We start from the raw sequence: 122,922 nt of genomic DNA on the forward strand, positions 1-122,922 counted from the left end.
TAGTGAGTGAGGAGTTGTTAGTGAGCGAGGAGTTGTTAGTGAGTAAGGAGTTGTTAGTGAGTAAGGAGTTGTTAGTGAGTAAGGAGTTGTTAGTGAGTAAGGAGTTGTTAGTGAGTGAGGAGTTGTTAGTGAGTAAGGAGTTGTTAGTGAGTGAGGAGTTGTTAGTGAGTGAGGAGTTGTTAGTAAGGAGTTGTTAGTGAGTGAGGAGTTGTTAGTGAGTAAGGAGTTGTTAGTGAGTGAGGAGTTGTTAGTGAGTGAGGAGTTGTTAGTGAGTGAGGAGTTGTTAGTAAGGAGTTGTTAGTGAGTGAGGAGTTGTTAGTGAGTGAGGAGTTGTTAGTGAGTGAGGAGTTGTTAGTAAGGAGTTGATAGTGAGTGAGGAGTTGTTAGTAAGGAGTTGTTAGTGAGTGAGGAGTTGTTAGTGAGTAAGGAGTTGTTAGTGAGTAAGGAGTTGTTAGTAAGGAGTTGTTAGTGAGTGAGGAGTTGTTAGTGAGTGAGGAGTTGTTAGTAAGTGAAGAGTTGTTAGTGAGTAAGGAGTTGTTAGTGAGTAAGGAGTTGTTAGTGAGTAAGGAGTTGTTAGTAAGGAGTTGTTAGTAAGTAGGGAGTTGTTAGTGAGTGAGGAGTTGTTAGTAAGTGAAGAGTTGTTAGTGAGTAAGGAGTTGTTAGTGAGTAAGGAGTTGTTAGTGAGTGAGGAGTTGTTAGTGAGTGAGGAGTTGTTAGTGAGTGAGGAGTTGTTAGTGAGCAAGGAGTTGTTAGTGAGTGAGGAGTTGTTAGTGAGTGAGGAGTTGTTAGTGAGTAAGGAGTTGTTAGTGAGTGAGGAGTTGTTAGTGAGTAAGGAGTTGTTAGTGAGTAAGGAGTTGTTAGTGAGTAGGGAGTTGTTAGTGAGTAGGGAGTTGTTAGTGAGCAAGGAGTTGTTAGTGAGTGAGGAGTTGTTAGTGAGTAAGGAGTTGTTAGTGAGTAGGGAGTTGTTAGTGAGTAAGGAGTTGTTAGTGAGTAAGGAGTTGTTAGTGAGTAAGGAGTTGTTAGTGAGTAAGGAGTTGTTAGTGAGTGAGGAGTTGTTGGTGAGCAAGGAGTTGTTAGTAAGTAAGGAGTTGTTAGTGAGTGAGGAGTTGTTAGTGAGTAAGGAGTTGTTAGTGAGTAAGGAGTTGTTAGTGAGTGAGGAGTTGTTAGTGAGTAAGGAGTTGTTAGTGAGTGAGGAGTTGTTAGTGAGTGAGGAGTTGTTAGTGAGTGAGGAGTTGTTAGTGAGTGAGGAGTTGTTGGTGAGCAAGGAGTTGTTAGTAAGTAAGGAGTTGTTAGTGAGTGAGGAGTTGTTAGTGAGTAAGGAGTTGTTAGTGAGTAAGGAGTTGTTAGTGAGTGAGGAGTTGTTAGTGAGCAAGGAGTTGTTAGTGAGCAAGGAGTTGTTAGTGAGTGAGGAGTTGTTAGTGAGTAAGGAGTTGTTAGTGAGTAAGGAGTTGTTGGTGAGTGAGGAGTTGTTAGTGAGTGAGGAGTTGTTAGTGAGTGAGGAGTTGTTAGTGAGTGAGGAGTTGTTAGTGAGCAAGGAGTTGTTAGTGAGTGAGGAGTTGTTAGTGAGTAAGGAGTTGTTAGTGAGTAAGGAGTTGTTAGTGAGTAAGGAGTTGTTAGGGAGTGAGGAGTTGTTAGTGAGTGAGGAGTTGTTAGTGAGCAAGGAGTTGTTAGTGAGTGAGGAGTTGTTAGTGAGTGAGGAGTTGTTAGTGAGTAAGGAGTTGTTAGTGAGTAAGGAGTTGTTAGTGAGTGAGGAGTTGTTAGTGAGTGAGGAGTTGTTAGTGAGTGAGGAGTTGTTAGTGAGTAAGGAGTTGTTAGTGAGTGAGGAGTTGTTAGTGAGTGAGGAGTTGTTAGTAAGGAGTTGTTAGTGAGTGAGGAGTTGTTAGTGAGTGAGGAGTTGTTAGTGAGTTAGGAGTTGTTAGTGAGTGAGGAGTTGTTAGTGAGTAAGGAGTTGTTAGTGAGTAAGGAGTTGTTAGTGAGTTAGGAGTTGTTAGTGAGTGAGGAGTTGTTAGTGAGTAAGGAGTTGTTAGTGAGTGAGGAGTTGTTAGTGAGTGAGGAGTTGTTAGTGAGTTAGGAGTTGTTAGTGAGTGAGGAGTTGTTAGTGAGTAAGGAGTTGTTAGTGAGTAAGGAGTTGTTAGTGAGTTAGGAGTTGTTAGTGAGTGAGGAGTTGTTAGTGAGTAAGGAGTTGTTAGTGAGTGAGGAGTTGTTAGTGAGTGAGGAGTTGTTAGTGAGTAAGGAGTTGTTAGTGAGCGAGGAGTTGTTAGTGAGTAAGGAGTTGTTAGTGAGTAAGGAGTTGTTAGTGAGTTAGGAGTTGTTAGTGAGTGAGGAGTTGTTAGTGAGTAAGGAGTTGTTAGTGAGTGAGGAGTTGTTAGTGAGTTAGGAGTTGTTAGTGAGTAAGGAGTTGTTAGTGAGCGAGGAGTTGTTAGTGAGTGAGGAGTTGTTAGTGAGTGAGGAGTTGTTAGTGAGTGAGGAGTTGTTAGTGAGTGAGGAGTTGTTAGTGAGTTAGGAGTTGTTAGTGAGTAAGGAGTTGTTAGTGAGCGAGGAGTTGTTAGTGAGTGAGGAGTTGTTAGTGAGTGAGGAGTTGTTAGTGAGTGAGGAGTTGTTAGTGAGTGAGGAGTTGTTAGTGAGTAAGGAGTTGTTGGTGAGTGAGGAGTTGTTAGTGAGCAAGGAGTTGTTAGTGAGTAAGGAGTTGTTAGTGAGTAAGGAGTTGTTAGTGAGTAAGGAGTTGTTGGTGAGTGAGGAGTTGTTAGTGAGTAAGGAGTTGTTAGTGAGTTAGGAGTTGTTAGTGAGTAAGGAGTTGTTAGTGAGTTAGGAGTTGTTAGTGAGTGAGGAGTTGTTAGTGAGTAAGGAGTTGTTAGTGAGTAAGGAGTTGTTAGTGAGTTAGGAGTTGTTGGTGAGTGAGGAGTTGTTAGTGAGTAAGGAGTTGTTAGTGAGTTAGGAGTTGTTAGTGAGTGAGGAGTTGTTAGTGAGTAAGGAGTTGTTAGTGAGTAAGGAGTTGTTAGTGAGTAAGGAGTTGTTGGTGAGTGAGGAGTTGTTAGTGAGTAAGGAGTTGTTAGTGAGTTAGGAGTTGTTAGTGAGTGAGGAGTTGTTAGTGAGTGAGGAGTTGTTAGTGAGTGAGGAGTTGTTAGTGAGTGAGGAGTTGTTAGTGAGTGAGGAGTTGTTAGTGAGTGAGGAGTTGTTAGTGAGTAAGGAGTTGTTAGTGAGTGAGGAGTTGTTAGTGAGCAAGGAGTTGTTAGTGAGTGAGGAGTTGTTAGTGAGTGAGGAGTTGTTAGTAAGGAGTTGTTAGTGAGTGAGGAGTTGTTAGTGAGTAAGGAGTTGTTAGTGAGTGAGGAGTTGTTAGTGAGTGAGGAGTTGTTAGTGAGTGAGGAGTTGTTAGTGAGTTAGGAGTTGTTAGTGAGTGAGGAGTTGTTAGTGAGTGAGGAGTTGTTAGTGAGTAAGGAGTTGTTAGTGAGTGAGGAGTTGTTAGTGAGTAAGGAGTTGTTAGTGAGTGAAGAGTTGTTAGTGAGTGAGGAGTTGTTAGTGAGTAAGGAGTTGTTAGTGAGTGAGGAGTTGTTAGTGAGTAAGGAGTTGTTAGTGAGTGAAGAGTTGTTAGTGAGTGAGGAGTTGTTAGTGAGTGAGGAGTTGTTAGTGAGTGAGGAGTTGTTAGTGAGTAAGGAGTTGTTAGTGAGTGAGGAGTTGTTAGTGAGTTAGGAGTTGTTAGTGAGTAAGGAGTTGTTAGTGAGTGAAGAGTTGTTAGTGAGTGAAGAGTTGTTAGTGAGTGAGGAGTTGTTAGTGAGTAAGGAGTTGTTAGTGAGTGAGGAGTTGTTAGTGAGTAAGGAGTTGTTAGTGAGTGAGGAGTTGTTAGTGAGTGAGGAGTTGTTAGTGAGTGAGGAGTTGTTAGTGAGTGAGGAGTTGTTAGTGAGTGAGGAGTTGTTAGTGAGTAAGGAGTTGTTAGTGAGTAAGGAGTTGTTAGTGAGTAAGGAGTTGTTAGTGAGTGAGGAGTTGTTAGTGAGTGAGGAGTTGTTAGTGAGTAAAGAGTTGTTAGTGAGTGAGGAGTTGTTAGTGAGTAAGGAGTTGTTAGTGAGTAAGGAGTTGTTAGTGAGTGAGGAGTTGTTAGTGAGTTAGGAGTTGTTAGTGAGTGAGGAGTTGTTAGTGAGTAAGGAGTTGTTAGTGAGTGAGGAGTTGTTAGTGAGTGAAGAGTTGTTAGTGAGTGAGGAGTTGTTAGTGAGTGAGGAGTTGTTAGTGAGTGAGGAGTTGTTAGTGAGTAAGGAGTTGTTAGTGAGTGAGGAGTTGTTAGTGAGTGAGGAGTTGTTAGTGAGTAAGGAGTTGTTAGTGAGTAAGGAGTTGTTAGTGAGTAAGGAGTTGTTAGTGAGTAAGGAGTTGTTAGTGAGTGAAGAGTTGTTAGTGAGTGAAGAGTTGTTAGTGAGTAAGGAGTTGTTAGTGAGTAAGGAGTTGTTAGTGAGTAAGGAGTTGTTAGTGAGTGAAGAGTTGTTAGTGAGTGAGGAGTTGTTAGTGAGTGAGGAGTTGTTAGTGAGTAAGGAGTTGTTAGTGAGTAAGGAGTTGTTAGTGAGTGAAGAGTTGTTAGTGAGTGAGGAGTTGTTAGTGAGTGAGGAGTTGTTAGTGAGTAAGGAGTTGTTAGTGAGTAAGGAGTTGTTAGTGAGTAAGGAGTTGTTAGTGAGTAAGGAGTTGTTAGTGAGTAAGGAGTTGTTAGTGAGTAAGGAGTTGTTAGTGAGTAAGGAGTTGTTAGTGAGTGAGGAGTTGTTAGTGAGTAAAGAGTTGTTAGTGAGCAAGGAGTTGTTAGTGAGTAAGGAGTTGTTAGTGAGTAAGGAGTTGTTAGTGAGTGAAGAGTTGTTAGTGAGTAAGGAGTTGTTAGTGAGTAAGGAGTTGTTAGTAAGTAAGGAGTTGTTAGTGAGTAAGGAGTTGTTAGTGAGTAAGGAGTTGTTAGTGAGTAAGGAGTTGTTAGTGAGTGAGGAGTTGTTAGTGAGTAAGGAGTTGTTAGTGAGTAAGGAGTTGTTAGTGAGTAAGGAGTTGTTAGTAAGTAAGGAGTTGTTAGTGAGTAAGGAGTTGTTAGTGAGTAAGGAGTTGTTAGTGAGTAAGGAGTTGTTAGTGAGCAAGGAGTTGTTAGTAAGTAAGGAGTTGTTAGTGAGTAAGGAGTTGTTAGTGAGTAAGGAGTTGTTAGTGAGTAAGGAGTTGTTAGTGAGTGAGGAGTTGTTAGTGAGTGAGGAGTTGTTAGTGAGTGAGGAGTTGTTAGTGAGCAAGGAGTTGTGAGTGAGTAAGGAGTTGTTAGTAAGGAGTTGTTAGTGAGTAAGGAGTTGTTAGTGAGTGAGGAGTTGTTAGTGAGTGAGGAGTTGTTAGTGAGTGAGGAGTTGTTAGTGAGTAAGGAGTTGTGAGTAAGTAAGGAGTTGTTAGTGAGTGAGGAGTTGTTAGTAAGGAGTTGTTAGTGAGTGAGGAGTTGTTAGTGAGTGAGGAGTTGTTAGTGAGTAAGGAGTTGTTAGTGAGCAAGGAGTTGTGAGTGAGTAAGGAGTTGTTAGTGAGTAAGGAGTTGTCCCTTGCTTTTTATTCGAGGCGTGTGCGGCGATGACGCAGCCATCGATCGAGGGTCGAATTCGAACCGCGTCGTGTGATTATCGGCATCGCGCTCGCTGAAGCTGTTGATGACTTCAGGGAAGTCGCGTGCTGTAGACGCAACTGCGCACAATTCTGAGTCACTTATAACCGCTTTGCCGTTACTTATTGCCAATTATGGACTCAGACTATTGTCCTATCATCTCGTAGAGTCCCTGGCACCTAATAATATGCTACACAGTGGCAGTGGAGGTCGCAAAATGCCGATTACTAATAAACTCCAATGATTCGATCGAAATTAAGGATTTCTATCGGATCATTGGGGGGGGGGGGGGGGCACGTGCCACCCCCCCACTGACTCCGCCAGTGCGTGTGCGTGCTACACACACGGTTTACCCCGTGTTCTTGTGCAGGGAAATTGTGTGTTCAGGTCCATACGGCGTACAGCCGTTTCATGATGGGCTTTGCAGGAAGGAACGCATCTACTACACCACAACCCCCCACCACCACCACCCCCCATCATCCCACCTTGGGTCCAGTGACTGCGTGCGTGCTGCAGCAAGCCAGCAGCAGCCAGGCTATGAAGCAGGGACGATGTGTCGCTGACTGATGTGGGCTTCCAGCAGGGGGCGATGTTGTTAACGTGGTTCGCGTCAGCTTGCACAACAAAGGGGAAGAATTCCCCTAAAACTTCCTAAAGCCAGAGCGCGCGGGTATTGTGATTAACACATTCCTGTGGTAGGAACGTTGGGTTGCTCGGTCAATGGCCAGGGTCAATGGCGGCGTGGTGTATTCCGCAAATATGCCCGACTGTGAGGGCGGGCACAAGCCGGCGTGAGTAGGTAAACGTTGAGTTTTATAAGGGCACCACGGGGTGACCAGCCCCTCCCCACCCAGCCCACCCCTCGCACCCCTTACCCAGCCCCTCCCCACGCTCCCCACCCCACCCAGCCCCTCCCCACCCTCCCCTCTCCACCCAGCCCCACCCCTCCCATTTTTGGATTCACGACGGACGGACGGACACAATAATCCCCTGTGGGCTGGTGGAACCCGATAGTTCCTACCAGTAAGAGTATACATCGGATTGCATTGCCTGTGTGACATAAGTGGAGTCGTGTTTTGTTGCGTGCACAGTGAGAAAAGGGTTCGCTTTACTAATAATTGCGCAATGGATTTTTTTGGGGTCCACTTTGAAAATGGGTCCTCTGGATGGCACGCGCCATGGCTATTTGGGTGCATTTTGAAATTTTTGTCCGGAGTTGCATCAGAGACGTTTGGGTGCACGTTGAGAAGCGTCTCTCAGGCTCCGATAACTCTGGGGCTTTTGGGGTGCCCTATGAGAATACGACGATTGAATAGTGAGAAAAGTTCGTCCTATCGATATCCACTCGAGCTTTGTGGGTGTACGTTGAGATGGGTGCCTGTGATCAAAATTGGACGAAGATTTTTGTTGGTTCACTTTGAGAAGTGGTCATTTGTCGAGGATTTGCACAAAGCGGTTTTTGGGTGCACTTTTAGAAGTGTACATTTGTCCAAGATGTGTACCACGGCTTTTTGGGTGCACTTTGAGAAAGTTCCACGTGGCCATAGTTTCACCACAGCTTTTTCGGTGGACTTTGAAATAGGTGCCCCTGTAGTGTAAAGTTGCACCAATGTTTTTTTTTTGTTAGTTCACGTTGAAAATGTGCCCTCCGCTCCGGATTCAGCATTACTTTTTTCGGCGCACTTTTGAGAAAGGTCTCCGTCAACAGAGTTTCTCCAAGGGATTTGAGAAAGTTAATGTTCTCTTTTGTGAGAATGTTTCAGGAAATCTTTGGGTGCCCTTTAAGAAAGTGAGTCTCTCTTTTGCGAGAATACACCAGGAAATATTTGGGTGCCCTTTAAGAAAGCGAGTCTCTCTTTTGGGAGAATGCACCAGGAAATCTGTGGGTGCCCTTTAAGAAAACGAGTCTCTCTTTTGCGAGGATGTTGCAGGAAATCTTTGGGTGCCCTTTAAGAAAGCGAGTCTCTCTTTTGGGAGAATGCACCAGGAAATCTGTGGGTGTCCTTTAAGAAAACGAGTCTTCCTTTTGCGAGAATGTTGCAGGAAATCTTTGGGTGCCCTTTAAGAAAGCGACTCTCTTTTGCGAGAATACACCAGGAATTTTTTGGGTGCCCTTTAAGAAAGTGAGTCTTCCTTTTGCGAGAATGCACCAGGAAATCTTTGGGTGCCCTTTGAGAAATTAGCCGGGACTCTTTGGGTGCCTTTTGAGAAAGCCCCCCCCCCCTCCCCCGGGGCGAAATACAGCGCGTGGCTTCTTGTTGTTGTTGTTGTTGGTATGGGTGCAACTTTGAGAGAGGACATCTGTGGGGTGCACGCTGAGAAAAGTGTTTTGGGTCTCTCACGGGAGGGGAATGCGGGCGGACCGGAGGGGCGGCCCGCGTCTCCATGGCGACGGGGGCCTTGCCCTGACATGGCCGCTCCCCCAGCCCCGCCTCCACGCCCTGAATCTCCCCCCGCCCCCTCGCCCGCCACTCGGGGTGCTCAGAGGGGTCGGGGCTCAAAGGAGCCCTCGAGGGCGGTGGGAACCGGGTGGTCGGTGAAGAACGTCCATCAGCATCATCACCATCACAAACATCATCATCAGCATCATCACCAACATCATCACCACCATCAGCATCACCATCAGTATCACCACCATCACCAACATCATCACTCGCGGAAACATCATCATCACCAACAACATCATCAACATCATCAACATCATCAGCAGCAGCAGCTTCACCAACAGCAGCTTCACTGTCAGATTCATCATCTGCACCACTTTCACCAACTTCATCAGCACCCTCCTACGCCATCGCCATCATCATCATCAGCACTTCCGTCATCAACATCCATCGCGAGTAACATCAACATCTTAACCGCTACAGACGACATCATCATCATCACTTACATCATCGTCGTCGGCTACATCTGCGGTACTTTCAAAAAGTTAGTCAACACTTTTTACACGTGGGTCATCACCGCTGATATCATCAGCACCACCATCAACATCACCACCACCATCATTATCACCACCATCAACATCACCACCATCAACATTACCACCACCATCACCTGTTTCATCATCATCACCACCACCACCAGGAGTTGAGACTGCCTCATCCAGGTGAGACTCGGATGGTAATGTCAATGGTGTTGACACATTTTTGTTACTGGTGCTGACGATGATAGTCATGAAGATGATGATAGTGATGATGATGATAGTGATGATGGTGATGATGATAGTGATGATGATGATAGTGATGATGGTGATGATGATAGTGATGATGATGATAGTGATGATGGTGATGATAGTGATGATGATAGTGATGATGATAGTGATGATGATGATAGTGATGATGATGATAGTGATGATGATGATAGTGATGATGATAGTGATGATAGTGATGATGATAGTGATGATGATAGTGATGATGATAGTGATGATGATGATGATGATAGTGATGATGATAGTGATGATGATAGTGGTGATAGTGATGATAGTGGTGATGATGATAGTGATGATGATAGTGATGATGATAGTGGTGATGATGATAGTGGTGATGATGATAGTGGTGATGATAGTGATGATGATGGTGATGATGATAGTGATGATGATAGTGGTGATGATGATAGTGATGATGATAGTGGTGATGATAGTGGTGATGATAATGGTGATGATGATAGTGATGATGAAACTTGTGATGATGATAGTGATGATGATAGTGATGATGATAGTGATGATAGTGGTGATGATGATAGTGGTGATGATGATAGTGGTGATGATAGTGGTGATGATGATAGTGATGATAGTGGTGATGATGATAGTGATGATAGTGATGATGATAGTGGTGATGATAGTGGTGATGATGAAAGTGGTGATGATAGTGATGATGATAGTGGTGATGATAGTGATGATGATAGTGGTGATGATGATAGTGATGATAGTGGTGATGATGATAGTGATGATGATAGTGGTGATGATGATAGTGATGATGATAGTGGTGATGATAGTGGTGATGATAGTGGTGATGATAATGGTGATGATGATAGTGATGATGAAACTTGTGATGATGATAGTGATGATAGTGGTGATGATGATAGTGATGATGATAGTGGTGATGATGATAGTGTTGATGATAGTGGTGATGATGGTGGTGATGATGATAGTGGTGATGATAGTGATGATGATGGTGATGATAGTAATGATGATAGTGGTGATGATGATAGTGATGATGATAGTGGTGATGATAGTGGTGATGATAATGGTGATGATGATAGTGATGATGAAACTTGTGATGATGATAGTGATGATAGTGGTGATGATGATAGTGATGACGATAGTGGTGATGATAGTGGTGGTGATGATGATAGTGATGACGATAGTGGTGATGATAGTGGTGGTGATGATGATAGTGATGATGATAGTGATGATAGTGGTGATGATGATAGTGATGATAGTGGTGATGATGATAGTGGTGATGATAGTGGTGATGATGATAGTGATGATAGTGGTGATGATGATAGTGATGATAGTGGTGATGATAGTGGTGATGATGATAGTGATGATGAAAGTGGTGATGATAGTGATGATGATAGTGGTGATGATAGTGATGATGATAGTGGTGATGATGATAGTGATGATAGTGGTGATGATGATAGTGATGATGATAGTGGTGATGATAATGGTGATGATGATAGTGATGATGAAACTTGTGATGATGATAGTGATGATAAAACTTGTGATGATGATAGTGATGATAGTGGTGATGATGCTAGTGATGATGATAGTGGTGATGATGATAGTGTTGATGATAGTGGTGATGATAGTGGTGATGATGATAGTGGTGATGATAGTGATGATGATGGTGATGATGATAGTGATGATGATAGTGGTGATGATGATAGTGATGATGATAGTGGTGATGATAGTGGTGATGATAATGGTGATGATGATAGTGATGATGAAACTTGTGATGATGATAGTGATGATAGTGGTGATGATGATAGTGATGACGATAGTGGTGATGATAGTGGTGGTGATGATGATAGTGATGACGATAGTGGTGATGATAGTGGTGGTGATGATGATAGTGATGATGATAGTGATGATAGTGGTGATGATGATAGTGGTGATGATAGTGGTGATGATGATAGTGGTGATGATAGTGGTGATGATGATAGTGATGATGATAGTGGTGATGATAGTGATGATGATAGTGATGATGAAACTTGTGATGATGATAGTGATGATAGTGGTGATGATGATAGTGATGATGATAGTGGTGATGATAGTGGTGATGATGATAGTGATGATGGTGATGATGATAGTGATGATGAAAGTGGTGATGATAGTGGTGATGATGATAGTGGTGATGATAGTGGTGATGATGATAGTGGTGATGATGATAGTGGTGATGATGATAGTGATGATAGTGGTGATGATGATAGTGATGATGATAGTGGTGATGATGATAGTGATGATGATAGTGGTGATGATAGTGGTGGTGATGATGATAGTGATGATGATAGTCATTAAGATGATAGTTGGGATGATTATAGTGATGATGATAGTGGTGATGATAATGATGATGGTGATGATAGTGATGATGATAGTGATGATGATAGTGGTGATGATAATGATGATGGTGATGATAGTGATGATGATAGTGATGATGATAGTGATGATGATAGTGATGATAGTGATGATGATAGTGATGATTCGGATGATAGTGATGAAGATGATAGTCCATAATCCAGTTTTTTTATGGGATAGATCTGTATTATGGGTGATATTGGTCGCGAAAGCCTTTACGCGTTAAACTGAAGATGATAGTGATGATTAAAGTGATGATGATGCTACCGATGATACGAGTAGCGATGCTACTGTTTCTTCCTCTGCTGTTGCTGATACTGCTGATGGTTATGATGATCGGTGATTCCGGTGTTGATGATGTTGCTGGCTGATGGTGCTGAAGCGGATGTCATGATGCGAGTGATGGTGCTGATGATAATGATGCCGATGGTATAATTCTGCTGCTCATGCTGATCCCGCTGCTGATGATGATCATACAAACGCCTCCTCCGCCGCTGCTGCTGCTATTGTGTGTGTGTATGCATGTTGAACTTCTTTCGCACCGTACGTAGCCAATGGGGAGGTACGGATGATGATGATGTTGCTGATGCCAATGATGAAGCATTCAATGCCCACACCGTCCCGCCTGTACCCCCCCTGTTGTACCCCCCCCCGTACCCCACTCACACCGCTCTACAAACACCCAGATCCCACCAAAAGCTCCCCTTTCATTGACGGGGAGGATGGTGGTGGTGGTAGTGGTGGTGATAGTGGTGGTAGTGGTGGTGGTAGTGGTGGTGGTAGTGGTAGTGGTGGTAGTGGTGGTGGTAGTGGTGGGGGTGGTAGTGGTGGTGGTGTAGCGGTGAGCGCTACGCTACGAACCTGGCGACCCGAGTTCGATTCCCGCTCACACAGGTCCTGGGTCCTCCCCTAGGTCGACTCGGCCTCAAGTGAGCATTTTGGTCACGATGTGTAAACGATATCGCCACTGGAGAGACAAAGGCGGCCGGGCGTGGTGCTGGCTACTCCCACCCCCTCGTGTGCCGTTCTGGCCTCCATAGGTGCTGCTCGCTGACAGCACTTGCCCCATTAGTCTGTCGCAGGCTATACGGGGGATCTTTGTCTTTGGTGGCTCAGGCAACTTCTCTATAATAATTCACCATCACGACAACGAGGTTCTCTCTCTGTGTGTGTGTGGCGTGTGCGTTGTGTTTTACCGGTGTTGATTTTTTTTAAACAAAAACTTTGCTCACATAGGGCAAACCTCGTTTTTAACGTTTATTTACAAATCCTTCGCGGCAAACAGAACCCCGGGGGTTGGCGCTGGGGTATTTTACAACACGTGGCGACCTCTCGGGTGACAGGCAATCCCCCCCCCGACCTGTACGTTCATTGTAAGCCACCCGCAGTCGGCACCACCACGAAGGTTGCCATCGGCGGCAACGACGGCAGCGGTGCCGGAATCATCATCAGCAGCAGCATCATCAGCAGCAGCTGTAGAAGCAGCAGCATAAATCAGCAGTCGCAACTGGAGTTTCAGCAGCATCAGTAACAGAATCATAAGTAGCAATTAGAGAATATGTAGATGCATCAGCAGTTGATGCATCAGCAGCAGCTGCTGTAGAAGCAGCAGCAGCATAAATCAGCGGTAGCAACTGGAGTTTCAGCAGCAGTACCAAAATCATAAGTAGCAATTAGAGAATCAGTAGATGCATCAGCAGTAGATGCATCAGCAGCAGCTGCTGTAGAAGCAGCAGCAGCATAAATCAGCAGTCGCAACTGGAGTTTCAGCAGCAGTACCAGAATAATCATCAGCAGAAGCAGCAGTTATATAATTAGCAGAAGCGTACATCAGCAGCAGTGGCAGCAGCAGAAAGCATCTTCAGCAGCAGTAGCAACTAATTTCAGCAGCAGCAGCAGCAGCAGAATCATCAGCAGTAATTATTGAATTGGCAGCAGCAGCAGTAGCTTTAGGAGCATCAGCAGCAGTAGCAACTGGAATTTCAGTTTCAGCAATCGAATCATCAGAAGCAGCAGTGATAGAATTAGCAGAAGTATCACCAGCTGCTGCTGCAGTAGTTTTATTAGTAGCAACAGCAGAAGCAGCATGTTTCAGTATTAGCGTTAAAAACAAGCAATAATCAACAGCAGCAGAAGTGTAATCGGCAGTATCATTATCAACAGCAGCAGATGCGGTCAGCAGAAGTAGCGATGGCAGAATCATCATCTGCAGAAGTGTTATCAGCAGCAGCAGAAGGAAATCCACTGACATCCTCTGCATCATCATCATTGTGAAGTCATTTTGATTTGTTAGATTAATGATCCCATTTAGAGGTAGGAACCTCCTGGTTACACCAGCCCCTCGTGCAGGGAGGGGCTGGGTGGGGAGGGTGGGGCTGGGTGGGGAGGGGAAGGTGGGGCGGGGTGGGGAGGGGCTGGGTGGGGAGGGTGGGGAGGGGCTGGGTGGAGAGGGGCTGGGTGGGGAGGGTGGGGCTGGGTGGGGGGTGGGGCTGGGTGGGGAGGGGCTGGTCACCCCGTGGTGCCCTTATAAAACTCAACGTTTAACCTACTCACGCCGGCTTGTGCCCGCCCTCACAGTCGGGCATATTTGCGGAATACACCACGCCACCGTTGACCCTGGCCATTGACCGAGCAACCCAACGTTCCTACCAGCTCCCTCCGCAGGAATGTGTTAGTAAGTTGCCCGGATATGATACAAGACAGCCAATGAGAGACCACGATGCTATATAGGGGCCCATTCATCAATTAGGAATCGTCTGAGCCTCCGATCGCCGACTTAGATTGCACGTATCCTCAGCAGTGGGAATTTTTTTAATGTCGGGAACCTGGTATGACCTCCTCTAGGTAGGGGGCCATCCATAAATGACGTCACGCACCTGGGGGGGGGGGGGGGGTCAGACATTTGTGACGATGTGTGACGTCACATAAAAATGCCCAACTTTAAGTAATTAAATAGACTTTTTAATAAATGTTTTCTCCTACAATATCAGAGTGCAGCGCCACATTAAATACGCACTACAATGACAATAGTTTAAAGCGATTTGAAGCATGTTTTATATATTTTGGTGGGGGGGGGGGGGCAGAGCTTTGTGACGTCATATTTGAGGGGGGGGGGGTTCTGACTTTTTGTGATGCCGTGTGACGAGGTGGGGGGGTCAAAATTGTCCAAAATCACGTGACGTCATTTATGGACGGCCCCTAGCTTCCGACTAAAACGAGGCCGGTTTTTCCTTCTCCCGGCTTAGGTCAGCTTGGGTGAACCCCCCCCCACCCCCAACGATACCCGGCTGTGACGCGCGGTTACGAAAAACGCGGGGTCACGAAAGGCAACAGCAAAAAAGGGAACCAAAAACAAATATCGCAAGGAGGAGCGGTGGGGGGAGGCGTGGTACAGGATATACTTGCACCGAGAGACGGGGGGAGGAGGAGAGGAACCCGTGAATTGATTTTGTGAAACAGATTGACGGCATCATCCGCACACTCCCTCTCTCTCTCTGTCTGAAGAGAGGTGTCTGGGGTTGGGCGGCGGGGACATGTCGCCTGAAGCGATGTCGCGTGAAAGGATTATGACCTCGGGAAGGAGATGGAACGATGAAATCCGCTTAGCGCGCAGGCTGATGGGTTGGGTTTGTGAGCGGGTGGAGCGGTGGTAATGCTCGCGCCTCGCAGCTTCGAAGGGCCTGGGTTTGAATCCCCCTGACGGGCACCTTCTTGTGCGGCGTTGTGTATGTTCTCCCCCTGTTCTGCGTGGGTTTCCCCCGGGTTTTCTGGTTTCCTCTATAGCTCGGGCACCACGGTGGCTAGGAGATGTTAACTACCTTGCCTGGTATACAGGAGGTCGTTGTGCGTTCGATCCTGAGCCTGGCGCCTGCTGCTTGCCGCTGAATATTTGTAGTTTGCGTGTCTGTGTGTCTCAATCTCTCTCTCCACGTGGTCGCGTTAATTTTTTCTCCGGTTCCTCCGGGTTTTTTTCTCTGCATTTCTAAATACGTGTTTCGAGTATTTGGATGCTATACATCTCCACGTGATAAGCCACTTCGTTGAGCTGTCATTTGTGGACAGGTCGCTCCTGACAAAAGAGCTAACACAGCTAACATTGGGCCTTACCTGGTAAAAAAATAAAAAAATAGCTTGAAAGTTTAAAAACACTTACGTGACGAGCATTGGCCCATTGTCTCACTGCTGACAATGAACCTGCAAATGACGCATTTGGGATCACACGCAGCAGCAGCGGCATCTTCCCCAGTGTTGTGAATACCTGGCAGGACCCTCCTGCCAAGAGAGTCTTGAGTGCTCGGTGATGAGGCTTCCCTTGGTGAACAAGGATCATCGCAACAATAACTCCAATACAATCTATCTTTTGTGTAAACAATACTAATGATTACATTGACAGATGGCAGCATCTTGGAGATTCCTCCAAACTGCTACCGTGGCTGATAATTATTCAATGACATTTTCACCGACAACTGACAAAATAAAATAAGCAGGCAATGTCTGCTTCAACATATCCGTCTCTCCGTGTAAAATAAGTAATATTTTTTAAAATACTTTTAAAAAAATCACGCTTTAATGAAATGTACCGTATGAGTAATGGCAGAACTCCACGACTCCAGGAAGTGGCCCCGAAGCTTGCCATAACGTAAGGGGCCATGGTGATTTACAGCCAACGTGAGTTGAGCGTGGACAATTAGACCCAAGCCGGAACATAACATAAAAAATAATGTTAATTTTTTTGATATAATATAGTATTGTCATTAGTAATACATAAGTATACCAAGTTTGCAGTCGATACCACATTGGGAAGTGGGTTAAAATTGAGTTACACGATTTGACGATACGACAATAACAGACAGAATGAGTTAATAGAAAGCGTGTTCAAAAGAATGTTTAAAAATTTACATTTATTTTTTTAATGACTGGTTTCAAATCAATGGTGGCGAAGCAAGTCTGACTGCTGATGAAACACCGCGTTTTGCAGGTGCCATGCCGCGCTGCGAACCCGGCCACCTGGGTTCAATTCCTGCTCACGGCCAACACCGGTGACGATTATTTGAACCGGTCCTGGGCCTCCCCTAGGTCGACTCGGCCTCAAATGAGTACCTGGTGCGATGTGGAAACACCGCCACTGGGGAGACAGAAGCGGCCAGGCGTGATGTTGGCCACCCACCCCCTCGTGTGCTGTGCCGGCCTTTATAGGTGCTACTCGCTAACAGCACTTGCCCCGACAGTCTGTTAAGGCTACACGGGGGATCTTTGCCTTTGTCGGACTGGTATTGCGCACTGTTGTGCACGTGAATGGGCGAGTCGCCGGTGATTGAAGTCCCCCCCCCATCACCCCCATCACCCCGTGGCTCAAACTGTGGCGACCTCGTCCCGTCAACACTCTGGGCTCTCCGTGACTGCTGTGTAACCGGTGCATGATGCAGGGACCGTCCATAGAGGGGGGGGGGGGGGGGTACGGGACTCTGGGGGAAATCACGCCGTGTGTGGCCGACGCCTTCGAACTAAAATCGGAAGTATTAATATCTTGACACCGCCACGTCGAACCGTGGGGTGGGGGGGAGACCCCAAAATTATGGGCCCAACCCCCCCCCCAAATCGTAGGCCACCCCCCAAAGCGAGGGGCCCAGGCCCCCCCCCCCCCCAAATCGTAGCCCCCCCCCCCCCCACATCGCAGGCCACCCCCCAAAGCGAGGGGCCCGGGCCGGTCGCCCCCGAATCGTCGTACTACCCTAGGGGTGGATGGCTCTGGCTGTGCATGAAGACTCCCCAAAGCCGTCGCCATCTCTCGCTCCCCCCCCCGCCCCACGGTTATTGCGAAGCAACAGATCCGTTGTAGCAACCTGGCGCACGAGCTGATCTTAATCGCTCCTTCTCCGCGTCGAACGCCCTCCCGCAAAGCATTCCGTCCGCTGCCGCCGCCCCACGCTTAGTCTCGCCCTACCGACCACCCTTTCAGTAATATTCTGCCGAAGCCAAGTCAATTTACTTAAACGTCTCGAGTGATGTCGTGATCCACGTTCCCCTTTCTCGCTCTCAGTTTCGATTCCGGCGTGCGCGCCTGTGTACTTCTTTGCACACTTTCTTTTTTAACTTTTGTTCCATTCGGCAGTTGTCACGAGGACTCATGTAACTACTTCGTGGACTCTCTCTGGCATGTCTGTAGCTGGGCAGGGCTCGCTGATGAGCTCCTTCTTCAAGGTCTCTCATGCTGTGGATTAGAGAGCATTCCTTTCTTCAAAGCCTTTCTCACTGGAATATCGAGCCAAGGTTACCACATCTGTTGCTAGTAGCTTAGCCAGCGTCTAGAGAATTAACTCTTTCGGAGGCTAATCCGTGATGCACGCGTGGGTGTCTTTGTTGTCTGCATATTTAATGTCTGTATCTCCTCTATGCGAGTGCGTGGGGAGCGGTGGCGCAGCAGTTAGCGCGCTGCGAACCCGGCGACCCGAGTTCGATTTCTGCTCACGGCCAACACCGGTGACGATTATCTGAACCGATCCTCGGGCCTCCCCTAGGTCGACTCGGCTGCAAATGAGTACCTGGTGCGATGTGTAAAGGTCGCCACTGGGGAGACAAAGGCGGTCGGGCATGGTGCTGGCCTGCCCACCCACCCACTCGTGTGCCGCGCCAGCCTTCATAGGTACTCGCCAACAGCACTTGTCCCAACAGTCTGTTAAGGCTATGCGGGGGATCTTTGCATGCTCGTGTACTTGCATGCTAGTGTGTGTGTAAGTATCATCATCCTCGTCATCATCCATGCTCAATCCACTGCTGAATGAAGGTCCTCCCCTTGCCAGACCGCCCATCCCACGAACAGCTTGCGATACAATAGTGTGTGTGTGCGCGCAATATAAAACATGATTGTTTACTGTTAATAGAGCGTCTAGCATGTGAACGTATCTCAAGATGCTGTCCAATTGGGGGGTGGGGGGGTGGGGCTGCGGGGGGTGGGCATGTTAATTGAGAATGTTTGTTTTAGAAATCGAATGCACGGGGGGGAGAGACTCGTGAGAAGAGGGGGAGGCCACCAGGTGGGCAGCGGTCGCACCACCAACACCACCACCAACACCACCAACACCACCAACACCACCAACACCACCACCAACAACAACAACACCAACACCACCACCAACCACCAACACCACCACTAACCACCAACACCACCAACACCACTAACACTACCAACCACCAACCACCAACACCAACCACCAATACCAGCCACCAACCACCGACACCACCAACACCACCACCACCACCAACACCACCACCAACCACCAACACCACCACTAACCACCAACACCACCAACACTACTAACACTACCAACCACCAACCACCAACACCAACCACCAATACCAGCCACCAACCACCGACACCACCAACACCACCACCACCACCACCAACACCACCAACAACAACACCACCAATACCAGCCACCAACCACCGACACCACCACCAACACCACCACCAACCACCACCAACCACCAACACCACCAACACCACTAACACCACCAACCACCAACACCAACCACCAATACCAGCCACCAACCACCGACACCACCAACACCACCACCAACACCACCACCAACACCACCACCACCACAGCCACCACCAACCAACACCAGCCACCAACCACCAACACCAGCCACCAGCCACCACCAACCAACACCACCACCAAACACCACCACCACTAACACCAGCCACCAAACACCAACCACCACCACGGTGTAGAAATGCGGTGGAAGAACGCAGTTCACGACCGAGTGAGAATTACAATAATTCACAGCCCTTTTGTCATCAATCCACAGCCTTTCCCCAGGCTGCGTTGGTCAAAGGTGGGGTAGAGGTGGGGGTTGGGGGTTGTTTGACCATACTTCACCACGCTAGTCAGGACGGGTTGGTGAAGATAGAAGTGACTCGGGGGGCCGTGCAAACATCACCCGCCCCCCCTCTCTCTATTTAAGGCCTCGACACAGAGACGTTGTCTTTCTGTGTGCCTATGTGTGTCTCTCTCTGTTTGTCTCTGTGTGAGTCTCTCTCTGCTTGTGTGTCTGTCTGTGTGTCTCCGTGTCTATATTTTGTCTCTCTCTCAAATTTAGCAATCTTTGGAAGAACGTCATCAACCAGGTGGGGTGTTGACTGTTGTTGTTGGCCGACTCTCTGTGTTGTATTGCATTATATTTACAAGTTTACTCAGTTTGTTTTCTCATTCATTTGTACCTGATGATGGTTGCTTGTGTTGCAATCGAAATGTCGTATTCTATTGTTATTTAATTTTCTTTCTTTCTACGTGACTTTACCGAAAGAACCAACGAGTAATTCCTGCAGTCACGAAAGCTTCGAATCTAGTTTTATCACCCGACAGTTCGCCACGGCCAGGGATCGAACCCTCGGGCTGGCCGGATTCGTGGCGCAGCGTGCCGACCACTGTGCCGCCGGAGACAGTGGAAGATGAGAGACGCGATCCTCTCGAGGTGCCCCGATTGGCTGAACGGGGGAGGGAGGTTTCGGCCAATAAGGGGCAGCAGTAGAGAAGAGAAGCAACCTCACATTAAAGCAAAGGGTTTTTTTTCTTGACTGTTTTGAGACAAGGGTTCGCTTGATGAAGTGGAAGGCAAATGGAGCAGCAGAATAATAATAATGATGTGGACACATGATGTAGGATGCACAGTAATAGGACAATTAAAAGAGTTATAGTTGTTCGGGAAAAATGGAATGAACCGGAAATAAAGGAAGACACAACAGAGAATGACTTGATGACGATGGCATTAAGAGATCGGTGCCACTACTTGAGCCATACTGGCCACAAGACAGAGAGGAAAGTGTAAACAAATGATGAAATGTGCAGTTGACACCTCTGAGCTGTCATCTGCCCGTGGATCGTGACGATGATGATGATGATGATATTTGCCCAGGCAAGCCGCGCTGTCCAGAGCCTCTTTGAGGAGGGTCCTGCCACTTTGGGCAGTTTGGCCAACACCACAATGACGTTGTATTGTTCTGTTTTAGCGATTGGAGAACACCATAGCATCTGGGGGCAACACGCGCGCAGGACAGCAGGAGAGAGTTTATCAACTCCATGCAGAAAAGGTGCCCCAGTCCAGAATCGAGGCCAGGTCCTTCTTGCTGTGACGAGCGTACGTGTCAACGCGTAGGCTTTCACGACCGATATCATCCATAATATAGGTGTTTTGGGTTAGATCGCGTGAATGTAAATGTGTCGTTAAACCTGCCACCACCTGACACAGCCAAGTAGTGTAAGGTTTGTCACGTAAACATTCCAATTCGTTACTGGTACAGCAGCACCGGTGTGTTGGAGAGCACATTCGCAATTACTGGTGAAACGTCCTACTCAGATTGTAAATGTTGTGGATTTATTCTCCAACACACCAGTGTGCTGTACTAGTAACGAATTGGCAGTGTCGGGTGGTGGCGGGTTTAACGACACATTTATATTTACGCGATCTAACCCAAAAAGAACCTGTATTATTAATGTATGTTTGTTTGTTGAAATTCTTTCGCGCCGTACGTAGCCAACCATGACGATCGGAGGTGTGGGGTAAGAACAACAAACGAAGCACAAAAATAAATTCTACAGAAATGAGTCTGTCAATCTAGATGATTTAAAAGTGCATAGCTCCAGTGGCTTCCTAATATGGGAAGCAGCAAGAGCGTTCCAGACGGCTGCACAAGCACATCCCAAAGAGTGCGATGCGGTGGACTGTGTTTGTCCGATGGCCAGCCAAAAGCTGCTGCTGCTTGCGAGGATGAACGAGTGCTACCACTGCCAACTTGAGTAGATGAGAGGGGAGAGAGGTAGGCAAGTGCATGTGTTGGGAGTAAAGTGAGATCAGAGGGGAGAGATAGGAAAGTGGGAGGGGGGGGGAGTTGAGTGATATTCGAAAGGAGAGGTATGTAGAGGTGGATTCATGGAGGGTCTTGAAGATGATGATTTCGGTCTTGTAATTAATCAGGGATTGGACTCTGCGTGCGCGGAGGGATTAGAGTTTAGGGGCGAGGGATTAGGGGCTTGCGTTTACGGGCGTGGCTGAGGAGCTTGGCGGTGGAATTTTTGGGAGTTTGGAGGTGAAGGATTTGGGGAGAAGGGTGGAGAGAGGAGAGAGTTCGAGTTGAGATGTGATGATGGTTTGGATGAAGGTCTTGGCAGCAGATGAGGCAAGGGGGTGCTGGATGTGGCCTTGGTGGGGGTACGAGACCCTTGGGAGTGGAGGAGATGTGTGGGAAGGGGCACAAAAGCTGACGGTCGGCGACCACTTCGTGGCGACCGGTGGAGGACGCTTTTCCGAGCGTGGTCTTTTCTGCCGATGAGGACGACTTCAGTTTTGGAACTTGTAGCTGGAGGTAAAGTTGGGAGCGGTGGCGTGGCGGTTAGTGCACTGCGCTACGATCCTGGCGACCCCAGGTTGATTCTCGCTCGCGACCAGTAACAAGTGCCGGATGTTTGAACTGGTCTTGGGCCCTCCCCTAGGTCGACTCAGCCTTATATGAGTACCTGGTGCAGTGTGTAAGCATCAAAAGTGGGGAGACGAAGGTGGCCGGGCGTGGTGCTGGCCACCTACCCACTCGTGCACCATGCCGGCCTTGATAGGTGCTTGCTAACAGCACTTGCCCCAACACGCTATTGAAGGCTATAGGGGGGTCTTTGTTTTAGTTAGGCAACTTTTTGGGCGATTATCCTCCTTCATAGCACGCGAATGAAGAAGGTCGTTATTGTGTTCTGGGACATGGAGACCCAACGGACGATGATCACTTTCTCGTTGTGTGAAATTGTATTTCTTCCCACCATTCACGCATTCATATGTTTTTGTGTGGTGGGTGGGGGGGGTTGTCTTGTGTACCGTCTGTGTAAGGGGACTTGGTAATTGATGTGGCAGTGTTGTGGGATGAAATTGCATGAATGACACTATATAACATGAAATAATTATTATTTTTAAGGGCCGTTGCCCCTTAATGTCACCTAATATAGGGTTTTTCCCCCGTTTGAGGCCACAACGTGATTGACGGATGTGTGGAGTTTTTCGCTGCTTGTGCACGACTGGCAACGCAGCGGTGGCGAGGTGTTAACTACCTCGCCTGGTACACAAGAGGTCGTGGGCTCAATCCCGACCCTGACGACTGCTGTACATTTGGAATGTGCGCGTCTCTCTCCCCGTGGTTGCATGGATTTTTCTCCGGGTTCTCCGTTATTTTCCCCTCCACATTTAAAGTCAACATCGCGCATTTAGGAGTACAGCATTTGGCTGCTATACCTTCCCACGTGATAATCCACGTCGTCATTCTGTCACTTGTGATAGCCAGCCCGCTTCTGAAAAAGAACTGCATAGCTCAGTGGGCCTTACCTGGTAACATAGTTGTGGTTTTTAGTCGTGGCAGCAGCGGCATCAGCAACACAACTTATTGAGTGGGCGTACGTGAGCATTGCTTGCAATGCACAGCTCGGCTGGCTTGCAGCACGCCACACCGCTGCCTTGCATGTGTGGAGCACGGCTGCCTTGCAGCATGCCACACCGCTGTCTTGTGTGTGCGCAGCACGGCTGACTTGCAGCACGCCGCACCGCTGCCTTGCGTAGCGCAGCACGGCTGACTTGCAGCACGCTGCACCGTTGCCTTGCGTGTGCGCAGCACGGCTGACTTGCAGCATGCCGCACCGCTGCCTTGCGTGTGTGGAGCACGGCTGGCTTGCAGCATGCCGCACCGCTGCCTTGCATGTGCGCAGCACGGCTGACTTGCAGTGCAAAACACGGCTGGCTTGCATAGCGCAGCGCGGCTGACTTGCTGTGTGCAGCGTGCACCCATTCGTTACGGGAAGATAGCAGCCAGCGGGGCGGGGGGGGGCGTGCAGAAACGATGGTTGTGGCGCCATGTGTATATATATGTTACATGCAAATACTCGCTCTGTGCGTGAGCCGGCTGACACAGCCGTTATAGTAACAGTGTTGGGGGTCATTCCGTGTCAAACCGGACCCAATACTGCACAGGCCCCGCATGGTCCCCGGGGAGGCCCTCATCCAGCAGTGGATTGTGAAGCAGGTGGCGCCAGTTACTTGTACGCACCTCTGGTCGATATTTCCGCGGGGCCTTTCTGGTCATGTGTACTAATTTACAAGTATCTGTCGACGGTTATTATTCGATGGTTATTATTGTAATCTTGAGATAGATCTGGGCCTCTGCACCGGTTGAGATGGAATGACCCGTGTCATTTATTTTATCCGGGAAAGCGTCACCACCGAGTCTCAAGTTAATGTTTTAAGAGGGTCCTGTGTCGGGATATGTGGCCAATTTCTACGTACTACTATAACTTTTTTATATTTTACCAGGTAAGGCCCACTGAGCTACAAAGCTGTTTTTCAGAAGCAGCCTTGTCACAAATGATAGCTCAACGAAGTGGCTTATCGTCATGTGGAAATGTATAGAAGCCAAATACTCTAAACGCGTGGATGTGGAGAGAAAAACCGGAGAACCCAGAGAAACATTAACGCGACCAAGGTGAGAGAGAACGTGCAAATTATAAATATACAGGCGTTAGAGTCTGGGTTGAACTCACGACCTCCTGTATACCCAGCACACTGGTGGCAATGACACTGCCCATCGGTAGCACGTTCGGCAATTGCTGCAGAGTTTCGCGGTTCGAAACCAGCATCCGCCCTGGTTAATACTGCGGCGTGTAACGGCCACAATAACACTCCGTGGCCATCTGCTTCACTCACAGTGTTGACATTAAAGACTCGGTGATGTCGTTCGCAAGAGTTAGGCCATCCTGCGCTGGCATCGCTGTGTAAAATGTTGCCATACGTTGTCCTTCCCCCCCACCGCACCTCCGATAAGTTTAGTTTAAATAGCGTCACAAAGCGCCACGCAACGGCTATGGAGCCGCAGGCGATCTCTACGGGTGGGGGCTGGGGAAGCGTGATGACGGCTGGGCACAACCGCCCGCAACAGCTCGATCTGCAGCGCGTTCCGTGGCCCCAAGGGATTTGCTGGATGTAACGAATAAAATTAATAATGTTTGACGGTCGCTGCATCGCGCACTTTTAGACGCGCTTCTGCGGCCGTCTGGAACGCTGTTCCCTTCGGATATTAGGAAGCCACTGGAGTCGATGCACTTTTAAATCTTGATTGAAAACTGATTTCTTTCGAAATGCTTTTCGTGTTTAGTTTGTTGTCATTCCCCCGCGCACCTCCAATAAGCACGGTTGGCTATGTATGGTGCGAAGGAAGTTCAACGTACACACACATAAATATGCGAAAATTACACTGCAGATGATTCATTTTGGATTACGCAGCAGCAGCAGGAGCAGCAGGAGCAGCGATCATCTCCCCCGACTGGCAGACCGATTCCCCAGGTCACTCTCGCAAATGAGACATATCCTGGTCTCCGGAGTGCTCACCTGGTTCTCAACAAAAACGAACTGAAACCTGTGGCCTAACAACGCATCGATTCTCCGATGTTAACATCGATTCTTGTTACGCTCATGGTACGTGCACAATCGGCGTTCGGGGGTCACGTGGCCCCTGCAGCCACCGGAGGAGGGGCCACTGCATTCGCCGCCTGCTTAAGAAAGAGCAGAAGAATCGACGCGTGAATCGAGTTGCGACCAATTCACCGAATCGTTGGGGGGGGGCAAGCGGGTTAACTACGCGCGCGCACAATTACACACTCGCTCCGCTCCATGGTCCATGCATCAATGTCTGCTCCGGGTTCAGAGGTCGACGTTCAAACACCACCACTTCCTCTCAGCGCGCGCGCTCTCTCCTAAAGTTCCCCGGGACCACTCCTACGTCATCGTTACCTTCCCCCCACCCACCACCACCCACATCCGTCTTTGTCTTCCTCTCCCCCTTTCTGTCTTTGTTTTTTTGCCAAGCAGGAGGTTCCGCAGTCAGAGCTCCCTGTGCCATCATTACCTCTCTCTGACGAAATCCGGCATCGTTTTGCTGGCAATATACCGTTGTTATTTTTTTGTTGACACTTTCTTGTCCGTGCTTTTTTTCCTGTCCATGCTTTCCCCCGTCGTCCTCCTAAGCCACCGAATCTCGAATGCATCATCCGTCCATCCATCCCCCCCCCCCGGATTGGTGCCTCCTTTCCCAGTGTCCCGAGTCTCAACACCCGTGCAGTCCCACCGACCACACGCAGCACCGGAGCGGTCAGAGATTCGTGTTCGCACTTGACGCTCGGCTGGCCACCAGCATGCACTGATAGTGCAGCCTGCACCGGGCGTGCAGTTTGTACCGGGTGTGCGGTTCGTACTGGGTGTGCAGTTCGTACTGGGTGTGCAGTTTGTACTGTGTGTGCAGTTTGTACTGGGCGTGCAGGTGGTATTGGGTGTGCAGTTCGTACTGGGTGTGCAGTTCGTACTGTGTGCAGTTCGTACTGGGTGTGCAGTTTGTACTGTGTGTGCAGTTCGTACTGTGTGTGCTGTTTGTACTGTGTGTGCAGTTCGTACTGGGTGTGCAGTTTGTAATGTGTGTGCAGTTTCTACTGGGTGTGCAGGTGGTACTGGGTGTGCAGGTGGTACTGGGTGTGCAGTTCGTACTGTGTGTGCAGTTTGTACTGGGCGTGCAGGTGGTACTGTGTGTGCAGTTTCTACTGGGTGTGCAGGTGGTACTGGGTGTGCAGTTAGTACTGGGTGTGCAGTTTGTACTGTGTGTGCAGTTTGTACTGTGTGTGCAGTTCGTACTGTGTGTGCAGTTTGTACTGGGTGTGCAGTTTGTACTGGGTGTGCAGTTCGTACTGTGTGTGCAGTTTGTACTGAGTGTGCAGTTTGTACTGGGTGTGCAGTTTGTACTGGGCGTGCAGTTTGTACTGGGTGTGCAGTTCGTACTGTGTGTGCAGTTTGTACTGAGTGCAGTTTGTACTGTGTGTGCAGTTTGTACTGAGTGCAGTTTGTACTGAGTGCAGTTTGTACTGAGTGTGCAGTTTGTACTGGGTGTGCAGTTCGTACTGGGTGTGCAGTTCGTACTGGGTGTGCAGTTTGTACTGGGTGTGCAGTTCGTACCGGGCGTGCAGTTTGTACCGGGTGTGCGGTTCGTACTGGGTGTGCGGTTCGTACTGGGTGTGCAGTTCGTACTGTGTGTGCAGTTTGTACTGAGTGTGCAGTTTGTACTGGGGGTGCAGTTTGTACTGGGCGTGCAGTTTGTACTGTGTGTGCAGTTTGTACTGAGTGTGCAGTTGGTACTGGGTGTGTAGTTTGTACTGGGCGTGCAGTTTGTACTGGGTGTGCAGTTTGTACTGGGTGTGCAGTTCGTACTGGGCGTGCAGTTCGTACTGGGTGTGTAGTTTGTACTGTGTGTGCAGTTCGTACTGTGTGTGCTGTTTGTACTGGGTGTGCAGTTCGTACTGGGTGTGCAGTTCGTACTGTGTGTGCAGTTTGTACTGGGTGTGCAGTTTGTACTGGGTGTGCAGTTTGTACTGTGTGTGCAGTTCGTACTGGGTGTGCAGTTTGTACTGTGAGTGCAGTTTGTACTGGGTGTGCAGTTTGTACTGGGTGTGCAGTTTGTACTGTGAGTGCAGTTTGTACTGGGTGTGCAGTTTGTACTGGGTGTGCAGTTCGTACTGGGCGTGCAGTTTGTACTGTGTGTGCAGTTTGTACTGGGTGTGCAGTTCGTACTGGGTGTGCAGTTTGTACTGGGTGTGCAGTTTGTACTGGGTGTGCAGTTTGTACTGGGTGTGCAGTTCCTACTGGGTGTGCAGTTTGTACTGGGTGTGCAGTTTGTACTGAGTGTGCAGTTTGTACTGGGCGTGCAGTTTGTACTGGGCGTGCAGTTTGTACTGTGTGTGCAGTTTGTACTGAGTGTGCAGTTCCTACTGGACGTGCAGTTTGTACTGGGTGTGCAGTTTGTACTGAGTGCAGTTTGTACTGTGTGTGCAGTTTGTACGGGGGGTGCAGTTTGTACTGTGTGTGCAGTTTGTACTGAGTGCAGTTTGTACTGGGTGTGCAGTTTGTACTGTGTGTGCAGTTTGTACTGAGTGTGCAGTTCCTACTGGGCGTGCAGTTTGTACTGGGTGTGCAGTTTGTACTGGGTGTGCAGTTTGTACTGGGTGTGCAGTTTGTACTGAGTGTGCAGTTCCTACTGGGCGTGCAGTTTGTACTGGGTGTGCAGTTTGTACTGGGTGTGCAATTTGTACTGAGTGCAGTTTGTACTGTGTGTGCAGTTTGTACTGGGTGTGCAGTTTGTACTGGGCGTGCAGTTTGTACTGTGTGTGCAGTTCGTACTGGGTGTGCAGTTTGTACTGTGAGTGCAGTTTGTACTGGGTGTGCAGTTTGTATTGGGTGTGCAGTTTGTACTGTGAGTGCAGTTTGTACTGGGTGTGCAGTTTGTACTGGGTGTGCAGTTCGTACTGGGCGTGCAGTTTGTACTGTGTGTGCAGTTTGTACTGGGTGTGCAGTTCGTACTGGGTGTGCAGTTTGTACTGGGTGTGCAGTTTTTACTTGGTGTGCAGTTTGTACTGGGTGTGCAGTTTGTACTGAGTGTGCAGTTTGTACTGGGCGTGCAGTTTGTACTGTGCGTGCAGTTTGTACTGTGTGTGCAGTTTGTACTGAGTGTGCAGTTCCTACTGGGTGTGCAGTTTGTACTGGGTGTGCAGTTTGTACTGAGTGCAGTTTGTACTGTGTGTGCAGTTTGTACTGGGTGTGCAGTTTGTACTGTGTGTGCAGTTTGTACTGAGTGCAGTTTGTACTGGGTGTGCAGTTTGTACTGTGTGTGCAGTTTGTACTGAGTGTGCAGTTCCTACTGGTTGTGCAGTTTGTACTGGGTGTGCAGTTTGTACTGGGTGTGCAGTTTGTACTGGGTGTGCAGTTTGTACTGAGTGTGCAGTTCCTACTGGGCGTGCAGTTTGTACTGGGTGTGCAGTTTGTACTGGGTGTGCAATTTGTACTGAGTGCAGTTTGTACTGTGTGTGCAGTTTGTACTGGGTGTGCAGTTTGTACTGTGTGTGCAGTTTGTACTGAGTGCAGTTTGTACTGGGTGTGCAGTTTGTACTGGGTGTGCAGTTTGTACTGAGTGTGCTGTTTGTAATGTGTGTGCAGTTTGTACTGTATGTGCAGGATGTACCGGGTGTGCAGTTTGTACTGGGCGTGCAGTTTGTACTGTGTGTGCAGTTCGTACTGGGTGTGCAGTTTGTACTGTGTGTGCAGTTTGTACTGGGTGTGCAGTTTGTACTGGGTGTGCAGTTTGTACTGTGTGTGCAGTTTGTACTGGGCGTGCAGTTTGTACTGTGTGTGCAGTTTGTACTGGGTGTGCAGTTTGTACTGGGTGTGCAGTTTGAACTGGGTGTGCAGTTCGTACTGGGTGTGCAGTTTGTAATGTGTGTGCAGTTTGTACTGGGTGTGCAGTTTTTACTGTGTGTGCAGTTTGTACTGTGTGTGCAGTTTGTACTGGGCGTGCAGTTTGTACTGTGTGTGCAGTTCGTACTGGGTGTGCAGTTTGTACTGTGTGTGCAGTTTGTACTGGGTGTGCAGTTTGTACTGTGAGTGCAGTTTGTACTGGGTGTGCAGTTTGTACTGGGTGTGCAGTTCGTACTGGGCGTGCAGTTTGTACTGTGTGTGCAGTTTGTACTGAGTGCAGTTTGTACTGTGTGTGCAGTTTGTACTGGGTGTGCAGTTTGTACTGTGTGTGCAGTTTGTACTGAGTGTGCAGTTCCTACTGGGCGTGCAGTTTGTACTGGGTGTGCAGTTTGTACTGGGTGTGCAGTTTGTACTGGGTGTGCAGTTTGTACTGAGTGTGCAGTTCCTACTGGGCGTGCAGTTTGTACTGGGTGTGCAGTTTGTACTGGGTGTGCAATTTGTACTGAGTGCAGTTTGTACTGTGTGTGCAGTTTGTACTGGGTGTGCAGTTTGTACTGTGTGTGCAGTTTGTACTGAGTGCAGTTTGTACTGGGTGTGCAGTTTGTACTGGGTGTGCAGTTTGTACTGAGTGTGCTGTTTGTAATGTGTGTGCAGTTTGTACTGTATGTGCAGGATGTACCGGGTGTACAGTTTGTACTGGGCGTGCAGTTTGTACTGTGTGTGCAGTTCGTACTGGGTGTGCAGTTTGTACTGTGTGTGCAGTTTGTACTGGGTGTGCAGTTTGTACTGTGTGTGCAGTTTGTACTGTGTGTGCAGTTTGTACTGGGCGTGCAGTTTGTACTGTGTGTGCAGTTTGTACTGGGTGTGCAGTTCGTACTGGGTGTGCAGTTTGTACTGTGTGTGCAGTTTGTACTGGGTGTGCAGTTCGTACTGGGTGTGCAGTTTGTAATGTGTGTGCAGTTTGTACTGGGTGTGCAGTTTTTACTGTGTGTGCAGTTTGTACTGTGTGTGCAGTTTGTACTGGGCGTGCAGTTTGTACTGTGTGTGCAGTTCGTACTGGGTGTGCAGTTTGTACTGTGTGTGCAGTTTGTACTGAGTGTGCAGTTTGTACTGTGTGTGCAGTTTGTACTGGGTGTGCAGTTTGTACTGGGTGTGCAGTTCGTACTGGGCGTGCAGTTTGTACTGTGTGTGCAGTTTGTACTGAGTGCAGTTTGTACTGTGTGTGCAGTTTGTACTGGGTGTGCAGTTTGTACTGGGTGTGCAGTTCGTACTGTCTGTGCAGTTTGTACTGTGTGTGCAGTTTGTACTGAGTGTGCAGTTTGTACTGGGTGTGCAGTTTGTACTGAGTGTGCAGCCTGTTGTGTGGCTCAGCGGAAGAGCGAGTGGCTCACGACTCGAACGTTGCGAGTTCAAATCTCGTTTGGGGTCGCCTCGGCCCATCATCCTGCCGGGGTGGTTTAAACAAGTACCATTTTTAAATCCTTTATATTAAGTTCACTTGCTTGCTTGCTTGCGTGCTTACGACCGTGCAAATCTTTCAGTCGTTTTTTAACCCACTTCCCATGATCCAATCGAGCTGACATTTTGCACACAGACTCGTTGTGCGTGACAATTTATTTTCGCTGACAATGATTTTTTTTTTTAAATGTTCCACTTTTTAGGAAAAATTTTTTTCATGTTTAATTTAAAATACCAATGTGATAAAAATGAAACTCTTACTCAAGAAATACAGAAATGAATAATAAAATAAAACCGATGCCACGCATATAAAGGATTTATAGTGAAAAACTTTGTTTTTACGGGTAAATTTTTTACATGTGGGCAAGTCTACAGCGGTAGTGCTATGAACCTCTGCCATGGCGGGGGGGGTGGGGAGTCTATCCACAGAATAGGGCTTCTACTGCATCACCACTCATTTGGGCAGGAAATCCATTCAATGTATTGCTCTCCAGTTTGTGTGTACCGACTCATTCCACCACAGTCCTGCACCCTTCTTGGTTTAACTCCCGCTCCCGTCCCCCCCCCCCCTCTCTGCTTCTTATCGGCTATTGCCCCAGGTATGGATGGGAAGGAGTTTCCTTGGCCTCAGCCTTGCACCCCCCCCCCCCCCACAGACCGATGTTGAACTCGCTCGCATCCAGCGACTCTTCGTTGCCCGGCGTTCACCGTCTGTGGGCGCGTTGACCGCCGTCAGCAGCCCGAACTTCCAGCTGACAATGATTTTTTTTTTTCAAAAATGTTCCACTTTTTAGGAAAAAATTTTTTCATGTTTAATTTAAAATACCAATGTGATAAAAATGAAACTCTTACTCAAGAAATACAGAAATGAATAATAAAATAAAACCGATGCCACGCATATAAAGGATTTATAGTGAAAAACTTTGTTTTTACGGGTAAATTTTTTACATGTGGGCAAGTCTACAGCGGTAGTGCTATGAACCTCTGCCATGGCGGGGGGGGTGGGGAGTCTATCTGTAATGTAGTAACTCCACGGGAGACGACTTCACGGGTAACACACTCTTTATTTTATCAAACTTGGTTACAGGTGACTAACACCTACTTTGTATCTCGGGTGACAAACACCCACTTCGCTACTTGGCGACTAACGCCCACTGAGTTACTCGGATGACCAACATCCACTTAGTACTCGGGTGACAACCACCCACTTAGCTACTTGGCGACTAACGCCCACTGAGCTACTCGGATGACCAACATCCTCTTAGCTACTTGGCGACTAACGCCACTGAGCTACTCGGATGACCAACATCCACTTAGTACTCGGGTGACAAACACCCACTTAGCTACTTGGCGACTAACGCCCACTGAGCTACTCGGATGACCAACATCCACTTAGCTACTCGGCGACTAACGCCACTGAGCTACTCGGATGACCAACATCCACTTAGCTACTCGGCGACTAACGCCACTGAGCTACTCGGCTTCACTAGGTCTTCAGCTCCGTCTTCGGGTCTTCAACTGGGTAACTCTCCCCGAGTGCTCTCGCGCGTCCCCCTTTATACCCCACCTGCCGACGTCGCTGCGAGCACCCACTTATTCGACCAATCACCGGGTGCCGGCTACGATCCTCTTTTCCCACATCTCATCGTGCCTCACCACTCACCCCGCGCCGCCTCGTCATCTGTCACTCCCGGCGCGCGCGTCCACACCACGCCCACAACGCGTGCCCAACCCCGCACCCCGCGCCGCCCCGTGATCCATCACTGTCACAGTCGGCGCACGTCAATACCACCACTACATCACCCCCTACCACATAGCTCGCAGCCGCCCCGGCTGCTACAAAAATTACAAACCCTCCCTGTGTGCCCCGTAACACAACACAACAACAAGAACAACAACTAAGCTAACAACACAACACGACGCGAACACCACCATCCGCAACCCTCAACCAATGCCACCGCGACAACAGAACAATATATACAAACCGGCGAGTGACAATAGCAATGTGTATACAAAAAAAATAAATGGAAAATTTTTTTTTTTCTTTCGACTCGTGCAGTGTCCCCTTTTCTTCCGAGCGTCCCTACAACGGGACATTATCCCGGCAGAGGGGAACACCGGGCGAGCTCGGTGTAGAGCACAAACAAAACCCGTCCTCATGAAAATTGTTGAGACCTAGCCCGAGTCCGCCTTGCCGGTCCGTCGTACGGCACCAGACGCGGTTGAACGTCCGGTGGTGCCGGCGGTTCAGGAAGACATCGGCCAGGCATCGAGGACTCGTGCGTGTCCCGGGGTTCAGGCTCTCGATGGTCAGCAGGCGTCAAGCCCGAGGCACCTGGGGGTGGGTCAGGTGGAGACACGTGAGGATCAGCCTGCGACACCTCCCTCCCCGAGTCGCCGGTCACATCACACGCCCGGTCGTCACGGCACAGAACGGGGTCACACGGTGCCGCATAGGGCTTCAGTCGGGAGGGGTGCACATACCAACGGCGTTTCCCCCATTTAATCTGTATACTCTGGGGCCGTGCAACCCGCACAATTTCCACCGGTCCCCTCCAAGGTCTCAACAACTTGGGGGACGTAGCCAACGGTGCGTGTGGACAATGCAGCCAGGCCTTATCGCCTGGTTTCCAATCATGCGTATGCACCCTCCGCTCATGCAATTTCTCGTTTGCAATTTGCCGCGACCGCGAATTCAACCTTGCCCCCTCCCGCGCTTCAGTCAATTTGGCGATATTAAATTTGATGTGGTCTGCCAATTTAGATTTTGCACGTGGCTGGGAAATCCCCAGTTGGACGTCCATGGCCGGATCGGCCTCCCGCCCATACATAAGAAAAAATGGGGAAAACCCTGTCGCCGCATGAGGGGCCATTCGATAGGCCGCGAGTACCCCCGGCACCTGTAAGTCCCAATCAACCTGATCGTCGCAGACCTGTTGGCACAACATAGACGTAATCGTTCTGTTCAGACGCTCAACCATCCCGTCAGTCTGCGGGTGGTAGGGGGAAGTACGCACTTTCTTTGTACCCAACAGGTCACACACCTCGCGCAACAAAACGCTCGAAAAATTCTTCCCTTGATCCGTCAGCAAGCGTTCGGGGGCGCCCTTGTCCAACACATAACCCTGGACAAAGGCGTCCGCCACCGCCGCAGCCGACTGGTTGGCGAGCGGCCATGCCATAGGCCATCGGGTGAAGTATTCCACGCCAACCAGCAGGAACCTATTTCCCCTTGGTGTAACCGGAAAGGGCCCCAAGATGTCCAACGCTACCAATTCGTTTATACGCGAAACCTGAATGGATTGCAGCGGTGGATTAGCCGCCAATGGTGGCGGTTTCCTTTTGGCGCACTCTACGCATCCCTTAAGAATATTCGCCACGTCGTTACCCATCCCCGGCCAATAATAGTCTCGCTGGATTAGGGCGAGCGTTTTGTGAAAACCCAGATGCATGAGCCGTTCATGAGCTGCCAGAACAATCCTACCCCGCATAGCAACAGGCACCACGAGCACGTGACGCCGGGACATGTTGTCCCACCTCATCAACAGGCCCTGTCTGCACACCCAGGAACCGACCCGCGCCTCCCCTTGTTCGGGAGCGCCAACTTTCCGACGCAGCGTAAGTAGGGAGCTGTCGGACATCTGGAGGCGGCCCCACTCAATGAGGGGCAACGACAACAGCGAATCCCTCCCCGTGGGGGCGTCCTCTCCCGGGGTGTCAGTGGCGGCGAGCGCAACTCCCGGGGCGCCGGCGACCGGGGGTTTGCACCGCGCTGATCCCAACAAACATGTGCAGTCCGTGCACGGCGGCAACCGCGACAAGGCGTCCGCGTTTGAGTGCCGCAACCCTTTTCGGTAAATCGTCGTGAATTGGTAGTCTTGAAGGACCTCCAACCATCGGGACAATTGGCCCGATGGCTGCGCCACGCGCATAGCGTATTGTAGAGCCGCATGGTCCGTCCGGACCGTAAAATGACGGCCGTAAAGATACGGCCTGAATTGCTGTGTAAAAAACACAATGGCTAACAATTCACGACGAGTTACGCAATAGCGTTGTTCTGCGGGGGAAAGAACCCTACTACCGTAGGCGACCACCCGTTCAACCCCCCCGACCAACTGTGAGAGCACCCCCCCGATACCCGTATTGCTGGCGTCCGTGTCAAGCAAAAACGGTTGTGTGAAATCGGGGTAACACAAGGGGGGAGCCTGCACCAAAGCGTCACGGAGGGAGCAGAACGCATCCTCCTCCTCTGCCCCCCAGTGAAACCTCACACCCTTAGCCGTCAAAGCGTGCAGGGGCTTGGCTATGGTGGCAAATTGCTTGACAAAACGACGGTAATAGGAGGCAAAACCAATGAAACTACGAACCTCCGTGACCGAGGTTGGCGTTGGCCATGAGCTGACGCAATGCGTCTTAGCAGGGTCCGTCGAGATCCCTGAACGACTCACGATATGGCCCAAATACCTGACAGATTCCCGAAGCAGAAAACATTTAGCCGGTTTAAATTTTAGCTTAGCGGAACGCATCCTGAGGAACACCGCTCTCAGTCGCTGGAGGTGCTCCTCGAAAGTCCGACTAAAGACGATAATATCGTCAAGATAAATCAAACAGGTATCCCATTGGAGGCCTGACAAAACCAATTCCATGAGTCTCTGGAACGTGGCGGGGGCGGAATGTAAGCCCATGGGCAAACGGTTGAATTCAAAAAGGCCCCCAGGTGTGCGGAAAGCAGTTTTAGGTTTAGACTCGTTATCGAGTGGCAATTGCCAAAATCCAGAAAGCAGATCGAGTGTGGAAAAAAACTGCGCTCCCGCCAAGGCATCCAGCGACTCATCCATCCTGGGGAGCGGATACGCATCCGCCATCGAGATTTTGTTTAAGCGGCGGAAATCGACACAAAATCGCAAGGACCCGTCCTGTTTCTTTACTAGGACAATAGGAGCACCCCACGGACTAGAAGAGGGCGAAATGATATCGGCCGCCAACATATCATTAACCGCCGATTGCACATGTTCCTTCTCGGCCGGGCTGAGCCGGAAAGGATTCTGACGAATAGGGGCCGCGTCCCCTGTAGCTATGTGGTGGCGCAACAGGTCAGTGCAGCCGATATCGTACTTATGTTTGCTGAACACGTCAGCAAACTCGATGAGCAAACCCCTCAATGCTCCCAATTGCACCCCGGACAAGTTAGCAGAACCCGCACACAGCGAGTCCAACCACTCAGTCCCCTCATCACTTTGAGGATGCGACTCGACAGTAAAATCTGCTTGAGCCACGAGCCGTTCCTCAACGGGCAGCGGCGCGGCGTGAGCCAGCACCGTTCCCTGCGCAATTACGGCCGGCCGCGACCCCGTATTCAGGACCATTACGAACGGCTCACTGTCCCCTCTCACCATGGTTTGAGCAACCGCTAAGTCGAGGCCCTTACTGGCTCTGTTTGACGGCCCCAACAGCACCCCCTGTGCCTCCGCACCCACCTCGAGTGGCTTCCTGAACCGAAGGGGTACCAACATTTGCGATCCCGGGGGTACCCGTACAGTGTGAGTCGCCAGCGCCTGCACCGTCGCACAAACCGTGCGCACTTTGATAGGGCTTGACAAGAAGGCAACCCGCCGACCTGACGGAAGCTCTATGCAGGCCTGATCAATAAGAATTTTGATGGGCATTTTTGACAAAAAGTCCGTACCTAGCAAACAGGGAACGGCCAGCGATGATGATACAAAAATAGGGCCCGCTAATTTAATGTCCCCAATGCAAATAGTCGCCCGAATCTGGCCGATGATCCCCAGGGATCCCCCATTCGCCGCATAAAATGGCACATCTACCGGCAGAAGGGGTCTACTTTGGACGGGAAGGATGTTATAAATAAGGTCCGAGATGATGGTGGCCGACGCACCCGTGTCAACAAGCACCCGGACCTCAACCCCGTCAATGAACCCCGTTACCACGGACGACCCGGCTGACGCAGCCACGATCCTGTGGGCCAATTCGGACCACTCGACTGCTTGCGGGCCGCGTACGGACCCCCCCCGCCGAATTGAACCCCCGGCACCCAGCCGCGAACCCCCCACCGCGAAGCGGCGACCCGAATGTGCCGTGTTTGTGGACCGAACGTGTGAGGTGCCGCGACTTGCCGGGTTTTGTTGGGACGACTTGTGGCCCTGGTCGTCGTCCCGACGTGGTCCTGCGATGCGCGGACGCGGGGCCCGGCACCCGGCTGCGACGTGACCCCGAAGGCCGCAGTTGTAGCAGACGACGGACGTCGTAGGTTTCGGTTGCTCCAGCTTGCGGGGCGAACGTGTGGGCGAACGACCTCCCGTTCTCCACTCCCCCGGACACGGTGCAGCGAAGGCCCGCTCCTGCACCGCAGCTGGCTGAGGTTCGGCGATCGTGGCGGCCAGTGCCGCATTCCCCGGCCATTTGCAGACGACCCCCGGCTTGCGTTTGAGGACCTCGTACGCGTGAATGCTCGTGGCGATCGCCAGGGAGCAGATCTCCATCTCGTCTGCCACGTTGATGGGGACCCCCAACTCGTGGGCCAACACCAGCAGCTGCTCCGTCACCATGGCGTCCTTCCCCTCCTTATCCATGCGGGGAAAAGCCGCGTCCGCCAAGGCGAGCAGTGCCGTGCGGTAGGCTAGCGTCGTTTCCCCAGCCACCTTCCGCCGATCGTAGAACTGGTGGCGGCACGTGGAGGGCGGCCCGAACACCTTCGCCATCAGGTGTAGTGCGGCCTGGAGCGTAGAGCGGGACGACCTTGCAGCAGATGTGAAGGCTGCAAGCGCGTCGTCGTCAAGCATCGCTGGCAACGCACGCAGGGCAGTGGTGTCGGACCACCCCGACATCTCCTGATGAGCGAGGAACCTTCGTTGGAAGGCTCCCCAGTCGCCCCCATCCGCCTTGAACGCCGACAGCGCGGGCAATCTTTGCTGGAGGACCCGATCGTCGTCGACGTCGGAGAGATTTTCCCGCGCTCCGCTGGAGTTGTGTAAAATGTCGGCTCGGTTGTCAGGCGCAAAATGGAGGGCTCCGGCGCGCGCCGATGACGTGGGCTGCGCTGCGCGGAGGTGTCCGGCCACGTGGCGTCCGTCTTTCCCGCCAATCGGTGGCGGCCCCCCAAAAACGGCGGCAACTTCCAGGCTTTTGGCGCGAAGCGCCCTTTGGCGGGAATCCTCCACCGTCGCTTCCTCCACGACCCCCGCAGCCGTTTTTTCCGCTCGCCGGAACGGAGATGTCGGCCAAGACAGCGGCGGCGGCGAGTAGCAACTCCGCCAAGCGGGCGTGCGCGTCCTGGAGGCCGGTGTCGGAGGCAAGCGGAGCGTCGGCCATCACCGCGAAGTGCTGCATCGGCGGCAACTCCTCGTCCTCTACTCCCGAGGTCGGTGTCCCCGGTACGCAGTCGTCATCCCGACCTCGCTCGTGGGTACGGGTAGTCTTCCTTGTGTCCATACTTCTTGAAGACAGGTTTACTTCTGACGCCAGTTGTAATGTAGTAACTCCACGGGAGACGACTTCACGGGTAACACACTCTTTATTTTATCAAACTTGGTTACAGGTGACTAACACCTACTTTGTATCTCGGGTGACAAACACCCACTTCGCTACTTGGCGACTAACGCCCACTGAGTTACTCGGATGACCAACATCCACTTAGTACTCGGGTGACAACCACCCACTTAGCTACTTGGCGACTAACGCCCACTGAGCTACTCGGATGACCAACATCCTCTTAGCTACTTGGCGACTAACGCCACTGAGCTACTCGGATGACCAACATCCACTTAGTACTCGGGTGACAAACACCCACTTAGCTACTTGGCGACTAACGCCCACTGAGCTACTCGGATGACCAACATCCACTTAGCTACTCGGCGACTAACGCCACTGAGCTACTCGGATGACCAACATCCACTTAGCTACTCGGCGACTAACGCCACTGAGCTACTCGGCTTCACTAGGTCTTCAGCTCCGTCTTCGGGTCTTCAACTGGGTAACTCTCCCCGAGTGCTCTCGCGCGTCCCCCTTTATACCCCACCTGCCGACGTCGCTGCGAGCACCCACTTATTCGACCAATCACCGGGTGCCGGCTACGATCCTCTTTTCCCACATCTCATCGTGCCTCACCACTCACCCCGCGCCGCCTCGTCATCTGTCACTCCCGGCGCGCGCGTCCACACCACGCCCACAACGCGTGCCCAACCCCGCACCCCGCGCCGCCCCGTGATCCATCACTGTCACAGTCGGCGCACGTCAATACCACCACTACATCTCCACAGAATAGGGCTTCTACTGCATCACCACTCATTTGGGCAGGAAATCCATTCAATGTATTGCTCTCCAGTTTGTGTGTACCGACTCATTCCACCACAGTCCTGCACCCTTCTTGGTTTAACTCCCGCTCCCGTCCCCCCCCCCCTCTCTGCTTCTTATCGGCTATTGCCCCAGGTATGGATGGGAAGGAGTTTCCTTGGCCTCAGCCTTGCACCCCCCCCCCCCCCCCACAGACCGATGTTGAACTCGCTCGCATCCAGCGACTCTTCGTTGCCCGGCGTTCACCGTCTGTGGGCGCGTTGACCGCCGTCAGCAGCCCGAACTTCCAGCTGACAATGATTTTTACCGGCTCCCACGTCAATCCCATCCGTCCCCTTTTGTTGCGTCTCTCTTCTGCTGGCGATTACGGTGCTGGGGGGGGGGGGTCGGGGTTAGATCGACGTCGTTTTCACGCTCGGATATGACATCGCTCGGAGTGCCCGGGGAACACACACGGATTTGGGAACAGAAACAGGTCGGTGTGCGTGCATAGTGTGCACGCATAATGTGCTTGCACCGCGCATGTGCGTTGTGCACGAACATTATTATCTTGGTTTAAGTGTGAATAAATATAAAATAATGAACTACTAAACAATTTATATCTTGACCAGGTAAGGCCCACTGAGTTACGTAGCTCTTTTTCAGAAGCGACCTGGCTATCACAAATGACAGCTCGACGAAGTGGCTCATCACGTGGACATTTGTAGCCACCACATACTCTAAACGCGCGATGTTGATTCCATATGTGGATGGAAAAACCGGAGGATCCGAAGGAAAATCCACGCGACCACAGGGAGAGAGAGAGAGATGCGCAAACTCCAAATATACAGCAGCAGGCGTCAGGGTGGGGATCGATCCCACGGACTTCTTGCATACCAGGCGAGGTAGTTAACATCTCGCCACTGCGGCAGCCTTAATGAGTGGTGCTTGGGGTGGACACGTCGTGGCTATAAGTGACGGTGGCCGATGGTTTGAGGCTCACGGACTGGAGTGGCAGCCAAGCCAAGGCAGAGGAGGCGGCTCGCGTGCGAGGAAGCCACCGATGGATCGTTCCCGTCGCTAGAACCGTGAGAGATGGCGGACGCTTTGGAGGGGGCGGAGGCCTTCATTCAGTAGTGGATCGATCTCGGCTGCCGATGCTGCTGCTGCTGCTGATGATGATGACGACGATGGTGACGTTGGCGTTGGCTCTAGAAACACAAGGCGTACGTTTGACAGGCGTGTGTCCATGGTGTCAGAAACCAGGGCATATTTTCGCACCTCCGATTTAGGGCACGGTTGGCCACGTACGGGGCGAAAGAAGTTCAGCACGCGTACATCCGGAGTAAATGAAACGTCGTGATGTATTATTCTTTGATTTGTTTTTCTACCCACGTGACTTTACCGAAAGAACCAAATATCATGGATTCCTGCAGTCACGCAAGTTTCAAATCAAGATTCAAAGTATATCGTGTAAATGCCGCTCGACGTCATTCCTTTCCCCCGTTGATTTGAAAGCCGCTGCGAGTCCGTGTCACAGTGCCTCGATAGACTTACATTGGTTGCTCAAAGGAGTTTGAAAAATGCATCGCGACTGGGCACTCGCGGCGAGTCGCAGCGTTAGGCCAAGGGTGGGCAGCCATGGACTCCCATGGTGAACTGGATTCCCATGGTGAACTGGACTTCTATGGTAAACTGGACTTCCCTGGTGAACTGGATTCTCATGGTGAACGGGACTTCACTTTCCACATGTAAATTGAGTGACCCCCTCCCCACTGTGTGTTTCTACTCAGTACCATGCGCACTGTGTGTGTGTGTCTACTCAGTGTCATGTGCACTGTGTGTGTGTGTGTGTCTACTCAGTACTCTGTGCACTGTGTGTGCGTGTGTTTTAAACGGTTGTTTGTGGTGAGCATTGGCGGTGGAAAGTAGTGACCACAGTGGTTAGAGAATTGCCCTGTAGAACTCGGAAACCTGAGTTCGACTCCTGGCCCCAGCTGACCCTCCATCATTCATCAACTCGCAATGGACATCCACGGTGAGGAATGTTCAAGCAAAGCCCGCCCCGTGGCCGCCAACCGTCCACGGTGTAGCGAGAGACGCCTTCATCCAGCAGTGGACTGACAAGGGGCTGTATATTGTTATTGTATGTGTAGTGGTGGTATTGACGTGCGCCGACTGTGACAGTGATGGATCACGGGGCGGCGCGGGGTGCGGGGTTGGGCACGCGTTGTGGGCGTGGTGTGGACGCGCGCGCCGGGAGTGACAGATGACGAGGCGGCGCGGGGTGAGTGGTGAGGCACGATGAGATGTGGGAAAAGAGGATCGTAGCCGGCACCCGGTGATTGGTCGAATAAGTGGGTGCTCGCAGCGACGTCGGCAGGTGGGGTATAAAGGGGGACGCGCGAGAGCACTCGGGGAGAGTTACCCAGTTGAAGACCCGAAGACGGAGCTGAAGACCTAGTGAAGCCGAGTAGCTCAGTGGCGTTAGTCGCCGAGTAGCTAAGTGGATGTTGGTCATCCGAGTAGCTCAGTGGCGTTAGTCGCCGAGTAGCTAAGTGGATGTTGGTCATCCGAGTAGCTCAGTGGGCGTTAGTCGCCAAGTAGCTAAGTGGGTGTTTGTCACCCGAGTACTAAGTGGATGTTGGTCATCCGAGTAGCTCAGTGGCGTTAGTCGCCAAGTAGCTAAGAGGATGTTGGTCATCCGAGTAGCTCAGTGGGCGTTAGTCGCCAAGTAGCTAAGTGGGTGTTTGTCACCCGAGTACTAAGTGGATGTTGGTCATCCGAGTAACTCAGTGGGCGTTAGTCGCCAAGTAGCGAAGTGGGTGTTGTCACCCGAGATACAAAGTAGGTGTTAGTCACCTGTAACCAAGTTTGATAAAATAAAGAGTGTGTTACCCGTGAAGTCGTCTCCCGTGGAGTTACTACATTACAACTGGCGTCAGAAGTAAACCTGTCTTCAAGAAGTATGGACACAAGGAAGACTACCCGTACCCACGAGCGAGGTCGGGATGACGACTGCGTACCGGGGACACCGACCTCGGGAGTAGAGGACGAGGAGTTGCCGCCGATGCAGCACTTCGCGGTGATGGCCGACGCTCCGCTTGCCTCCGACACCGGCCTCCAGGACGCGCACGCCCGCTTGGCGGAGTTGCTACTCGCCGCCGCCGCTGTCTTGGCCGACATCTCCGTTCCGGCGAGCGGAAAAACGGCTGCGGGGGTCGTGGAGGAAGCGACGGTGGAGGATTCCCGCCAAAGGGCGCTTCGCGCCAAAAGCCTGGAAGTTGCCGCCGTTTTTGGGGGGCCGCCACCGATTGGCGGGAAAGACGGACGCCACGTGGCCGGACACCTCCGCGCAGCGCAGCCCACGTCATCGGCGCGCGCCGGAGCCCTCCATTTTGCGCCTGACAACCGAGCCGACATTTTACACAACTCCAGCGGAGCGCGGGAAAATCTCTCCGACGTCGACGACGATCGGGTCCTCCAGCAAAGATTGCCCGCGCTGTCGGCGTTCAAGGCGGATGGGGGCGACTGGGGAGCCTTCCAACGAAGGTTCCTCGCTCATCAGGAGATGTCGGGGTGGTCCGACACCACTGCCCTGCGTGCGTTGCCAGCGATGCTTGACGACGACGCGCTTGCAGCCTTCACATCTGCTGCAAGGTCGTCCCGCTCTACGCTCCAGGCCGCACTACACCTGATGGCGAAGGTGTTCGGGCCGCCCTCCACGTGCCGCCACCAGTTCTACGATCGGCGGAAGGTGGCTGGGGAAACGACGCTAGCCTACCGCACGGCACTGCTCGCCTTGGCGGACGCGGCTTTTCCCCGCATGGATAAGGAGGGGAAGGACGCCATGGTGACGGAGCAGCTGCTGGTGTTGGCCCACGAGTTGGGGGTCCCCATCAACGTGGCAGACGAGATGGAGATCTGCTCCCTGGCGATCGCCACGAGCATTCACGCGTACGAGGTCCTCAAACGCAAGCCGGGGGTCGTCTGCAAATGGCCGGGGAATGCGGCACTGGCCGCCACGATCGCCGAACCTCAGCCAGCTGCGGTGCAGGAGCGGGCCTTCGCTGCACCGTGTCCGGGGGAGTGGAGAACGGGAGGTCGTTCGCCCACACGTTCGCCCCGCAAGCTGGAGCAACCGAAACCTACGACGTCCGTCGTCTGCTACAACTGCGGCCTTCGGGGTCACGTCGCAGCCGGGTGCCGGGCCCCGCGTCCGCGCATCGCAGGACCACGTCGGGACGACGACCAGGGCCACAAGTCGTCCCAACAAAACCCGGCAAGTCGCGGCACCTCACACGTTCGGTCCACAAACACGGCACATTCGGGTCGCCGCTTCGCGGTGGGGGGTTCGCGGCTGGGTGCCGGGGGTTCAATTCGGCGGGGGGGGGTCCGTACGCGGCCCGCAAGCAGTCGAGTGGTCCGAATTGGCCCACAGGATCGTGGCTGCGTCAGCCGGGTCGTCCGTGGTAACGGGGTTCATTGACGGGGTTGAGGTCCGGGTGCTTGTTGACACGGGTGCGTCGGCCACCATCATCTCGGACCTTATTTATAACATCCTTCCCGTCCAAAGTAGACCCCTTCTGCCGGTAGATGTGCCATTTTATGCGGCGAATGGGGGATCCCTGGGGATCATCGGCCAGATTCGGGCGACTATTTGCATTGGGGACATTAAATTAGCGGGCCCTATTTTTGTATCATCATCGCTGGCCGTTCCCTGTTTGCTAGGTACGGACTTTTTGTCAAAAATGCCCATCAAAATTCTTATTGATCAGGCCTGCATAGAGCTTCCGTCAGGTCGGCGGGTTGCCTTCTTGTCAAGCCCTATCAAAGTGCGCACGGTTTGTGCGACGGTGCAGGCGCTGGCGACTCACACTGTACGGGTACCCCCGGGATCGCAAATGTTGGTACCCCTTCGGTTCAGGAAGCCACTCGAGGTGGGTGCGGAGGCACAGGGGGTGCTGTTGGGGCCGTCAAACAGAGCCAGTAAGGGCCTCGACTTAGCGGTTGCTCAAACCATGGTGAGAGGGGACAGTGAGCCGTTCGTAATGGTCCTGAATACGGGGTCGCGGCCGGCCGTAATTGCGCAGGGAACGGTGCTGGCTCACGCCGCGCCGCTGCCCGTTGAGGAACGGCTCGTGGCTCAAGCAGATTTTACTGTCGAGTCGCATCCTCAAAGTGATGAGGGGACTGAGTGGTTGGACTCGCTGTGTGCGGGTTCTGCTAACTTGTCCGGGGTGCAATTGGGAGCATTGAGGGGTTTGCTCATCGAGTTTGCTGACGTGTTCAGCAAACATAAGTACGATATCGGCTGCACTGACCTGTTGCGCCACCACATAGCTACAGGGGACGCGGCCCCTATTCGTCAGAATCCTTTCCGGCTCAGCCCGGCCGAGAAGGAACATGTGCAATCGGCGGTTAATGATATGTTGGCGGCCGATATCATTTCGCCCTCTTCTAGTCCGTGGGGTGCTCCTATTGTCCTAGTAAAGAAACAGGACGGGTCCTTGCGATTTTGTGTCGATTTCCGCCGCTTAAACAAAATCTCGATGGCGGATGCGTATCCGCTCCCCAGGATGGATGAGTCGCTGGATGCCTTGGCGGGAGCGCAGTTTTTTTCCACACTCGATCTGCTTTCTGGATTTTGGCAATTGCCACTCGATAACGAGTCTAAACCTAAAACTGCTTTCCGCACACCTGGGGGCCTTTTTGAATTCAACCGTTTGCCCATGGGCTTACATTCCGCCCCCGCCACGTTCCAGAGACTCATGGAATTGGTTTTGTCAGGCCTCCAATGGGATACCTGTTTGATTTATCTTGACGATATTATCGTCTTTAGTCGGACTTTCGAGGAGCACCTCCAGCGACTGAGAGCGGTGTTCCTCAGGATGCGTTCCGCTAAGCTAAAATTTAAACCGGCTAAATGTTTTCTGCTTCGGGAATCTGTCAGGTATTTGGGCCATATCGTGAGTCGTTCAGGGATCTCGACGGACCCTGCTAAGACGCATTGCGTCAGCTCATGGCCAACGCCAACCTCGGTCACGGAGGTTCGTAGTTTCATTGGTTTTGCCTCCTATTACCGTCGTTTTGTCAAGCAATTTGCCACCATAGCCAAGCCCCTGCACGCTTTGATGGCTAAGGGTGTGAGGTTTCACTGGGGGGCAGAGGAGGAGGATGCGTTCTGCTCCCTCCGTGACGCTTTGGTGCAGGCTCCCCCCTTGTGTTACCCCGATTTCACACAACCGTTTTTGCTTGACACGGACGCCAGCAATACGGGTATCGGGGGGGTGCTCTCACAGTTGGTCGGGGGGGTTGAACGGGTGGTCGCCTACGGTAGTAGGGTTCTTTCCCCCGCAGAACAACGCTATTGCGTAACTCGTCGTGAATTGTTAGCCATTGTGTTTTTTACACAGCAATTCAGGCCGTATCTTTACGGCCGTCATTTTACGGTCCGGACGGACCATGCGGCTCTACAATACGCTATGCGCGTGGCGCAGCCATCGGGCCAATTGTCCCGATGGTTGGAGGTCCTTCAAGACTACCAATTCACGACGATTTACCGAAAAGGGTTGCGGCACTCAAACGCGGACGCCTTGTCGCGGTTGCCGCCGTGCACGGACTGCACATGTTTGTTGGGATCAGCGCGGTGCAAACCCCCGGTCGCCGGCGCCCCGGGAGTTGCGCTCGCCGCCACTGACACCCCGGGAGAGGACGCCCCCACGGGGAGGGATTCGCTGTTGTCGTTGCCCCTCATTGAGTGGGGCCGCCTCCAGATGTCCGACAGCTCCCTACTTACGCTGCGTCGGAAAGTTGGCGCTCCCGAACACGGGGAGGCGCGGGTCGGTTCCTGGGTGTGCAGACAGGGCCTGTTGATGAGGTGGGACAACATGTCCCGGCGTCACGTGCTCGTGGTGCCTGTTGCTATGCGGGGTAGGATTGTTCTGGCAGCTCATGAACGGCTCATGCATCTGGGTTTTCACAAAACGCTCGCCCTAATCCAGCGAGACTATTATTGGCCGGGGATGGGTAACGACGTGGCGAATATTCTTAAGGGATGCGTAGAGTGCGCCAAAAGGAAACCGCCACCATTGGCGGCTAATCCACCGCTGCAATCCATTCAGGTTTCGCGTATAAACGAATTGGTAGCGTTGGACATCTTGGGGCCCTTTCCGGTTACACCAAGGGGAAATAGGTTCCTGCTGGTTGGCGTGGAATACTTCACCCGATGGCCTATGGCATGGCCGCTCGCCAACCAGTCGGCTGCGGCGGTGGCGGACGCCTTTGTCCAGGGTTATGTGTTGGACAAGGGCGCCCCCGAACGCTTGCTGACGGATCAAGGGAAGAATTTTTCGAGCGTTTTGTTGCGCGAGGTGTGTGACCTGTTGGGTACAAAGAAAGTGCGTACTTCCCCCTACCACCCGCAGACTGACGGGATGGTTGAGCGTCTGAACAGAACGATTACGTCTATGTTGTGCCAACAGGTCTGCGACGATCAGGTTGATTGGGACTTACAGGTGCCGGGGGTACTCGCGGCCTATCGAATGGCCCCTCATGCGGCGACAGGGTTTTCCCCATTTTTTCTTATGTATGGGCGGGAGGCCGATCCGGCCATGGACGTCCAACTGGGGATTTCCCAGCCACGTGCAAAATCTAAATTGGCAGACCACATCAAATTTAATATCGCCAAATTGACTGAAGCGCGGGAGGGGGCAAGGTTGAATTCGCGGTCGCGGCAAATTGCAAACGAGAAATTGCATGAGCGGAGGGTGCATACGCATGATTGGAAACCAGGCGATAAGGCCTGGCTGCATTGTCCACACGCACCGTTGGCTACGTCCCCCAAGTTGTTGAGACCTTGGAGGGGACCGGTGGAAATTGTGCGGGTTGCACGGCCCCAGAGTATACAGATTAAATGGGGGAAACGCCGTTGGTATGTGCACCCCTCCCGACTGAAGCCCTATGCGGCACCGTGTGACCCCGTTCTGTGCCGTGACGACCGGGCGTGTGATGTGACCGGCGACTCGGGGAGGGAGGTGTCGCAGGCTGATCCTCACGTGTCTCCACCTGACCCACCCCCAGGTGCCTCGGGCTTGACGGCTGCTGACCATCGAGAGCCTGAACCCCGGGACACGCACGAGTCCTCGATGCCTGGCCGATGTCTTCCTGAACCGCCGGCACCACCGGACGTTCAACCGCGTCTGGTGCCGTACGACGGACCGGCAAGGCGGACTCGGGCTAGGTCTCAACAATTTTCATGAGGACGGGTTTTGTTTGTGCTCTACACCGAGCTCGCCCGGTGTTCCCCTCTGCCGGGATAATGTCCCGTTGTAGGGACGCTCGGAAGAAAAGGGGACACTGCACGAGTCGAAAGAAAAAAAAAATTTTTCCATTTATTTTTTTTTGTATATACATTGCTATTGTCACTCGCCGGTTTGTATATATTGTTCTGTTGTCGCGGTGGCATTGGTTGAGGGTTGCGGATGGTGGTGTTCGCGTCGTGTTGTGTTGTTAGCTTAGTTGTTGTTCTTGTTGTTGTGTTGTGTTACGGGGCACACAGGGAGGGTTTGTAATTTTTGTAGCAGCCGGGGCGGCTGCGAGCTATGTGGTAGGGGGTGATGTAGTGGTGGTATTGACGTGCGCCGACTGTGACAGTGATGGATCACGGGGCGGCGCGGGGTGCGGGGTTGGGCACGCGTTGTGGGCGTGGTGTGGACGCGCGCGCCGGGAGTGACAGATGACGAGGCGGCGCGGGGTGAGTGGTGAGGCACGATGAGATGTGGGAAAAGAGGATCGTAGCCGGCACCCGGTGATTGGTCGAATAAGTGGGTGCTCGCAGCGACGTCGGCAGGTGGGGTATAAAGGGGGACGCGCGAGAGCACTCGGGGAGAGTTACCCAGTTGAAGACCCGAAGACGGAGCTGAAGACCTACTGAAGCCGAGTAGCTCAGTGGCGTTAGTCGCCGAGTAGCTAAGTGGATGTTGGTCATCCGAGTAGCTCAGTGGCGTTAGTCGCCGAGTAGCTAAGTGGATGTTGGTCATCCGAGTAGCTCAGTGGGCGTTAGTCGCCAAGTAGCTAAGTGGGTGTTTGTCACCCGAGTACTAAGTGGATGTTGGTCATCCGAGTAGCTCAGTGGCGTTAGTCGCCAAGTAGCTAAGAGGATGTTGGTCATCCGAGTAGCTCAGTGGGCGTTAGTCGCCAAGTAGCTAAGTGGGTGTTTGTCACCCGAGTACTAAGTGGATGTTGGTCATCCGAGTAACTCAGTGGGCGTTAGTCGCCAAGTAGCGAAGTGGGTGTTGTCACCCGAGATACAAAGTAGGTGTTAGTCACCTGTAACCAAGTTTGATAAAATAAAGAGTGTGTTACCCGTGAAGTCGTCTCCCGTGGAGTTACTACATTACATATGCATGCAGTGTGTGTGTGTGTATATGCAGTGTGTGTGAGTATATATGCAGTGTATATATGTTGGCCACCCACCCCCTCGTGTGCCGTGCCGGCCTTTATAGGTGCTCGCAAACAGCACTTGCCCCTACAGTCTGTTAAGGCTACACGGGGGATCTTTGTCTTTATATGTGAGTGGGGAGCGGTGGTGTAGCGGTTAGCACTACGCTACGAACCCGGCGACCCGAGTTCGATTCTCGCTCAAGGCTAACACCGGTGACGATTATCTGAACCGGTCATGGGCCTCCCCTAGGTCGACTCGGCCTCAAACGAGTACCTGGTGAGGTGTGTAAACATCGCCACTGGGGAGACAAAGGCGGCCGGGCGTGGTGCTGGCCACCCAACCCCTTGTGTGCCGTTCCGGCCTTCATAGGTGCTACTCGATAACAGCACTTGCCCCTACAGTCCGTTAAGGCTACACGGGGGGATCTTTGTCTTTGCAGTGTTGCAGATTTCACTGTAAGCACCACCCATCATCTCCTGTGTGCGTGTGTGCGCGTTTGATGTATATATTTAAATAACGAGCTCTTTATTCAAACCAGGTGCACGGACATTGAGACAATGTGTCTCCTGCCACGACTATGAAACCCACACTCTATCACATCAACGTATCCTTTATGTAACAAAACACAAGCTTTGCGTGTGTGCGTGCGTGTCTGTGGAATCATCATTTGTAATGTCGACAACAGAGTTCACGGCTAAATGCCGTTGTCGATGTCTGCAAGTCACGCTGCTGCTGCTGCTGGTCGAAGCTACCGATGTTTAGCCGTGGCCAGGGATCGAACCCAGTTCACCGGGCGGGCTGCTAGCGCCGGGCGCTAAACCGCTTGGCCACAACGCGGGAAGCGTGTCGTGTCGGTGCGAGTGACGACGCGAATGGCGCGATGAGGGGCGGCACGGTGGCTCAGAGATGTTAACTACCTCGCCTGGTATGCAGGAGGAACCTGGGTTCGATCCCCACCTGGGTGGGGGGGACGCCTGCTGTATGTTTGGAGTTTGCGTGTCTCTCTCTCTCTCCCCGTGGTCGCGTGGACTTTTCTCCGTTTTTTCCACTCCACATTTAGAGTCACTCGTGCTGCGCTTGGAGTATATTTGTCTGCTGTAAATGTCCACGTGATGAGACGCTGCTTCGTTGGGCTATCGTTTGTGGTAACCAGGTCGCTTCGGCAAAAGAGCTCTATAACGCGGTGGGCCTTACCTGGAAAAATAAAATAAAATAGTTTAGAATCACTCGCTTTCTCACCTGATGACGGACGCTTGTGTTGCGCCCGAAACGTCGTGATTTATATTATTTTATACCTACGTGACTTTACCGAAAGAACCAAAAGGTATAGTTTAAATACTTTAATTTAAATGGACGATTCGTTGGCAGTGGTGCACAACCACAAAATAGGACAACAACTCGACACGATGTGTGTGGCCTGAAAAAGAAAAGTTGTTTCATAGAGACGTCGGGCAATGGCTCCTTTTCAGCGCATAGACCACGGAGAGATGGTCAGACAGGTCGTCGACTCTGCCCCTGCCCTCTCTCCATGCCGTGAAGAAGGGCCCCAAACGTTGCCTCTGATCTATTTTTGTTTTATATTTAAGGCCACACAGTGTCCTTGACTAACACGTTGATATTTTCTTGGCGATATGCAGAGAGCGGTCACTTCACCATTGCTGGTGTGCTTGTGTGCGCCAGCTTTTGTTCGGCCGGATAGACAGGGCTACACGGGTGCGGCACGGGCTAGAGAAGAGATGGATTGATGGACTTGCCGATGACTGGTAGCAGCGGTGTCAAGATCAGCCTCTGTGGAGGTGGCTCGTGAAGGACGCTACTGGGCAGTTGGAGGCAGTAGCCCTCCAACAACAACGGAGGGCGGAGGAGCGACGCTCACAACGAGCGGAGCGCCTAGTGGCTGAAACACAGCAAGTTGGCACAGTAGGGGGCACAGGTGGTGCATCAGCCACTCATCTCGGTCGGGCGGCCCATGGCACCTGGGTCTGTCCTGTGACCTGCTAGCAGGAGTTCGACACTTCACGTGGCCTTTACGTGCACATAGCCTGGCACAAGCGCCGTGGTGACGTCACTGCCACTTAGTGGCGAATGGCGGTTGTTGTTATTGTTGTGTGCGACGGTTAATAACATTAATTTACATTTATGAGGTGCATTTCATCCAAGGACCGCAATGCGCCACCGTGTATGAAAGCAGGGAAATAAGACCGTGCCAGCAGCGTTCACGACCTAAACTATGGGGGGGAAAGGCGGTTTTAAAGAGGTTAGTTTTCAGGGCAGAATTAAATAGCTCTAAAGCAGTGGTTCTTCACCTTTAATAAATACACATGGTTTGATGAAACAAAGCCCGTGCTTAATTTGTGTTTTTAGCTTTAAAATAAATCTGGCCACGTCTCGCACCCCCAGGGAGTGCGTGCACCTCAGGTTAAGAACCACCGCTCTAAAGATTCTGATTGTCTTATTATTTCCAGAGGCAATGCGTTCCATAGTCTTGGAGACAAACTTGCAGCTAAGCTATGCCTAGCACAATAACATCATCAATTTTATTAGCCATGATCAATCCAGTGGTGGGTGAAGGCTTCCGCAAGCCGCCACCATCTCTCTCGTCACGATCCAGTTTCAGTTTAATTTCAGTTTATTTTATTAGGTGTAGCCCTGTGAGCCGTTCGGCTCTTGAATCGGGTGCAACCGCAACAAACAAAAAACAAAAACATGAACAAGAAAACATCTTCAAGTGACTATGCGCAAACTGAAAATCCAGGAAAAAAAACTGCAAAAATCTTCCAAAAAAAGCACCGTACACCAACGCTGTGTGCAAAAATCCCAGTGGGATGCAAGTCAAACAACAACAACAACAACCACAAGACAACTTAGATTAAAGCCATCAGCCTAACTCCATACTACAACAAACAAACATGGCCAAACCAAAAAAACTTTTCGAAATCACCAAAATAAAGCCATAAAAGCAATGTAGCAGTGATCATAGGAACCGCCCAGTGCCTGCGCACGATCCGACTCTCATTGCTCCATCTTCTCGCTTGGCGCGCCCCTCCCGATGCTCCCCCCCATGCTCTCCGTCGGAAGCTTGCACCGTCGCTTGTGCTGCGCCGGGAGGATGGAGTAGAACCGGAGTCCAGGGTGCTGCTCCCCGTGACAGCGTCGATGGGCTCTGGGTACTCAGCGCATGGTGTTACGTAGTGGGGTTCTACTCTTTGCGTGGTGGCCTATGAGTACTCGCTGCATGGTGTACGTTGTAATGTTTCCTCGACCTATAGGTAGCAGTCGGCGCGCTGTGCTACGAACTTGGCAACCCGTGTTCGATTCCCGCTCACGGCCGATTCCGGTGGCGAATATTTGAACCGGTCCTGGGCCTCCCCTCGGTCGACACGAACGAGTGCCTGGGGCAGTGGTGTAAACATCGCCAGTGAGGGAGACAAAGGTGGCCGGGCGTGGTGCTGGCCACCCAGCCCCTCGTGTGCCGTAGTGCCGGCCTTCTTCATGGGTGCTGCTTGCTAACAGCACTTACCCCAACAGTCTGTTGAGGCTACACGGGGGGATATTTGACTGCACATGTTGGGTGTGCTCTGAGTACGTAAACTCCGTGCATTGCGTGCTATGAGTAGTTGTGGTACTCTGTGCATGGCTGTGGTAGTGGTAGGCTATGAGTAGTTGTGGTGTGTGTAAGTAGCGATGTTGGTGGGGAGACCAGGTGACAGCCGGCATGGATGTGGGGGACATACGTATGTATGTACGTTGAACATCATTCGCGCACCATACGTAGCCAACCGCGATAATCGGAGGTGCAGGGGGGGGGGACAAACAAACGCACAACAACAAGCAGTTCTAGAGAAGTGAGTTTGTCAATCTGGACGATGATTCAAATGTGCCATAGCACTCAGTGGCTTCCTAAATCTCGGAAGGGCAGAGCGTTCCAGACGGCCGCAGAAGAGGCATCTGAACGCGGCTTCATTTGAGAGACAGAACCGCTGGGGGGTTTGCAGCTGGGATGCTGGCGGTGGAGCTATCACCACCGGGCGTTCTGTGGTGATCTGTGGTGATCTGTGGTGATCGGGGAGACGAGAGAGAGAGAGGGTAGGGTGAGTTCCGCCATGCGCGGCTGACCCACGCTGTACCGGCCTTCAAGGAGCACTGGGCGATGGAGGAGGCCGTGTGCTCGGTAGTAAGATGACGGGGAGCTCTGCATGCTGTCTTGAGCTACCCGTCGGAGGCCGTTGAACTGGGAGAAGGGCTGCGTGCAGAACGAGAGAGAGCGAGAGAGAGAGAGCGAGAGAATGAGCGAGAGGTGGGGGTTTACATAAAGCAAAGTTTAAATAAAATAAATAAAAATAAATTATAAAATGATGAACGAAGCAAAGTGCCGACTACACCGAGCATCTTCTTGTTTCCACTGATCGTAAAAAAAGGAGGAAAAAAAGGAGGGAGAGACGATGGGGCGGGGGGGTATGGAGGAGCAGGGAGAGAGACTTTTGACTTTTATTGCCGCCAGCAGCAAAAGCACTGGAGGCGATTTGGATATGAAACACACAAAGTCACCAGCAACACAAATGCAATTAAACGCTCCAAATCCACGCGCTGCGGCGCTAAGAGCACCGCGCACAACACAAAAGAAAAGAGAGAGGAGCAGGGAGATGGAGGAAGGACTGGGAGAGACGGGAGGAGGAAACTAAGGAGGAAGAGAGGCAGATGAGGATAGAACTTAGAGAGGAATGGAGAGCGGGGCAAGAAGAGCGGAGAGGATGGAGAGTCGAGAGAGAGAAGCAGAAACAAGAAGAGCGGGGAGTGTCAGAGTGTGCAAAGGGAGAGAGAGAGAAGGAAGAGGAGTGACGGCAGAAGATGGGGGGGGAGGAGAGCGAGCTTTAGACTTTGGGTTGCGGTGGGGAGGGAGAGGAGGAGGAGGGGGGAGAGAGAGGGGGGAGAGAGCGGAGGGGAGTCGGCACTGTACTGTGGGTGCCTCTCTGCGCGCTGCCACACCCGAGGATACGTGGGGGTCTCTGAAGGTTGGTGGTGGGGGGCTGCTCCCTCTGAGAGAGAGAGAGGCTGCCTCCAGCCGGAAGAGCCGCTCCTGACAGATCTGTAAAGTCTCACAGCGCTCCGCACTCATACAAACACACACACACATACAGACACACACACTCACACATACATACAGACCTACTGATGCACACTCACACATACATACATACAGACACACAGACACACGCTCACACATACAGACACGCTCACACACTCACACATACACACTCATTGAGACACTCACACAGATACATACAGACATACACACTCATGCACACACAAGCATATACACTCATACATACAGACACTCATACACACTCATACATACACACACTCACACAAACATACACACTCATAGCGACACACACACATTCACACCAACACACATACTCATCGAGACACACAAACATACTCATTCACACAAACATACACGCTCATATATACAAACATACACGCTCATACATACAAACTTACATACTCAGAGACTCACACACACATACACTCGGAGACACGTTCACACACACACTCATACACACTCATACAGACACACAAACAAACACAAACAGACCCTCATACAGACACACTCAAACATAGAGACTCACACGAACACACACACATTCATAGAGACACTCTCATACAAAATACAACATCGACACCTACATACACACACACATACCAACACAAACCCCAAATTCATACATACCAACAGGCACACCTGAACACACACACATACACACTTGTAACACACACACTCAGACAAGGAACAAGAAAGAGGGGGTAGACGGAGGCGTGGACAGAAAGGGAGAGGGGAGGGAGGGAAAGAGAGGGGGGGAGAGAGGGGGGGGGCAGGGAGGGGAGGAAATAGATTTGTGGAGCGAGAGACCGGGGGGGAGGGAGGGAGGAGGGTTAGAGCGAGATAGAAAAACGACAGAGTGGCAGCTGAGAGACGGAGAGAGGGTAGAGAGAAGGGGGAGTACGTGTAGCGTGGAGAGAGAGGAGAGGAGCAAGCCAGGAACGAGGCAGAGTGAGTGTGGACAGAGCGGAGCTGGGAAGGAGACTTCAACAAGGACGTCGTGAACCCAAGAGACGGGAGAGTAAGGAGAGGGGGGGGGGAGAGAGAGGGGGGGGGAGCGCCCAGTCACCGGGTCCTGCTGCAGACTGCGACCAGGTGGGGGCTTTACACACAAAGACAAAGATCCCCCGGAAAGGCTTAGCAGACAGTGGAGGGGGCAAGTGCTGTGAGCGAGTAGCAAGCACCTACGAAGGCCGGCGAGAGAAACGAGGGACGTGGGTGGCCGGCACGACGCCCGGCCGCCTTTGTCTCCCCTAGTGCTGATGTTCACACCCAGCACCAGGTACTCATTGGAGGCTGATTCGACCTGGGGGGGTGGGGTTGTTTGGATAATCGTCACTTGGTGTTGGCCAGTGAGCGGGAATCGAACTTGGGTGGCCAGGTTCGTAGCGCAGTACACGGACACACACACACGCGTATGCGCTCACACAAGCATGTATCATCACGCGGTTTTTCTTTGTCCTGTACTGCCAGTCACCGGTGCAGTGTGTATGAATGTGCGTTGAACTTCTTGTGCGCAGTACTTAGCCAACCGTGCTAATAGGTAGGTGCGGGGGATGAGCACTCGCAAACTAAACTGCAAACAAACGAGTGTTGTCAATCTCGATGATGATTTAAAGGTGCAGCGCAGCTCCCAATGGCTTCCGAACATCGGAAGGGAAGAGCGTTCCAGACGGCCACAGAAGCGCGTCTGGAAGTGCCGTGCGATTCAGCGACCATCAACTTTTATTCACATATCACTGGTCAACACACTTTTTCTGGCATAAGGTATTCCAACGGTTTTAAGGTAATTTTGGGGTGCTGATTCCAAATCTGGCATCAGTTTTTGTCTATCACATCAGGTTTTTTAGATATCAAATATTGCATTTTCAATAAAAACTGCAGAAGAAAAATATTAAATAAATGCGCATATCTACATAAAATGATATTATAAACACACTATCCTAAAAATACAGCACCATGTTTTAACACTAAAGCAGTCACTGACTCGCAACAACTTGAATCATAAGTGACAGAGTTAATTTCGGGTAAAATCAATGAAAATGGGGTATGCCGATAGCATAAAAATGAGATGTGATAGAGCAAATCTGAGATCAGATTTGGAATCAGCACTCTGAAATTAGTCTAAAACAGCTGCAAAAGTCCAGGCCAGAAAAAAATGTATTTTTGTTGTTGACCAGTGTTATTCATAATTTTTTTGCGGGAACGTTCAGCAAATGCCTTGGGGCCGCGGAACGCGCTGCTGCTGCTGCTGTTGCTGCTGTTGCTGCTGCTCGGGCTTGTGAGGGCGTTCGTGGCCAGACGTCACCACGCTTCCCCCAGCCTCCACGCGTAGCTGCTCGTTGACTCTTCCGTCCGCACTTCAGGACGAGTTGCCGCGGCGAAGGTCAGACCAGGGGTCGCCAGCCTGCGGCTCTGGATCCGTTGTGCGGCCCGTAGTGAAGTTATTCAAACTAAACTAGTAAACTGTTTACACTGAGACATCTCCTTTACCAGTGGCAAAAAATAGTAATAGGTTTTTACCCTTTCAACTGGTATAAAAACTGATACCTTTATACAAGGCATCATGTTTGCAATAACCACAACACAAGCAGTCAAAATGCAAAATGTACCAGCTTAAAGGGTAAAAACCTACTACTATATTTTGCCACTGGTAAAGGAGATGTCTCATAGTGTAAATGCTTACCCCGAGCTCTCAATACTCTGATAGTGCGCTGTTTTTGAGTTGTACGCCTTTTGGCGTCATCTGGTCCAACACCAATGGAGACTGGCTCTAAGAAAAGCTGTCTCGGGTGTGGACCAATCAACTTCAAGGACAGTGCATATCATTATCATTATCAGAGTTGTTTCTTTTTGTTTGCATTTTGACTGATTGTCTTGTGGTTATTGCAAACATGATGCCTTGTATAAAGGTGTCAGTTTTTGTACCAGTTGAAAGGGTGAAAACCTACTACTATAGTAAACTGTTGTTATTTTAGCGGGCGAAGGCCCTGCCGAGCCGTGTAGATGTTTTTTAGAAGCGACCTGGCCGTCGCAAATGGACAGCCCAACGAAGTGGGCTTTCCGTCGTGTGAACGTTCATAGCAGTAGCCAAATACCCTGAACGTGTGATGTCGATTCTGAATGTGGGGGGGAAAACCGGAGCACCCGGATAAAAATCCACGCAAACACGGGGAGAGAGAGACACCGCAAACTCCACATATACAGCAGCAGGCGTCAGGGTCAGGATGGAACCCACGATCACCTGCATACCAGGCCAGGTAGTTAACATCTCTACGGGGAGAGACACGCAAACTCCACATATACAGCAGGCGTCAGGGTCGGGATGGAACCCACGACCTCCTGCAGACCAGGCGAGGGAGTTTACATCTTTATGGGAAGAGAGAGAGAGACACGCAAACTCCACATATACAGTGGGCGTCAGGGTCGGAATGGAACCCACGACCTCCTGCAGACCAGGCCAGGTAGTTAACATCTCTACCAGGAGAGAGAGACACACAAACTCCACATATACAGCAGGCGTCAGGGTCGGGATGGAACCCACGACCTCCTGTATACCAGGCGAGGGAGTTAACATCTCTACAGGGAGAGACACGCAAACTCCGAGGGAGTTAACAGTATTAAGGACCGTCGTCTCATAATCATCATTGTTACGGCTCTTAAAATATAGAGTTTTTTTTTAGCGATTACGAAGAAACGAACTCCTCTTGTCAGTTTGGTTGCCGGACCCCCGAGCAAAGGTCCATCCTAGTTAAGAGTAAAACAAAAATCCGACTTTTGTTGTTGTTGTGCACACATCTAAAGCCTCAAACAAGCAAGAAACTGTATGCCCAACCGTTATTGCCCCTTTTTACGCGTGTGTGTGTGCGTGTCTGGTTTGCTGTGCACGCTTGGAGCCCTCGTTAGTCCTCGTTAGTTAATTAATGAAAGTATTTTGTCCTTTTCAACGCATTAGCCACAAGTTGCAGGGGGGGAGCGGAGGGGGGCGGGGTTGGGTTGGAAACGCCGAGTGGCGAACTCGGGGGGGGGGGGGGGGATCATCGGCGTCGACTGCTGTGATCTCGAACGAGGACGCAGTGAGCCGTGATCCATCCGCTGCTGGACGGTGCCACGTGTCGCCTCGCTAATTTACTTGGGATGCTTCGGCGGCAAAGATGTGGACACCCCCCCCTTGCCCCCCCTCCCCCGCCCCTGCTATTAATCGTGGGGGGCGTACGCACCTCCCCCCATCCGCCAAAGCTTGGGGGAAGGCCTTCATCCGCGCGGATGATGACGATGATGACGATGACATCGAGGTGATCTGCTTCGCGAGGATAGACGAGGTTGCGGCATGGGGTGAGAAATAATGGGGCGGCAGGAAGGGACTGAGACGCAAGCGTGCACATGTGGCGAGGTGTTAACTACCTCGCCTGATATCCAGGAGGTCGTGGGTTCCATCCCGACCCTGACGCCTATTCGGAGTTTGCGTGTCTCTCTCTCTGTCTCCCTGTGGTCGCGTGGAATTTTCTCCCGGGTCCTCCGGTTTTTTTTCCCCCTACACATTTAGAATCAATATCACTTGGGTTCAGAGTATTTTGCCTGCTGTAAATTGTCCGCATGGTGGTGATAAGCCACTTTCGTTGAGCTATCATTTGTGGATTATGGACGAACTAGACTGGTGCAATAACTTAGGATTGTAAAATAAGAGAATGATAGTTAGGTGTGTTTATCTTGTACTCTTGTGGTATTGCCTTACACAGATTATATATCACTACTTGTAGCCAGCCAGCCAGCCAACCGCACATTGCTCGCAGACGATACCGCCGAGTGAGGAGTTAAAGACTTGAATGCTTGTAGCATTGAATCTGTGATGCCAGACTTAGCGGAGAGGTTTACACTAAAACTTCTTATTTTACCAGGTAAGGCCTCAACCTTTGCATTTTCAGGCCGCGCACATTATGATTGAAGCGTGTCGAGTTATTTTCTAATTTTGTGGTTGTACACCACTGCCAACGGAATCATCTATTTAAATTAAACTATTTAAACTATTTTTTTATTTTTCCATGGAAGGCCCCCACCGTGCTATAGAGAGCTCTCTTTCAGGAGCGACCTGGCTATCACAGATGATATCTCAGCGAGGTGGCCTATCATCATCATCATCACCACGTGGACATTCATAGCAGCCAAATACTCCGAGGCACGTTTCTAAATGTGGAGGGGAAAAACCGGAGGGACCGGAGAAAAATGCACGTGACCACGGGGAGATGGTGAGAGACGTGAATACTCCAAATATACAGCAGGCATCGTCAGGGGTCGGGATCGAACCCATGGTCCCCGGCATACCAGGCGAGGTAGTTAACATCTCTACGGGGAGAGAGACACGCAAACTCCAAATATATATCAGGCATCGTCAGGGTCAGGATTGAACCCATGGTCTCCTGCATACCAGGCGAGGTAGTTAACATCTCTACGGGGAGCACTGGTGGAGCCGGGGGGGGGGGGTGGCACGTGCCCCCCCAATGATCCGATCAAAGTCCCTAATTTCGATCGGATCATTGGGGTTTATTAGTAATAAATCGGCATTTTGCGACCCCCACTGCCACTGTGTAGCATATTTTTACGTGCCAGGGACTTTGAGATGATAGGACAATAGTCTGAGTCAATGATTGGCAATAAGTAATGGCAAAGCGGTTATAAGTGACTCACAGAATTGTGCGCAGTTGCGTACACAGTACACGACTTCCCTGAAGGCAAACACCTTCAGCGAGCGCGATGCCGATCACACAACGCGGTTCGAATTCGACCCTCGATAATTGCTGGAGGGGTTGCCCCCTCCCTACCTGAAAATCCTGGCTCCGCCATTGACGGGGAGAGAGACACGCAAACTCCAAATATACAGCAGGCATCATCAGGGTCGGGATTGAACCCACGGCTCCCTGCATACCAGGCGAGGTAGTTAACATCTCTACGGGGAGAGACACACGCAAACTCCAAATATACAGCAGGCATCGTCAGGGTCGGGATTGAACCCACGACCCCCTGCGTACCAGGCGAGGTAGTTAACATCTCTACGGGGAGAGAGACACGCAAACTCCAAATATACAGCTGGCATCGTCAGGGTCGGGATTGAACCCACGACCCCCTGCGTATCAGGCGAGGTAGTTAACATCTCCGCACTGTGGTCGAGGAAAAACTCGGAGCGTTCCACGGAGAGAGGGAGCCCAATGACCAATCGTAGGAGGTGAGGGATGGTGGGGGGCAGTTCGAAAAACTCCCTAATGGGGCAAGGGGGGGGGCAGTTTTCATATTTTAGAGGGTGGGGGGTGGTGGGGGGGCATAGCACCCCCCCCTCTTGGGATCTGCCACTGGTAGGGACGCGAGCTTCGGCAGAGCGACCTTGGCAGGAACCGGATTTTGCCGGGTCGTGGAGAGACGATGATGGGAGGGGCGGTCGAGTGTTTGGAGTGATGGAGAATATATTTCGGTGTGGCCTGTGCTCTGGTTTTATGGAATCGCCTCTCGACCCAGTTAAAGCCGTAGAAATGTTTGAGAGTGGACCTTTATAGATTACCGCGACCCCCACCGTTATCTACCCTGTATTTGTAATACTTTAAGTGTATGTGTTCAAGAGGTGTCCGCGCTAATCAGCCCTATGTAGATGCACTTCGGATTATTATAATGAACTCCTTCTTGGACATTTCCAAGGAAAAGCAAGCAACTTTATACAATGGTCTCTGCCGCGGGAGAACGTTTGCCAAACAGTCGCCGTGACCCCTGGTCGGGAACCAAATGGTTCGTGTGTACGGACGTTGAACTTCGTTGGCACCGTATGTAGTCAACTGTGCTAGTAGGGAGAAGAGACATTTTTTTAAAATTCTTAGAATTCGGTAAATAGAAATAAAAACAACCTCAGAATTTCAAAGAGCCGCCAATTCACTTGCGGTGAATGCGAGACGGTGTGGGCCCTTTGCACATAATGTCACTGAGCAGCAGGTCCCATAGAGAGCCACCGCGTAACACCTCAGGAGCCGAATGTTGCCGACCCCTGGCCATGACCGACACAGCTTGGGGGGGGGGGGGAAAGCCTTTCATCTAGCAGTGGATTGACAAGCGGCTGTGAACTTAATTTTGACTCGATCGCACGGTGACGCTCTCTTGCGGTCGCGCGTACGCACGAGTGCGCGCTTGCCCGCACGCTCGCGTGATTGTACAGTAGCCGCGTTTGTGCACCACGCCCGGCCGCCTTTGTCTCCCCAGTGGCGATGTTGACACACCGCCCCAGGTACTCATTTGAGGCCGAGTCGACCTAGGGAAGGCCCAGGACCGATTCAGATATTCGTCACTGTCGTTGGCCTTGAGCGGAAATCGAACCCGGGTAGCCGGGTTCGCAGTGCAGTGCACTAACCGCTGCACCTCCGCACGCACCCAAACACACACATGCACACACACACATGCACACACACACATGCACACACACGCATGCACACACACGCATGCACACACACATGCACACACACGCATGCACACACACGCATGCACACACGCATGCACACACGCATGCACACACACACACATGCGTGCACACGCACGCACACGCATGCGCACGCACACACACACACGCATGCACACGCACGCACATGCACACACACGCACGCACATGCACACGCACGCACACACACGCGCGGCTCACAGGTGCGGTCACGGCTACGGGTGTTACACGCGTGGGGCTCTGAGTCACCCGACCTCAGCCCGGAGACGTCCCAACTCGCGGGGCACCGCCGTCTCCAACCAGCCGCCGTCTCCAACCAGCCGCCAGACTAAAACGCGTAGAGAAATACATAAATAAGTCCACATAGGGTGTCGTCATGTTGTTGTTGTTGTTGTTGTGTTCCTCGCACTTTCTGTTTATAGGTGGCGTTGTGCCGCAACTTTGGAAGGGTTTAGCCAGAGATCAATCGATTTAATTTCTGCTCCGCGTTTTGGACAACTGAGAAAATGGGAGATGTCTTCTGGTGTGGCTTGGCACAGAGGGCAGCGGTTTTTGGGGCGTTTGGGTCGATTCGATTTTGGTAATTGGCTAGCATGGAGCAGTAACCTGAACGAAGTTGGACCAGTTTTTGCGAGTTGCCCGGGTCAGGGATTTTTCGTCGTCTGCTATGGGTGCGGGCCAACCCCCTAGCACGACATTGGGGGCCTGTAGGCGTTCAGGTAGTGCATGGTGGCAGCGGTGTGCAAGTGGTTCAACATTGATGTGGTGGTGCTATTTGGTAGAAGAGCATTTAAATTAGAATGCACGTTGTCAGAGCTGAAGGAAAGCAAGGTGGATTTCATTTTCCTAGCAGGTGCAGGGGGCTTTGAGTAGCTTTGAGTAGCTTTGTGCAAGGATGCGTTGTCGAGTGGCACGAAGCCAACTGAAAGGGAAGAGTGCCAAAGTTTGTTGTGGGCGTTGAAATCTCCAATAACAATTGAGTCGTTGTTTGGTAAAAGTCGATTTATATTGAATTGATAGTTGCAAAGGCAAGAACTGGTCGGTGGGATGTAGACGTTGATTATAGTGAGTGGGCCGAGATGGGATTTGATATGGACGCTTAAGACTTCTGTGGTGATATCAGAAGGAGGCATTGGGATTTTAACTTCTTCAAATTGAATGCTGTTATGGATGAGGAAATCTATACCGCCACCAGCTGTTGGTCGGTCTCGACGGAGGGAAGTGAAATTTTGAAAGTTGGGCGGGCGAGAAGTGGATTTTAATTTTGTTTCTTGGATGGCGGCTATATTAATGGAGTTTTGTTGTAGGAAGGTGGTGAGTTCAAGAGTTTTGTTGTTGATACCGTTGATTCTAAATTTGAAGCTTTCGTGACTGCAAGGATTCATACTCTTAGGTTTTTTCGGTAAAATCACGTAGGTAAAAAATATTATTTTATTTCTATTATTACTTCTATTAATACAAATTTCATTTTTTACCTACGTGACTTTACCGAAAAAAACCTAAGAGTATGGATACCGTTGATGTTTAGTTGAAGGATTTTTAGGTCGTTTTTGTTGTGGACGTTTTGTTGTGGTTGAAACGGTGTTTGCAATGGGTGAGGTGGTGGTGCTAGTGTGGTTGTGCAAGGTGGAGTTGGATGATGTACAATATTTGCAGAACCAGCCGGAATTTGAACTGGGGGACGCGGGCTTCAAGTAGTGCAGCGTTTGTGGTACCAAGCTTCACAACCGTCGCATTGGATACAATTCGCATCGACGTTCTTGCCGCAGCCGCCACAAGGGAAAAACGGGGTCTGGATTCAATTCGACGTCCCCAGCAATAATGAGAAGCCAGCTCCAGTGTGCCGGGAGGGAGGCCTGGGCTGGCTGGTGAAAAAACAGGAAAGTGCGAGGCGCGATGATGTTGCCATGTGCACAGTGCTTTTCTAGTCCTTGGTCACTCCACTTCGAACAAGCGGCAACATCGTTGTGCAAGTGATGTCGTCACTAAAACTAAAAGCTAAACTATTTATTATATTTTTATTTACCAGCTAAAGGCCCACAGAGCTTTGTAGGTTGCTCTCTTTTTTCAGAAGCGACCTGGCGGCCATCACAAACGGACAGCCCAGCGAAGTGGCCTCATCGTCGTATGGACATTGATAGCGGTGGCCAAACACTCTAAGCACGTGATGTCGATTCTAGTGATGTCGATTCTAGTGATGTCGATTCGAAATGTGGAGGGAAAAACCGGAGGGACCCGGAGAAAAATTCCACGGGGGGAGAGAGAGACACCACAAATTCCAAATATACAACAGACTTCAGGATCAGGATCGAACCCACGACCTCCTGCGTACCAGGCGAGGGAGTTAACACCTCGCCACTGAACAGGATTGCGTCTCAGTCCCTTCCTGCCCATTTATTCCTCACCCCATGCCGCAACCTCACCTGCCCTCGTGAACCACCTCGGTGTCGTAATCGTCATTTATTTTTCCAAATGTTCAATGCCAGGGCAAAAGCGCACCATTATAGCCAATCGGAGACAGCACGCTCCCCCCAACACGGCAGGAATGGGTCAATGAATTGTCAAACAAAAAAATGCTGCTCTAGAGCATCGAAGGGCCAGGGAGAAAGCTTGCCACCAAACATGGAGCCCCTTCACTGCTTCTACTCCAGTGGTCATTGATTCTTAAGAACATTCATTCGGGCATTTAGGAACCCCCCCCTTTCCCCCCACCTCCTTTCTTCTTCTACAGGGGCATCATATCTTAGGACGACATCGGGGTTGTAGAGTTTATTGAAACAGTTTATTGAAACAAGCGGGTTTAGAGAGGATTCCATTGCACTTTTAATTCGTAATGTGTGGTTTGTGCTGGTGCCCAACCACCTTTCATATCCTCTGCTGTGTGTATATGAATCGTTTTGTTATGAAAACATACTTTTGGCAAAAAAATAACATCATCATCGTCAGCCATGATCCATCCGCTGCGGGATTAAGGCCTCCCCCCCCCCAAAGCTGTCGCCATCATCCTTCGCAGTCCCGCTATGAAACGATTCTCCTAGCTACGTGGTCTCGGCGTCTCGCCGCTTTGTCTGCCTTTTCATCTCCCACCCTGCATACGTGAGCTAACCGCTGCGCCACCACTCCTCACCGCCACGTGCAGTGTCAACATCACCACGTGTCGACCCCCAACGCTGTTGGGTGGACAGCGTTGGGTCTCTCCGTCTCTTCCTGCCCTTTCATTCTCGTCTCGTAACCCGCACCTCGCCTCTCTCTCTCCTCCCTCATCATCAGGCATGATCCATCCACTGCTGGATGAAGGCCTCCACAAGCTATCGCCCATCCATCCCCTTCCCGCGATGCCAACAGTCCACCGTGCATGTCGTTAGTTGTCATCCCACTCGCTCGCTCGCTTATCCATCGCAATCTCTGTCTCCGTCTCTCGTCCCTCCATCTCTCACCAGTCAAGTAACCGCATGCCAAGCTCAACCTTGCCTCGTGGCATCTTTGAAAACACGTCACCTCCCTTATCGCCGTCACGTGCGTTGTTAAACCAGGGAGTTGGGGGTGGGGGGCCTTTTACGTAAGGGCCGAATAGGACTTGCAACTCGGTGACGGTGACGTCGCGACGGCGCCTGTGCCGGGCCAGGTGCACTTTGAGGCCATCACGTGAAGTGTCGAAGGCTCGCTGACAGTAGAGATGTTAACTACGTTGCCTGGTATACAGGAGGTCGTGGGTTCGATCCCGACCCTGACGCCTGCTGTATATTTGGAGTTTGCGTCTCTCTCTCTCCCTCCCCGTGGTCATGTGGATTTTTCTCTCCACTTTTATTATCAACATCACGCGTTTAGAGTATTTGGCTGCGGAGAGCGCCAGCTCATTCGGCCTTTTAACCTGGGGGGATGGGGATGGGGAAATAAGAAAAATAGTTTCTGTTTTATAGTTTGCCAGTGACATAACAACCACCGTAAAAATGTGCCTCATCTCATAATGTCCCCTTGGCTAGAGCTGCGTGAAGCTTTGGTGGCTTGTGCCGGGACGAGTCGAACCGCCGAGGCGTTCAAGCGACAGTCGTGTCCAGCAAGGCCGTGTCCTCGAATCTGTCTCTCTCTGTTGCGCGGGCGGGGTGGGGGGGCTCGACGTGTGTGTGTGTGTGCGCGTGTCACCTCTCGTACGCGCTGTGGGGAGCGGTGGCGCAGCGGTTAGCGCTACGCTTCGCTACGAACTCTGCGACCCGGGTTCGATTCCAGCTCACGGCCGACACCAGTGACGATTATCTGAACCGGTCCTGGGCCTCCCCTAGGTCGACTCGGACTCAAATGAGTACCTGGTGCGGTGTGTAAAAACATCGCCACTGGAGATGCAAAGGTGGTCGGGCGTGGTGTTGGCCACCCACCCCCTCGTGTGCCGTGCCGGCCTTAATAGGTGCTTACTTAACAGCACTTTCCCCAACAGTCTGTTACAGGCTATACGGGGGATCTTTGTCTTTGTACGCGTTGTCCCCGGGAGCAGGGGGGGGGGCCCAGGGCATCTCAGCTCCGGTGTCCTCTCCAAGGTGCCACCCATCCCAAGGTAGCGGGGACGACACTCCGGAGTCTCGGCCTCCAGAGACTCGGTGTGAAGCTTCCCCCTGGGTACTGCGCTAAGTCGTTATTATCATGGGAGTGGGGGGGGTGTGTAAGTGAAGTGCCGGCCACGTAGCTCGGCGATGGAAAGGTTTGCGTGTTCAAATCATGGTGTTCGAGGTTGTTCTCGACCCATCGTGTAATCGACAATCTCGAAAAGAGAGCGAGGAAGAGAGAGAGATCGACTCTGACCAGCGAGGAGGAACCACACACGAGCTCCTAGCAGTTGCCCAAGCTCTGCAGTCCTCTGTGTACGTTCAGGTTGTTATCAACGAGCTAACGAGTGTTTGGGAGGAGACCGGAGCACACGGAGAGAACGCGTGCGAGGGGAGAGGTGGGGGGATGTGTGTCAACACTCTATTCCATGCAGATGGAACAGGTGGAGTCCTTCTGGGGGGTGTATAAAAATGAGTACCAATTTAAATTTCGATCTAAAACTTTCGTGACTGCAGGGATTCATATTCTTGGTTCTTTTGGTAAAGTCACGTAGAAGGGAAACAATAAAATAATAAAAATTTTAAACAATAAAATTCCCACGACGTTTCCACTGCAACACAAGCAATCATCGTCAGGTGTGAAAACAAATTATTGCTGTGTTTTTCACACCTGATGATGATTGCTTGTGTTGCAGTCGAAACGTTGTGAGAATTTTCTTGTTTTATATTTTTATTATTTTATTCTTTCCCTTCTACGTGACTTTACCGAAAGAACCAAGAATAAGAGTACCAATTTGTGAGGAAGACAACAGGCTCAGAAGGGGGACCCGGGGGGGGGGGGTGGGTGGTCCTATGGATAGCCAGGCCCCTACCATAGGAATGTGGAATGTTCTACCACGGGCTCCCTGGCTCTGCAGGGCTGCGGAGCAGGAGGGGGAGCGGTGCTGACCTCGCCGCTCGTTTGTGGCGAAGCAGATCGCTGAGTTTTGTGTGGCTGCAACATTCTTGCGGTTGTTGTTCTCGATGATCGTTGAATCGCCGGCAGCCCTGCGAGGGAGTGACGCTGAAGGCGCTGAGGGGGATGGGACGCGCACGGGAGGACGCGTTGCGACGTAGCAACGCTGACAGCAGAGATCTGTTCACCTCTGGGCCGAAGATCAAACGTCGATTGCCATGGGTCGCTGTCAGCTGAGCCGAGTCTCAAAACGGTGTTAGACCAGAGGATGCCAAAAGGCATCCTCTGGTCCAACCGTTTTGAGACTAGGCTCAAAAGAAAGCTGTCTCTGGTGTGAACCAATCGGTTTCAAAGACAATGGATATATTATCAGAGTATGTTTTTTGTTTGCATTCTGACCACAAGCATTGTGGTTAATGCAGACATGATTCCTTGTAAAAGGTTTCAGTTTGGTGTTTTGTTGCCAGACAAAAGGGGAAAACCTATTCTAATGTGTAACATATGTTAAACACGCATACACTTGCACACACATACACACACACCGGTACATGTGTGAATTTTAAACCCCAAGATCGATTGCATTCTTCTTCTTCACATGGCCATAATTTACTGCAGTTTATTGATTAATTAATTGCTTCATTGATTGCTTGGCTGATTGGTTGATTGACTGGTTGGATTCCAGCTGTGACCCAGGCTGACCTTTGACCTCCCCCGCTCTACCCACCCCCTTCCACCCCCAAGCTGGGATCATGAACCTTTACTCGAAGCTCACGGCGAGTGTCGTCTTGTCTTGCCCAATCGGGTCATACCACCATCACCCGCCATTCCTCCCTTCACTCACGCCCCCCCCCACACACAACCTGCGATATGGTACGGTCCATACCTGGTTTCCCACAGGTGTAACGAAAAAATATAAACACGTACGAGTGAAATGGTGGGAGCGGGGGTGTCTGTTAGCGCAATCAAGTGCATCGTCATCGTCATCGTCGTCGTCGGCCACGATCTCTCTGCTGCTGAATGAAGGCCTTCCGAAGAGGTCGGCTACCTCTCTCACCGTTTTGTTGATGCAACCGATCGACCGCGAGCTCGCTCCCCTGCCCTTGGCTGCCGGCCATCATCCCTTCTCGCGAGGGGGTCCTGCCCAACAAATACTCTGCCACGTTCGTCACTGCGTGAGTGCGCGTGTGCCACTACAAAGGGGGAGTGAGCGGTAGTGTAGCGGCTAGCGTGCAGCGCGACCAACCTGGCGACCCAAGGTCGATTCCCGCTCGCGGCCAACACCGGTGACGATTGTCTGAACCGGTCCTGGACTTCCCCTAGGTCGACTCAACCTCAAGTGAGTACCTGGTGTGGTGTGAAAATTTCGCCACTAGGCGATCGGGCGTGGTGCTGGCCACCCACCCCCTCGTGTGCCGTGCCCGCCTTCGTAGGTGCTTTCCAACTGCACTTGCTCCAACAGTCTGTTGCAGGCTACACGAGGGATCTTTGTGTTTGGCCCTAAAAGGACAAAAAGTATGTCATGGGTGACGTTTCAAGCAGTGGCCCTTCTTCGTAGCATGTAGACAGAGAGGCCAGCAGAGAGACAGAGTGGATAATACGTTGGAGACTGCACTTGTTTACACCATGGGGCCTGATGAGAATTCTATATAGTTTTTCTATTTTCCTTGATGACCAGTTTTTAAAGAGGCATGTGAATAGATGCCCAGCACTAGCTCTTGAACACAGGCGTGGGTTTTGAATGTGGGAATTAGAGGTGCCACAAGAAGCCGGAGAAAACGGCGAATTAAGTTGCATGGGGCGCTGCGGTGGCGAGATGTTATCTCCTCGCCTGGTACGCAGGAGGCTGTGGATTCGATCCTGACCCTAATGCCTGCTGCTGTATATTTTGAGTTTGCATGTTTTCTCTCCCCGTGATCGCGTGGATTTCTCTCCGGGTCCTCTGGTTTTTCCCTCCACGTTTAGAAACGTGCGTTTAGAGTATTTGGCTTCTGCTAGACATTTCCACGTTATGATAAGCCACTTCGTTGAGCTATCATTTGTGATAGCCAGGTCACTTTGAATAAGTAATATTTAAAAATACTTTTTTAACAACATGCTTTAATGAAATGTACCGTACTCCTAATGCCACGACTCTAGTAAGTGGCACCGAGGCTTGCCATAACGTCAGGGGCCATGGTCATTTACAGCCAATGTCAGTTGAGCGTGGACAATTAGACCCAAGCCGAAACATAACATATAAAAAAGATGGTTTAATTTGTTTTTTTAATGATAGAATATAGTATTGTCACCAGTATGACATATGTATACCATGTTTGCAGTCGATACGACATTGGGAAGTGGGTTAAAATTGAGTTACAAGATTTGAGGATACGACAGCAGACATAGTTGAGGATACGACAGCAGACAGAGTGAGTTAAATAAAAGCGTGTAAATGATAAACAGAGCTACTGTAGCTCGGGTGGGGCCTTGCCTGGTAAAAGAAAAAACAGTTTGATCATTTAGTAGTTTTCGCGACTTGAACGATTGGTTGCAACTGGGAGGCGAATCCCATGCAAAGTTGTTGAGCAGTTAAACAGCGGGAAAGCCCTTGATCGCCAATGACTTTGAGAAAGGAGCGAGAACAGATGATGTGAAGATGCAAGCGCATTGCACCCTCTCCGATTGCATTGGGAAGGTGCCTGGTCAACGCTCTTGCCCATTGTTGGTGTGATCTGTGCGCACCAGCCAGTCCCGGAGGTGTTGTTATTTCTGTGGAATGAACAGAGGGAGTAGTGGTGGTTCCATAACAGTGTTTGCGCGGTGCTTGGGGTCACCCAAGTGATGCAACGTCGATGTGGTGTCAACGCCGGTTACGACGTTTCTCACGAGTGGGAGTTCTCTGATCCACGCTTTTCTCTCTCCGCCTCGGCGCGCGGTTGGCGCTTTGTTCAACGTTTGCTCGCTTTCCCCTTGCCCCCACGAAGTGTCAATGTTTCTCATCCATTCGTCGCAGCAAGGTCACACGTGTACGTGCGTGGGCGCGTGCGTGTGTGTATGTTGAATTTCTGTCACGCCGCATGTAGCCAACCGTGCTAATCGTACGTGCAGGGGGGAGGAGAGGGGGGACAGCAAGCTAAGGACAAAAATGAGTTCTAAATAAATTACTTTGTCAATCTAGAACATTTAAAAGTGCATAGCTCCCAACGGCTTCTTAAATATCGCAAGGGAAGAGCGTTCCAGACGGCCGCAGAAGCGCATACAAACACGCCGTGTGAATCGGCGACCATCTGTGTTCGATGGCCAACAGAAAGCCGCCACCGCCACTGCGAGGATGACCGGAGTTCGCGTGATGATGGCTGACGATGCTCCTTGACGAGATCCGCGAGGTTATTGTGGTTCACTTGCGGCGAGCAACTTCGTGCGTAATGAGTGTGACTCCCTATCGAGTGAAGCCTCAACGACAACAACAGCAACAATCGTGTAATATATCCACAAGAAAGCCTTTGCTGGGTCTCGACAAACAAAATTATTCTGAATGGAGTCGCGCACACAAACACGTTTGGCCCTCTTTGCCGAGTGATGTTTCACTTCCTGCGCATGCGGCAGGAAAGTCCCTGCTCCCCGGACTGAATCTTCCGTGCACCGTGCGAGCCAATCGCTCCAGCGCACAGACGGGTTCGGGAGAGAAACGCGCGCCGTTCCCGCGGCAGTCTCACTTGCCCGGTGGATTTCAGTGCTTTTCTTCAATCTCCGTGTGATCCAGCAACCCTCAATAAAAAATTAATAAGACGGTAGACTCGAGATTGCACGCGCTAATGGCGGGGGAGGACGGCCGTGGATAATTCAACCTAAAAAATATCACCGTTTTCTGAGCATCTCCACTAACATAGGTATAAATTATGTTTAAGTTAAGAAAATTTAGTGAGTTAATGAACAAAAGTTTGTAGTGAAGAATGCATTGATCTTGTTTTATTACAAAAGTCCTTGCAAAAACACATACTCACTTAAGCAGGTTTGAATAACTGATCGGATAAATCGCTCAAAATGAAGCACAACTGACAATTTAGATTGTTACTCTTTCGATTTAGAACGAACACAAATGATCGACGACCGATCGCGTGCTCGGTGATAGTAACACTTTCATAATCAACGTTTTTCGGTTTTATCGCGTTATTTATAAATGTGTCGTAACCCTCCACCACCCGACAAAAAGACAAATAGTTCACTACTTTAGCCCACCAGTGTGTTGAAGCGTGAAACCACAACATTTTACATTTTTGAGTAGTACGACGTTTCGCTGGTAATTGCATCCAGCATCATCGGGCAATTCGCCAGAATGGTGAGGCTCTGCTCTTGCTCTCGGTCTTAAATAGAGGAGCAGCAGCAGGGTGACGTCATCATTTAACTCATCAGGTGCAACGATTCGAGGGGGAGGGGGGATTATTGTAATTATATACTAGATTAGTAATCACCCCAGCCAAGACTCAGCCCATTCAGGCACAGCAGCAGAGCCACGCCAATCAACAGCAATCAAACTCCGCCACCCACTGTTGTAAAGATATTGCAACTACTGTACTGTAGAGGCGATCACGTGGAGTTTCGGATGAAGCGGAGCAACGTAGTTTAAGCACGTGACTTGTAATGAACATTTCGAAAAAACACAACGCATGACCGCTTTTAGATGATTCATTTGAGCTTGAGGGAAAATCCACGAGTCGATAGTGTATGTCAACACTTCAGGTGCGCGCGGTTAATCCGCAAATTGGATGAATGGCACGCGGACACATCGAGAGTCTACTGTAGTTTGTTTTTAATGGCGGGACCCCTTCTTTATTTACACGAAGGGCCATCTCGCAGCAGCGCTCTACACGCGATTAGCGACTTGCATCTCAAACGTTTGCATGAGTTTCCCCCCATGACCCCCCCCCCCCGCTCTACCTACCCGCCCCCCCACCCAGTAGAGGGCCATCCATTTAGTACGTACACATGGAGGGGGGGTCTACTGACAATGTACGCACGCATAGGAAACGGGGGGGGGGGGGGGGGGGTGTGAAGCCTCGATAATAATTTGTCTACATTGGCCTTCAAATGAGTTAGATAGTCCAGTAGTGGACTATCTGTTTGCTTAAACACGTTCATATTATTAATCCTTGATCGATTCTGAAATATTGGCCGTGCTATAGGATTCGGGGGGGGGGCGGTGCGTCAGGCGTGCGTACGCAGGTGGGGAGTGGGGTGTAAAACGTACTCGTGCATATAGGGAGGGGGGGAGGGAGGAAGGGGTCAAGTTTTGACAGATTTTTTGCATACCCACTTAATGGATGGCCCCTAGCTGCCAATGCATCTCCTGTGCGTGTCCCGAGCGATGTCGGACTTGGCACTCCGGTACCAAGTGCCAACGCCAGCCCAGGGCTCTCTGTGCCCCCCGCGTCGTGTTCTCTGTAACCCGCCTGCCAGTGCGCGTGTGAGCACAACGTGTGAGCACAACGTGTGAGCACAACGTGTGAGCACAACGTGTGAGCACAACGTGTGAGCACAACGTGTGAGCACAACGTGTGAGCACAACGTGTGAGCACAACGTGTGAGCACAACGTGTGAGCACAACGTGTGAGCACAACGTGTGAGCACAACGTGTGAGCACAACGGGCAGCCGTGCCACGCTCCTCTAGCACGCGGGACGCTTTCTCTGTCTCTCTTTCTGTCTCTCTCTCTCTCTGTCTCTCTCTCTCCTTTCTTTCTCTCTGTGTCTCTATGTCTCTGTCTCTCTCTGTCTCTCTCTCTGTCTCTCTCTGTTTCTCTCTCTGTCTTTCTCTCGCGACGACGACGACCCCCCTTCGTCAGCGCTAAGCGACGTCGTCCCTGTCTCCCCCCCGCAGGCCTCCGCAGGCCGTCGTCACCGCCAGGGGCAATGAAGCCCAGTCGGCGCGGCGGCGCCGCCAGCCTCACGCTCCGGGCCGCGCTGGCGATTATCGCCGCCTTCCTGCCCTCGTGCCCCACCGCCGTCGCCACGCCGTTCTCGCCCGACGTGGAGCTGCAGAAGATGGTGCTGGAGCTGAACTCGGGTGCGCTCATCGTGGCCGGCGACAACACCCTGTTCCGGCTGGCGCCCGACCTGAGTGTGGAGCGCACCGAGGAACTCTGCTGCTCCTCCTCCGCCTCCGCCGCCGACTGCCCCAGCATCACCTGTTCGGGCGGCGGCTCAGGCCAGCCCTGCCGCAACCCCGTGATCATGCTGACGCTGCTGCCCGGCGCCGCCGAGCAGCTGGTGGTGTGCGGCAACGCGACGTGCGGGCCGCTGGAGGCGGGCGCGTGCGAGGTGCGCTCGTCCGCCAACCTGTCGCGGGCGCCCCAATCGGACGCCAAGTACTGCACCTACAGGTACACCAAGGTGGCCGGCGAGCAGAGCGCCGCCGTGGCCGTGGCGGCGCCCGGCGGCGCGGGCAACGTCCTCTACTTGGGCCTGGGCCACGCCAACTCGTTCAGGGGCCACCCGCTGTCCATGCAGGACCTCAAGGGCAACGTGCTGTGCCGCATGGACCACGCGTCCATGGCGCTGTGCAACCCGTACGGGCTGTACGAGCACCTGTTCGTGGCGGCCTTGGCCACCGAGAGCCACGCCTTCTTCGTGTTCCGGCGGAGGAACGGCACGAGCAAGGCGGTCGCCGGCGCGAGCCACCCGTACCTCACCTACGTAGGCCGCCTGTGCCTCGACGACGTCAACTACTACTCCTACGTGGAGGTGCCCCTGCGGTGCGAGGGCCGTCCCGGCGGCGGGCCCGAGAGGCTCGCGAGCGCCGCGTGGCTCGGCGAGCCGGGGGCCGCCCTGGCGGGAGGGGGGGGGGGCCACCCTGGTGGTCGCGTTCGTCGACGCGGGCGGCAGGAAGCGCTCGGCGCTGTGCGCCTTCCCGCTGAGCGCCCTCGACGCCAAGATCGACGAGACGAGGCAGGCGTGCTACACCAAGCAAAGCCCCAGGAGCAACGACGTCTACCTGCCATACCGCGAGAACGACGGCGAGGACTGCACCGCCAACACGCCGGTGAGGTTTCCGGTTGCATGGTTTGCCGGTGGCCTGGGGGGGGAGGGTGGTGGTGGTGGGGAGGGCTTGTGAAAAACTGCCGACCCCCGACCCCCAAAGTCGTCATCTCCCCTCATCTCCACCCCTTTCCTGCTTGAGGAATGTCTTTAGATACACATGGGAGTGGTGGTGAGTGGGGGAGTGGTGGTGAGTGGGTGAGTGGGGGGGGGGGGTGAGTGGAGGGGGGTGAGGAGTGGGGGGGGGGTGAGGAGTGGGGGTGGTGAGGAGTAGGGGGGGGGTGAGGAGGGGGGGGGTGAGGAGTGGGGGGAGTGAGGAGTGGGGGGGGCTGAGGATTGTGGGGATGAGTGGGTGAGTGGGGGGGGATGAGTGGGGGGAAGGCGAGTGGGTGGAGATGCCCAGCTCCACAAAGATGGCATCGCACGGGGTGAGGAACGCCGCCAGGTCCACCTGAGGGTGGTGAGTGGCTGGGGTGAGCGGCTGGGGTGAGTGGCTGGGGTGAGTGGCTGGGGTGAGTGGGTGATTGATGAAATGAGTAAGCGGACGATAGAAGTCTTCCGCCATCACAAGTGTGTCCGTCTCTCCTCCTCTTGTTGGAAGACCCTACTGGCCACACGCACGGCCTTCTGGGAGCACGCAATTTGAGCAGCATTGGTTCAATACGAGCAAACTTTGGCCCGGTTTCGACACGCACAGGTCGGGCTCACTTGAATCGATAATGGGACATCTGCCAATCGTTTATAGGCAAGGCCCACTGCGCTGTCAGCTTCTTTGTTCAGATGCGGCCTGGCCATAAATGACAGCTGAACGAAGTGGCTTACCATGTGGAAATTTCTAGCGGCCGAAAGGCAAGCAAAGTCCAAATATACAGCAGCAGTAGCAGGCGTCAGGGTTGGGCTCAATCCCCCTAACCTCCGGCATGCCAGGCGAGGTAGTTAACATCTCACCATCGCAACAAGTGGAGGCCTGGGCCACGTCACAGCCCCCCAATCTTCCGTATTGAAGAACGATTTCACAAAACACTCTCGTCTCTGACACTGGCCTTAATAGGTTCTCGCTGACACTGCCCCCCCCTCCCGTGTGCCCCCCACTCCCACACCCACCGTGCCGCAACCGAAGGCGCACAACGTGGCGCAGTGGCCGTGCGGCAGTGACCACCTGACCAAGATCCTGGCCAGCCGCTCGGGGGTGTCGCGCCGCCCGCTGCTGGAGCTCAACGTCACGCTGCTCTCCTCCGTCGCCGTGACGACCGAAAATGGCCACACCGTCGCCTTCCTGGGCGACCACGACGGTTTTCTGCACAAGGTGCGCCCCCTCTCCCCACTCCCCCCCCTCTCTCTCCCGCACGACCCAACGCTCCAAGCTGAGATGTTAACCACCTCGCCTGGTATACAGGAGGTCGTGGGTTCGATCCCGACCTGACGCCTGTTTGTAACCACTTTGCAGGCTGGCGAGATGTTAACTACCTCGCCTGGTATACAGGAGGTCGTGGGTTCGATCCCGACCCTGATGCCTGCTCTATATTTGGAGTTTGCGTGTCTCTCTATCCCCGCAGTCGCGTGGATTTTACTCCGGGTCCTCCACATTTAGAATCAACATCATGTGTTTTAAGAGCATTTGGCTGCTATAAATTGCCACATGATAGGCTACTTGGTTGAGCTATCATTTGCGATAGCCCAGTCGCTTCTGAAAAAGAGCTGGAGAGCTCAGTGGGCCTGACCTGGTAAAATAAAAAATAGTTCATAGTTTAGTTTTAGTTCGTAGTTTCTTCTGTAGCGATCGCCGTGCAAAATAACCACAGTCCCTTACCCACCCCCCACCTCGCTTGAGCTTCACTCTCAGACGCAGACGAATTTTCTGTGTAAAGTAACCACGGTGCCTGAGCCCCTGCCGCTGCTGAACGTAGTAGTGAGTGTCGTGGTGAGTGTCTCGGTGGGCGTGGAGGTGAGCGTCGTGGTGAGTGTCGTGGTGAGTGTCTCGGTGGGCGTGGCGGTGAGCGTCGTAGTGAGTGTCGTGGTGAGCGTCTCGGTGGGCGTGGCGGTGAGCGTCGTGGTGAGCGTCGTGGTGAGTGTCGTGGTGAGTGTCGTGGTGAGCGTCTCGGTGGGCGTGGCGGTGAACGTCGTAGTGAGTATTGTGGTGAGTGTCTCGGTGGGCGTGGCGGTGAGCGTCGTGGTGAGTGTCGTGGCGAGAATCTCGGTGAGTGTGGTGGCGTGTGTCGTAGTTGGAGTGGTGGTGAGTGTTGTGGCGAGGGTCTCGGCGAGCGTGGTGGCGAGCGTGCCGTGCCTGTGTGCCGCACAGGCGTACCTGGGCCAGGGTGAGACGTCCCGTGTCTACGGGAAAGTCAAGGTCGGCTCCGGCCAGCGCGACCCCCATCAACAAAGACTCGGTGCTGGATCCCGAGGGGCAGTACCTCTACGTGTTGAACACGCGCGAGGTGGGGACTCCACACGGTACACCACCACGTGGTACACTGTGATACACCATGTGGTACACTGTGATACACCACGTGGTACACTGTGATACACCACGTGGTACACTGTGATACACCATACGGTACACGAGGGTGCACCACCACGCGGTACACCAGGTACAACAGCTGTCAACTCTTACAGTTGCCTGGCGACTGGTTTAGAAGTTAATGATTGCCTGGTTGCCTGTTTACTCTCTTGCCTGTTTACTCTGTCGCCTGTTTACCGAATGGGCTGATGTCTCAGGTGTGCGAGTGTGCCCTGTGTTGCCTGGTATCAGAGTGATCTAGTTGCCCCATTGCAAATTAAAAATGTCTCCCAGCTGACGTCATTGCAAGGTTTCTAGTCACTGCTTTCCCATTCACCAGTCACCCAGTCACCTGTTTTCCCGTTCGCCCAGTCACTCAGTCACCTGTTTTCCCATTCGCCCAGTCACTCAGTCACCTGCCTTAAAATTCACCCACTGAGTGCCCTGCCAACAATAGTTTAAGGGTACTTAATACATTTATATCATTATTAGTCACCGATTTGCTCCGTTTCATGGTCACCAAGCCACTTGGTCACCAAGTCACTCCATCATCTGGTCACCAAGTCACTCCATCATCTGGTCACCAGGTCAGTCAGTCGCCTGGCGGTCCGGTTGCTTGGTTACCTACATATCACTTATCACGGTTCCCCAGTTGCCGATTCACCCAGTCATCAGGTTGGCCTCGTGGGGGCGGGGGTTGCCCTGCGCGTGCAGGTGCACCGAGTGCCCGTGCAGCGCTGCGGAGCCAACCGGAGCTGCCCAGACTGCCTGGCGCTGGACGACCCCTACTGCGGCTGGTGTGTGCTGCAGGGCAGGTGGGTAGCGCCCTGCGCGCGGGGCGCCACACGGGGTCGAACCGTTGCTCTCGTCACGCCTTGGGGGGTGGTGGGGTGGTTGTGGGGTGATTGGTGGAGTGGTTTGCGGGGTGGTGGGGTGGTTGGTGGGGTGGTTGGTGGGGTGGGGTGGTGGGGTGGTGGGTGGGGTGGTGGGGTGGTTGGTGGGGTGGTGGTTGGTAGGGTGGTGGGTTGGTTGGTGGCGTGGGTGGTGGGGTGGTTGGTGGGGTGGTGGGGTGGTTGGTGGGGTGGTTGGTGGATGGTGGGGTGGTGGGGTGGTTGGTGGCGTGGGTGGTGGGGTGGTGGGGTGGTTGGTGGCGTGGGTGGTGGGGTGGTTGGTGGCGTGGGTGGTGGGGTGGTTGGTGGGGTGGTTGGTGGATGGTGCGGTGGTGGGGTGGTTGGTGGGGTGGTTGGTGGGACGCTAATTTGGTCGGACTGTCGCACGTACAGCCGGGGCTATGTTTTTTTTTCTTCACGCTTGTGTAACTTTTAATTTTGTAATTGTTTGTTCCCATGTGGCGACCCACGTAGTTGCTTTTCGCCCACGATTTTGTTTTTTTGCTTTCGTCATTCTGGTGAGCCAGGTGTGTGACCCTTGCAAAAAACGATAGCTTGAGTTCTCACCCGGTTACACAAAAGCAACTTGAACCATTGAGATCGTTTTGTTGATTTCAGAAGCAAGGGGCCCGCCGCGCCGTGGCGGGCGTCGTGCGACGGCGCCGCTGTTGTCGCCGTCGTCTTTATTGTTGTCGTCGTTGTTGTCGTTGTTGTTGTTGTTGTTGTCGTTGTCACGTCCTCCGATGCCGGGAAGGTGTTCGCGCAAGACGGAGTGCGAGCGGGGAACCGAGCCCGGCTGCTGGGTGCAGACCTACGAGAACACGAGTTGCCCCACCATCGCCTCCGCCAGTCCCCACAGCCTCAGCGTCAAGCTGCCACCCACGGTGCGTGCGTCGCTGCGTGCGTCACTTGCATGTGTCGCTGCGTGCGTCGCTGCGTGCGTCGCTGCGTGCGTCGCTGCGTGCGTCGCTGCGTGCGCGTGCACCACGCAAGTTGTTTGCGCGCTGCACTTTGGACCCGGCGAGCTGAGTTTTCAGTCGGTGATGGATATCTCAATCGGTCCTATAAACTCAATGATTCCACTCAAGTATCTTGTGCAGTGATGCAAACGTTAACACTGGGGAGACAAAGGTGGCCGGGCGTGGTGCTGGCCGCCCACCCCCAGTAGGTGCTCGCGAACAGCACTTGGGTGAGTGGGTTGGAGAGTGAGTGGGTGAGTGGGTGGGTGAGTCGGTGGTGGGTAATGGAGTGAGTGAATGAATGGGTATGTGAGTGAGTGGGTGAATGAGTGGCGAGTAATCGAGTGATTGGTGAGTGAGGTGGGTGAGCGAGTTGGTTCATTTCTCCCCTCCTGGCCACTCTCCGTTGGCTCTCCCCTGCGATCACCCTGGTTTACTTTATGGGCGTGCGATTAATGCCTCTCTCCCCGCCCCCCCCCCCCTCTCCGCGTGTGCCACCGATCGCAGTCGGTGACGCTGCACGTGCCGGCGCTGCCGGCGCTGCACGAGGGGGAGCTGCTCACGTGCCACTTCGACGCGTTCGAGTCGCCCGCGACAGTGACGGGCGCCGACGTGACGTGCGCCCAGTCCCTGCCGCTCGACGCCATCCCGGCCATCCCGCCCAACAGCGGTGGGCATGACAGCGGCAGCGGCGACGATGACGACGATGACAAAGACGGCGAGCGTTGCGATACGATTCCTCCCCTGGTTTAAGATGAGATGGGTGGAGGGTTAGGTCCTGAAATGCGAAGTGTTTTTTCTTTCCCCTCCCCCAAGAGGACCTTGTGCGTGACGTCCGCTGCGCCTTCTCCGGCCAGGGCGGGTTTTTATCGACGTCGCGTTTCCGACACCGCGGATCGCGAAGATCTCTCGGCTGTGGGGGGTCGAATGGGGTGGGGAGGCGGGGAGGTGGGGGGCACCTTGGTTGGCCGGAGCGGCAGAATTGGCCGTGGCCGTGCGGGAGCGGGAGAGCAGCGGTGTGTTGCGGCAGCGATTGCCGCGTGCGCTGCGAACCCGGCGACCCGAGTTGGAATCCCGCTCGCGACGATAAACGGTGGCCACCCACCCACCCCCTCGTGTGCCGCACCGGCCTTCGTAGGTGCTGCTCGCTAACGGGACTTGTGACGACAGTCTGTTAAAGCTACACGGGGTCTCTGTATGTGTGTGTGTGCACGTGCGCACGTGCGTGTCCCTGCATGTTCATCCGTGTGCCCTTCCGCCCCTAAAACAGACCACGTGGACGTGCGTGTGGAGGTTCGTTACGGGGAGGTGAGCGTGGCGCACACTCTGCTCCCGTTCTACGACTGCGAGCGGGTGGTGCAGGACGACGAGACGAGTCCGTGAGTCGCCACTGGCGCCGCGCTCCACCGTGGGCGCTCTGGGGAATACAATGACAGAAGGCAACTCGGAACGCTGCGTACGCGGCGGTGCATGTGCTCACGCGCGTACGTACGTGTGTGTCTTTGTTTGCATCTGTGTGTGTGTTGTTGTTGGTATGTGTGTGTGTGTGCGTGCGTGTGTGGCGTGTGTGTGTGTGCATGTGTGCGTGTGTGTGCGTGTGCATGTGTGTGTGCGTGTGTGTGTGTGTGTGCGTGTGTGCGCGCTCGCCAACAGGTGCGCTCACTGCGTCACGAGGCACTGGACGTGCAGCTGGTGCCCTCTGGAGTTCAAGTGCACGCACGAGCCCCAGTGTAGTTCCGCCCACACGGTGAGAACCGGCAAAGCCAGATAACCCCGCACCGCGTTCACCCGGCGCCGCGTTCACCTTGCGTTGCGTTCACCTTGCTCCGTGTTCCCCCGTGTGGTGCTGTGTGCAGGTGTCGAGCAGCGACGATTGCCCCGCGATCGACAAGGTGCTGCACTCCCTGGTGCCCACGGGGGTTCCTCGCCACGTGCGCATGACCGCTCGCAACCTCCACCTGCTGGACCACGTGAAGGAGGTGGTGGGGGGGGGGGCTACGTGTAGCGAGTGCGGTGTTGCCTATAGCGATTGTGGTGTCAAGCGAGCGTGGTGTTTAGCAAGTGCGGTCTTTTGCTGTGGTCCGTCGATGTCTTCGCGTCGAACTTCTTTCACACCGTACGTAGCCGACGGTGCTAATCGGAGGTTGCGGGGGAAGGACAACAAACTAAACACGTAGAGCAGTTCTTAAGAAATTAGTTTTCAATCAGGATGATGATGATGATGTTGATTTCAAAGCGCATCGCTCCAGCAGCTTCCTTGTATCAGAAGGGAAGACCATTGCAAATGGCCGCAGAAGTGCATCTGAAAGCGCCACGCGATGCGCTGACGGTCTTTGTTCGATGGGCAGCAAAAAGTCGCTGCTGCTGCTTCTGCTGCTGCTGCGATGATACGCGGAGTGGTGCCTCTAGCTAGTGAGGTGTCTGGCTAGTGCGGTGTTATCGTGTTGTGTGTGTAATGTCCGGCGTCTGCACTTGTCCGGTAACCGCGTGCGTGTGTGCGTGCGTAGGTGACCTGCACCGTGCTGGTGGAGGGTCGCACCGTCGCCAGCCTCGGCAGCGTCGACGACACCGGCGCGGTGACGTGCGATGCCCAGATCGTGAGTGGCGCCGTCACCGCCGCGCACGCACGGGCGGCGCGCCGCTGGTGTCGGGAGAGCGCGCTCCGGTTCGCTCTCCGGCACGTTGGCGGTGCCGCTGATGCTGCTGCTGCAGCTGCAGGAGTAAACTGGCCACGTTTGTTCACGTGACAACTTTATTAACTACTGGGGAAGGAGGCGTCGTCGTTGTTGTCGTCGTCGTCGTTGTTGTCGTCGTCGTTGTTGTTGTCGTCGTCGTCGTTGTTGTTGTAGTCGACGTCGTTGTTCTCGTGGTTGTTGTTGTCGTCGTTGTTGCCGTCATTGTTGTTGTTGTCATCGTCGTTGTTGTTGTAGTCGTCGTCGTCGTTGTTGTTGTCATCGTCGTCGTCGTCGTCGTTGTTGTAGTAATCGTTGTTATTGTCGTCGTTGTTGTCGTCATTGTTGTTGTCATCGTTGTTTGTTGTTATTTTTGTTGCCATTGTTGTTATCTTTGTTATTTTTTGTTGTCATTGTTTTTATTGTTATTGCCATCTGCGCTTCTGACGCCGGTGCCTGCCGCGTTTCTTTGCCTCCCCCCCCTCACTCAGTACGAATACCACACGCAGAGCATGGAGTACCAGGCGGAGGTGTGGCTGGAGCTGAGCAAAGGTCATCGCCTTGACAACCAGCAGCGGCACAACGGTACGGGGAGCGGGGTGGCGGGGGGGGGGCAGGGGGGTGGCAGCGGCCCACAATGCTGTGCGGTCGAAGTCGCCGTTGAATTTCCGTCCGAGCGAGGCGTCGGTTGCTCATCTCCACAGCGCAAAGCGGCACAGTGGTCACAGCGCCACGCCGCCCTACGAACCCGGCGACACGAGTTCGATTCCCGCTCGCGACCATATAAAAGTTGCGCATATTTAGAGCGGCCTCCTTTCGGTCGACTCGTACTTAATAACGAATCACCTGGTGCGGTGTGCATTTACCATCAGTGTAATCTTCTCATTATTGTTATTCTTCTTGTCGTTACGGCTGATAGGCAGATGCAGAGCAACGGCTACAGTGTCACATTCGGGATTTGCGTGGTGAGGCCAGAGAGCCGCGTCAGTGCGGGAGACCAAGGCGGTCCGGCGTGTTTGTGTTGGCCACCCAACACCCCCCCCCCCCTCCGCTTCGGGCACCTTGTGCCAGCCTGATGGCGCTCGCCCCGGCAGCCTGTTCAAGTTTTTAATGCTGGGTGGCGGGGCGCCGGGGGGATCTTCGTGTTGTGTGCAGTGACGCTGTACGACTGCTCCAAGGTGCAGACGGACTGCAGCGAGTGTGCGGTCTCGGACACGCGCTACGGCTGCGTGTGGTGCGCCCACTCGTGCCGCTACAACGAGAGCTGCGCCGCAGTCTCCCCCGAGTGTCCGGGGCCCATGGTGAAATCGGTGAGCGCCGCCACCGTTGCTCCGCACACCGCACGCGGTGCCTCCGCGCTGCCCAGCGCTCACCCAAGCCCCGCTAGGGCTGCTACTACGCATGGGTGATACAATTAAACCCGATTTCGGGGAATTAAAACCTGGTTTAATGAATACGAAACTCTGATCCAAGGCTTAGGCTACTTTCCTCGTCGGTGCTGCTATTAACATACTCGGGGCCGTCGGGCACAGGGTAGTCGTAGAATGCGGCGGGCAGGTTGGTCGTGATGAACACGAGCTTCTCCTCCACAATCGTGGGCGCCAGTGAGTTCCTTAGCTCATGGGCATCAACATCGTCACTGTGCCACAGCTGGTCATGCACTGGGTTGAGCTACCCACGATTTGGAAGGCAGATTGAAGGCGTCTTGCCATTTTTAGGATGAGTGCCAATTTATCAACAATTTTTTGTTTAATATAAAAAAAAATCAATAACTTCGGCACGATGTAGCTGTCTGTACCTTCTGTGAGTTATAATGCTAGTTGACACATACACAATCCGGCTTTACAGAGTGTGTGAATGCTGCATTTATAACACTTTGAATTCGTGAATACCATATATTCGTTGAGAAGTTGGTGAAGAGCAGTTCTGCAATTATAACCAATTAAACCGGATTTCTCCCAATCTCAGATGATCGGGTTTAATATAAAAAGACAATTAAACCCGACTGTAAAAAACCCGACTGTGCCACCCTTGGTACTACGCCCAGTAACAGGGCTGCAATAATGACAACACGTTATCCGCTGTGGCCTCACAAGGCCGGCACCACACAGTGACATTCACAACTTCTTTCACACCATACGTAGCCAACATGCTAATCGGAGGTGTGGGAAATTATCATTGTTGTCATCACCATCGTCATGGTCGGCATCTTTGTCATCACCACCACCGTCGCCATCATCATCATCATCGTCGTCATCACCATCATCATCATCATCGTCGTCGTCACCATCATCATCGCGGGAGCCATAGCCATCATTGTCGTTAGCACCATCACCATGGTCGCCATTGTCACCATTGTCATTAGAACCATCGCCATGGTCACCATCATCGTCATCGATGATGAAGTTGGCGACCATGATGATGGTGCTTAGTTGATTAATCGTCCTCGCTCTCATCATCGTCATGGTCATCACCTACCGGACCCCATCAACCAATCGGCTCTTTGACTGGGCGAACGCTATTGGCCAATCGGTGGAGATCGCCTTCCCTGCACGCGATCCCATCAGCCAATCGGTGATGACCTCCGCTCTTGCACAGCCCTCATCGGCCAATAGGCGATTTCCTCGTTCTTGCGAGCCAATGAGTGACCCGCGTCTCTCTCTCTCTCTCTCTGCCGTGGGATTGTGGGTAACAGATCGAGCCACACACGGGCGTGCTGGAGGGCGGCACCATCCTCACCGTGCACGGCTCCGACCTCGGACGCTCTTTTGAAGAGGTAACCGCAGCGCGGGCGACGAGGTGGGAGTGACGAGGTGGATGTATTGAAGAGCGTGTGATGTCGGAATCATAATATGTATTTATACTGGAGAAATCCGATGAGCTACAAAGCTCTTTGTCACAGATGTCTAGCAGGGGCGGGTAAGACTGTTACAACAACGAACGGTACATAAACACGATCGGGGTGCAAAGTACAAGAAAGGCAAACAAATCATCCAAACACATACAAATTAAACTAAACCATCCCCATCCTACCAGGCAAAGCCCACTGAGGTTTTAAATTATTCTTCAGAAGTGACCCTGGCCACAAATGATAGCTCAACAAAGTGGGTCATCACTTGGACATTTATTACAGCAAAATCATCTAAAATATTTATCTCGATGCACGTTTCTAAACATGGAGAAAAAAATCCACGTGACCACGGGGAGAGAGACACGTAAACTCCAGATATACAGCAGCAGGCGTCAGGGTCGGGATCAAATCCACGACATCCTGTATACCATATTCTTGAACCTTTCGGTAAAGTCAAGTAGAAGGGAAATAATAAAATAATAAAAATAAAACATAATAAAATTCTCACGACGTTTCGGCCACAACACAAGCAGCCGTCCTCAGGTGAGGACTTTATCGAAAAGATCCAAGAATATGAATCCCTGCAGTCACGAAAGCTTTAAATCGAAATGAAATCCTGTATACCAGGCGAGGGAGTTAACATCTCCTAGCCACCGTGCAAAGTGGTGACAAACAGTTGTCCGGGTCGGGATCGAACCCACGACCTCCTGCACACCAGGCGATGAGACGGGAGTGATGAGGTGGATGTGATGGGGTGGGAGTGACGGGGTGGCGGTAAGGCGTTGGACGAGGTGTGCGGCGTTGCTATGCTGTGCAGGTGGTGTCAGTGCTGGTTGGGAGCAAGCCGTGCGTGCCGCTGCAAGACCTCTACAGAGTCTCCAAGAGGTTTCGCTCGCTCACTCACTCACGTCAATCGCTCACTCACTCACGTCACTCGCTCACTGTCACTCACTCCTCACTCACTCAAATTGCTCACTCGCTCACTCACTCACTGACTCACTCGCTCGTTCTCATTCAGTCTGTCGCTTGCTCAGTCAACCACTCACTCAATGACTCTTTGACTCGTTCAGTGCCTCACTCGGTCACTCACTTGCACGCTCACTCGCTCAGTCACTCGCTTAGTCACTCACTCAGTCACTCACTTGCTCGATCACTCACTGGGTCACTCGCTTAGTCACTCACTTGCACGCTCACTCATTTGAGGCATTCGCTCGCTAATTCGAATGCTCACATGCTGACACCCATACATGCCCTTCACACACACAAAGATCTCCCATGTAGCCTTAACATACTTTTTGGGGCAAGTGCTGTTAGCGAGCACCTATGAAGGCCAGCACTGCACACGAGGGGATGGGTGGCCAACACCACACATACACCTACGCTCGCTCACTCCCACAATCTCTCACTCACATACCTACTAACTTGAGATACTGCTGCTTATGATGCTGCTGTTGTTGCTTATGTTGATGTTGCTCCTGCTGATGCTATTGATGATGCTGTTGTTGCTGATGATACTGCTGCTGCTGTTGCTTCTGTTGAAATCGCTCCTGCTGATGCTGTTGATGATGCTGTTCCTGCTTATGACGCTGCTGCTGCTGCTGATGTTGCTTCTGTTGACAGTTGCTCCTGCTGACGCTATTGATGATGCTGTTGCTTCTGCTGCCGCCGCTGCTGCCCATAGAATCGTGTGCACGACGGGCAGCGCGGACAGCGCCGGCGATGTGGCGGTGGTGGTGGAGATCGCCGATCAAGCGCCGGCCTCGTTCGAGCACTTTACGTACCAGGCAAGGTCACGGCGGGGTCAGAGTTACGGTTAAGTTCAGGGTAGAGACTCCCTCTCCCGCGTGCGGTTGTGGTGACGAACTCCACATCGTGGGTCATGTGGCCTCGCACCGCCGTGACCACCAACTCCACACCGTGGGTCGTGTGGCCTCGTACCGCCGTGACCACCAACTCCACACCGTGGGTCATGTGGCCTCGCACCGCCGTGACTACCAACTCCACACCGTGGGTCGTGTGGCCTCGCACCGCCATGACCACGAACTCCACACCGTGGGTCGTGTGGCCTCGTACCGCCGTGACTACCAACTCCACACCGTGCGTCGTGTGGCCTCGCACCGCCGTGACTACCAACTCCACACTGTGGGTCGTGTGGCCTCGCACCGCCGTGACCACGAACTCCACACCGTGGGTCGTGTGGCCTCGTACCGCCGTGACTACCAACTCCACACCGTGGGGCGTGTAGACCTCGTACCGCCGTGACTACCAACTCCACACCGTGGGTCGTGTAACCTCGCACTGCTGGGGCAGCGCAAGGCTACACGGGTCATTGGGCGGTTGGGTGGATGACTGGGCGGTTGGGTGGGTTGGTGACTAGGCGGTTAGGTGGGTGGGTGAATGGGTGGGTGAGGCGGCGGGTGGATTTGTGTATGGGTGGGTAGGTGAGTGGGTGGCTTGGTTGGTGAGTAGGTGGGTTGGTGAGTGAGTAAGTGGGTGAGTGGGTGGGTGGGTGAGTGAGTGGGTGCGTGGGTGAGTGCGTGGGTGAGTGCGTGGGTGAGTGAGTGGGTGAGTGGGTGCGTGGGTGCGTGGGTGAGTGCGTGGGTGAGTGAGTGAGTGGGTGAGTGAGTGGGTGGGTGAGTGGGTGAGTGGGTGCGTGGGTGAGTGGGTGCGTGGGTGAGTGAGTGAGTGGGTGAGTGAGTGGGTGAGTGGGTGAGTGAGTGAGTGGGTGAGTGAGTGGGTGAGTGAGTGGGTGGGCGGGTGGGTTGGTCAGTGGGTGGGTGAGTGAGTGGGAGGACGGGTGGGTGGGTGTATCTATAATTCGCCAACTCTCAGATTTTCGAGCTGAGCCTCTCAGATCCTCTGCACAGCCGGCACGACGGCGAGCTTCGTTAGCGTTGTGACATCACGAGTTGTCTCCCCCGGCAGAGTCCCTTCATCACGAAGCTGAAACCGAGTGAGGGGCCGGTCGAGGGAGGAACCCGCATCACCATCTTCGGGAAGCACCTGCTGACGGGAAACCGGGAACTCATCGCCGCCTTCATCGGGGACAGCCAGTGCAGGTGAGCACCTGGGTTGGTGACGGTGGTGACGATGGTGACGATGGTGACGGTGATCGTGATGATGGTGGGAATTATAATGACGATGACGGTGGTGGTGAGGATGTTGGTGACAATGTTGACGTAGCTGCGATGGTGGTGGTGGTTGCATCACCACAGCTGGCCGATATGCAAATGCCACATACACACACCTGTGATCACGATACCGCCTGTGATTGACGATGCCTGTTACGACGATGTCGTGCGGTGTCGGTGCCGCGCAGCGATCTGCGCATGGTGGGGGTGGAGGAGGAGGCGACCCTCGAGTGCTCCACGCCCAAGGTGCAGGAGAAGGTCTCCGTCGCCGTCAGCCTGCGCTACGGCGGCACCAGCGTCTCCAACGCCAGCGCCGAGGTCTTCGAGTACAAAGAAAACCCAATCATCAGCGACTTCAACCCCAAAAGCAGCTTCTATGGGTACCGCCCCCCGCCTCCTCCCACACCCCCTACACGCCCCCTCCCCACACCCCCTCCCCACACCCCCCCGCACACATGATGACGATGCTGCTGCTGACGATGATGAGTGTGTGATCGGCGCGGGGTTGCGGTTGCTGTGGTTGCAGGGGCGGCCGCGTGATCACGGTGAGCGGCTCGAAGCTGAACACGGCGCTGAAGATGTCCATGGAGGTGGAGGTGCAGCTCCCACGCCGGCGGCGCTCCCTGCACCCCTCCACAGTGAGACACAGAGACTCACCCCCCCTCCCTCCTCCTCCACTTCCTCCCACTCCGCTCCCTCCCACTCTGCTCCCCTCTCCCTCCACTCCCTCCCTCCCTGCACTCCCCTCCACTCCACACCCCTCCCACTCCCACACTCCTGCAGGTGATGGGTGGTGATGGTGGTGATGGCGGGAGTTCTGGTGATAAGTGTTCATGACTGGTGGTGATGATCATGGTAGTAGTGGTGCTTATGACGCCGATACCGATCGGCATGACGCTTGTGGTGATGCTGCTGCCGCCAATGATGACGACGACGGTGCCGCTGATGATGCCGTCTCGTCCGCCCCCTCCCACGTCCCGTGGCCAGATCTCGAGTCCCTGCGAGTTCCGCTCGGCGGATGAGGCCCTGTGCCCCTCCCCCACCGTGCCGGACGGCTCGACGGTGCTCCGCGCCTGGTTCCAGCTGGACGGGTTCCGCAGCGACGTCACGTCTCTCCTGACGTACGAGGAGAACCCCCTGCTGTGCCGGCCCGGCACCGCGCCCTACGTCATCAACGGCCACAACATCCTGACCATCAAGGTAGCGCGCCGCGTGCCGCGTGCCGCGTGCCGCGTGCCGGTGTTGTGGCAGCGTCGCCCGCCCCGCGCTCGGTCGCCACACCGCAGGTCACGGAAACTCACCCGCAGTCGCTCGCTCGCCTCGCTCGCTCGCCCATTAACCCACACACTCACCCAGTCACTCGCTCACACCTACCCACTCACTCACCCGTTCACACCCACTCACCCAGCCACTCACTCACACCCACTCACAGCCACCAACTCACTCACCCGTTCACAACCACTCACCCAGTCACTCACTCACACCCACTCACCCAGTCACTCACTCACACCCACTCACAGCCACCAACTCACTCACCCAGTCACTCACTCACACCCACTCACAGCCGCCAACTCACTCACCGGTGTTGGCCGTGGGCGGGACTCAAACTCGGATCGCCGGGTTCGTCGCGCAGCGTAGAGCTAAACGTTACACCGCCGCTCCCCCACTACCGCTCACTCGCCCACTCACACATTCACTCACCCACCCATATACTCACCCACCCTCCCACTCGCTCACCACCAACCCCCCCCTCCCCACTCGCCCACACTGAGTCCGAGGCACTCTATTTCAGGAGGGGTGATGCATTGGGTGTTCATTTAAACGCGATTCAGCAGCAGGATAAAAACCCACGCACAATAATAACCTCGCTCGGTTCAAGAAGAGGAAACTTGCGCTCTAACCAAGCGTCTCGTATGCCCATGCCGGCCTTCATAGGTGCTACTTCTTAACAGCACTTGCCCCAAAAATCTGTTAAGGCTATACAGCAGGATCTTTGTCTTTGTGTGTGAAGGGCATGTATGGGTGTCAGAGTGTGAGCATTCGAATGAGCAAGCAAACGTGTGAGTGAGTGAACGAGCGAGTGAGCGTGTGACTAAGCGAGCGATCCTGTGAGTGACTGTACGAGCAAGAGATTGATCAAGCGAGTGAGTGACTGAGCGAGCGTGCGAGCAAGTGATTGAGTGAGTGACTGAGTGAGTGATTCAGTGAGGGAGTGAGTGAGCGAGCGAGCGAGCGACTGACGGGGGGGGGATCTTTTTGCCTCCATTCGTCCTCAGGGCCAGAACCTGAACAAGGCTATGGATAAGGAGGAGGTGGAGGTGACCATCGGCGAGGAGCAGTGCAAGGTGGAGATGATGGACAGCTCCTCCCTCTACTGCAAGCCCCCGCTCACCCAGCCCAGCGCCAGGGGCGGCGGCGACGAGGCTGGCTACGGGCAGGAGGAGGAGGTCAGTAGTCACATTGCACGTGGATCTCTGTGGACACGTGGACTTGGAAGAAGTTGTCACCCCCTGTGAGTGGCTTGCTGAAGTGCCATCTGCTCCAGAGTCTGAGACGAAGAAAAGCACCGGGCAGAAATGATCTCCCTATCGAAATGCTGAGGGAGGGTGGAGTTTGTTTGCAGACTCCCCTATATGACATCATAATAACAGTCTGGACCACTGGATGGGTTCCGCAGGATTCGTAAGATGCCCTGGTGGTTCCCCTCTTTAAGAAGGGGGACCGCACAGATTGTAACAACTACAGGGGCAAAGATTATTGAACATCGCCTTGCTAGGCATGCTGAGGAGAGGCTTGCGGAGCACTAATGCGGTTTCAGGTTATGAAGGTCCTGCACAGATTCCATATTTTCTGTCCTTCAGCTACAGCAGAGGTGCAGGAAATTCCAACAGGACCTACATCTCTGCTTTATTGACCCTGTCAAAGGCCTATGATACCATCAATAGATCTGGGCTTTGGGTTGTTTTTCGTGCTTGGCTGTGCTGGAGGAATCTCCATTTGGTACAGATACAATGGGAGGCTGATTGATGCCTGGGTGTGGTCAAGGGATGCCTCCCTATTGGTCAACCATGTTATGTATGCCGGTGATCTGGTGATTTCTGCTCACCCAGAGGAGGAGCTGGAGGCGCTGCTTCTGAACCTGCAACGTGCCAAAACTAAGCACCTGCCTGGATATTTTGTGCCATCAAACACTCGAAACCCCCTCAGCTCCTCATTGGTGATGGGACAGTTGTGGAGAGAGTGGAGAGTTTTCCATACCTGGGCAGTGTGCTCATGACCAGCTCCGGTTTCACAGCAGAGGTCTCATGTCGAATCAGTCGAGTGGCATCTTTTCATCGGTTGTGTAACGCTGTGTGGAAGCTACCTGGTCGGTCACTCAACACAAAACTTTGGGTCTTCTTGGCCATGGTCATGCCCTCCCTTCTTCATACTTGCGAAACATGGACCCCCCTAATGGAACATCTTCGCCGGTTATAAACATTTAGGCCTGCCCCACGATCCATCCTGGGTTTAACCAGGCTGGATTGTGTGAGAAGCTCACAAATCCTTGAAAGATCTGGACAAAGTCCCATCGGTGAGCTCCTCCTGCAGGGAAGGCTGCATTGGCTGGGTCATGTAGCCCCCATGTCCAGCCACCGCATACCTAAACAGATTTTTATTTACGCGATCTAACCCAAAAAACTTGTATTAAAGATGACGTTGGTCGCAAAAGCCTACGTGTTAAACTATAAACAGCTTTTGTTCAGCCGGATAGAGAGGGCTCAACGGGCGCGGCATGGGGTAGAGAAGAGATGGAGTGATGTGGTACAAGAAGATGTGGAGCTGAGTGGACTTGTCAATGACTGGTACCAGCGGTGTCAAGATCGGCCTCTGTGGAGGAGGCTTGTGAATGATGCTACTGGGCAGTTGGAGGCAGTCGCTCTCCAGCAACAACGGAGATCAGAGGAGCGACGCTCACAACAACGAGCGGAACACCGGTCGGCTAAAGCACAGCAAGTTGGCACAGTAGGGGGCACAGGTGGTGCATCGGCCACTCATCTCAGTCAGTCAACCCATGGCACCTGGGTCTGCCCTGTGAGCTCCTGCCACCAGGCGTTCGACACTTCACGTGGCCTTAACGTGCACTTAGCCTGGCACAAGCGCCGTTGTGACATCACCGCCGCTTAGTGGCGAATAGCGGTTGTTGTTGAGTCTCTGTCTCACTCTCTGTGTGCGTGTCTCTCTGTCCGTGTGCAGATTATCGACCGATCTCTGAACTGCACGTTGGCCACTTCCTCCACCTCCCGGCGGCGCCAGCGTCGAGACGGTGACGGCGACCTCCCCCAGCTCATAGTGCGTGTGGCCTCCCCCCCGCCCCCCCCCCCCCCCTCTCTCGCACACAGACAAAGATCTCCCCTATAGCCTTCAACCCATTGCTGGGGCAAGTGCTGCTAGCCAGCGCCTACTGATGGTGGCACGGCACGCGAAGGGATGGGTGGCCGGCACCGTGCCCATTTGTCTCCCCAGTGGCGATGTTTTTACTTGCAGCACCAGGCACTCATTTAAGGCCAAGTCGACCTAGGGAGAGAACCAGATCCTGCTTAGGTATCCGTCACCAATATTGGCCACGAGCGAGAATCTTCGGGTATTCGCATCGCGGCGTTCCGACCGCTGCGCCACCGCTCCCTGGGTGTGGTGCTGGCCGCAGTTACTCCGTCATATACCGTGGCGGCCTTCGCAGGTAGTGTTCAGAGGAGGCGGCGGCGGTCGCCCTCCAGCATCAACGGAGGGCGGAGGAGCGACGCAGGATTGTGCGAGTAGCTCGCAGGTCCTTGAAATATCTTGGCACATTCCCATCGGCGAGCTCCTCCGGTGGGCAAGGCTGCGTTCGGCTGGGTCGTGTAGCCCGCATGCCCAAGCCGCTGCATGCCCATGTGGGGAACGGTAGTGTAACGGTTAGCGCTACGCCCCGCTACGAACCCGGCGACCCGAGTTTCGATGCCCGCTCACGGCCAACACCGGTGACGATAATGAATTTGACTCGATCCTGGGCCTCCCCTAGGTCAACTCAGCCTCAAATGAGTACCTGGTGTGGTGTGTAAACATCAGCACTGAGAAGACAAAGACAGCCGGATGTGGTGCTGGCCACCCACCCCCTTCTGTGCCGTTCCGGCCTTAATCGGTGCTTGCAACAGCACTTGCCCCAATAGTCTGTTAAAGGCAATACGGGGGATCTTTATATTTCCTCTTCGTTGTGTGTGTATATAGCTGTGTATACATATGTGTACACATATACGAGCGTGCACACATGCGTGTGTGTATATGCCTTTATACACATGCATATACGTGCGTGTGTAAATATGTCTGCACGTGTGCGTGTACGCATGTACGGGCGTGTACACGTGTGTGTGAGTGTGTGTTTGACACTTCACGTGGCCTCAAAGTGCATCTGGCCTGCACAGGCGCCGTGGTGACATGCGTGTGTGTGTGCGTGTACGTGTGTGTGTGCGTGTGTGTGCGTGTGTGTGTGCGTGTATGTGTGTACGCGTGTGTGTGCGTGTGTGTGTACGTGTGTGTGCGTGTGTGTGCGTGTGTGTGCGTGTGTGTAGGTGCACATGGGCGCGCTGCGCTTCCCGCTGGGCCGCGTGCGCTACTCGACGGGGGACGGCCTGCTCTCCAAGGGGGCCATCGCCGGCATTGCCGTGGGCCTCGTCCTCCTGCTGCTCGCCATCGCCGCCCTCATCCTCCTCCTCCGGTCACTGCTCACCTCCACTCCCGCCACCTCCTCTTCTGCCTCCTCTCCCACCTCGTCTTGTCCCCCTGTCCCCCTCCTCTCCTCCTGTCCCCCTCCTCTCCTCCTGTCCCCCTCCTCCTCTCCCGCCTCCTACTCGCCAGTATCGCAGAGTCACGTCGTGGGAATTGCATTGCGGTTGACATTGTCGTGGGTTCGCTTGAGAGACGCACCGATTCAGGAGGCAACACCGTTTATTCTGCGACCACAACGGGGTAGCTACACAAACGGGCCAGGTCAGTCGGCACACTGCCTCACCCACGATGCCGAGCACGATGACCGAAGAGAAGACGCAGCATGGCAGGTTCCATTCCAGCAAACAGCCCCGATGCAGCCCCGGGACCACCCTTTTATGCCCCTCAGCGTGGCCCCGCTCCGCCCTCGGACACGCCCCCATCCAGAGCCTCCTAGAAGGTTCTGGATCGCCTTCCACGTGTCCCTTGCCTGGCTCCGCCCTGGGCCACGCGCCCTCATAGAACTCACTAAAACACATGCCCCCTCTGTCACCTTTGGCCTACATCCCATCACGTGTCCCTGCCGGCCAATCGGGCTACTACGTCCTCAGTTGCCCCCTACTCTGCCAGCCCCAGAGACCTCTTCCATGACATCATTTCCTCTGCTGGCAGAGAGGGCCACCATACCCACCATTCGGCTCTCTGTCGGTAGATGGCGCTAGGCGCCGTAGTGACCCATTGTATGTCACTACAAAATCGTTGATGCAAGTGCTGTTGACACGATTAACGTTGTTGTCGTCGTTGTGGTGGTCGTGTGGTGGTGGTGGCGCTGACTCGCCGTGCAGACACAACGCCAACCGCGAAAAGGAGAAGATCCTCATGGAGATGACCAGGATGGAGGGCAAAGTGCGGGACATGGTGCGGCGCGAGTTCGCAGGTGACTCCCCCTTCCCTCCCCCCTTCCCTCCCCCCTTCCCTCCCCCGTTGCCCCACTACCTCCCCCCCTGGCCGCCTCCCCCCCCTCCCCCCCACTAACTCTTGGCAGCGCTGCATCGGTGGCGGTGTGCTGGGGTTGGACAGGGATAGCCGGTGGACGTGACGGTGCCGATTACCGCGATGCGGACTGTCATGGTGCTGCTTCTCATAACACTGCTAAACCAACCTGTGAACACATTTTTATTATGTTACCAGGCAAGGGCCCACTGAGCTGTGTAGATTTTTTTTTAACTGCTCAACAACTTTGCATTGGATTTGCCTCCCAGTTGCATCCAATCGTTCAAGTCGCGAAAACTACTAAATTATCAAACAGTTTTTTATTTTACCAGGCAAGGCCCCACCCGAGCTACAGAAGCTCTGTTTATTATTTACACGCTTTTATTTAACTCACTCTGTCTGTTTTCGTATCCTGAACTCTGTCTGTTGTCGTATCCTCAAATCTTGTAACTCATTTTTAACCCATTTCCCAATGTCGTTTCGACTGCAAACTTGGTATACTTATGTCATACTGATGAAAATACTGTATTCTATCATTAAAACTTTTTTTTTTAAACCATCTCTTTTATATGTTATGTTTTGGCTTGGGTCTAATTGTCCACGCTCAACTGACGTTGGCTGTAAATGACCACAAATATTACTTATTCAGAAGTGAGCTGGCCACCATCACAAATGATGGTTCGACGAAGTGGCTTGCCATGACGTGGCAATGCGTATCAGCCAAATACTCCCTAAACGCGTGATGCTGATTCGAAATGTGGAAGGGAAAAAACCGGAGGACACAGAAAAATCCACGCGACCACGGGTATAGAGAGAGAGAGCCTCTAAACATACAGCAGGCGCCAAGGGTCGCGATCGTTGCCACGATGTTGTATCTACGTACGTTGAACTTCTTTCGCTCCGTATGTAGCCAACCCGTGCTAATTGATGCTGGTCGCTGTGATGCCTGGTCGCCGTGACGATGGTCGCCGTGACACCCCCCCCCCCCCTCCTGACGGCCGGTCTCCTCCGTGCGCCGACTCTGCCAGACCTTGTGACGGACATGTCGGACCTCGACGTGCTGGTGGACGAGACGGGCATCCCCTTCCTCGAGTACCACCGCTACGTGGAGCGCATCTTCTTCCCGGGGCAGCAGCAGCTGCTGTGCGAGGGGGCGGCGCCTCCTCCCGCGTCGCCCTCGTGGGACGCGGCGCTCACGGGCTTCCACAACCTGCTCAACAGCAAGCTCTTCCTCATCAAGGTACGTCGGCGCTGGCAGCTGCGGTGAGCCCGGCACGCCTGGTGCGGGGCGGGAGGGGAAAGCTGGTCGTCGGGTCGCGGGGTCGCGGGGTCACGGGGTCACGGGGTCATAGGGTTGCGGGGTCACGGGGTCACGCGCCAAACTGGGCCGGAGTTGAGCGGAGTCCGACCGTCTCGCGGGCCAGGGTGTGCGGTCGATAGCTCAACGGGCGAGGTGCTGGGTACCCGCGACGAGGCTACTAGAGGTGTCTGTGTGTACGCGCTGTACGTAGCCAGAGAGAGACGCACAGACCCACAGGCTCACAGAGTGAGACACACGGACAGAGTGAGACACACACAGAGAGACACACACAGAGTGAGACACACAGGCAGAGAGACACGCACAGAGTGAGACACACAGACAGAGAGACACTCACACGGAGTGAGACACACACACAGAGTGAGATACACACAGAGAGACACTCACACAGAGTGAGACACACGGACAGAGAGACACTCACACAGAGTGAGACACAATCTAAATCGAGCGGTGGTGTAGTGGTCAGCGCTACGCTGCGCTACGAACCCGACGACCCGAGTTCAATTCCTGCACGCGGCCACCAACACCAGTGACGATTATCTGAACCGGTCATGGGCCTTCCCTAGGTCGACTCAGCCTGAAAATGAATACCGTACGAAGTGAAAACAGCGCCACTAGGGAGACAAAGGCGACCGGGCGTGGTGCTGGCCACCCACCCCCTCGTGTGCCATGCCGGCCTTCATAGGTGCTAGGCTAACAGCACTTGCCCCAACAGCCTGTTAAGGCTATACAGGGGATCTTTGTGTGTATCTCAGTGTGTATCTCTGTATGTCTCTGTGTGTTTGCCTACCTGTCTGTCTGTGAGTGTTTCTGTGTGTCTGTCTGTGTGTCTGTGTGTCTGTGTGTGTCTGTCTGTCTGTGTGTCTCTGTGTGTGTCTCTGTGTGTCTGTCTGCCTGTCTGTCTGTGTCTGTCTGTGAGTGTCTCTGTGTGTGTGTCTGTCTGTGTGTCTGTGTGTGTCTGTCTGCCTGTCTGTCTGTGTGTGTTTGTCTGTCTGTGTGTCTCTCTGTGTGTCTGTCTGTGAGTGTCTCTGTGTGTCTGTCTGCCTGTGTGTCTCTGTGTGTCTGTCTGTGTGTGTCTCTGTGTGTCTGCCTGTCTGTGTGTGTCTCTGTCTGCCTGCCTGTCTGTGTGTGTCTGTGTGTGCCTGTCTGTCTGTGAGTGTCTCTGTGTGTCTGTCTGTGTGTCTCTCTGTGTGTCTGTCTGTGTGCTTCTCTGTGTGTCTGCCTGTGTGTGTCTCTGTGTGTTCGTCTGCCTGTCTGTCTGTGTCTCTGTGTGTCTGTCTGTCTGTGTGTGTCTCACCCCCCCCCCCCCCCGCCCGCTCCGCTCCTCCGTGCAGTTCATCCAGACGCTGGAGATGCAGCATGGCGGCGTGAGCCAGGCGCACTGTGGGCGCATCGCGTCGCTCGTCACCGTGGTGCTGCACGACAAGCTCGAGTACTACACGGACATCCTCAAGACGCAGCTCGTCGCCATCATCGACAACGACGTCGAGACCAAGCCCAAGCTGCTCTTCCGCCGGTGAGCGCCGCCACCGTCGTCGTCGTAGCGGGAATCTGTATAATCACACTCGTTTATTTAACTCGCTTCGTTTGTTGTCGTATCCTCAAAAAATAAATCTTGTAACTCAATTTTTACACACTTCCCAATGTGCTATCGACTGCAAACTTCGTATAGGTATGTCAGACTGATGACAACACGATATTCTATCATAAAAATCAAAAACATATATTTTATAACTTTTTACACGCTTTTATTTAACTTACTGTATGTGTTGTTGTATCCAAAAATCTTGTAACGAAATTTCAACCGTATTCCCAATGTCGTATCGACTGCAAACTTCGTATAGCTATGTCATACTGATGACAATACTATATTCTATCATTAAAAATTAATATTTTAAACAATCTTTTTAACGGCTCTAATTGTCCACGCTCAACTCACGTTGGCTGTAAATCACCACGTGGTCCCTGACGTCACGGCAAGCCTCGGGGAGCCACGCCCAGGGGCGGGGGATGTGGAAGGAGGGGAGGGGCGATGGGGGAAGGGGGCAGGGGGAGGGGCAGCTCGGACAGTACATTTCATTAAAGCGTGTTTAAAAAAAAAGAGTATTTTTAAATATTTTATTTACACTGGAGGTGCCATCGCTACCTTTCCACTAGATTCTCGGCCGTTGCAAAGTCTGATGGGGCACGGTAATCTCTCTTTAGACTGGAGGAAGAAATCGATGAGCGGTGAAGCTATTTTTAAACAGATGCCCAGCAAGGGGCCACGGGCTCAGAAATTTAAACAACGATCGGAGTACGGAGCATAGGAGAGGAAAGCAAACGGTATAAAAAAAATATAAATATCTAAATATATAATATACATACGTAACACAGATGATGGAATTCACGAGTTCCTCGCCGCGACGATGCTGACGACCGCACCGGGCGCTCATTCGAGTGCCAGCGAGGATTATCTGAACCGGTCTTGGGCCTCCCCTAGGTCGACTCGGCCTCAAATGGGGAACCTGGTGCAATGTCTACAAAAAGGCGGCCGGGCGTGGTGCTGGCCACCCACCCCCTCGTGCGCCGTTGGCGGCCTTTGATAGGTGCTGCTCGCTAACAGCACTTGCCCCAACACTCTGTTGAGGCTACACGGGGGGTGGGGAGGGGGGTTCGTTGTCTTGGGTGTTGGGGGCGGGCGGTGCGTGACCACAGGGAGCTGTTCACCCTCTTGCAGGACGACGACGGTGGCTGAGAAGATGCTGACGAACTGGATGTCGATCTGCCTCTACACGCACCTGCGGGTGAGCGTCCTCGTGGCAACGGTGTTACCACAGCGTCCTCGTGGCAACGGCGTTACCACTGCCGCAGGGTGGCAGGTGGTAGTGCTCCTGCTTTACAGCATGGAGGGCCTGGGTTCGATTGTTGACTCGGGCGACTTGTCTGTGCGGGGCTTGTACGCTCTCCCTCTGTTCCACAGAGAGAGTGAGTGAGAGTGAGCGTGTTGAGTCGGGCGTGGTGCTGGCTACCCACCCCCATGTGCGCCGTGCCGGCCTTCACAGGTGCTACTCGCTAACAGCGCTTGCCCCAACAGTCTGTTAAGGCTATGTGTGGGATCTTTGTCTTTGTGCTATTGAGTGAGTGAGTGTGAGCGAGTGAAGTTTGTTGAGTGTGAGCGAGTGAAGTTTGTCGGTTCCCCCTCTGTTCTGCAGAGTTGTGAGTGAGATTGAGTGAGATTGAGTGAGTGAGTGTGAGCGAGTGAAGTTTGCTGGTTCTCCCCTCTGTTCTGCAGAGTTGTGAGTGAGATTGAGTGAGTGAGTGAGTGTGAGTGAAGTTTGCTGGTTCTCCCTCTGTTCTGCAGAGTTGTGAGTGAGATTGAGTGAGATTGAGTGAGTGTGTGTGTGTGTGAAGTTTGCTGGTTCTCCCTCTGTTTTGCAGAGTTGTGAGTGAGATTGAGTGAGATTGAGTGAGTGTGTGTGTGTGAAGTTTGCTGGTTCTCCCTCTGTTTTGCAGAGTTGTGAGTGAGATTGAGTGAGTGTGTGTGTGTGCGAGTGAAGTTTGCATGTTCTCCCTCTGTTCTGCAGAGTTGTGAGTGAGGAGTGAGTGAGATTGAGTGAGTGAGTGTGTGTGAGTGAGTGTGTGAGTGTGTGTGTGTGAGTGTGAGTGTCAGGAAAGGGCGGTCCTGTACAGATGCCATATTTTCTGTCGGTCTGCTACAGCAGAGGTATAGGGAATTCCAACAAGACCTACATCTCTGCTTTATTGACCTGGTCAAGGCCTATGATACCATCAGTAGGCCTGGGCTCTGGGTTGTTCTTCGTGCTTTCAGAGTCCCTGACCCTCTGCTCACGATCATTAAGGACCTTCATGATGGTGAGCGGGCCCGGGTAAAACTACGTGGCCGGGAGTCGGAGCCTTTCCCTGTACACCTTGGGGTGCGACAGGGATGTCCTCTGGCTCCCACATTATTTAACATCTCTTTCGACTGCGTAGTTCGTGAAGCCTTCAATAGCTGTACCGGGGGAATTTCCATTTGGTACAGATATAATGGGAGGCTGATCGACGCCCGGGTGCGATCAAGGGATGGCTCCCTATTGGTCAACCACGTTATGTATGCCGATGATTTGGTAATGGCTGCTCATTCAGAAGAGGAGTTGGAGACGCTGCTGCTGAGACTGGAGCGTGCCACTAAGAGGTGGGGCCTTACCATCAGCCCCACCAAAACTAAGCACCTGCCTGGGTATTTTGTACCATCGGACACTCCACCCCCACAACTCCCAATCGGTGATGGGGCAGTAGTGGAGAGAGTGGAGAGTTTCCCATACCTGGGCAGTGTGCTTATGACCGGCTCCGGTTTATCAGCAGAGGTCTCACTCCGAATCAGTCGAGCGGCATTATCTTTTCATCGGTTGCGTAACGCTGTGTGGAAGCTACCTGGTCTGTCGCTCCGCACGAAGCTTCAGGTCTTCTCGGCCACGGTCATTCCCTCCCTTCTCTACGCTTGCGAAACGTGGACCCCCCCTAATGGAGCATCTTCGCCGGTTGGAAACATTTAGGCTGGCCTGCCTACGATCCATCCTGGGTTTAACCAGGCTGGATTGTGTGAGGAGCTCACAAATCCTTGAAAGATCTGGGCAAAGTCCCATCGGTGAGCTCCTCCGGCAGGCAAGGCTGCGTTGGCTGGGTCATGTAGCCCGCATGCCCAGCTACCGCATGCCTAAACAGCTTTTGTTCGGCCGGATCGAGGGGGCTAAACGGGCGCGGCACGGGCTAGAGAAGAGATGGAGTGATGTGGTACAGGAGGACGTGGAGCTGAGTGGACTTGCCGATGACGGGTACCAGCGGTGTCAAGATCGGTCTCAGTGGAGGCGGCTCGTGAAGGACACTACTGGGCAGTTTGAGGCAGTCGCCCTCCAACAACAACGGAGGGCGGAGGAGCGACGCTCACAACAACGAGCGGAGCGCCGGATGGCTAAAGCACAGCAAGTTGGTACGGTAGGGGGCACAGGTGGTGCATCAGCCAGTCATCTCGGTCATCTCGGTCAGTCGACTCGTGGCACCTGCTGGGTCTGCCCCGTGACCTCCTGCCAGCGGGCGTTCGACACTTCACGTGGCCTCAAGGTGCACTTGGCCTGGCACAAGCGTCGTGGTGACGTCACCGCCACTTAGTGGCGAATGGCGGTTGTTGTTGTTGTTGTGTGAGTGTGTGTGTGAGTGAGTGTGTGAGTGAAGTTTGCATGTTCTCCCCTTGTTCTGCGAGGGTTTCCTGCCGAGTTCTCCCAAAGTTAGACACACACAATGTAACTGAAATGTAACTGAAATGTAACTGAAATGTAACTGAAATGTAACTGGTATTGGCCCAAAACGTTCCCAATGCTGGAAATGTTACCTGCACACAGCAACAGCAGCAACATCGCCCCGACCGCAATAAGCCTGGCAGGACCCTCTTCAAAAAGAGACTTGAGTCTCAGTGAGGATTTCCTGGGTAAATTAGCAAAATAGTTAACAAAACAACCTATTATTACAGAGCACATTCACAGGTAACGAATCGGCACGACCTACATTCGATCACCTGACTCAATCCTAACATCGCATCCTTTGTACGTTCTCTCCTATCACCCCGGGTCTCCATGTCCCCCGCGTGCCTGTGTCTCACCTTGTCCCCCCGTCTCTCGGTGTGCCCCCGTTTTGTCTCCGTGTCTCTCCGTGTCCTCGTGACCTCTCCCTGTGCCTCCCTGTGTCTCTCCGCGTGGCGGCGTGTCCCCACTCCCTCCCCGTGTGTCCCCTGTGTCTCTCCATGTCCCCGTGTCCCCGTGCATCTCCACTCCCTCCCCGTGTGTCCCTGCAGGAGACGGGAGGCAAGCCGCTCTACATGCTGTTCAAGGCCATCAAGTACCACGTGGACAAGGGCCCCGTGGATGCGCTCATGCACAAGGCCAAGTTCACGCTGGACGAGAACTCGCTGCTCAAGAACAACATCGAGCACAAGGAGCTGGTGCGTGTGTGTGTGCGCGTGTGTGAACGTGTGTGTGCGTGCGTGTGTGCGCGTGTGTGAACGTGTGTGTGCGTGCGTGTGTGTGTGCGTGTGCGCGTGTGTGTGTGTGTGCGTGTGCGCGTGTGCGTGTGTGTGCGTGTGTGCGTGTGGGGAGCAGTAGTGTAGCGGTTAGCGCGCTGCGCGATGAACCTGGCGACCCGGGTCCGATTCCCGCTCACGGCCAACACCAGTGACGATTATCTGAACCAGTCCCGGGCCTCCCCTAGGTCGACTCAGCCTCAAATGAGTACCTGGTGCGGTGTGTAAACATTTCCACTAGGGAGACAAAGGCGGTCAGGCGTGGTGCTGGCCACCCACCCCCTCGTGTACCGTTCCGGCCTTCATAGGTGCACGCTAACAGCACTTGCCCCTACAGTCTGTTAAGGCTATATGGGGGATCTTTGTGTGTGCGTTTGTGCGTGTCTGCGTGTGAGTGTGCGAGTGTGTGTGCACGCTGCTGAGGAGTGGCAGTGTAGCGGTCAGCGCTACGCTGCGCTACGAACCCGGCGACCCGAGTTGGATTCCCCGCTCACGGCTACCAACACCGGCGACGATTATCTGAACCGATTGCGGGCCTACCCTAGGTCGACTCGGCCTCAAATGAGTACCTGGTGCGGTGTGTAAACATCGCCACTGGTGAGACAAAGGCGGCCGGGCGTGGTGTTGGCAGGCCGACCTTCACAGGTGCCGCCTTCACTCACTGTACTTGCCCCAACAGTCTATTAAGACTATACTTGTGTCACTGTGCGTGCCGAATCAGACCCTGAAGGTGAACCTGGAGGAGATGTTTGCGGCCAACGGCGCGGTAGGGGAGGCGCCGGTGGTCACGGAGGCCGAGGTGCGAGTCCTGGACTGCGACACGGTCACCCAGGTGAAGGAGAAGATCCTGGACCACGTTTACCGCAGCGTGGGACACTCACAGCGGCCCAGTGCGAGCGGCCTGGAGATTGGTAACCACCGCACACACAACCACCGCACACACGCAACCACACACACAACCACGCACACACACAACCACGCACACACACAACCACGTATGCACAACCACACACGCACGTACAACCACGCACACAACCACGTACACACACACAACCACGCACACACAACCACGCACACACACAACCACACACACAACCACACACGCACGCAACCACGTACGCACAACCACACATGTACACAACCACGCGCAAACAGCCGAGCGCACAACCACATGCAGCCGATCACACAACCACGCACATTACCACACGCACACAACCGCGCACAGTCACACACACAACAACACGACCGTACACAGAACCGTGCACACAGCCACACATCCAACCACACGCACAACCGCCCACAGCCACCTGCGCAACTGCGCACACAAACCACACAAACCACACAAACCACACAAACCACACACACCACACAACCACGCACAGTTGCACACACAAACCACACAAACCACACAACCGCACGCAGGCACCCCCAGTCCGGACCCCACTGGTGAACTTCACCGACCGCACAAACTCGCGAGGCTGTGAGCGCACCAATTCCAACTGCACCCACACGAAACCGAACCAAGCGAAGCAAAACTCAACCGCACCGTCCACCTTGTCCACCCCTGACTACCCGGACCGCCACCCTCCCCCCCGCCCCCACCCCCACCCCTTGTGCGTGCGTGGAGCCGTGCGTGACGAGTGGTGGCGCAGCAACTTGGCGTGCGCTGCGCTACGAACCTGGCGTCCAGAGTTTGATTCCCGCTCGCGGCCAACACCCGCGGTTATTTGAACCCGGTGCTGGGCTTCCCTTAGGTCGACTCGGCCTCAAATGAGTACCCGGTGCGGCACGCGAACATCGGCACCGCGGCTGCTCGCCACTTGGCACTCTCCCCGACCGCACTTGCCCCTGAATGCTACGCGGGGGACCTTTGTCTTTGCAGAGCTGTGCTCGCAGAGGGGCGGAGGCAGCGGGCTCACGCTGTCCGACGAGGACAACACCTCGGAGTCGGAGGCCGGTGTCCGTCGGCTCAACACGCTGAGCCACTACAAGGCGAGACGCACGCACACACACGCACCCACACACACACGCGCACCCACACTCACACACACACGCACGCTCACACGCACGCACGCACGCTCACACGCACACACGCACGCTCACACGCACACACGCACGCACGCACACACGCACACGCACACGCGCTCACACGCGCTCACGCACACGCACGCACACGCACGCACACGCACGCACACGCACGCACACACGCTCACACACGCACGCACACATACGCTCACACACGCTCGCACACACACACGCACACACACGCGCACACACACGCACACACACACGCACACACATGCACACACACACGCACGCTCACACGCTCGCACACACACACGCGCACACACACGCACACACGCTCACAGGCACACACGCTCACACGCACACACGCTCACACGCTCACACACAAACACGCACACACGCTCACAAGCACGCTCACACATACACGCACACACACGCACACACGCGCGCACACACACGCACACACACGCACACACACACGCACGCTCACACGCTCACACGCACACACGCTCACACGCACACACGCTCACACACAAACACGCACACACGCTCACAAGCACGCTCACACATACACGCACACGCACGTACACACACACACACGCTCGCACACGCATGCACACACGGATGCATGTACACACGCACGCGCACGTAACCGTGCGCACTCGCACGCGGATGCACGCACGCACACACCTGCACAGGCGCGCACATACGCTCGCACGGACACGCACACACGTTTGCACACGTACGCGCAAACGCACGACGGACACACATGCAAAGGCAAACAAAGTATGCACGCACACGTGGACGCAAACACACGTGTCCACGCGTGCACATGCGCGCACACGCATGAACACTAACGTACACACGTATGCATACACGCACACACACAAAGACCCCCCTCCCCCGGATAGCCTTAACGGATTTTTGGGGCAAGTGCTGTTAGCGAGCAACTAGGTCGACTCAAATGGGTGTGTTGACATCGCCATTGGGGAGACAAAGGCGGTCGGGCGTGGTGCTGGCCACCCACCCCCTCGCGTGCCGTTCCGGCCTTCATAGGTGCTCGTGAACAGTACTTGCCCCTACAGTCTGTTACAGGCTACGCAGGGGATCTTTGTGTAAGCACGCGCGTCTATGTGTTTGTGCGTGCGCACGTGTCTCCGCATACGTGCGTGCGCGTGCACGTATGCGAGTGTGTGCGTGTGCGCTCGAGTGCCTGTGAGTGAGTGCGTGTGTGTGTGAGTGTGTGCGTGTGCGCCCGAGTGCCTGTGAGTGAGTGAGTGTGTGTGTGTGCGCCCGAGTGCAAGTGAGTGAGTGCGTGAGTGTGTGCGTGTGCGCCCGAGTGCCTGTGAGTGAGTGTGTGTGTGTGTGCGCCCGAGTGCAAGTGAGTGAGTGCGTGAGTGTGTGTGTGTGCGCCCGAGTGCCTGTGAGTGAGTGCGTGAGTGTGTGTGTGCACCCGAGTGCCTGTGAGTGAGTGTGTGAGTGTGTGCGTGTGCACCCGAGTGCCTGTGAGTGAGTGTGTGAGTGTGTGTGTGTGCACCCGAGTGCCTGTGAGTGAGTGCGTGTGCGTGTGCACCCGAGTGCCTGTGAGTGAGTGCGTGCGTGTGTGAGTGAGTGCGCCCGAGTGCCTGTGAGCTCGAGTGCCTGTGAGTGAGTGCGTGAGTGTGTGTGTGTGCACCCGAGTGCCTGTGAGTGAGTGCGTGAGTGTGTGTGTGTGCACCCGAGTGCCTGTGAGTGCGTGCGTGTGTGAGTGAGTGCGCCCGAGTGCCTGTGAGCTCGAGTGCCTGTGAGTGAGTGTGTGAGTGTGTGCACCCGAGTGCCTGTGAGTGAGTGCGTGAGTGTGTGTGTGTGCACCCGAGTGCCTGTGAGTGAGTGCGTGAGTGTGTGTGTGTGCACCCGAGTGCCTGTGAGTGAGTGCGTGAATGTGTGTGTGCACCCGAGTGCCTGTGAGTGAGTGCGTGAGTGTGTGTGTGTGCACCCGAGTGCCTGTGAGTGAGTGCGTGAGTGTGTGTGTGTGCACCCGAGTGCCTGTGAGTGAGTGCGTGTGTGTGTGTCCATGTGTGTGTGTGTGAACTACAGATGTGGGACGGCAGCACGGTGATGCTGGTACCGCGCAGTCAGCGGCACGTCAGGCCGTACAACCAGAACCACGACACCAGGCACTTGGCGGGCGAACGTACGTACACACACGCACACACACACAGGCGCACGCACGCACAGGCACACACAGGCACACACACGCACACACGCACGCACACACGCAAGCACGCACACACAGGATACGATGAATCCATAGAGTGCGGGTTTCATAATCGTGGCAGGGAAGTCTGATTGTCTCGATGGCCGTCCACCTGGTTTGAATAAAGAGCTCGTTATTTATATAAATACATCACGGGCGCACACACGCACAGGAGATGTTGGGGTTGGGCTTACAGTGAAATCCGCACTACTGCAAAGACAAAGATCCCCCGTGTAGCCTTAACAGACTGTTGGGGCAAGTGCCGTTAGCGAGCACCTATGAAGGCCGGCACGGCACACGAATCGAGTGGGTGGCCAGCACCACGCCCGGCCGCCTTTGTCTCCCCAGTGGCGATGTTCACACACCTCACTGGGTACTCGTTTGAGTCGACCTAGGGGAGGCCCAGTGCCGGTTCAGACAATCGTCGCTGGTGTCGACCGCGAGTGGGAATCAAACACGCTCGGAGACGCGCGTGTTCGTACGTATGTACGTATGTACGTACGTATGTATGTACGTATGTATGTACGTACGTACGCGTGGCGGGGGGGCGTGTTCCGGGCCGGGCGGTTTGGGCGTCAGCGCCAACGACGCGGCGAGAGGAGCGATGGGAGGGGAGCGATGGGAGTGAGAGCGGCACGGTGTGTGTGCGGCGTTGTCGTCGTCACGTCGCCTCACCCCGCCCCCCCCCCCCCGCAGGCACGTCGATGCTGCGTCACAACGAGGAGGACGGCCTCGCGTCCTACCACCTCATCAAGGCCACGGACGAGGACGAGGTGGACAAGAAGCAGAGGCTGGTCCGGGAGCATGACCACGTCATGGCCATCCCCGAGATTTACCTGACGCGCCTCCTCACCGTCAAGGCACGCACACACACACACACACGCACACACATACGCGCACACACGCACGCACACACACGCACACATGCACGCACGCACGCACACACGCACACACAGCAAGGAAGTTTAACATGTAGTCGTGAAACCCGCCACCACCCGACACGGCAAATTAGCAAGGGTTGTCACGTAAACAGAACGTGCCAATTCGTCGCTAGTTCAGCACTAACCGCTTGTGTGTTGGAGAGTAAAACCCACAACAACAACACAATCGGAGAACCTGCCCACATCACCACCACGAAGTCACGGGTTATTGCACCGACTCTCATCACCAACCCACCCACGTTGCCACTACCACCACCACCACCATCACATCGACAACAACCGACATTCGCCACGGAGTGGTGCGATGTCACCGCGGCGCTTGCGCCAGGCTAGGTGCGCACCTTTGATCGGCGCTGCTCGTTAACAGCGCTTTTGCCCCAACGGTCCGTCAAGGCTACGCGGGGGATCTTTGTCTTTGTGCACTTTTGAGGTGTCCGCCGCGTGAGGGTGCGGAAGGCTCGCTGACGAGGAGGTCACGGAGCAGCGCCCAGCCGGGTGCCGTGGGTTGACGGGCTGAGACGACTGGCAGAAGCGCCCACCCACCCACCCACCCACCCGTGCCAGCGTACACACACACACACAAAGACAAAGATCCCCCCCCGTATAGCCTGAACGGACTGTTGGGGCAAGTGCTGTTAGTAGCGAGCAGCACCTACGAAGGCCGGCACGGCGCACGAGGGGGTGGGTGGACAGCACCTCCTCTGCCCTGCCCCTCTCATTGGCGCCATGCATCTGCGCTGCCCTCCGCTGCCCCTCCCCTGCCCCTCCCACTCACGCTGCGATTCTCGCCCTGCCCGCCGGGGGCCCACAGACGGCGCTGCAAGAGATGGTGGAGCGCGTGTTCCGGGGCATCCTGAGCACGGACTGCGCCGTGCCTCACGGAGTCAAGTACTTCCTGGACTTCCTGGACACGCAGGCCGAGCGCTACGACGTCAACAGCGACGTCCTGCGCATCTGGAAGAGCAACTGGTGCGTGCGACCCGGGGTGTGCTGGGGGAGGCGGGGGGGGGGGGCAGGGGGAGAGGCGGGGGGGTGGGGCAGGGGGGGAGGCGGGGGGGGTAGAAGTCTCGCACGACGACGATCGTCGTCGCAAGCGTCCGTCACCGCCGCGCGCCTCGTGGCTCGAGTGAGCAGCTGAGGGATCCTCCGTGGTTTATTCGGGCAACGTTGTCCCGTGACCCGCTCCTGGTGCTCTTGAACGTTTGGTATTTGTCATTTTTGCGGTGATCGGCCTTCGAAATAAATCTGCTCGAGCCGACTTTGCGCTACGGGGAGTTTAGTGTTCAACGTTGATTTGTGTTTAGTGCGATTATTCTCTCCCATCCTCTCACTCATTCACCCACCCATCCAGTCGCTCACATACTCACTCGCCCACCATCTCTCCCATCCTCTCACTCACCCACTCAATCACTCGCTCATATACTCACCCACCCACCATCTCTCCCATCCTCTCTCCCATCCTCTCACTCACCCACCCAATTACTCATTCACTCACCCACCCACCCAGTCGCTCATATACTCACTCACCCACCCACCCAGGCGCTCACATACTCACCCACCCACCATCTCTCCCATCCTCTCACTCACCCACCCAATCACTCATTCACTCACCCACCCACCCAGGCGCTCACATACTCACTCACCCACCATCTCTCCCATCCTCTAACTCACCCAACCAAGCACTCATTCACTCACTCTTGCGATGGGACTCTATCCTGTGTCTCCCGAGCTCTCAACAAAATTCAACAATACCAACTCAAAACTTGACTTGCGGTCTCGCGCGAGCGAATTCTCTCTCGCGTCACCGCTAACCCCCCCCCCCACCCCTCCTGCCCCTTGACTGCCCCTTGACTGCCCCTGGGCACCGCTGCTGCTGCCCCCTCAGCCTGCTGCTGCGGTTCTGGACGCTGCTGCTCAAGGACCCGCAGCTGGTGTTCGACGTGGAGGTGTCGGAGGTGGTGCGCTCATCGCTAGACATCATCTCGCAGACCTTCATGGACGCCTGCTCGCCGGAGGTCTACAAGATCACCAAGGTGGGGGCGGGGGGGGTGGCTAGAGCAGGGGTCTACAAGATCACCAAGGTGGGGGCGGGGGGGGGGGGGCGGCTAGAGCAGGGGTCAAAACGAACAAGAACATATACATTTTTTTTCTAATTTGATAAAAGACTAAAAATAAACTGAACTATAAACAATGCACATCACGCGTCCACAACACGCGCACACACACGAGTTCACAACATGCGAGTCTACACACACACACACACGCATCCACAACACCCGCACACACACACACACGAGTTCACAACATGCACACACACACACGAGTTTACAACACGCGAGTCTACACACACACACACGCATCCACAACACCCGCACACACGCACACACACACGAGTTCACAACACGCACACACACACACACGAGTTCACAACACGCGAGTCTACACACACACACACGAGTTCACAACATGTGAGTCTACACACGCACACACGAGTTCACAACACGCGAGTCTACACACACACACACGAGTTCACAACACGCGAGTCTACACACACACACACGAGTTCACAACACGCGAGTCTACACACACACACACACGAGTTCACAACACGCGAGTCTACACACGCACACACGAATTCCCAACACGCGCACACACACACACACGAGTTCACAACACGCGAGTCTACACACACACACACGAGTTCATAACACGTGAGTCTACACACACACACACACGAGTTCACAACACGCGCACACACACACACGAGTTCACAACACGCGAGTCTACACACGCACACACGAGTTCACAACACGCGCACACACACACACGAGTTCACAACACGTGAGTCTACACACACACACACACACGAGTTCACAACACGTGCACACACACACACACACACGAGTTCACAACACGCGCACACACACACACACGAGTTCACAACACGCGAGTCTACACACGCACACACGAGTTCACAACACGCGCACACACACACACACGAGTTCACAACACGTGCACACACACACACACGAGTTCACAACACGCGAGTCTACACACACACACACACACGAGTTCACAACACGCGAGTCTACACACACACACACGAGTTCACAACACGCGCACACACACACACGAGTTCACACCACGCGCACACACACACACACACACGAGTTCACAACACGTGAGTCTACACACACACACACGAGTTCACAACACGTGCACACACACACACACGAGTTCACAACACGCGAGTCTACACACACACACACGAGTTCACAACACGCGCACACACACACACGAGTTCACAACACGCGCACACACACACACGAGTTCACAACACGCGAGTCTACACACGCACACACGAGTTCACAACACGCACACACACACACACACGAGTTCACAACACGCGCACACACACACGAGTTCACAACACGCACACACACACACACGAGTTCACAACACGCGAGTCTACACACACACGAGTTCACAACACGCACACACACACACACACGAGTTCACAACACGCGAGTCTACACACGCACACACGAGTTCACAACACGCACACACACACACACACGAGTTCACAACACGCGAGTCTACACACGCACACACGAGTTCACAACACGCACACACACACACACACGAGTTCACAACACGCGAGTCTACACACACACACACACGCATCCACAACACCCGCACACACACACGCACACACACACACACGAGTTCACAACACGCGAGTCTACACACACACACACGAGTTCACAACATGTGAGTCTACACACGCACACACGAGTTCACAACATGCACACACACACACGAGTTCACAACACGCACACACACACACACGAGTTCACAACACGCGAGTCTACACACACACACACGAGTTCACAACACGCGAGTCTACACACGCACACACGAGTTCACAACACGCACACACACACACACACACGAGTTCACAACACGCACACACACACACACACACGAGTTCACAACACGCGAGTCTACACATGCACACACGAGTTCACAACATGCACACACACACACGAGTTCACAACACGCACACACACACACACGAGTTCACAACACGCGAGTCTACACACACACACGAGTTCACAACACGCGAGTCTACACACACACACACGAGTTCACAACACGCACACACACACACACGAGTTCACAACACGCACACACACACACACACACACGAGTTCACAACACGCACACACACACACACACGAGTTCACAACACGCGAGTCTACACACGCACACACGAGTTCACAACACGCACACACACACACACGAGTTCACAACACACACACACACACACGAGTTCACAACACGCGAGTCTACACACACACACACGAGTTCACAACACGCGAGTCTACACACGCACACACGAGTTCACAACACGCACACACACACACACGAGTTCACAACACGCACACACACACACACACGAGTTCACAACACGCACACACACACACACGAGTTCACAACACGCGAGTCTACACACGCACACACGAGTTCACAACACGCACACACACACACACACACACGAGTTCACAACACGCACACACACACACACACACGAGTTCACAACACGCGAGTCTACACACACACACACACGAGTTCACAACACGCAAGTCTACACACACACACGCGTTTACAACACGCGAGTCTACACACACACACACACGAGTTCACAACACGCACACACACACACACGAGTTCACAACACGCGAGTCTACACACACACACACAGGAGTTCACAACATGCGAGTCTACCAGAGGTGTGGACTCGAGTCATGTGACTTGGACTCGAGTCAGACTCGAGTCATGAATTTGATGACTTGCGACTCGACTTGGACTTGCATAACAATGACTTTGTCCCACCTATGAGATGTGGACTCGAGTCATGTGACTTGGACTCGAGTCAGACTCGAGTCATGAATTTGATGACTTGCGACTCGACTTGGACTTGCATAACAATGACTTTGTCCCACCTCTGGAGTCTACACACACACACGCGTTTACAACACGCGAGTCTACACACACACACACGAGTTCACAACATGCGCACACACACATACACTTCACGTGGCCTCAAGGTGCCGTGGCGACGAATGGCGGCGGTTGTTGTTGAGTGTTTACCGAGCGTGGTGAGCGAACGATGAGTGGCGAGCGCTGATCAAACGCTCCCTGTGTCCGGTTATCAAGCCACGCACGGTGAGCGGTGAGTAGTGAGTGGTGAGTGTGCGCTCTGTGGTGAGTGGTGAGTGGTGAGCGTGCACTCTTCAACTATTTCTTTTTTCAAGCCCCACTGAGCTGCGTAGCTCTTTTTCCGAAGTGACCTGGCAGTCACAAACGACAGCCCAACGAAGTGGCTCATCGTCATCATCATCATCATCGTCATCATCATCGTCATCATCGTCATCATCATCGTCATCATCGTCATCATCATCATCGTCATCATCATCATTGTCATCATCATCGTCATCATCGTCATCGTCATCATCGTCGTCACCATCGTCATCATCGTCATCATCGTCATCGTCGTCATCATCATCGTCATCATCATCGTCGTCATCATCGTCATCGTCGTCATCATCGTCGTCATCATCGTCATCGTCGTCATCATCGCGTGGAAATTCACGAACAGCCAAATCCTCTGGCGGCGGTGCGGCCGAGGCGGTGCGCACCGCGACGACGTGACGTGATGTCCAAGTGGTTTCATTTGAAAGCGTTGGGCCTGCGCAGCATCCAGCACGGGCGTCTTTATGAGGCCACCCACAGGCGACGCTCCTCACGCTCGAGCAGTCTTCTGATGGACTTGGCAGGTGCCTGCCGAGTGTCCAACACATGTGAACCGGTGACTCCCCTTCACCCCACCGCCCACTCCACCAACCCGGACTAACCAGCGCCGGTGAAGTATGGTGAAACGAATCCCCCCATGGCCGGAGTGGTGTGGCAAGGCCCCCCGCCACCTGCAGAATCATCACAATCTGTATTTATACCGGAGGAGGAATCCGATGAGGATATAAATCTCTCTTTTTCACGGATGTCCAGTCAGGGGCAAAGCATTGCAACAACAACAACAACAAACACGGCACGGAAACACGATTGCAGTGCGAAGTGCAGGAAAGGCGAACACAAATCGCCCAAAAAGGCAAACTAAACCATCCCCAGCCTAGCAGGCAAAGCCCACTTGAGGCCGTGAACCCGTTCTACACCGTGCACAGAGTTCACGCAGCAGCTGCAGAGAATTGCCGCTGCAACTCCCCCCCCCCACCCTGCGCGGTTTTACACGGGAACACGTCCTGACCCCACGACCTCTGCCCTGTGACTCCTGAACCCCCCACCCCCCCCCCCCACGTGACCCCAACCCCCAGGAAGCCCCCACGCGCCGTCTCCTCTTCGCCAAGGAGCTGCCGCAGTTCCGCAAGATGGTGGAGCGGTACTACGACGACGTGGCACAGATGGTGCCCGTGAGCGACCAGGACATGAACTCGTGGCTCAACAGGCAGTCCTGCGTGAGTGGGCCCCACCCTCTCACCCACCCCCCACCCTCTCACCCACCCCCCACCCTCTCACCCACCCCCCACCCTCTCACCCACCCCCCACCCTCTCACCCACCCCCCACCCTCTCATCCACCCCCACCCTCTCACCCACCCCCCACCCTCTCACCCACCCCACCCCCCACCCTCTCACCCACCCCCCACCCTCACCCACCCCCCACCCTCTCACCCACCCCCCACCCACCCCCCACCCTCTCACCCACCCCCCACCCTCTCACCCACCCCCCACCCACCCACGTGGTCTGCGTGGGCGACCAGCGGAGGGTTCGATGTTCGCGTCGATGAACCGGCGACGCTGGTGAAGGCCGCGCCACAATAATAATAATACAACACCCCCCTCCCCCCCTCCCCCTGTTTTACGTGGAGAGGTAAATGTGGCGGGGATGCGTTGCTTGATTTGGTTATGGGATTTGGCTGTGGGATTTGTCTGTGGGATTTGGCTGTGGGATTTGGCTGTGGGATTTGGCTGTGGGATTTGGCTGTGGGATTTGGCTGTGGGATTTGGCTATGGGATTTGGCTGTGGGATTTGGCTGTGGGATTTGGCTGTGGGATTTGGCTGTGGGATTTGGCTATGGGATTTGGCTATGGGATTTGGCTGTGGGATTTGGCTGTGGGATTTGGCTGTGGGATTTGGCTATGGGATTTGGCTGTGGGATTTGGCTGTGGGATTTGGCTATGGGATTTGGCTATGGGATTTATCGAGGCTTAGTGTGTGCATCGTATCGAGTTGTTATGTTAGTCTGGTCACTAAAGCAGCCGCACGTTTTGGCCACAAGTTCCTTGTTGGCGGGCGGCGGCGTTGGCAGCTGGTGCCGGCGCCGCTGCCACGCCTCAATAAAGTAAACGGCGAGCCGCTTACGCGTTCCCGAGATGCAGCGGTGACCGGGGGGGGGGGGGTGGGGGGGGACCCGGGGGAGGAGCCACCCAGCAACTTGCGTCGTCTCGGAACGGGAAATGGTTGATTGACCGATAGCAACTTTATATATAGAGGACCGCAGAGCATTAGGAAGGGGGGGGATCTGACACTGGCTCACCACCACGTGGCTGCTGCTGCCTTCCCACTCGTCTGCGGTTCCTACTCCTCCTCCTGGCGCCTCCGTGTCTCTGTTTCTCTGTCTGTTTGTGTGTCTCTGTCTCTCTGTGTTTATCTCTGTCTCCCTGTGTTTATCTCTGTCTCTCTGTCTCTGTGTGTCTCTCTCTGTGTGTCTCTCTGTGTCTCTCTCCCTCTCTCCCTCTCTGTCTGTCTCTCTCTCTGTGTGTCTCTGTCTCTCTTTCTGTCTCTCTCTGCGACGAGAGTGAGCGAGCGGTAATCGTGATGTGCGCCGTCGCGTGTCGCCCCAGACGTACACGAGCGAGCTGGACATGCGCGGGGCTCTGTACGAGCTGTACAAGTACGCGGACAAGTACTACGAGAAGGTACCCCTCCCTCTGCGCACTCGAGCACACGAGCACACGGGCACACGAGCACCGCCGTTGTCGTTATTGTTGTCGTTGACCTCGCTGCATTGCCGCCGCCCCCGCCGCCGGCTTTGCCGTCAGATCGCGGAGGCCCTGAAGGAGGACGCCACGGGGCAGCTCGCCGACCGGTTCCGCACGGCGATGCGCGACAACCCACCGACCGGGCACTGACGCGGCCACCCACGCCGCACCGCCCACCCACCCACGCCAAGCGCCCACCCACGCCAAGCGCCCACCCACGCCAAGCGCCGCACTCAATAGCTGTGGAGACCCCGGCGACGGCGCCGACATCAGGAGGATTCCCGGCGAGAACGCCGATGGCGCGGACGCTGGTTTTCCAAACCCCACGGCGGAGGGGCCCCCCCCCCCCGCCGGGTGGTGGTCGTCTTGTGATGGGCCGCGTGCCGAGCACCGATTTTCCCCCCCCCCCCCCCCCCCCCGAGCGTTCGCCACGCGGCACCGCGGGCCTCGTCTTATTCGCTTCCCGGTTATCCTGCCGGGCCCCAGGACTCCCGTGATTGGATAGTGGTGACCGCCTCGTCACCGTCCCGTTGTGCGTGTGCGGCAACGTCCCGGGGCGGAATCTCGCTGCTTCCGAACCCGGCTCGCGTCCGCCTTGCCCATGGAAACCCTGCGCCAGCATCGTCATCCGGCGAGTTCCAGCGGCGATCCCTCTCCGCCCAGTCCACGCTTGCCGCCGCCGCCGCCGCCGCCACCACGCCCACGCAAAGCAGCGCCTGACCCAAGCCGGATCCGATCGCCCACAAGCCTTCGACAGCAGCGTGCGCCGGGACTCGCGAAGGAAGCGTGTGGGTGCAAGGAGGGACGCGGCCGTCCTGGGCGGCCGTCGCCGCGATGTTCCCGCCGGTGCGCTTGGCGGGCGACAGCCGGCGTGTAACCCGCGGAGCGCAGATATGGGAGGGGGGGGGTCCCTCCGCTGCCACCGCCGCCACTTTTATCATCTCTTCCCCAAGAATTCCCTCCACGCGCACCTCGCACAACGCCGCCAGACGCGTCGCCGAGTCGCTGGTGACGCGAGGAGCTTGCCCCCCCCCCGTCGGTCTTCCGTCAATGGACTGCTGGATGGAGGGGGGGATGGGGGGGGGTGTAGGGTGTAGGGGGGGTCGCCCCTTCACGGTGCCACGACGCCGCAACAATCCGCAGGCCGGCGGCACCTGCGCACGAGGCACGATCTCACAAAGTTCATCTCATCTCGAGTGGCCACGGGGGCACCGTATGTGTCGTCAAACCACGTGGGTAGCCTCTCTGCGTTCCTTTCACCAGAGGAGGAACAGCAAAAGTGACACGAACTCTCTCCTCTCTTCTCTCTCTCAGAAGCACCTCTCTCGTCGTGGTTAACAGAACCTCGACATCGGCATCTGGCTCCCAGAATGTATTTTTTCCGCACGTGCCAAGTTAATACCGCAACCCGAATCTCACACGTCCGCGAAGCGCGAGAGAGAGAGAGGGGGTGGGGGGTGCGGTGGGGGGAATGATCGTAACGAGAGAGAGAGAGAGAGGGGGGGGGCGGTGGGGGGGGGGAATCATCGTAACGAGAGAGAGAAATTAACGATGTATCGCGCGAGGCCGCGGAGTCGATGACGACGACGACGATGCGGTCGCTCGGCACGTCCGCTTCATTTCACGTCGCGACGCCGGTTCAAGCTCCCCACGCCACCGTGGTGCCGTCGGGGACCGGGGGGGGGGGTGCTCGGAGGGGAGGGGGGTCGAGGTCGAATTGACGAATTGAGAAGCACGAAGCGTTTGTACGTTTGTATCCGCCCGTCTTTGTATAAAATAAATAAAAGCTGTAATTGATGTACCGTGACGCGTCGTCACGCTGCGGTTGACGAATGCAACTTTGCGATGCCGTGGGTGGAGGAGGGAGGGTCCCGTAGCTCGACAGCTCGAGGAGAAGTTGCGTGCGTTGTGAGACAAGACCATGACCTTGTTTTTTTACACCAGGAGTTGTAAGGCCCACAGAGCTATTTTTGGGAAGCGACCTGGCGGTCACAAATGACAGCTCAATGAAGTGGGGCTTATCGTCGCGTGGACACGTATAGCAGCCAAATGCTCTAAATGCGTGGATGTTGATTCTACACGTGGAGGGGAAAAACCGGAAGACCCAGAACAAACGCCACGCGAACGCGTTGTGAACGAAACTAAACTATCTTATTTGACCAGGTAAGGTCTCACTGAGATATGTAGCTCTTCTTGAGAAGCGACCTGGCTGCCACAAATGTTAACTTAACGTGTAGTGGCTTCTTATCACGTGGACATGTAGAACAGCTCGACACGCACGTTGGCTCTAAATGTGGCGGGCAACAACCGGAGAAAAATCCACGCGACCACGGAGACAACATGCAAACTCCAAATTTACAACCGGCTTTAGGGCCGGGATCGAACCCACGACCTCCTGCATACCAGGCGAGGTAATTAACATCTCACTACCGTGGGAAAAGCCGTGTGGAATTTGAGAAGAGAAACCGTGAAAGTGTGTGGGGGGGGGGCGGAGTGTTGTGGAGTGCCGAGAGTTGATGATGGACATTGCAAAGCCACTCCAGTGGGGTCCGTCTTGCCGATTTGAAACAATCCGATCAACATCGAAGCTTGGGCACGAGTGCGACGAGCGACGCGTCGTCGTTGTCGCACGCCCGCAAGTTGCAGAGGGATCGTGGTTCCAAATCCAGCGGCCGCTCCGATGTAATACCGCAGGTTTTACCGCGGAGCGAGAGAGAGACCCGCTTCGCTCGCGAGTGGGACGCTACAAATCCCGTGGCACCATCCGCAAGAGTTTGGCGACTGTGTGCGGCCGTCAGGGGTCCGCAGTCGGCGCTCTTCATCGCAAGGCCTCCAAGGGGCCACCAAGGGGCCCCCCCGGTGCCCCCCCGTGGCCTCTAGTGCGGCTCTTGACCCGCGGCCCCCACCGACAATACACAAAGAGTGAAAACACCCCCCCCCCCCCATTGTCATCATCATCATCGTGCTGCTGTGAAACCCAACAATGCTTTCAAATGTGTGGCAGCCCTCGCCACACTACTGATGATGTCTTATCGGCGAAAGTGCCCCACCTCGAAAAAGTGAACACTGACCTAAGTTTTCAAAGAAATGACACCACAGGTTCCGCGCACAGCAGCAACTATCGCCCCCTACTGGCTGATGACGTATCCGTGAGTCTATGGGTCTCTGTGCGTCTATGGATCTCTGCTATGTAAGTCTATGGGTATCTGTGTGAGTCTATGGTTATTTGAGTGAGTCTATGGGTCTCGGTGAGTCTATGGATCTCGGCAGAGATCCAGACGCACAATGTAAGTCTATGTGTATCTGTGTGAGTCTATGGTTATTTGAGTGAGTCTATGGGTCTCGGTGAGTCTGGATCTCGGAAGAGATCCAGACGCACAATGTAAGTCTATGTGTATCTGTGTGAGTCTATGGTTATTTGAGTGAGTCTATGGGTCTCTGCTATGTGAGTTTATGGGTCTGTGTGAGTCTATGGGTCTCTGTGAGTCTATGGATCTCTGTGCGTCTGGATCTCTGCTATGTAAGTCTATGCGCATCTGTGTGAGTCTATGGTTATTTGTGTGAGTCTATGGGTCTCTGTGAGTCTATGGATCTCTGCTATGTGAGTCTATGGTTATTTGTGTGAGTCTATGGGTCTGTGTGAGTCTATGGGTCTCTGTGAGTCTATGGATCTCTGTGCGTCTGGATCTCTGCTATGTAAGTCTATGCGCATCTGTGTGAGTGTATGGGTCTCTGTGAGTGTATGGGTCTCTGTGAGTCTATGGGTCTCTGCTATGTGAGTCTATGGGTCTCCGTGAGTCTATGGATCTCTGTGCGTCTGGATCTCTGCTATGTAAGTCTATGGGTCTCTGTGAGTCTATGGTTATTTGTGTGAGTCTATGGGTTTCTCTGAGTCTATGGATCTCTGTGTGAGTCGATGTTGTTTATAGCACTTCTTTCGCACCGTACGTAATCGGAGGTGCGGGGGAAAGACAAACTAAATACACAATCGGCTGATAATTGGTTCTTTACCCTTTAATCTGGCAACAAAACTGACAACTTTTTTACAAGGAGTCATGTTTGCATAGACCACAATACCTGCAGCATACATGATCAGAGTTATGTTTTTTGTTTGCGTTATGACTGCAGGTATTGTGGTCTATGCAAACATGACTCCTTGTAAAAAAGGTGTCAAATTTGTTGCCAGATAAAAGAGTAAAAAAACAATTATAATTTTTTTTCTTCTGGCAAATGAGGCTGTTCTAAAGAAATGAGTTTGTCAATCTCGATGATGATTATAAAAGTTCCGCAATCTCCCAGTGGCTTCCCAACATCGCAAAGGGAGCAGCGTTCCAGACGGCCGCGTCTGGAAGCGCCACGCTGCGATGAAGCCGGTGGCACTCGCAGGTCATCGAGACGTCCATTTCGGGTGGCAGCCCAAAGCTGGTGGTGGTTGTGGTTGTGGGGGGGAGCGGTGGCGCAGTGGTTAGCGCACCGGGCTGCAGTTCCTCAGGGGCCGTCCGTAAATGACGTCACGCGATTTTGGACGATTTTTGACTCCCACCCCCTCGTCACACGGCGTCACAAAAAGTCAGACCCCCCCCCCTCAAATATGACGTCACAAAGCTCTGCCCCCCCCCCCAAAAATAAAACATGCTTCAAATCGCTTTAAACTATTGTCATTGTAGTGCGTATTTAATGTGGCGCTGCACTCTGATGTTGTAGGAGAAAACATTTATCAAAACGTATATTTAATTAATAGAACGCGTTTATATTTATTTAAAGTTGCGCATTTTGATGTGATGTCACATTTCTCAAACCCCCCTCCCATCACAAATGCCTGAATCCCCCCCTCTAGGTGCGTGACGTCATTTATGAACGGCCCCTAACCCCCCATCTGTCAGCCCACACGGCTTTAGCCCGTGTTCTTGTGCAGGTAGATCGAGTTTTCAGGCCCCTTGCGGTGTGCGGCCGTTTCAACGCGGGCAGCTTTTGTCGGTCTGTTTGTGCTTCTCCCTCGTGGTGGGGATTGAGAGGGGCACGTTGAGATTTAGAGGGGCACGTTGAGATTTTGAGGGGCACGGGGAGATATAGAGGGGCATGGGGAGATTTAGAGGGGCACGTTGAGATTTAGAGGGGCACGGGGAAATTTAGAGGGGCACGGGGAGATTTAGAGGGGCACGTTGAGATTTAGAGGGGCACGGGGAAATTTAGAGGGGCGCGTTGAGATTTAGAGGGGCACGTTGAGATTTAGAGGGGCACGTTGAGATTTAGAGGGGCACGTTGAGATTTAGAGGGGCACGTTGAGATTTAGAGGGGCACGTTGAGATTTAGAGGGGCACGTTGAGATTTAGAGGGGCACGGGGAGATTTAGAGGGGCACGTTAAGATTTAGAGGGGCACGTTGAGATTTAGAGGGGCACGTTGAGATTTAGAGGGGCACGGGGAAATTAAGAGGGGCACGTTGAGATTTAGAGGGGCACGTTGAGATTTAGAGGGGCACGTTGAGATTTAGAGGGGCACGTTGAGATTTAGAGGGGCACGTTGAGATTTAGAGGGGCACGTTGAGATTTAGAGGGGCACGTTGAGATTTAGAGGGGCACGGGGAGATATAGAGGGGCACGGGGAGATTTAGAGGGGCACGTTGAGATTTAGAGGGGCACGTTGAGATTTAGAGGGGCACGTTGAGATTTAGAGGGGCACGTTGAGATTTAGAGGGGCACGTTGAGATTTAGAGGGGCACGTTGAGATTTAGAGGGGCACGTTGAGATTTAGAGGGGCACGTTGAGATTTAGAGGGGCACGTTGAGATTTAGAGGGGCACGTTGAGATTTAGAGGGGCACGTTGAGATTTAGAGGGGCACGTTGAGATTTAGAGGGGCACGTTGAGATTTAGAGGGGCACGTTGAGATTTAGAGGGGCACGGGGAGATTTAGAGGGGCACGTTGACATTTAGAGGGGCACGTTGAGATTTAGAGGGGCACGTTGAGATTTAGAGGGGCACGGGGAGATTTAGAGGGGCACGTTGAGATTTAGAGGGGCACGTGGAGATTTAGAGGGGCACGGGGAGATTTAGAGGGGCACGTTGAGATTTAGAGGGGCACGGGGAGATTTAGAGGGGCACGTTGAGATTTAGAGGGGCACGGGGAGATTTAGAGGGGCACGGGGAGATTTAGAGGGGCACGTTGAGATTTAGAGGGGCACGTTGAGATTTAGAGGGGCACGTTGAGATTTAGAGGGGCACGTTGAGATTTAGAGGGGCACGTTGAGATTTAGAGGGGCACGTTGAGATTTAGAGAGGCACGGGGAGATTTAGAGGGGCACGTTGAGATTTAGAGGGGCACGGGGAGATTTAGAGGGGCACGGGGAGATTTAGAGGGGCACGTTGAGATTTAGAGGGGCACGATGAGATTTAGAGGGGCACGGGGAGATTTAGAGGGGCACGTTGAGATTTAGAGGGGCAAGTTGAGATTTAGAGGGGCACGGGGAGATTTAGAGGGGCACGTTGAGATTTAGAGGGGCAAGTTGAGATTTAGAGGGGCACGGGGAGATTTAGAGGGGCACGTTGAGATTTAGAGGGGCACGATGAGATTTAGAGGGGCACGGGGAGATTTAGAGGGGCACGTTGAGATTTAGAGGGGCACGGGGAGAATTAGAGGGGCACGTTGAGATTTAGAGGGGCACGTTGAGATTTAGAGGGGCACGTTGAGATTTAGAGGGGCACGTTGAGATTTAGAGGGGCACGTTGAGATTTAGAGGGGCACGGGGAGATTTAGAGGTGCACGGGGAGATTTAGAGGGGCACGTTGAGATTTAGAGGGGCAAGTTGAGATTTAGAGGGGCACGGGGAGATTTAGAGGGGCACGTTGAGATTTAGAGGGGCAAGTTGAGATTTAGAGGGGCACGGGGAGATTTAGAGGGGCACGTTGAGATTTAGAGGGGCACGATGAGATTTAGAGGGGCACGGGGAGATTTAGAGGGGCAAGTTGAGATTTAGAGGGGCACGGGGAGATTTAGAGGGGCACGTTGAGATTTAGAGGGGCACGGGGAGAATTAGAGGGGCACGTTGAGATTTAGAGGGGCACGTTGAGATTTAGAGGGGCACGTTGAGATTTAGAGGGGCACGTTGAGATTTAGAGGGGCACGTTGAGATTTAGAGGGGCAAGTTGAGATTTAGAGGGGCACGGGGAGATTTAGAGGGGCACGTTGAGATTTAGAGGGGCAAGTTGAGATTTAGAGGGGCACGGGGAGATTTAGAGGGGCACGTTGAGATTTAGAGGGGCACGATGAGATTTAGAGGGGCACGGGGAGATTTAGAGGGGCACGTTGAGATTTAGAGGGGCACGGGGAGAATTAGAGGGGCACGTTGAGATTTAGAGGGGCACGTTGAGATTTAGAGGGGCACGTTGAGATTTAGAGGGGCACGTTGAGATTTAGAGGGGCACGTTGAGATTTAGAGGGGCACGGGGAGATTTAGAGGTGCACGGGGAGATTTAGAGGGGCACGTTGAGATTTAGAGGGGCAAGTTGAGATTTAGAGGGGCACGGGGAGATTTAGAGGGGCACGTTGAGATTTAGAGGGGCAAGTTGAGATTTAGAGGGGCACGGGGAGATTTAGAGGGGCACGTTGAGATTTAGAGGGGCACGATGAGATTTAGAGGGGCACGGGGATATTTAGAGGGGCAAGTTGAGATTTAGAGGGGCACGGGGAGATTTAGAGGGGCACGTTGAGATTTAGAGGGGCACGGGGAGAATTAGAGGGGCACGTTGAGATTTAGAGGGGCACGTTGAGATTTAGAGGGGCACGTTGAGATTTAGAGGGGCACGTTGAGATTTAGAGGGGCACGGGGAGATTTAGAGGTGCACGGGGAGATTTAGAGGGGCACGTTGAGATTTAGAGGGGCACGGTGAGATTTAGAGGGGCACGTTGAGATTTAGAGGGGCACGGGGAGATTTAGAGGGGCACGTTGAGATTTAGAGGGGCACGTTGAGATTTAGAGGGGCAGGTTGACATTTAGAGGGGCACGTTGAGATTTAGAGGGGCACGTTGAGATTTAGAGGGGCACTTTGAGATTTAGAGGGGCACTGGGAGATTTAGAGGGGCACGGGGAGATTTAGAGGGGCACGTTGAGATTTAGAGGGGCACGTTGAGATTTAGAGGGGCATGTTGAGATTTAGAGGGGCACGTTGAGATTTAGAGGAGCACGGGGAGATTTAGAGGGGCACGGGGAGATTTAGAGGGGCACGTTGAGATTTAGAGGGGCACGTTGAGATTTAGAGGGGCACGGGGAGATTTAGAGGAGCACGGGGAGATTTAGAGGGGCACGGGGAGTTTTAGAGGGGCACGTTGAGATTTAGAGGGGCACGTTGAGATTTAGAGGGGCACGGGGAGATTTAGAGGGGCACGTTGAGATTTAGAGGGGCACGGGGAGATTTAGAGGGGCACGTTGAGATTTAGAGGGGCACGGGGAGATTTAGAGGGGCACGTTGAGATTTAGAGGGGCACGTTGAGATTTAGAGGGGCACGTTGGGATTTAGAGGGGCACGTTGGGATTTAGAGGGGCACGGGGAGATTTAGAGGGGCACGTTGAGATTTAGAGGGGCACGGGGAGATTTAGAGGGGCACGTTGAGATTTAGAGGGGCACGTTGGGATTTAGAGGGGCACGTTGAGATTTAGAGGGGCACGTTGACATTTAGAGGGGCACGTTGACATTTAGAGGGGCACGGGGAGATTTAGAGGGGCACGTTGAAATTTAGAGGGGCACGTTGAGATTTAGAGGGGCACGTTGAGATTTAGAGGGGCACGTTGAGATTTAGAGGGGCACGTTGGGATTTAGAGGGACACGTTGAGATTTAGAGGGGCACGTTGGGATTTAGAGGGGCACGGGGAGATTTAGAGGGGCATGTTGAGATTTAGAGAGGCAAGTTGAGATTTAGAGGGGCACGTTGAGATTAAGAGAGGCAAGTTGAGATTTAGAGGGGCACGTTGAGATTTAGAGGGGCACGTTGGGATTTAGAGGGGCACGGGGAGATTTAGAGGGGCACGTTGAGATTTAGAGAGGCAAGTTGAGATTTAGAGGGGCATGTTGAGATTTAGAGAGGCAAGTTGAGATTTAGAGGGGCACGGGGAGATTTAGAGGGGCACGGGGAGATTTAGAGGGGCACGTTGAGATTTAGAGGGGCAAGTTGAGATTTAGAGGGGCACGGGGAGATTTAGAGGGGCACGTTGAGATTTAGAGGGGCACGTTGAGATTTAGAGGGGCACGATGAGATTTAGAGGGGCACGGGGAGATTTAGAGGGGCACGTTGAGATTTAGAGGGGCACGGGGAGAATTAGAGGGGCACAGGGAGATTTAGAGGGGCACGTTGAGATTTAGAGGGGCACGTTGAGATTTAGAGGGGCACGTTGAGATTTAGAGGGGCACGTTGAGATTTAGAGGGGCACGTTGAGATTTAGAGGGGCACGGGGAGATTTAGAGGTGCACGTTGAGATTTAGAGGGGCACGTTGAGATTTAGAGGGGCACGGGGAGATTTAGAGGGGCACGTTGAGATTTAGAGGGGCACGTTGAGATTTAGAGGGGCACGGGGAGATTTAGAGGGGCACGTTGAGATTTAGAGGGGCACGTTGAGATTTAGAGGGGCACGTTGAGATTTAGAGGGGCACGTTGAGATTTAGAGGGGCACGTTGAGATTTAGAGGGGCACTTTGAGATTTAGAGGGGCACTGGGAGATTTAGAGGGGCACGGGGAGATTTAGAGGGGCACGTTGAGATTTAGAGGGGCACGTTGAGATTTAGAGGGGCACGTTGAGATTTAGAGGGGCAAGTTGAGATTTAGAGGGGCAAGTTGACATTTAGAGG

General features: G+C 53.5%; 1 protein-coding gene across 1 annotated transcript; it reads left to right on the forward strand.

Annotated features, from left to right (window-relative positions):
* Positions 1–8,038: 8,038 nt before the first annotated feature.
* On the forward strand, positions 8,039–113,468 carry LOC144731694 (plexin-B3-like). The gene is given in 38 exon segments (XM_078612871.1): positions 8,039–8,690; positions 71,579–72,545; positions 72,547–72,739; positions 73,856–74,041; positions 75,035–75,170; positions 75,947–76,047; positions 76,877–77,006; positions 77,589–77,751; positions 78,352–78,489; positions 78,735–78,828; positions 78,938–79,060; positions 79,589–79,678; positions 80,245–80,338; positions 80,909–81,063; positions 82,449–82,529; positions 83,422–83,489; positions 84,286–84,388; positions 85,530–85,663; positions 85,924–86,115; positions 86,262–86,373; positions 86,723–86,935; positions 88,012–88,182; positions 89,972–90,067; positions 91,324–91,469; positions 92,305–92,396; positions 93,481–93,692; positions 95,105–95,286; positions 96,490–96,556; positions 99,601–99,747; positions 100,547–100,736; positions 101,708–101,817; positions 103,927–104,023; positions 104,783–104,946; positions 105,839–105,996; positions 106,913–107,060; positions 111,420–111,560; positions 112,949–113,023; positions 113,147–113,468. Coding segments are annotated over 37 exon segments (5,727 nt in total). The 5' UTR covers positions 8,039–8,690; positions 71,579–71,610; the 3' UTR covers positions 113,237–113,468.
* Positions 113,469–122,922: the final 9,454 nt, after the last annotated feature.

The sequence above is a fragment of the Lampetra planeri genome, chromosome 40, assembly GCF_965212315.1.
Source record: "Lampetra planeri chromosome 40, kcLamPlan1.2.h2, whole genome shotgun sequence".
NCBI classification, from domain to species: Eukaryota; Metazoa; Chordata; class Hyperoartia; order Petromyzontiformes; family Petromyzontidae; genus Lampetra; species Lampetra planeri.